A 121,896-nucleotide genomic window follows, 5' to 3' on the forward strand; every position below is an offset into this window, starting at 1 on the left:
TAAGGATCCTAATGTCCTGAAAGGTTTAACGTTCTTCCATTCAAACATCAACCATGCAAAAATCTGACTGAGAAATTCATTCAATATGCAGATGTTGTATAGAAGCAGAGTTAAGCAGGAATGTTGTAATGATAAAGTACAATTTTCAAAAACTTCAACACAAGACTGCCACAGAAATCGAGAATGAACACATTCTAAGATTTTATTCAGCCCATTAATTAATGAGAGAATTAGTAAGATGATAAAGCTGGTCCAAAGGAAGTTTGGAGAAACAGATATTAAAGTCAGTCAAAGGAATGCTGAAATTTACCAGCCCATACAAATTAGTTAATATCCCATAGTGCATTAACCTCAGGGTGTGTGTTTTTTTTACTGGAAGGAAATCTATGAGTTAATGTATAACCTCAGTGTCTGGTCTCTAATCAAATAGTAAAATAGCAAAGTCAAACAGGAGAATTCTCAGACATAGATAATTAATTATTAGGCAAACATGTTAAACAATGTCACTGTTGCCTTCCTCTTACTTTATTTCAGGTTTTGGATGATTTTTCTTCATAGTAATGCTTTTTTTTTTTTCAGTACACGGGCCTCTCACTGTTGTGGTCTCTCCCGTTGCGGAGCACAGGCTCCGGACGCGCAGGCTCAGCGGCCATGGCTCAGGGCCCAGCCGCTCCGCAGCACGTGGAATCTTCCCAGACCCGGGCACGAACCCGTGTCCCCTGCAACGGCAGGTGGACTCTCAACCACTGCGCCACCAGGGAAGCCCCATAGTAATGCTTTTTAAAGTGTTTAGAAGAGACTGTACCAAGAGAAATCATAAGGTATTGTTTACCTTGGTGAAATACTCTGACCCTTAGCTCTGTAAGTTCAAAAGCTGATTTTTTTTCCACCCAGTGTGCCTATACACTAACTCAGCTCGCAGGAGACAAATCTACAAATCAGACAAAAGCAATTTGTTTTCATTAAAAATATATGAATAGATCAGATTCTTATATTCTATGGCTGGTACATTCTTTCCCCCAAGGAAAGCAGTAAATTGGGTCCACTTACCATCTCAATGTTGCTTGATGATCTCTAGTGAAACTCGCTAGGAAAATCTAGCTGCAGTGCAGTGGAAATGTCCCCACCCTCCTCATTTACCCAAATGAAGGGCGGAAAAAGATCTCCTCCTTTCTCCAAGAGCAGGAAAAATGAGTATGGCCACAAAAAGTCTAGGTTCTTGCTTGGGATTTGGGAAGAGGGTGGAGAGGAATGGTGAGTACTTTCACTCCTTGCCAGTGGGTAGGCTTTACCAAAGAAAACTCTGCCGTGGACAATATTGGGAAATTCCATAGATTCCAAGGTAGGTTCCAAAACTAAGCTTCTGCCTCCTAGTGGCTCAGAGTCTGCTCTCAACCTAGACAGTGAAATGAGCCAAGGGCATAGTCCCAAATCCTGTTATTAGTGTCTGCAGTCTCCCTAGGAGCCTCCCCATACACAACCACATGTCCACACACCTCACTCATCTTCCTTTATTGCCCATCTCCTTCATTTCTCATCACCCATGCCCTCCTCTGCTCTGAGAACTTTCCCTTATTTTGTCGGAGTGGGGTGGGAGGAGAGAGGCAGAAACGGTGAAGGAGGCTACCCTGAAACTTATTGTACTCGGAGTATATTCCAAGACCGGAACCCTCTGTTGGGTAAGCTTCCTTCCTGTGCTCCTCTGGCTTCACTTAGCTACTGTTAGTGACCATGAAATCATTCAATAGGTAAATTGCTTTCGCAACTCAATGATTAATGACATCAGGACATCTCCAAAACGCCTGCCTTTGAACATGGATAGCTAAAGGGAGATTTTGATTCAGGACACTTCCTCCCCCAAACTGAATGTACATGGGAGATGCCCGACTGGATCTCTTTGACCTTTTCTAGGTTCCATCATATCTAATGCCTCCTCTGACTGACTCAGTCTTCCTTGGTCTGTAATTTTATCCAAGGTTATAACATATTTACTTTCTTGCTCTTCCTGCTTCTGGTATGAGAAAGTTTCTGACTCTAAAGTGCTTTTGTAAGATGATATATTCCATTGCATGCTCTTAGGTTGGCATGTGTAAATTTTTTTATGTTAAGTTTAAATAATTGCGAAAGATGTAATTCTACCATACTGTATATTTTACAAGTCTGTACATGTTTTTTTGACAAAACTCTGCACATTTCGCTCATTCAAGTCTCATTCCATTTGTGGAGGAAATCTACTACACAACCTAATTAATAAAGCCAGTCCTTATTGACAAACCATTTCAACCAATCAGATTCACTCTCCATCAGTTTTCAATCAAAATAAATCTAATAATATGCATCATGAAAACCATCTCATTTATGAATTTTAACTCTAAAATAGACATATCAGATATCCACATAGATGGGTAGATAGACAAATGGATGGATGTGAAAGAAAGAAAGGAAGGAAGGAAGGAAAGGAGAGAGAGAAATGATAGAGCACTGAGACTTGTTTTGAGTTTGTTACCTAAATAAAATAAGATGGAATCACTTAGAATATTTCTTACTGAATCTGTCCTTGTTCACGAACAAATTCTCCCTTGCCAGTTATGAATTCTTTATTTGGTTCCTTTGGAACGCTGGAGACAACCTAGCCTAGGAAGTCACATTCTGTCATTTTCACAGCATCCTATTGGTTGTACCCTATTCATTGTGCAAGGAGATCACATATGGGCATAAATAGCATCTTCAAGGCTGACTGCCACACATACATGATGGTTGTTCAGTAAATATGGTTTGAATTAAAGAACTGTGCTCTACTTTTATCATTTAAAACTTAGAGAGCCATCCTTTTTCTAAATGGGGGAAAATCTCTCACCCTCCCACTCCTACCTGGGACAGCCTACAAGGTGAATCTTATTTCAGTTTTCAAATAGAGTGTGAAAAACAGCAACCCAGAAATGATACCATGATGATATTTTTGCCCACTTTGAATACTTATATAGGACACTGGAAAATATTTTAAATTAGTGACATTTCAGGAAACCTAGGTACTGTGGTTGCTGTACATATCAGATAACCCTACTGATCAGAATACTCAGTTCCTGCCACCTGTATAGAACTTCCTAGTTTACAAAGAGTTTTCACATGTATCTCATTTGAACTAATAAAGTCTCTGAGAAGGAGACAGGATGGATTTTATTCCAACTTTACAGATGAGGATACTTGACCAAGTCCAATTTTAATAAGAGGCAGAGCCAAGAGGAAAATTTTGTTTTCTGATTCCTAGTCCAGTAGAGGTGTGAACGATCAGAGGAGACTTTAAGGAGGAATTTGCATAGGATAGGCTGGGTTGTGCGGCAGAAAAGACAGCCCTAACATCTCAATGGCTCAAAACAACAGAGATCTGTTTCCTGCTCATAGGAGTCCAATGAAGGTGGATTGACTTTCCAAGGCAACTGCCCTCCATACAGCAATTTAGCGATCCAGCCTCTTACAGCTGCCCCATGGTTGTCACGTGGGGAAGTGGGTCTTTCAATGAAAATCAAATACTTTGGTCTTAAAATGACACACCTCCCTTGCCCTGAACAGCCTGTGGGTCAGAACTAGTCATATGGCACTGTCTGACTGCAAGGGGACAGTGTAAGTCTCCTGTGTGCCCAGGGCATGGGTGAGCGCCAACACTCTCTACCAGTATAAACAGGGAAGAATGAATAGAATCTGTAGAAGTAGGAGGAAGCCCCTCAAGGACACGTGTGAAAATCGTGAAATACACACACAACACCTAATCTTTCTGAAAGCCCAGTGCTGGGTTCTCTCACGTACATTTTTATTAGTTGATGCTGACAACAGCCTGGAAGGTAAATATTATCCCCTAGTTTATGGTTTAGGAAACTGAAGTTCGTAGAAGTTACAAAACTTGCCCCAGAGCACATATTAATACGTGGAGGAAAGTCTACCTCCCTTGTTCTTCTTTTTCGCCATCTCTCAGTTTTATATCATGATCTCTTCACCATCACATAGGGGATTTATTTTTACAGGGCCCTGGGAATCAGTGGGGAGGGATGCACAAGAGCTGGCAATTCTACCGGCAATGTTTTATTTATTGAGCTGGGTGGTGAGCACACAGATGTGTGTATAATTCTTTTTATGTCTTAACTATTTCAAAGTACTTTTTAAAAAGAAGGGTGGCAGAGTGAGTTTGAAAACTTGTGACAGTTTCTTATCTTAAAAACATAAGTATTTTTTATGAATATCAGCAGCCAGAAAGCAGGAAATACAGTATTGTTAACATTTATTGAGCACATACTATGTCCTAGTTTTAAATAATTTATTAACACGTACTAACTTATGTTTCCCTTCCAACAATGCTACCAATGAGGTAGGTACTATCATTATCCTTATTTTAATGAGATGAAAAAATTGAAGTCAGATTAAGTAAATTATTTAAAGTCAAATAATTTATAAAGGGGAAAAACTAGATTGGAATGAAGCACTCTGGTTTCAGGACATGTACATATGAAACCCAACACCCTGTAATACCTCCCCCAAGAGGTGAAGGATGAGTCAGATTTGCAGAGGTGAGCCAAAATCTTTCACGCATCTTCTTGTTACATTCCTTAGAGGTTTGCATGCAGTTAAACAGGGAATTAAAAATAGCTTTCTTGTGACGTTGACCGAAAAAGAGATGATGTGTTTGGCAGCAGTTTCAAAGAAATATTTAAATATATGGGTTTGACTCCCTTGGACTTGTTAAAGGGGAAGGACCAGGTGATAAGAGAGGGCTCTACATATCATGTAAACTTCCTTGTCAAGGAGGGTGGAGTTAGGGAAGGAGTGAAGGCTTTTCGAAGGTCAAGTAATCTCGCCGAGTTGGGGTTTTTCTCCTGCTTGGATTGGGAAACTATAAAAACACAGTTTGGGATTACTGCTGTTGCTGCTGCTCACTAGATCACAGTTACTCCGGGACAGATCTCACTTCAGGATTGCAGGGTAAGGAATGCCTAGGTGGGATTCGCACCCAAGCGAGGCGGAAACGCAGCGGGAGAGCTCTAGATTGACGGCTGGACCTGCCCGCGCCGGCACCGCAGCGCGCGCCTGTGGAGGACCGCCGCCAGGGGACGCCCACGCCCGGCTGGGCCGCTCTGTCTCCTCCCCTGCCCGCTCCCCGCCCCTCGCTCGCCCGGGCGAGCGGAGAAGGCGGAAGTAGGGGCATCCGCGGATGGGGCTCGGGCTTCCGGGGGATTCAGTAACGGCGGCCTTCGGGTCAAGAGATTGGCGTCCTGGCACCCTCGGCTTGGAGTGCGGTGCCTTTCTCTCCTGGCACCTTGGCTGAGTGGAGTCCTGCGGCCGGGCGTAGTCGGCGGCCCAGCGGACCGGAGTGGTGAGTCTCCTTCTGACGGCTCCCGGCGGTGGCGGCCTCTCTCCCCACGGGCTGGGATGCCTCCTCCTCTCCTGTTTCTCACTTGGGGACGCCGCCCCTGGCCCCTAGCTTCCCACGGGTTGGGGACGCCGCCTCCTCTTCCCTGGGTTCCCACAGGTTGGAGACGCCGCCCCCTGTCCCCTCACCTCTGCTCCGCCGGCCGGTGGGGACCACCTCCCCGGCTCACTCCATCCCCCAGCTGGAATCTCGCGCCAACTTTCTCGGCCCGACTTCCCCCACCCCGCGCATTCCCCTTCCCAGAAAAGGAAATCGCCTCCTGTATTTTCCTATTGCTCGGATGGTACCGGCTTAAAAAAATCCCTTTTAGGTTCTCAGCGACTCCCTCTGTCACTGTCATGGGAGAGCTATTTTTGGGTTCCCTGTTGAACTCAAATAGACGTCCCAGGCAGCAAGTGTTTTTTTTTTTTGAAAGAAAAGGTTCAGCTGACACGAATGTTCCTCCCCCGCCCTTGCACGCGGCAGTTCTAGCGATTGTTCCAGACGCTGGGTTGATAAAGCTGTTCCTAGTATTTGGCTTCAGGGGAACTCCAGCTGAGTTAGGACTGTCTTGAATGTGAACAGAAAGCACCTACAAATTTTAGGAGCTTCATACAACGTATAGTATTTGCGTGTTTTCTCTGGTTTCTCGGGAGTGTAAATCACTAAATGTCTTGCTACACAGGCATAGAAACAAGAAAAACTTGAAATTCTGAGTGTTGGCCTTGTGAACCTGGCCACTGGTATTTTATCCATTCCCTTGTGATTACTCGGGAAGGGAGAAGGGGCTTTTCTGATGTTGATATGGGAGTGGGGTGAGGACGCTGTGGCTTTTTTTGTGACTCAAGGAAGGAATGTGTCTCAGGCCCTTGTTGCCCATGTGATGATCAGAGTTTCAACCTGCACGCACTATATACATCACAGTATTTAAGAATTGTAACTTGACGTCTTTTCTGTGACAAATTTGGATACGTGATGCTGATAAATTTTTGGCCACTTAGATTTTGAAAGAAGTTCCAATCTTTGCCCCCTGGAGGAGAACAAATCATCCCTAGGAAAGGGAATGTCCCCTCAAATTTATGTTCAAAAATAAGGCATAGTAGTTGACTCTTTTGCAGCACCTTCGCCATTGCAGCCCTTTTGCAGGTCTTTGCAATTTTAAGAATAGATCTTAAGGATTTGGTAAATAGTTCTTGTTTCTAAAGCTAGCAGCAAATTAAAGGTAATTTCTCAGTGTTTTGTATTATGTGGTTTTACTTTAAAACTTAAAATTGACCAGTTCAAGACATAACTTACTGATTTTTTAGCTTGGTACGTTTCTCTCATTAGCATCTGTTGATCTTAAAGGAACAAAGTTTTGTGTATCGCTCTACTCCCCTTCCCACAAGATACTTAACAGTATACTCTTTGGAGCATAATATATAACCCCATACTAATAGGTGAATTTAAGCCATGATTTCTTATAAGACTATTTTTGATATTCATTTTGCAGTCAAAATAAGTTGGCAGTGGTTACATCCCACAATATTTAATTAACTCAGTGCTTACTGTACTAGATTCACAATTACAAAGAGGGAATTACAGTCATGAAGCTCTTAACGTACTAAGGAACCATTTAACCTTTATGCTGTCTCTTCCATTAATTCATATAGAAAGCCACATGAATTCTGAATGTTAGAATAGAAAAGAGGCCAAAGAAATCTTTGAAGGTAAGAATATCTGTTTACTCTTATCTATTTTAGCTTATGTAAAGCCAAGCGTACCTCTGTAGCATCTCATGAAGTGGATACCTAAGGCACCATATGAGGTTAAAAAAAAAATACTAATAAAGCATAGTATTTTCTACACGGTTGCCAGGTCATCATCATCTTCTTTTTTTAAAAAATTATTTACTTATTTATTTTTGGCTGTGTTGGGTCTTTCGTTGCTGCACGAGGACTTTCTCTAGTTGCAGCCAGTGCGGGCTACTGTTCATTGCAGTGCACGGGCTTCTCATTGCGGTGGCTTCTCTTGTTGTTGAGCACAGGCTCTAGGTGCGCAGGCTTCAGTAATTGTGGCTCGCGGGCTAAATAGTTGTGGCTTGTGGGCTCTAGAGTGCAGGCTCAGTAGTTGTGGCCCATGGGCTTAGTTGCTCCGCAGCATGTGGGATCTTCCCCGACCAGCGCTCGAACCTGTGTCCCCTGCATTGGCAGGTGGATTCTCAGCCACTGCGCCACCAGGGAACCCCCCCAGACCATCTTCTATAGCTGACTCTAAGCACTTTTTGGGTTTTTTCTTGGTGTTAATTAAAATAGTTACTCACTGTAGTTAAGAAAGTGATTTTCAATTAAGTCATCACAGTCCCTAAAAGTAAAAGGAAAAAACGTTTTAACTTGCCAAAAAGAAAGAGTAAACCTAAAAATCCTGAATGGCACTCAGAATACTGCTTTAGCTTAATTTTCCCTTTGTAGTATAGTTACATGGGACTACATACTGTAGACAGAGTGACTACCTAAAAAAGTTTATTTGAAAGATGAAAAGCTTCTGTATTACTTAAAGCATGAAAAATAATGGCATCTATATTTTTAAGAGTGCTCACTTTCATGTCTTGACACTGCATTCCTGCAGTGGAGTTCCTTTTAAGGAATTGTGACTGATTGGACAGATTTTCTTAGTAACACATTTGCTATAAAAGGTCTCTAAATCTAAAGACCTGCAAGTCTTTTGGACTGGATAGCAAGAGGGCAGTTTATCGACTATCCAATAAACTGAATTTTAACTGGACATTTGGGCAGAAAAGGTAGACTTAGCTCAGGGACTTTTGCTTTTGTCTCCTGGCTAGCATTTTGACATATGCTGTACAACCAAACGAATATTAATTTCTCAAAAGTGATTTTACTTTAAAAAAAAATGGTTAAGGTTTCAAAAGGTAACTATAAGACAAATACCGTATGCTAACACATATATATGGAATTTAAGAAAAAAAATGTCATGAAGAACCTAGGGGTAAAGAAGGAATAAAGACGCAGACCTCCTAGAGAACGGACTTGAGGTTATGGGGAGGGGGAAGGGTGAGCTGTGACAGGGCGAAAGAGAGTCATGGGCATATACACACTAACAAACGTAGTAAGGTAGATAGCTAGTGGGAAGCAGCCGCATGGCACAGGGATATTGGCTCGGTGCTTTGTGACAGCCTGGAGCGGTGGGATAGGGAGGGTGGGAGGGAGGGAGACGCAAGAGGGAAGACATATGGGAACATATGTTTATGTATGACTGATTCACTTTGTTATAAAGCAGAAACTAACACACCATTGTAAACCAATTATACCCCAATAAAGATGTTAAAAAAAAAAAAGGTAACTATACCTGGAATTATCAAAGGTATATAAAATGTGTTCTCATACTTACTCTGCTTTTGGGAGTGGGAATTATAAAGCCTTTGATATTGGATATCAAAACATATCATATTGGATAACCAGCATCTATCAGAAACTATAAAAAGTTATATACTTTTTGACCTAATAATTCTACTTCTAAGAAATTTAACTAAGGTAGTAATTGAACACAAAAATGTATATGGGAAGAAAAATAACAAAGGATATAAACCCTAGTATAGCATTACAGTGTTATCTAGCAACAGATTTGGAGGGTATAACAGGGGCCTTATAACCCCATCCTGGAGCACAGGCGTAATAACTAGTTCTGCTCTTTGCCATTATCTTGCCATCCCTTCCTCCTTATCAACTTGTACTGAGTCTTCCACGGGATTCTGCATTAGTTATAACAAGGCTTTGCAAACTGTTTTTAACTTTTCAAAAATATTATCGAAACTAAAAAAGTAGAACAAAACATGAGTTTTTCTTTACTGATTTTTTGGAATTCTGTCAACCCAACCTGATAACACTGGACAGCTCATGTTTAACAGAAGCTGTGGTCAGCATCTTAGTCTAGTGTAATAAAAATAAATGGAAAGAAATTTTAAATTCAGCTTTATAGACAAAGTTATCAAAACATAGACAAACATAGGATAGTACAAATTGCACAGGCTCTGGGTGAAGTAGTCTTGGGTTCTGATTCTAACTGTTTCTTATTAGTTGGGTAATCCTTGGCAAGTTACTTAGCCTTTTAAAGCTTCAGAGTTTCCACTTTGATAACCGGGGGGGGGGCAATAAAATTGTTAAATAAAATAACTCTATAGAGGTACACATAATAACAACTCATTTTTACTTCCAGGCACAGTTCTAAGTGCTTTGCACATATTAACACATTTAATCCTCTCGGTAATTCTGAGGTGGATTCTTTTGTTACCCCCATTTACAGATGAGGAAACTGAAGCACAGAAAGGTTATATAGTTTGCCCAGGTCATACACCAAATGATGGAGACAAGAGTTAAACCCAGATCATCCGATTCCAGCATCTAAGCTCTTCACCACTTCATGATATTGCCTCTCCAGCCAGAACAGTGCTTCATCCTTTGTAGGTGGTCATCAAATGCTACTCAAAATCTTTTTGAGAAGAAGAAAAAGGTATCTATAGTGGTAAAAAATAGAGGATTACTGTCTTAACCCACTATTTGACATGGTGGCAGCCAGGATTTTTATATAAGAATGAGACAGGCGGGGGATACCTTGTCTACCATATTGGCTGGAGGCTTACATTCTGTTTTCTAGAACTCTGGTTGACGCTTGAACAACATAGGTTTGAACTGCATGAGTCCACTTATACATGGATTTTTTCCAATAAATACTACAGCACTACATTATCAGAGGTTGGTTGAATCAGTGGATATAGAACCACAGACACAGAGGGCAAGCTGTAACGTTATATGTGGATTTTTGACTGCGTGGGTGTCGGCACCCCAACCCCTGTGTTCAAGGGTCAACTGTATATCTGGTACATAGTGGGAATTTTCTATACATGTAATTACCTACAAGAGAGACCTGGTTAATTAGGCTGTGAACTGCTTTTAGACCTTAGCTTCTCACTTGTAAATTCTGGTAATGGTTTAGAATTTGAAAGCATCCCACCTACCATGAAAGCAATAGTTTTCCATAGGCAAACAAAACCTCACTTGTTTTTCCAGTCATTAGTAATGAAACATAGTCACTTGACATGACTGAAGGCACGAGGACATACAGATATACTTTTTCAATTCCGTTCTTTCTGTGTAATAGAAATTGCCACACTGAACATTTGGAGGTACAGTTGACCCCTTGAACAACACAGGTTTGAACTACACAGGTCCACTTAAATGCAAATTTTTTTCAATAAAGGATCTGTGGTTATTGACTCCGAGGATGTGGAACTTTGGGAACAGAGGGCCAAGTCGGATTTTCTATTGCTCGGGTGTCGGCCTCCCTAACACCTGCCTTGTTCAGGGCTCAACTGTAGTCAATAGAGTTTTAGATCTAGAAGAAGAAACTGAGATCCAAATGGTTAGTTGCCCAAAATCACATAACTAATAGTTTCTCATGATCATCTGATCCTTTGTGCATTGTTCGTCCTCACACTGCCTGCTGGTCGAGCTGTTCTCTTCAGCTCTGGATACTTGAAGGAAGTTCAGCAGCATAATTAAGTTCTTCAGCAGCTGCCTAATGAGCACCTGTTAGGTGAAAGCTCGTGCTGAGTACTGAGGAAATGAACATTCTTGAAACTGCAGTCATAGAAAACAGACATTTAAACAGATAATTATGCTAATTATTACAGTTGAGGTATGTTTCTTCTTTTAACCTTATATTCCATCCATCCTACTAGATCATGAACTCCTTAACTTGTAAAATAGTAGTCATGAAGCAAAGCTGAAAAAACTTTGAAAGTTTTCTGTAAATAATATTAACAGAGCTAATGTTTATCAACTAAAAGGTGGCTTGCATAGATAGCTATGATACGTGTGTGTGTGTGTGTGTGTGTGTGTGTGTATGTGTATGTATGTGTGTATGTGAAGGCATTTTTTGTCTTGCTATTTCTTCAGAGCAGTCGATAATCACCTTACTATGAGTCTGCTACACTGGGAAAACAGCTGTGGATCCAGCCAGTCTGAGAGCGACTGCTGTGCTGCCATGGCCGCCAGCTCCTGTGGTGCTGCAGCAAAAGATGACAGTGTGAGTGGAACTGCCAGCACAGTGAATCTTTCCAGCTCTTTTATGGAAGAGATCCAGGGATATGACGTGGAATTTGACCCACCCCTGGAAAGCAAGTATGAATGCCCCATCTGCTTGATGGCATTACGGGAAGCAGTGCAAACACCATGCGGCCACAGGTTCTGCAAAGCCTGCATCATCAAATCAATAAGGTACGTGAGCATAAGAATGAACCTATAACAACCAAATAGAACATTATTACATAGAACACAGGGCATCCCAAGAATAGTCTTATACATAAAAAGCTACTTCAGGAAGAAGAACACTGAACAGAAAACTGAGAAATTTACATTCTTATTCCAGTTCCTACTGTAGTATGAAAGGTAATTACTATGTCCTCCCCTCCTTTGACCCTCAGATAAATAAACAATAAGTAGCTACTTCTACTTAAAGCAGTTGTATTGTAGACTAGGGTGTGTCTCTAAGCTTTAAGAAAATAATTTAAAATAATGTACCTTAAATGATGATCCTACTAGAATACGATAATCTCAATGATAATCTCATTACAAATAATGCTGACTTTATGAGTAATCATTATTCTCATTTTAGCCACATTAAATTTTGTCTGCTACCTGCTGCCTATGGACAACTGTAAAATAACCAGTATTTTTAAAGAAAGTATTGATTGATGGCTCTGCCTTCATAATATATCCAGAATTCAATCCCTGCCTCACCCTGTTCTGAATCACCATCAACTCTCTCACAGGCCTCCCTACTTCCACCCTTGCCTTCTTCCAGGCTGTTCTCAATATAGCAGCCAGAATGAACCTGGTAAAATAAGTAAGATGATGTCATCTCTGCTCAGAGCATTGCAGCAGGTCGTCTGGGAGTAAAAGCCAAAGCCCTTGTAAGGCCTTATATGATAGGTCCGTAAATTTTCTGATCATCTCTCTATTAGGCTCCCCTCCCCTCTACCAATTCACTCTTTGCTGTTCCTTGAACTTGTGAAGCATGCTCTTGGGGAGTTGGCTTCAGCTGTTCTCTCTGCATCTTACTTCAGTTAACTGCTTAGTCAGTGCCCTTTTCTCCCTCCAGTGTGGCTCAGATCTCACCTTCTCGTAGGTACCTTGGCTACCCTGTTTATACCGCAGCATGCCTTTCCCCACCTCTTCCCACACTCTCTATCTCCCTTACCTACCTTTCTTTTTTTCTCTAACACTTTTCATATTTAAAAATATAGATAATTTGTGTGTTTATTGTCTGCTTGCTCACCTGGAGTATAAGCTCCTTGAGAGCAGGGGTTGAGATCTATTTTAGTTCTTGATATTTCCTAAGTGCCAGGAGTAGCACCTGATACATAGTAGGTGCTCAGTAAGTCATGATTGCATCAACTGAACAAAAGTAGATGGGGTTTCCACAAATGATTAAAATTCATCTCCTAAGAAATAGATACATTTTACTATAATTCAAAAGTTAGATGGGAATATTTTTAGGTGACTAAGGAGTTCTATACAGGACAAAAAAAATGGAAGAAGTGGGGGAGTTTTAGGTTCTTCAACTAATAAGCATCTAGTCATATTGGTGAAATCATTTTTAAGTAGGTTAGCTGGCTGTTCATTCATCTTGTAAGTTTTTTTCTTTCGACTTTTTTTTTTTTTTTTTTTTGCGGTACGCGGGCCTCTCACTGCTGTGGTCTCTCCCGTTGCGGAGCACAGGCTCCGGACGCGCAGGCTCAGCGGCCATGGCTCACGGGCCCAGCCGCTCCACGGCATGTGGGATCTTCCTGGACCGGGGCACGAACCCGTGTCCCCTGCATCGGCAGGCGGACTCTCAACCACTGCGCCACCAGGGGGAGCCCTGTTGGGAGGTTTTTGATTACTGATTCACTCTCCTTACTAGTAATGTAGTCTGTTCAGATTTTCTGTTTCTTTATGGTTCAGTCTTGGTAGGTTGCATGTTTCTGGGAATTTATCCATTTCTTTTAGGTTGTCAGATCTGTTGCCATATAAGTGTTCATAGTAGTCTCTTTTGATCCTTTGTATCTGTGGTATCAGTTGTGATGTCTCCTCTTTCATTTCTGATTTTATTTGAGTCCTCTCTTTTTTTTTTCTTGTTAGTCTAGCTAAACTTTTCTATAAAATTTGAATTTGTGGTAACTACATCCATACTTGGGAATTGGCTTAACTTAAGTTACAAGGGAGCATGTGTCTTGTTTCAATTTGGGGGAAAAATATGTTACCCAATGGTGAATTGGCAATATCTCTCTAGAGTTGGTGTTCTCATCCTCCACACTACTGGCATTTTGAGCCAGATACTTCTTTGTTGTAGAAGAATGTCCTGATGTTGTAGGGTGCTTAACAGCATTCCTGGCCTCTGCTCACTGGATGGTGAAATAGCCCCACTTTCCCAGTTGTGAGACCCAGAGTGTCTCCAGATGTTGCCGGATGTCCCCTGTGGTCAAAATTGCCCTAGTTGAGACCACTGGTTTAGGGTATACATGAGAGCAGTGTTAAAGGCTCACCTTTTTTTTCTGTTTATAATGATTTTCAATTTATATTGTATTTAGGTAGAAATAGGACCATATTATGGATCGTTGATTTTCCTGTAGGTGAAGATGTACAGAAAAACCCAAGTGTCACCCATGCCCAGGAAGGTAGCTAATCTTTAGCAGTTTTTTAATAGCAAGATATTCATGAAAATAGTGGAACAATGGTCTGAAAAGGAAGTAAAACCTACAAAAGGAAGTGTGAGGCTTTTTTTTTTTTTTCTATCTCCCTCTAAGCTAGAAATGACCACTTACTTCAACTTTAATGTTCTTAAAGGAATGGCTCGGAAATTTCTCATCGGTTATAGTCATTCGGAGAATCAAAAGGCAGCATCTCAATCCAATTCCATTTTCCTTTGGAGTGATTGCTAATGCGGTGGATAATGGTTTCCAGTTTACTTTGAAAGGTTCTTATTTTCTCTTAGATATCCATCACTTACGTTTGGGGAATATATTTCAATAAACTTGTTTACGTCCCTGGTTCTCAAAAAATATTCGACAGTAGGATAATATCATGCAGTGTGAGAGAAGCCCTATAAAGACTGACTATGTCGGTCACATTTTGTAGTTCTAAGGCATTTGACAGCAGACTCCCATTTTCAACAACTTCACGTGCACAAGAACCACCACTGTTGCTTTACACGTAGGAGGTGTGCAACAAATGTTTGAGTGATTGACGCTCTGTAGCCTATCTGACCTGCCACATTTCGTGAGTGAAGATTGAAACATCCCAAAAAGTTAAAGGGGAATGACAGACCCAAGCTTCCTGGGGTAGTTTTTCCCATCGTAAGGTAGAATAAACCATTGGGAAGCAGGACATAGAGGTCCTTTAACTCCTGATTACATTGTATGTACCCTAGACATAAAAATAAAGGAAACCTTTGTTGCCCGTGAGCCAGTGTTGATGACTGTTCAAAGTAAACCTTAAAATGTGGCCTCCTGGGGCTACTTACTGCTAATTGGTTAATTTTTACTTATGACTAATAACTATAGACATGTTATTAGTATATTCTGAGCAGCATATAATTAGTTACATATCCCTAGTATGTTGAATAGCTGCTGATAGAGGCCTGCTAGACTGCCAAAATTCCCATCCTTAACTTTCACTTCATTTGTGTTGTTCAAAATATGATTTTATTCAATTTCTCATTTTTTGGTTGAAATCTATCCCACAATCTAAAATCCCATACTAGTTTTTGATAGATAATCCATATGGTGCTAGTTGTATCCATTTCATAAAAGAATGGTTCATAAACTGTCTGTAAAAGGACAGTTTATTTTAGTGATATTATACAATATAATGTGTTCATTTATTTTCTATAGGAAATAAGTAGAGAATTTATATGTGGTGAATTAAAGTTGTGTGTATTTTCTAATGTGAATGTTTAAAATCTACCAAATAATATGTATTTTATTTGTTTCTTTTAGGGATGCAGGTCACAAATGTCCAGTTGACAATGAAATACTGCTGGAAAATCAACTATTTCCTGACAATTTTGCAAAACGAGAGATTCTTTCTCTGATGGTGAAGTGTCCAAATGAAGGTTGTCTGCACAAGATGGAACTGAGGCATCTTGAGGTATTAAAGTTATTTTCTAGCTGTTAGCATATAGGCAGGGAAGTTCCTAGAGAATAGGAACTTTGCTGTGTCCATCTGGATATTGCCAGTGCCTAGCATATAGTGATTGGTTAGCAAATTCTTGCTGAATTGATACCAACCCTTTCCCTTTCATTATTGAGTATAAATATGAGTAGAAACTAGAAATTTCTTTTTCCATCTACTCTGGCTTTGCCCCAGTGATGATAAAAAATAAATCAGTATTCTATAAGTTTTTTGGGTGAGCATTATCTGCAATAAAACTGAAGAGCATTTTAAATACAAGTGTCACATTTTAATTCCATAGCTTCATTTCTCTCATTTTGAAATAAGCAGCAAGTCACATGTAGCCATCATCTTAGCGCCATCGTCTTAGCACCCTCATACTTTTTTCTCTGGTTTTCTAAATTATTCATTTTATTATGAACTATAATATAGTTCTCCTATAGCTTGAGATTAACTGAATCCACGAGATAAAATAATTTGCTTTTAAATTAATCAGTCCTTAGTGTGGTAGTTTTACAAGAAGTTAAATATTGCTTATGTTCCATTTGAAATTAAGCATTTAAAATATATTTGTAACTTGCCCCCTTTACTTAGCTCCTTTTGGAGGAGCGGCCTTTCGACACTACTAAATTGATAATGAGAAAATCTGACTTCTTTCCAACTCTCTTCCCTAATTGGATACATGAACCTGAAAAGTCACATCCTTTGTATAAACTTTCCATTCACAACCATTCTTTGGAAAAAACCCATTAAGGCCTTCATATTGTGGTTCTGTGGTGTGTACTAAACAAAGTAGGTTCAGTGGACAATTCTATAGAAGAGAACAGTATATTCTTTGAAGAGATTATATTTAGATTTCTTAAGGATTGGCAAATACTAATTGATAATTTTTTTCCATCATAGGATCATCGAGCACATTGTGAGTTTGCTCTTATGAATTGTCCCCAATGCCAACGTCCCTTCCAAAAATGCCAACTTAATATTCACATTGTCAAGGAGTGTCCAAGGAGACAGGTTTCTTGTGTAAACTGTGCTGTATCGATGGCATTTGAAGATAAAGAGGCATGTACTAACTTGGATTTGTTAATTCCACTACTATTTTTTTTTTAATGTACAGTGGAGGGGGTTAGCAGTAGATGAAGATGTTAATCCAGTTCTGAGTCTGTATCATAAGTTGTGAGAAGACTGATTTTTTAAGAAAGTAAGTTCAATAAACCATTCTAGTAAATGAGTGTAGAGTTTATATTTTCATCTCTTTCTGAGAAAGCATTGTTTCTACTGCTTACTACAGTAGTAGATCTACAAGTAACAAGTTTTTAGGAAAGGTATATGCTGATCTGTTTCCCTGTGTGATATTTTAATGACCAGTCTTGGATTAGAGACAAATAAATAAAAGAATTACTGTATAAGACTTATATTTTTCTCTTTAAAAAAGAGAATGAGTGGTTAAAACTTTTAGGAGATTAAGTTAAATCCTACAAAGTGTGTTCCTTTGGTGATAATTCATCAAAACATATGATGAACTCACTTATCTGTACTTATGTTATACTTCAATTAAAACATTTATTTTTAAAAAGAAACTTCATGGCACTTGACAGCGTCATGATCATAGAATATTTTTCCCATTTATAAACTGGGATGTAGAGAGATTAAGTAATTTTATGTTAATATTATCAATGGCAAAGCTAGCACTGAGATCCTAGATCCTGGATCCGTATCCTGTGTCCCTTGTACTAAAATAGAGTACATACAATTTATGTTCTTTTGTAACTATTAAGATACTTCCTTAAACTGTATTTCTTACAAATTTATCTTGTTAATTTTCCCTACTTTCTTATGAGATCAAGCATATTATGCTCTTTAAGTTGATGAATTATTCAAAAAAATGTCAGCTAACTTGCTAAAAAGTCTGAGGCATAATTAGAGCAAATTGGTGTCTTCTTAAACTTCAGTAAATTAAATGGACCTAACCAGAAGGGTTAATTATTTCTTAAATTTTTTGTATTCTAGAAAACAAGGCTCACCTTTCTGGGGCCTTTGAGAACATGGGCCTCCTGCCCTAATCATGCTTCTGTTCTTTACCCTCCTGATAAGAGTTTTAATTGAATCATGCTGCTGCTGGAAGTTTTTGGAAAGGTGTCTTTGGAGAATTATAATGTTGTTAAATGATGCTCAAACAGTCACAGATGCATCTTTTGTATACTATCATATTCTGTTAAAGAGCTGGAGGGTGAGATGAATCTCATTACTACACTGGCAAAGGGAGAGAAAATAACCTTTATAGATTATTCTCACATTTTTGTTTTACACACATCAAAAAAAAAATAGGTGGGGGTTGCCTTTTCAGGTTTTCTCACTTTTTTTCTTATATTTCTTTAATAAAATTTAGATTCATGACCAGAACTGTCCTTTGGCAAATGTCATCTGTGAATACTGCAACACCATGCTCATCAGAGAACAGGTATAATGATTCCCTTTCATAAATCAGTATTTCCATAAACAGGTTAAAGAAGTGAATTAGGTTTTTAACTGAAAATTTAAATCAGTAAGGCAAAATGAACACAGGTTGAAGAAGAATTAAAACTATGTGAATTTTAAATGCAAATCAGAATCACAATGAGGTATCACCTCACACACTATCATCAAAAAGTCTACAAATAATATTCTGGAGAGGGTGTGGGGAAAAGAGAACCCTCCTTCACTGTTGGTGGGAATGTAAATTGGTGCAGCCACTATGGAAAACAGTATGGAGTTTCCTTAAAAAACTAAAAGTAGAACTACCATATGATCCAGCAATCTCACTCATGGGCATATATCCCCAAAAGATGAAAACTCTTAATTTGAGAAGGTACACGGGGAATTCCCTGGCGGTCTGGTGGTTAGGACTCTGCGCTTTCACTGCCGAGGGCCCAGGTTCAGTCCCTGGTCGGGGAACTAAGATCCTGCAGGTTGTGCGGCACGGCCAAAAAAAAAGAAAAAAGAAAAGGTACATGCACCCCAGTGTTTATAGCAGCATTATTTATAATAGCCAAGACTTGGAAACAACCGATTGGTTTAAGAAGATGTGATATATATAGATAATAGAATATTACTCAGCCATAAAAGAGAATGAAATACTTCCATTTGCAGCAACATGGATGGACCTAGAGAATATTATACTAAGTGAAGTAAGTCAAAGACAATTGCTTTATGTTACCACTTATATATGGAATCTAAAAAATACAAATGAATCTTATATACGAAACAAATAGACTCACAGACATAGAAAACAAACTTAGGGTTACCAAAGGGGAAAGGGAAGTGGGGAGGGATAAATTAGTATAGATTAATAGATACCAACTACTATACATAAAATAGATAAGCAACAAGGATATACATAACACAGTAGGGAACTATATTCAATACCTTGTAACAACCTATAATGGAAAGTAATCTGAAAAATATAAATATATACATAGCTGAATCACTTTGTTATATACTTGAAACTAACACAGTATTGTAAATCTGTATTTCAATTTTAAGAAAACTGAATTTTTTCAAATAATATAATGAATAATTTCAGAAAGAACAAAATACTCAGCCCTGAGTACTTAAAATTCCTAAGTCATTAACATAATACCTGTGTTTATATATATTCATAGAAGTTCCAAAGCCAAGTAATTTTTAGATAAAAATAATTTAAAATGCTCATTTAAACACCAGAAACTTTATAAGAAATATCAATACATCTTTAGACTCTGTGAAATAAGGATCTTAGGTATCCAGAAACCAGTTGAAAAAGTAAGAACAATGAAATAGAAGGAAACAAGTCTATTCGGTAGCAGGATGTTATTTGTAGCCATGTCCCCGAGGCATGTTGGGAGATTTTGAGATTTCCAGGATCTGTAGCCCCTCTGTTCAGTTGCCTGTAGACCACTGATGGGGCATCATCAGAAGTAGTAGTTATATTAGAAAACTATTCATTTTTTTTATTAATAGAGAAAGGAAAATTCCATCTGATTGCTATCTTCTGACATTTGGAGGGTTTACCCACAAAATATGAATATTAGTCACTAAATATTTATACACTCATGAAATCTGCAAACCCGGAGATCATAATTGATTACCTTACTAAGTAGGAACAAGCAAAACCTGTCCCTCAACTAAACTTTTCCATTCATTTGTTAAGAGTCCTTTAGGTTTTTTTCCAACAGGGCCTTAATTTGAAGGTGTAAGTAACTTTTTGCTTGTGAAGTCTCATCTCCCGGGTTTTGCTTTTTGCTCTGTTTTAATACTTAAAGGAAACCACACAGCACATCTAAAATCCAGCAAAAGTAAAACTTAATGTAGGAAAAAACCCTAGGTTTAGAGTCAGAAAAACCTAGATTTTAACCCTGACTGTGCCACTACTTGCCCACTGATCTCTGACAAGAAAGTGGACATTCTAGATCAGGGATCAGCAAACCAGCCCACCAGCCAAATCTGGCTGCTGCCTGCTTTTTAAAATAAGTTTTATTGGAACACAGCCATGCCCATGTGTTGTATGTGGCTGGTTTTGTGCCACAATGGTAGAGCTGAGTACTTGGGACAGACTCCATAGGGCTTACAAGGCTGAAAATATTTACTATATGACCCTTCACAAAAAATTTTATTGACCACCTAGATTATGCGAAATGAAGGACTGGATTAAATGGTCTCTGATGTTGTTTCTGCTTGAAATATCTATGATTACAGCTAAACTAAATTTCTAAAGGAAATTTAGTACCACTTTCAAAGAACATGATTCTACATAATGGATCTTACCTTAAAGAATTTAGAGTCCCCAAATCAAAGCCTGAGACTTTCTTTAAAACTTTTATTAAAGTGCTTAAAATATCTTCTAACATCTGAGTCTCCCCATTGTAGTCAAAGCATGCGCAGGTTAACAAAAAGTAAGAAGATTTATGAAAGGTGGTCATGAGGGAAAGACAGGGTGCAGTCAGTGGCTCTAACGTATATAGTTTATTGAATAGGGATTCAGTGGCCTGGACCACAGTGAGAGTCTTAGTTGGGTCATGGTTGACATCAGAAGGTACTTTTTCTTTATAATGCCGCTAGAGGGTGCCAGTTCCCTGGCAATAGGAATAAATTCATTTTCTTGAAATGAATTTTGAGTGATTTGGGGGCATGGTATGAGACGTTGATATTTCCTTCCTTTGTGACTTTTGGAAGTAAATATCATTTTTTAAGTTGATAAAATACATTTTATGTTGATGCAAAGCCAGTCTAAATCAGCTAAGTCTCAATTATAAAATAAGCTTAACAGAGCTGCAAAACAACTTTTATATATATGCACTAGCCAATCTAAATCCAGCCAGGTATTGCTTTGAAGAGGCCCTTAGATACCTGGAGTTAATTTGAAAATGAAGAAAAAATTGGTTAAGAACATCATATTGCAGTTCCTGTTCAAGACAGCTATGTATTGGATTGGCCAAAAAGTTCGTTCGGGTTTTCCATAAAATGTTCGGAAAAACCCGAACGAACTTTTTGGCCAACTCAATATGATGCCTGTGAATTCACCTCCTCCCAAGAGTCTACAGCTACACATGGAACAACTTCCTCTTATAAAAACCTAAAAGGCTGGCTGAGTAATGACTACACATTAGGCAAATGAGAAGAAAATCACATCAAAGTGGGTAGGAAAGGCTAGGAAACAATCTCACCATATACCCACAAGCAGGAGGGAACTCAAACCCTGGAGCTTCTCCCTGAAGACTGAAGGGTCCAAACCCACTCCTCAGGCATTTCAACTTTTAAGACATACACTGGAGAGATAAGCTCCCCAAATATCTGACTCTGAAAACCAACAGGGCTCATGTTCCTAGACCCACCAGACTCTAGTGATCTTGGAAGCTGCTCTTTTTTTTTTTTCCTTTTTAACATCTTTATTGGAGTATAATTGCTTTACAATGGTGTGTTAGTTTCTGCTTTGTAACAAAGTGAATCAGCTACACATATACGTATATCCCCATATCTCCTCCCTCTTGCGTCTCCCTCCCACCCTCCCTATCCCACTCCTCTAGGTGGTCACAAAGCAGCAAGCTCATCTCCCTGTGCTATGCAGCTGCTTCCCACTAGCTATCTATTTTACATTTGGTAGTGTGTATACATCAATGCTACTCTCTCATTTTGTCCCAGCTTTCTCTTCCCCCTCCCGTGTGCTCAAGTCCATTCTCTGTCTGCATCTTTATTCCTGTCCTGCCCCTAGGTTCTTCAGAACCTTTTTTTTTTTAATTCCGTGTATATGTGTTAGCATACAGTATTTGTTTTTCACTTTCTGACTTCACTCTGTATGACAGACTCTAGGTCCATCAACCTCACTACAAATAACTTAATTTTGTTTCTTTTTATGGCTGAGTAATATTCCATTGTATATATGTGCCACATCTTCTTTATCCATTCATCTGTCAATGGACACAGGTAGCTTCCACATCCTGGCTATTGTAAATAGAGCTGCAGTGAACATTGTGATACATGCGTCTTTCTGAATTATGGTTTTCTGAGGATATATGCCCAGTAGTGGGATTGCTGGGTCGTATGGTAGTTCTATTTTTAGTTTTTTAAGGAACCTCCATACTGTTCTCCATAGTGGCTGTATCAATTTACATTCCCACCAACAGTGCAAGAGAGTTCCCTTTTCTCCACACCCTCTCCAGCATTTATCGTTTCCAGATTTTTTGATGATGGCCATTCTGACAGGTGTGAGGTGATACTTCATTGTAGTTTTGATTTGCATTTCTCTAATGATTAGTGATGTTGAGCATACTTTCATGTGTTGGCAATCTGTATATCTTCTTTGGAGAAATGTCTATTTAGGTCTTCGGCCCATTTTTGGATTGGGTTGTTTGTTTCTTTGATATTGAGCTGCATGAGCTGCTTGTAAATTTTGGAGATTAATCCTCTGTCAGTTGCTTCATTTGCAAATATTTTCTCCCATTCTGAGGGTTGTCTTTTCATCTTGTTTATGGTTTCCTTTGCTGTGCAAAAGCTTTTAAGTTTCATTAGATCCCATTTGTTTATTTTTCTTTTTATTTCCATTTCGCTAGGAGGTGGTCAAGAAGGATCTTGCTGTGATTTATGTCATAGAGTGTTCTTCCTATGTTTTCCTCTAAGAGTTTTATAGTGTCTGGCCTTACATTTAGGTCTTTAATCCATTTTGAGTTTATTTTTGTGTATGGCGTTAGGGAGTGTTCTAATTTCATTCTTTTACATATAGCTGTCCAGTTTTCCCAATACCACTTACTGAATAGGCTGTTTTTTCTCCGTTGTGTATTCTTGCCTCCTTTATCAAAAATAAGGTGACCATGTGTGCGTGGGTTTATCTCAGGGCTTTTGATCCTGTTCCACTGATGTATATTTCTGTTTTTGTGCCAGTACCATACTGTCTTGATTACTGTAGCTTTGTAGTATAGTTTGAAGTCAGGGAACCTGATTCCTCTAGCTCTGATTCTCTTTCTCAAGATTACTTTGGCTCTTTGGGGTCTTTAGTGTATCTATACAAATTGTGAAAATTTTTGTTCTAGTTCTGTGAAAAATGCCATTGGTAGTTTGATAGGGATTGCATTGAATCTGTAGATTGCTTTGGGTAGTAGAGTCATTTTCACAATGTTGATTCTTCCAATCCAAGAACATGGTATATCTCTTCATCTGTTTGCATCATTTTTAATTTCTTTCATCAGTGTCTTACAGTTTACTGCATACAGGTCTTCTGTCTCCTTAGGTAGCTTTATTCCTAGGTATTTTCTTCTTTTTGTTGCAGTGGTAAATGGGAGTGTTTCCTTAATTTCTCTTGCAGATTTTTCATCATTAGTGTATAGGAATGCAAGAGATTTCTGTGCATTAATTTTGTGTCCCGCTACTTTACCAAATTCATTGAATTAGCTCTAGTAGTTTTTTGGTGGGATCTTTAGGATTCTCTATGTATAGTATCATGTCATCTGCAAACAGTGACAGCTTTACTTCTTTTCTGATTTGGATTCCTCTTATTTCTTTTTCTTTTCTGATTGCTGTGGCTAAAACTTCCATAACTATGTTGAATAATAGTGGTGAGAATGGACAACCCTGTCTTGTTCTGGATCCTAGAGGGGGTGGTTTCAGTTTTTCCCCATCGAGAATGATGTTGGCTGTGGGTTTGTCATATATGGTCTTTATAGTGTTGAGGTAGGTTCCCTCTATGCCTACTTTCTGGAGGGTTTTTGTCATAATGGGTGTTGAATTTTGTCACAAGCTTCTTCTGCATCTATTGAAATGATTATATGGTTTTTATCCTTCAGTTTATTGATATGGTTTATCACATTGATTGACTTGTGTATACTGAAGAATCCTTGCATTCCTGGGATAAACTCCACTTGATCATGGTGTACGTCCTTTTAATGTGCTGTTGGATTCTGTTTGCTAGTATTTTGTTGAGGATTTTTGCATCTATGTTCCTCAGTGATATTGGCCTGTAGTTTTCTTTCTTTGTGACATCTTTGTCTGGTTTTGGTATCAGGGTGATGGTGGCCTCATAGAATGAGTTTGGGAGTGTTCCTCCCTCTGCTATATTTTGGAAGAGTTTGAGAAGGATAGGTGTTAGCTCTTCTCTAAATTGATAGAATTTACCTGTGAAGCCATCTGGTCCTGGGCTTTTGTTTGTTGGAAGAGTTTTAATCACAGTCTCAATTTCAGTGCTTGTGATTGGTCTGTTTATAATTTCTATTTCTTCGTGGTTCAGTCTCGGAAGGTTGTGCTTTTCTAAGAATTTGTCCATTTCTTCCAGGTTGTCCATTTTATTGGCATATAGTTGCTTGTAGTAATCTCTCATGATCCTTTGTATTTCTACAGTGTCAGCTGTTACTTCTTTTTCATTTCTAATTCTATTGATTTGAGTCTTCTCCCTTTTTTTCTTGATGAGTCTGGCTAATGGTTTATCAATTTCGTTTATTTTCTCAAAGAACCAGCTTTTAGTTTTATTGATCTTTGCTATTGTTTCCTTCATTTCTTTTTCATTTATTTCTGGTCTGATCTTTATGATTTCTTTCCTTCTGCTGACTTTGGGGTTTTTTTGTTCTTCTTTCTCTAATTGCTTTAGATGTAAGGTTAGGTTGTTTATTTGAGATGTTTCTTGAGGAAGGATTGTATTGTTATAAACTTCCCTCTCAGAATTGCTTTTGCTTCATCCCATAGGTTTTGGGTCATCGTGTTTTCATTGTTGTTTGATTCTAGGTATTTTTTGATTTCCTCTTTGATTTCTTTAGTGATTGGTTGGTTATTAAGTAGTGTATTGTTTAGCCTCCATGTGTTTGTATTTTTTACAGATTTTTTTCCTGTAATTGATATCTAGTCTTTTAGTGCTGTGGTCCGAAAAGATACTTGATATGATTTCAATTTTCTTAAATTTACCAAGGCTTGATTTGTGATCCAAGATAATGATCTATCCTGGAGAATGTTCCATGAGCACTTGAGAAGAAAGTGTATTCTGTTGTCTTTGAATGGAATGTCCTATAAATAGCAATTAAGTCCATCTTGTTTAATGTGTCATTTAAAGCTTGTGTTTCCTTATTTATTTTCATTTTGGATGATCTGTCCATTGGTGAAAGTGGGGTGTTAAAGTCCCCTTCTATGATTGTGTTACTGCCAGTTTCCTCTTTAATGGCTCTTAGCATTTGCCTTATGTATTGAGGTGCTCCTGTGTTGGGTGCATAAATATTTACAGTTGTTATATCTTCTTCTTGGATTGATACCTTGATCCTTATGTAGTGTCCTTCTTTGTCTCTCGTAACAGTCTTTATTTTAAAGTCTATTTTGTCTGATACGAGAATTGCTGCTCCAGCTTTCTTTTGATTTCCATTTGCATGGAATATCTTTTTCCCTCCCCTCACTTTCAGTCTGTATGTGTCCCTAGGTCTGAAGTGGGTCTCTTGTAGACAGCATATATACGGGTCTTCTTTTTGTATCCATTCAGCCAGTCTTCGTCTTTTGGTTGGAGTATTAAGTCCATTTACATTTAAGGTAGTTATCGATATGTATGGTCCTATTACCATTTTCTTAATTGTTTTGGGTTTGTTATTGTAGGTCTTTTCCTTCTCTTGTGTTTCCTGCCTAGAGAAGTTCCTTTAACATTTGTTGTAAAGCTGGTTTGGTGGGGCTGAATTCTCTTAGCTTTTGCTAGTCTGTAAAGGTTTTAATATTTCTGTCGAATCTGAATGAGATCCTTGCTGGGTAGAGTAATCTTGTTTGTAGGTTTTTCCCTTTCAGCACTTCAAATATGTCCTGCCACTTCCTTCTGGCTTGCAGTGTTTCTGCTGAAAGATCAGCTGTTAACCTTATGGGGATTCCCTTGTATGTTATTTGTTGTTTTTCCCTTGCTGCTTTTAATATTTTTTCTTTGTATTTAATTTTTGATAGTTTGATGAATATGTGTCTTGGCGTGTTCCTCCTTGGATTTGTCCTGTATGGGACTCTCTGCTCTTCCTGGACTTGATTAACTGTTTCCTTTCCCATATTAGGAAAGTTTTCAATTATAATCTCTTCAAATATCTTCTCAGTCCCTGTCTCTTTCTCTACTTCTGGGACCCCTGTAATTCGAATGTTGGTATGTGTAATATTGTCCCAGAGGTCTCTAAGACCGTCCTCAATTCTTTTCATTCTTTTTTCTTTATTCTGATCTGCAGTAGTTATTTCCACTATTTTGTCTTCCAGGTCACTTATCCATTCTTCTGCCTCAATTATTCTGCTATTGATTCCTTCTAGAGAATTTTTAATTTCATTTATTGTGTTGTTTATCATTGTTTGTTTGCTCTTTAGTTCTTCTAGGTCTTTGTTAACCGTTTCTTGTATTTTCTCCATTCTATTTCCAAGATTTTGGATCATCTTTATTATCATTACTCTGAATTCTTTTTCAGGTAGACTGCCTGTTTCCTCTTCATTTGTTTGGTCTGGTGGGTTTTTACCTTGCTCCTTCATCTGCTGTGTGTTTCTCTGTCTTCTCATTTTGCTTAACTAACTGTGTTTGGGGTCTCCTTTTTGAAGGCTGCAGGTTTGTAGTTCCTGTTGTTTTTGGTGTCTGTCCCCAGTGGCTAAACTTGGTTCAGTGGGTTGTGTAGGCTTCCTGGTGGAGGGAACTGGTGCCTGTGTTCTGGTGGATGAGGCTAGATCTTGTCTTTCTGGTGGGCAGGACCGCATCTGGGGGTGTGTTTTGGGGTGCCTGTGACCTTATTATGATTTTAGGCAGCCTCTCTGCTAATGGGTGGGGTTGTGTTCCTGTCTTGCTAGTTGTTTGGCATGGGGTGTCCAGCACTGTAGCTTGCTGGTCATTGAGTGGAGCTGGGTCTTAGCATTGAGATGGAGATCCCTGGGAGAGCTTTCGCCATTTGATGTGACATGGAGCCAGGAGGTCTCTGGTGGACCAGTGTCCTGAACTTGGCTCTGCCACCTCAGAGACACAGGCCTGACACCCACCCGAGAACCAAGACCCTACCAGTCACAGAGCTGTTCTCCCAGGTACCAAGCTGATCCTCTCACAATCATTTTACACTGAATCAGGCTTTTTCAAATGCCAATCTGATCATCTCATCAGCTACAGATATTTCAGTGACATCTTATTGTTCCTAATTATTCTTTCCAGTGGTGGACCAACAGTGGGGCAGGGAGAGTGGTTTGTCCAAGCTAAAATCCAGCTGGAGGATGTCCGTAAATATCATTTTAATCTTTGTGGGCTAACTGGTTTCTGTTGCAACTATTCACTCAGCCATTGTAACAAAGTCAGCCACTGACAGTATATGATTTTGTTTAGATGAAGTGTAACTCTTCATTTCAAGTATGATCTTGTCAAACTAGACTATGATATGCAGGGTAAAATATTTTTCAACCTTTGTTTTGGTTTTCAGATGCCTAATCATTATGATCTAGACTGTCCTACAGCCCCAGTTCCATGCACATTCAGTACTTTTGGTTGCCATGAAAAGGTAAGGTTTTTTTTTTCCCTTTTAATTCTTGAATATAGATCAAGAAAATTAAGTTATATAGTGTAGTGGAGGATACCAGTGGATTGGAGATGGCCAACACACATTGTTTATGTGGTCTTAAGCTCCAAGAAATTGGGACTCAGAGTATTAATTTTGAGAAATAGTTGGTGATGATAATGGGAGGTGTGATTGGGATCATATAGAGTGTACAGGAAAGAGAAGTAGAACAGGAAAGGAGCCATGAATGAACAGTCTCAGACGTTGATGAAACAGGCAAGGAGAAGTTATTGTTATGATCTCCAAAATTAGTTTCAAGACTTAGCGATCAGTTGTGTCAAATGTCGGAGAGGGAGCATTGTTTATGATAAGTTGATCTTTCTGGAGAGTGCGATTACACTTCGGCTTTTCCACTGTGCCTTTTTATCTGACTTTTTTACAGTAAGTATGTGTTTAATAATTAAAAAAATAAAATGAGCAAATAGTGTATAGTATGGTTACACTTTGTGAGAAAATTCTGTATTGTTTGTGTGCTTAGAGACAAAGACTTAAAGGAAATGTATCAAAATGTTAATGGTAGTTAGGTGAGATAATAGGTAAGTTATTTTCTTTTTGATCATCTACACTTCCTATTTTTCTGTAATATGCATGAATTACCCTTACAATAAAAATTGTTATATGATTTTTTTTTCATATAACAGGCTATTCTTGATGATCTTAGAAGAGTATGAAGACAGGGAAGATTCCACTTTGCAACAGATTTGTAAAAATAAGTGAGGGATTGGGGGCAGGCAGTGCAGGTGGACTCCTCTTGGTTATAAAAGGAGAAGGGAGAAAATGATACTAGCTAGAGGGAGATACAAGATCAATAGAGAGGTTTGCCCCTTTTTTTAAACAGGAAAGACTTTACTAATTCTGTTCTGAGGGGAAGGGTTAAGAGGAGAGAATGTTTGAAAATAAAGGAGAAAGGGGATAGCTAAGCAGAATCTCTGAGGTGTTGAAAAGGGGCAGGTGCCAGTTAGAGCCCAGGTGAAGCATTAATCTAGGACAAGAGGAGAGTCAGCTCTGAATCAGAAAAGAAGGATGAGTATAGATCCTGATACTTTTACAGGTAGGAGGGAGGTTTTTTTCTGAGTCCCTGAACGATTATTCAGCAGATAGCCTCTCGGTTTTTCAGGGAATTAGGAGGCAAGATCATCTTACTGGATCGAGAATCTGATGAAATCAAAGAAGATTGTAGGGGATTGAGGGAAGTGATGACATGGCTTAAAAACCTTTTATTTGGCTTGGCTAGGTCCCTTTCCTGGTGCTCACGTCTCTGTTCCTAACCTAAGGCCTGTGCATGATTTTCAGATGCAGAGGAATCACTTGGCACGCCACCTGCAAGAGGATACCCAGTCGCACATGAGAATGATGGCCCAGGCTGTTCAGACTTTAAGCCTTGCGATAGCTCCCACACCTCAGCGTGGCATGCTGCCATGTGATTCTGCCTCTCTGCCCCGGATTTCCTCTGGGTGTCACTCAGAGGTCCAGAATTTCCAAGAAACCATTCAACAGTTAGAGGGTCGCCTTGTAAGACAAGACCATCAAATCCGGGAGCTGACTGCAAAAATGGAAACTCAGAGCGCGTATGTAAGTGAGCTAAAACGAACTATTCGAACCCTTGAGGACAAAGTTGCTGAAATAGAAGCACAGCAGTGCAATGGAATTTACATCTGGAAGATTGGCAATTTTGGGATGCACTTGAAATCTCAAGAAGAGGAGAAACCTGTTGTCATTCACAGCCCCGGATTCTACACAGGCAAACCCGGCTACAAACTATGCATGCGCCTGCACCTGCAGCTACCGACTGCACAGCGCTGTGCCAACTACATATCCCTCTTTGTCCACACGATGCAAGGAGAGTATGACAGCCACCTCCCTTGGCCCTTCCAGGGTACGATACGCCTTACCATCCTTGATCAGTCTGAAGCACCTGTAAGGCAAAACCATGAAGAGATAATGGACGCCAAACCAGAGCTGCTTGCCTTCCAGAGACCCACAATCCCACGGAACCCCAAAGGGTTTGGCTATGTGACCTTTATGCATCTGGAAGCCCTAAGACAAAGAACCTTCATCAAGGACGACACGTTATTAGTACGCTGTGAGGTCTCCACCCGCTTTGACATGGGCAGTCTTCGGAGGGAGGGTTTTCAACCACGAAGTACTGACTTGGGGATATAGCATCCCCTCATTTGTTTAAGAAACAAAACAACAGAAAAAACATTTGGAGAAAACTTGCCCTGTTTTCAATAACATACAAACAAAAAAAGCAATGGGGAAGGTATACCCACCAGTGAATGTGGTTAGAGAGGTCACTTGCCACTTTCCTGTTAAAAATATCTGAAGCAGGGCTTCCCTGGTGGCGCAGTGGTTGAGAGTCCACCTGCCGATGCAGGGGACACGGGTTCGTGCCCCAGTCCGGAAAGATCCCACATGCCACAGAGCAGCTAGGCCCGTGAGCCATGGCCGCTGAGCCTGCGCGTCCGGAGCCTGTGCTCCGCAACGGGAGAGGCCACAACAGTGAGAGGCCCGCGTTATCGCAAAAAAAAAAAAAAAAAAAAAAAATATCTGAAGCAGTTTTCTCGGGAATGTACGTGTTCCCTGCCTTTTAAAAATGGTTACACTCAAAGTGCCTGTGGCCTATGGCAGCAGTTGTTTGTCTAGTAGGATATCTCTCTGTTTTATTTTCATGGGCTCTTGCTCCAGGGGGGTTTATTGTCAAACCCAGGTTAGGAGTAGTAAAGCTCAAACCTTTTAATAATAATGGACGTTCCATAAAATTTCCACGTATTCTTATAGTGTTAGATGCAATATATTAAGCTTGAGAATCACTACCGCCTCACGCTGGTGCCAGCGAGAATAATTATTATTCTTGAGTTCTCATTTTATTTGAACTCCTGTAGATTTCAGAGGATTTGAACCATAATCCTTGGAAAGTTTAAGTTCTCATTAACCCTGTTTTTTCCGCCTGCAGGGTGTTTTTAAGGATATTCAGGGACTAGTTTAAACCCTAAATATAAGCTTACTAAGTGTGGATATGTTGTTTGTTGAATAATTCTTGTTTCATTGTACCTTGCTTATTTACTTGAGGCTACAAAGTAGCATCTTGTCCAGAGTTTAGAACTCTGAGAACCATATGGAAACCAGCTGCTGGGTGTTATGCTATAAATCCCTTTTGTCTATTCCAGGCAGAGTGAATTCCACAGCCCTACCTATGTTCTCTGTTGCCTAATGGTTGTAGGACAAGGAGATGCACACACATAATCACCAACAAAAATTTTAAATGGCTCAACTAGTCAACCAATAGGGCAGCTCATTGGTGGTGAGAAAAGCTATTTGAGCCAGAAATTTTCAGCTCTTTTGAACACTTTCTGGTTTAGTTCAATTAATGGAAGAAAATTGCTGTCCTAAATGCAGAATTTCTTAATACTTGGGAGATCATTGGTGTACCTGAGAGGTCACCAAACCAAGGTTGGAAGTCATAGTGATTATATCAGGACTTGGCTGGAGCGGGTGGCTTTAGTCCCACAGTTCATACCTGAGGAGGATCACGTGGAATGTATTGAAGTGGTCAGTTGTTCCTAACAGGGAGGGATGGGTTTTGTGCCACTAGATACTTGTTAAAAGCCTTAGATACTAAAGATTATGGTGAAATGTAGTTCTCAGGGAGTCCCGCAACTAGTACAGGCTCTTATGAAGAATCTGAGAGGACCCCTACACCATGCTGTTTACACAAGATTGTTTAAAGTTGTCTGAGGTAGTCCTGCAACTCCAGAGAGGCCAAATCAGAGCCCCTGGCCGGTGTTCAAGATCAGCCTTCATTTCAAGAGGAAGCCAAGAGACCGTGCAAAGGAATGGTCTCGGTTCCGGGCAGACCCAGCAAGTGCCACTCTGACCTTTCCCTTTACTTTTCTGTCTACTCTCCTTACCCACCCCACATCCAGGCTCCTGCTCTGGTGGGTTTATTCTGTAAAGTGGGGGAAAGAAAAGGTCATACAGGGACCCTGTTCCCACTGCCACCATCAGCGGCAGCTGCCCGTCGCTAGCTCACAGTTGGCTTGCTGACAGTTTGTGCTCCGTGGCCCCTGAGCTCTGCAGCCAGCTCCCGAGGATCACTGCGGCACGGCCCTCTAGGTGAGGAGCCCGGCACCGCTGCTGTTCCTGTGATGGTTTTCCAGAAATAAATTGCTGTCCAGTTCCATGTGAAAAATAAATGGCAGTTACTCTTGTATAGAAACAAAAAAGCCTGGAGGAAATATACTAAACTCTTTTTGATGACTTATTTTCTTCTTTGTGCTTTCTTACATGTTTTATATTTTTTTACAGTAAACATGTCCTTTTCTCGGAGAAAAAAATGTTGCCACAAAACATTCAACCCTCACAGAGAAGGAAATAGCATTTAAAAGCTTCCTGGTCAAATTTCTATTAAAAGCATGGCTGTGCATTAGGTACTGAGGCGAGCCATTTCCTGCTTTGGTTATGTTATTTTTTTCTACTAACTTGGGAGCCTTAATCCAAACAAAAACAGTTTTTTGCCTCACTTCAACTTTTAGCTTCAGGTTTCGCTGAAGGAGTTGAATTAGCTATTTCTAAGGTCCATGCCAACCATAAAATTCTGTTTTAAGAAATGAAGTACTAACCAGCAGAAAGTTGGCAATATCTACAAGAGGATTTTGCCAGTAGAAAAATTGCTTTATTTTTTTTGCTGACATAATACTTCAATTTAGTATCAATTTAGGGTCTCCTTTTAATTTGAACAATTTTTTTTAACCCCCAACATTTGGCATTTTGTAATAAACCTGCCACTTATTTTATACTGGTCGTTCATTGTGAATATAGAGTAAAAGTAATGGTCAAACTCTCCATATATAAACTTTTGGTGACTTCAACTCAGAATACACTCTTAGCTGGAAAGTGGCTCTCTTCCGTTCATTTTTCAAACCTCCTGCCTCACTCTGCAACATGCTGGTTTCACCCAGTTGGCTAACAAGTATTTGAGCTGTGTATTTATGTTTTATTAACCTTTTAACATTTATCTTTGGACATTGCTTTTAGACATTGTTAAATTAAAAATAAATTGTTTTTTTCTTTTCCCAGAGGTGTCCAACCCAGTGTTGGATGAAACTTGCTGCAGGTCATACCCTTTGTTATTGGAAAACAAAGTCAGGATGTTGTGGTAGTTTGGTAGTTTTTTACTGTCTGTTAGCGGTTGCAGCAATGACAGTTTCTGGCTGTACTACAAAATGATTAAACTTTTATTGGGGGGAATAAAAATAGAATAGAAAAAAGTGAAATAGGATGAAAATTGAGGGGTTTTCCCCCTAAAGACGGACTAACAGAGATGTTGAATGATCTCTAGCATTTAGTTTTTGTGGCAGGTATAAAATTATAAAATTGTCCCCCATTGCTGTTTTTATACCATAAGTCTTAGGTAAACTAAGAGCATGTTTATGAATTATGCATGCAGTTAGAGTACATTCTCACCAAAAAGGAGCAGTTGCCTGTCATTCCTTTATCCAGGGAATCCTCAAGTCTCTGGTGACCAGAAAACATTTTTAATTATTAGAGAGGTTTTTCTAACTTAAGGCTTTGAAATAGCTTTCCTTAATTCAGTTACTGCTGTTCTTGTTTTGCCTCAGTTAAATTCTACTCACTGTTTTATGAGAAATACCATCAGGTGTTTTTGTGATGCCTAGTTCCATAGAACCTAAGCAGTGCAGTGCCTTGAGGAAATGAAAAAGGGACAATAGTCATTTGTGTTTTTCCTTTGAAATACATTTTTTAAAAATTCCCGGGTGCATATATATGATAAGCTGTAGTTAGTTTCACAGTCGCTATTGTAGAGTCTAGAATGGAGTTGGCACTTCCAAATTCCTAGTAGCCAAAAAGGTGATCTGATGAAATCAAATCAGATGCATCTCTGCAGATCATGATGTTCAATCACAGCCCTCACTTTTAGTCAAAGGCAAATACCTGCAAGGAGATGCCCAGTTGCTTCGCTAAGATGCGGTCTCTCATAGGGAGAACCTCCTCTTGATAGAGCTTCCCTGTCTCTGCTGATGAATTGCATTTATCCCAGCTTTCTCCCAGATAGATTTCAGGATAAAAGCTAAATAGAACGCCAGTGGGAAGAAGGGCAGATGGATTTCTGTATTCCAAGGAAGAGACGCTATCAGTGGCCCTGAGGGGAACATCAACTGAGCGGCAGGGGCAAGGTTCCGTCCATAGCTGAAACCCCAGACTTAGCACAGTGCCTGGCACACAGCACACACTCAAATATCAACAATGAACATTTAGTGAAAATACTGGTTGAGGTGCACCACTTTTTGGCAGGTTATTTGTCATGTGAGTTTTCGGTGATAAGAAATAAATGTTACTTTTATTTTGCTTTTTTCCCCCAGCACTTTATTATGAAATTTTCTAAACATGCAGAATTGTTGCAAGAATTGTAACATGGCCATCTACCACCTGGAATCCACAAATAGCATTTTGTTACATTTGCCTTACCACTTCAGAGATGCTCCTTTTAATGAGACTTATTAAGGTTGGTTTCTCTTTAAAAATCGCACTGCTAAGATAATTGAACACCTTTAATTCAGTTGTCTTAAGCTCCTCAGGGAAACACGATATTTGCTTTATAGCTAAAATTGTAGTCCTTAATTTAAGCTAGTTTAAACTTGTAAATCTGTCATGCTGAATTTCAATCTTATTTATTTTGCCTGAAGGGATGTTTTTTATAATAGAATTATTTGAAAGTCCTTGATCAGTTGTACAGAATATTCTAATGTTATTTCCACACTTGATTAATTATCCAATTAATTTCTCTGGTGAGAGTGCAATTTTGGCCCCATTTTGCTTATGCAGCATTCCAGGATTATGTTCCCAGAGGGCTTGAAGAGGCAGGGTAATTTAGTGTATAAACCAGTAAATTAGGAGCTAAGAGATTTAGATTTTTATTAGATTTTATTCCTGACTGACCACAGGCAAATCACTTCTCTTTGTGTCCATTTATCTACTTGTAAAGTGGGGACTAGAATTTGAAATTTAGATATTATTAAGTAATGGGTAACATTTATTAATGCTTGGATCTATTAAGAAAGACACTTTAAAAAGAAAGAAAAAATACACTGTGAATCCGGGGAGGCTCTCATAATTCTCTAACTGTATGACAAGCTACGGAATGAACTCTGACTTTTGAAAAATTGAAGCATGGGAAACGGTCAAAGTGTCTTATCAAAAACCCGCTGTTGCTTAGAACTTACTATTGCCACAGAATTTGTGAGTGTTTTCCTAATCCATCTGAACTCTGAAAATAATGTATTTTGTGTGTGCGGGGGTGGTGAATACAAAGATGGGAGGAGGCAGACATTCAACACAGAAAGATAGAAAATCAGTGTTCAGTTTAAGAACAGGTTGTGTGGAAGGGCCGGGCTTAAGGCAGTCATCCCGATGCACTGCCACACCCTCCTCTGCTCCCCGAGCATCAACCCACACCACACACAGCACCAGCCCTGCTCCTGCCAGCCCGGCCTCAGGTGGTCTCCATCAGGTCGATGAGATGAAATTACAGGGTCGGCCAAGGGCTAAGCAGGGTCTCTGTTCTCCATTTAGCAGATGAGTGTGCTCTGTTCTTTCTAAGCCCAGGTGATGGATGTAGATTCACGTTTATCTCCAAAGGCACTTGGAGTTTTTACCGTAGATAGCATCTTAGTAGTGGTTGCAAAGATATGACCAAAACAGTGCTCCTTGATTGGGATCTTGTTGAATATTAATTTAGATGAAAACAAATGCCAGACTGACACACCTAACCCCTCCTGTCTATTGTTATAATGCAGCTTATCTAGTGTGGAGACAATGCTTATTCTTCACAGTCATTGGTTACAATATTAGAATTTTCTTAAATGAAAGGAAATTGGTTAGTGGTTACTTCATATCAATTTTGGGGAACAATTTAAGTTTTGCTTATGATTTTCAGAGGCATAAGCAAGAAGTGACTCAGGTCAAGTTAGCCTTGCTTGTCTTGCAAAATAAGCTAAATTAAGCTTTTCTTGTATGACCAAACTGGTTGTGTCTGCTCAGAGAGTTTTCAAGTGTGGTCTTCATTTGTGTTTAACAACACGTCTTTCTTCTAGTCCATTCTTACGGATGTCTGTTATGCTGTTGTCACATTTTCAAAATTAACTTTTGTAATTAAGGGACCAGCAGGAACAGGATTACTTTATAAAGTGACAGTTGTAGCCTTGGCAGAAAATGAGGCAAAATCACAGAATGTTTGCTTGGTCTGGGTAGGGGTTTGTACATTTTAATACAAAAGTGGGTCAGCAAGTCTGGTCTTCACAGAATTTATACTGCTGAAAGATAAATAATAAAACTGCGCTCAAAAGTAGATCTCAAACTCCTGAAAAATCATCCCTCCCCTCCTTACCCCACCTTCCCACTGGCTGCTCTATCCTGACTGGCAGGCAGGGGTTGATTTAAAAATAGTGAGCTTCTGTCTGAGGAGTCTGGCCTCCTTGTCTCAATCCCAGGTTCCTTTCCCCCGGCTGCTCATTTCTCTTGAGGTGTCTAGCTAAAGTGGACGAAGCCCCACCAAAAGTGCTTAAAGATGGTAACTAGTCATTCCCTTTAGACTAGTTCGGAGCCTGAAAGTAAAATTTTTTCCAGTCTAATCTGAAATTCCTTTGGAGCCATTGTGAAAGAAGAGGAAAGAAGGCAGGTTTATTGAATACAACTAGACCAATAGAACAAAAATTGACTGTTTATTAATGCTTTTAGGATCAGTTTTGCAATCTTTTTTTCTCACTACCCACAGTAAATTAGATAGAGATAAATGAATAAATAATATGTACACCAACTCACCTGACACAGAAGGTTTCTGAAACACTTGCTTTTACTACACCTGATCCGTTCTGACATTTTCTGTTCTTTCTTCACTTTTAAAATGTAGCCCCCAGAACACAAACGACTTTAACAGAATGCAGCTTGCCTCATGAGTCAAGATCTGAGGGTTTTAAATAGCCCAGAAGGCTAGAGGCCAAATTCATTCCCACACACACGCATGCACACACACGCGCACACGTGTCCACTGGGCTTAGCGGGGCCTTCCAGCCTGTGCCTTGCTCTTGTTCCATCCACCCCGACCCTGCAGCCTTGCCTCTCAGGGCCTGGTCCTGATGCTCCTGCCTCCCTCTCCTTCCTCTCAGCCTGAGGGAACCCCATGGTTCCGTAGAAGGAAAAGTCCACTTCCTGTTTCTCCAAGATTCAGGTCCTCTCCTGCTCCACTGCTCCTCTGAACTCTTCTGTGGGCTGAAGCTTTACTAGAACAAAACCCAGAAAGATTTACAAAATCCTCAGTTGTTGCCTTTTGTTTTGCTTTTGCCATATACCTCCCTCCCCTGAGGCAAAGAGGTGGCATGCTACCTGAAAGAGGCAGGTGGGGTACAGGGAGAGGAGGGGAGGATTTCTTAATATCTCAAAGAGTTACTGGCAGCACTGAGTGTCTTCTCAATCAGACTATGAGCTTTCAAGGAAAGGAATCAGATGGGGATCAGAGATCTCTAATATGATCCTGGCCTTTGTTAAAGGATAATTTTCAAAAAAGAGTCAAATTACGGTTCTCATACAGATATCAAATGAGCATGTGTTAAAGATTTTCTCTAACTCTTAATGAGGGAAGCAGGCAGATGCGTTATATAACCGTCCAAATGAGAACCCAAAGAACAGACACACCTAGAGACGAGGAACATTTACATGAATGTCCAAATGGAAGCAAACCCAGCTTCTTCCTTGGTGTGGGGCGGGGGGGGGGGTGTCAAGCAAATCTCACAGGACATAATTTCCGTTTCTAGAAATAAGAATCATTTTGCATTGCTCTCGGTTATCTACAGGACAGAGCTGTAAAGTAGCTTCCTTAGAATGAGACTCAGAACCCTGAAGGGTGTGCTTTGGACTAGACAATGCATAGTGTTCCATCAAAGCACAAAATGCCCCTGCACCCTGCACTGACGAGAATTCACTGCAGTGTGTGAATGATGGTTAAACACATCTGTGGGGCCCATTCCCGCCTAGAATTGGACTGCTCCAACTGGCGTGGGATGACAGCGGGTTCTAGCTTCTACAAAACTCCAAACTGAAAGACCGGCCTGAGTAGAGCAAAGCCAGCTGGAGCCTCATTTGGCAGTAGGGGGCAGCAGAGCTAGGGTTGCTCCCTAAAGCAAGCAACCTTCAGAAGGAAATCTGTAAACTAGGATTAGCCTGGAGTCCTTGCACTTTTAAGGAGTCCATAAATTCCCCTAGATTATATGCAAAAAGTTGTACTTTGTGGCTTTTTAGGGGAAGAGAGTCCTTAATTTTTTTTGCTTTGAGTCTGATGAATGCTACAAAGCACTTTCCCCCATATTAGAAATTACACCCCCAACTATCATATTCACAGGTTGGTTGCCAAATTAGCTTCAAATTAGAAACACCTGAGGAATTATTAGGTCGACCCATACAAAATCACCTTTTTTGTAAGGTCAATAAAGAGTTGAGTATCAGTAATTTCTCGAGGTTCAACTTATGTGTTCAGATTCCTGGTCACCCCCACTCCTCTGCCCCTGTTCTGATATAGCCAATGGGTAGATGAACATTGGAGATCAACTGCTATCTCCAAGTTGAAGTTTAGGAAAATGGACTATTGGACTCTAGCACATCCCAAGGCCTCAACCTTTAACCCCAGTTATCTTTGTCCTCGCTGAACAGTGAGAATCAAGTCAGCATTAGTACCATCGCCACCATGCAGTTCACTGGGGGCTTTCGCAAGGTGTCTGGGTCTGAGGACCATCAGCCTCCGAATCTTCTGGGGTGCTTATTAAAATGCATATTATTGGGCCTTGGCCAAACCCCCAGAATTAGACTTTTTGAGCGGTGGGCTGGGGAATCTGCATTCTAAACAGGCTCTCCAGGTGACTCTTCACAGGAGATGGAAGGAGAGAGTATGATCTGAGGTCTACCAGCTAAATCAAAGTGTAATTGTTAAGATGGTAAAATCATGGCTCTCATTCAAATATAGAATATGTCAAAGGTTTTGTTCAGCTCATTAATTTATGACGGAACCATTAGATGGTAAAGCTGATTCCAAGAGCATCTGGGTAAAAAGAGTTTATATAATCTATCAGGAAAAGCATTTGCAAAACAACAAAAAAAGAATGTTAGAATTAAATGGCTAGGTTACAGAAGAAACTGGTTAATGTCTTACAAGCTAATAAAGCCATAACCTTTGGGGTTATCTTTCCTACGAAATAGAAAAATACAAATTAACATAACTTTGCAGTATCTGGGCTATGATCAAATAATAAATAGCAAAGTCAAATAGAGAAATATTCTCCCAGAAAATTAAATAATCCTCGGGCAACTTGTTAAATAATTCCCCAGTGTGACTCTAAAAGGACGTACAGCCCAACTTTTTGCCTTATTTTCAAGTTTCGGTTAATTCTTCTTTGCAGTGAATAAAGACAGCAGAACATAGAACGTGTGGACCCCACACCTCTGGGTGAAAAAATTCAGGCTGGAGCAGATATATTCAAAAACAAGAACCAGTTAATTCAAGGGAGGAAAAAACTGACAGATACTCAGAATTCATGTGTAATCTCCTTGGATTTATTTTAGACGCTAGCTACAATCACTTCCTCCTGCTTTGAAAGTGATCTGTCATTTTTGTAGTTACTTGGCTTACAAACTAGTCATTCCCTAATAATTTCTCTTAGAAGTTTATCTTATAAGTTGGCTGAGGTTTTTTGTTTTTCGTTTTTTTAAAATTTATTTATTTATTTATTTATGGCTGTGTTGGGTCTTCGTTTCTGTGCGAGGGCTTTCTCCAGTTGGGGCAAGCGGGGGCCATTCTTCATCGCGGTGCACGGGCCTCTTGCTATCGCGGCCTCTCGTTGCGGAGCACAGGCTCCAGACGCGCAGGCTCAGTAGTTGTGGCTCACGGGCCCAGTTGCTCCGCGGCATGTGGGATCCTCCCAGACCAGGGCTCGAACCCGTGTCCCCTGTATCGGCAGGCAGACTCTCAACCACTGTGCCACCAGGGAAGCCCCTGGCTGAGGTTTTCAACGTTCTTTGTTTTTCATCTAAAAATTCAGGTACTTAATTTTTTTAAACATCAGAAATATTCTCTATTTTTATGAAACAGTTGTCCATCTGGGAGATTAAACTTTGACCATTAAGAAACATGAACTGAAATAGAAAAACCATGGGTCCCAACCCAACCTCAATATTTTCTCATAACTTTTTTTTTTGCCTTTAGAGAGAGAGTTTAGGAATGAATCTCTCTGTTCTAGATAAACATCTGAAGTTCAGCAACTTCTTCAGTTCAGTTCAATTCCTTCTACTAATTTCAAGTAAAATTAAAATTTGGTAGTTCTTGTAGTCTTTCAACGGTTTATCTCCAAGTGAGATTACAGATTTTTTTTCTTTTTCATACTTTTCTGTATTTTTCCTTTTTCTAAACCATGTCTTTTTTTTTTTTTCTTTTTTTGCGGTCTGCGGGTCTCTCACTGCTGCGGCCTCTCCCATTGCGGAGCACAGGCTCCGGACGCGCAGGCCCAGCAGCCATGGCTCACGGGCCCAGCCACTCCGCGGCATGTGGTATCTTCCCGGACCGGGGCACGAACTCACGTCCCCTGCATCAGCAGGCGGACTCTCAACCACTACGCCACCAGGGAAGCCCTAAACCATGTCTTTTTTATTAAATTAATTTTATTTTTAAAAACTCACTTCATTGATCAAATTTGCCACTCTAAGTTATTGATATAACAGCATCTACCGTTTATTGGCTCTTTAAATTTTGGGGAAAAAAAGTTTTATTTTAAAATAACTTTACTGAGATATGTTTTACTTATCACAAACCCTACCAGTTTCGAGATATTTACACAGCAATATTCATAGCAGTATTATTCACAATAATCAAAAGATGGAAATAACACAAATGTCCATTAAGGGCTTAATGAATAAACAAAATGTGGTACATACATACACGGGAATATTTCTCAGCCTTAAAAAGGCAGGACAGGGCTTCCGTGGTGGTGCAGTGGTTGAGAGTCCGCCTGCCAATGCAGGGGACACGGGTTCGTGCCCCGGTCCGGGAGGATCCCACATGCCGCGGAGCGCCATGGCCGCTGAGCCTGCACGTCCGGAGCCTGTGCTCCGCAACGGGAGAGGCCACAACAGTGAGAGGCCCGTGTACCGCCAAAAAAAAAAAAAAAAAAAGGAAGGACATTTTGACATATGCTACAACATAGATGAACTTTGAAAACATTATCCTGAGCAAAATAAGCCAGTCACAGAAGGACAGAGATTGTATGATTCCTCTTACATCAGGAGCCTAGAACAAATTCATAGAGATAGAAAGTAGAGTGGTGGCTGCCAGGGGCTGGGGCAGGGAAATAGGGAATAATTGTTTAATGGGGACAGAGTTTCAGCTGGGGAAGATGAAAATGGTCCGGAGATGGATGCTGGTGATGGTTGTACAACAATGTGAAGGTACTTAATGCCACTGATCTATACAGCTAAAAAAGATGAAAATAGCAAATTTTATGTATATTTTACCACAATAAAAAAAAAAAGAAAAATGCGATTTCAGGTGTGCAGTTCAAATGACTTTTAGTAACTTAACCAAGTGGTGCAACCATCATCATAACTCAGTTTTAGGACATTTTCCTCCCTGCAGTAAGACCCCTGATGCCCGTGTATCGTTAATCCCCACTCCCGTTCCCCACCCCAGGCAACCATTAATCTGCCTTCTGTCTCTATAAATGTGCCTTTTCTGGACATTTCATATAAATGGAATCATACAGTGTATGGTCTCCTATGTCTGTCTCTTTCACTTAGCATGACATTTTTGAAGTCTGTCCATGATGTAGCATGTGTCAGTAGTTTATTCCTTTTTTGTTGCCAAGTAGAACTTCACTGTGTGGATGTATCTTGTTTTGTCTCACCGTTCATCAATCGACAGATGTTGTGGTTTCCAGTTTTTGGCCATTACACAGAAGGCTGCTATGAACACTAATGATTTTACCTAACCCGGAGACAGCCTGGACCTTTTCTATGCCATCTGTATGCATGCATGTGTGTATATGTAAGTATGTGTATATGTGTGTATATGTGTGTGCATGCACATATATATATTTTTTTTTCCTCTAATCTTGCAGGGTAGGCATAATTAGTTGCGTTTTGTGGAAGAAAAGAGAGGTTAAGTAACTTGTCAAAGGTCACCAGCTAGTTTTGCTGGGCATAGAAAAAGGTCTGTCTGACTGCAGTGGAGCAGGACAGAGGAGAAAGAGATTGAAACTACAGATAGTGGCCCTGGTTTCCCTGTGGAGTTAATTCTCTTCCTCTGCTCACCGCCTCTCCGGGGGCAATTTGGGGGGCCGAGCCTCAGGGCAGCTCTCACACACTGGTGAGGAGCCTCAAGAGGGAATTTCCCTCCAGTGGAACAACTTCTCTATGGAAAATCAGGGGCTTCGAGGGGCCACCCAGCAAGCTCTCACTTTCAGTGATTTTGGGTAAAACCCTTTGGAAAAACCAGGATGAATGTGCAGTTTTGCCTCATTTGTTTCCCTTCTCTTAGGGATCATAGCAGTTCAGATCCTGCCTGCACTGGGTGCTCTCCAATTCCTTTGACCATTTGCTTTATATATTTTATCCAGGTTTTATAATTATTTTGGCAAAAAGATTCATCTGATACAAGCCATTCCCCTATGGCCAGAACCAGAAGCCGTATGTTATTTCCACCTATTGAGCCCTTCTCAAAACTGCCTTGGAGTGGGCAGCAAACGTTTCTGTTGGCAGGCAATTGACTTGATCCTAGTTCAGTTTACAGAGGATGGAATGACCTCATAACTTGGACCCCAGACAAAGCTATCTGAGATATATAACTGATATCAGACTGAAGTTAGGTATTTGTTAAAAGTTATGTGTTCCTGAGAGTATGAAAGAATTCAGGCGACTGTTAGGTTCAAGATATTTACATTGCTTAGTATTCTTCTCAAAGATCATTAGACTTAGGCCAGAAAAACCAAGGAAATTAAGAACCAATATAATGAGTGACTTGGTGAGAAGGGCATACTTCTGAAGGTAGACTGAAGAAGTAGGCAATTGTCTTATGCTTCTTTTAGGTTTTGAAGTCATTGACTAAATCATAAATAGCACCCAGTGTCTCTTGGGGATGCTGACAAGAATCAAGTACAATTTGCTCATAATTTCAAGAATGCTGAGGAACAATCACCAAAATTACTTGAAATACTACGGTTTCCTTAGGTGGAGGTGAGAAGAATCGCTCTGAATGTCTGCAGGTCTGAGTCTCACGTCCAAAGGAAATTTCTGGTAATGCATAACCTTGGTTAACTGGGATGGTTACTGTCTTCTTTAGCAGGCATGTAGTTTTCAACCCTGGTTCATCAGTCTGGGTCTAGTCAGGGGCAAAAGCCATATCCATCATTTTAACAGAGAGCATTTAATAGGAAGAATTATTAATCAGGTATTGAACAAGTAAAACGGCAACGAGTGGACACCGAGGAAATCACAGAAGTAACTACAGGAGGCAATGACCACCCTTAGAAGGAAGAGCTGGGGATGACTGAGATGTAAAGGGTTGGAGGATGGCCGCAGAGAGCTGGGCTGCAGACGTCTGAGGGGGGCCCAGGCCAGCGGTGCTGCTGTCTCTGAGCAGGAATGTTGAGGCGGGTTCTGGGGGGAAGGAAAACCTGCAAACTGGAGGTAGCTACTGCCACTGGACCCAGCTGTCAGTGCAATGCTGACAGGACAGGAAGCAGAGACTCCACCAGCCTCCCAGGCTCCCTCTAGTGGCCCCCACTGGGAGAGCTAACAGGGACCCAGCTAACAATCAGATGTGTTGTGTGCAGGATCCCAGCCCCAGAATCCCCAAATATAGAAAAGTCTCGAAGCTGAGACAATAGCTTAACAACCACCACACCAGGAAGACTGAGGCTTAAGTGGAGAAAGATTTAAAACAGAACTATAGCTCTAATATTTTTATGTTAGAAAGCAAACGGCATATTTGGTATTTTAGACACGTGATATTTAAGAGAATAAGGTCCGTTAGAATGACAGTTTTATAATTCCACTTTAAAATGTATAATTGAGTAATTAATTTAGACTTGCGATTTTTTAATGGTGATATCTAAGTTTAAGTAGAGTATGAAAACATTTAAAGTTTCCCTTATTTATAAGTTTAATGTATTAGTTCCTATAAGAACTTAGGATTGGGGGACATTTTGCATGCTGTCATAAAAACTGAAGTACTTTGAAAAGAAATTAATATATTAAATTTATAAATGCATTTAAAAGCGTTTCAAGTGCTGAGCTAAGCTTGTAAATAGGACCAAGCATTATGCAGAAGTCGCCTCCAAAGTTACTGCTACAATCTGCTAGACTTATAAATAGAATAACAAAATTCGTAGGATAATAAAATTAAAAGCCTGAAAAAGTTTAACTTGTATCTTGATTCTAATGACAAAATTATTAATTGTATTACTTATTAAATGATTACTAATTATTAAACTTATTAAAATAGTATTTTAAAGCCAAAATTAAACTCATTAATAAAAATATCCATTGAAATCTTTCCTACATAAGAAATCCACTTTCCTTGGTCCCCCTCCCCACTCTCTACTCTCAGGTTTTCTAGAAATAGCTAGAGAAGAGCAAGAGAGGCAGCTTTGTTTCTTTGCTTTTCTGGAAACCCTGAAACCGTCTCACCTTGCAGCAGGCAAAGGAGATTATGCCCCTGGCTTATCTGTTTTTCTTTCTCACTTTCTAAAGCTGGGATACCCCATGGAATAGATAGGGATGACCACTGGATTTGAGGTGAAAGAACCTGGGGTTGAGTCCCAGCTCCATTGCTTAAAGAACCCAAGCCTCAGTTTCCCCATCTGCAAAATGAGGGGACACCTGCCTTGCAAGGTTGCCACGAGGATCAGCACAGTGCGGGGCACACCAGGGTGGCGGCATTGGAACCTCCCCTGTGCTGGATCCTGAGGGCAGGGGGCTTAGGACAAGGAGGTTCTTGCCTGAGCACAGGGGCCTAGGCCACTCCCTCTTACTTTGTGGCAGGAGGGTTTCTTCAAGGAGATGGCCCTGCGACAAACAAGGGCTTTCTCTCTCCCTCAGGCACAAGGTCCAGGCTCTGAAGGAATTTCTCACCACAGACAGGGGAAAGGCCAAGAAAGAGGTGGCTGGCTCAGCAGCAAGGTAGCAGCCCTGTGGACAGGGGTAGCTGTCCACAGGGCCACGGCAGCCACTGGCTGCAGCAGGAGGGGGCAGGGATACAGGGACGGACTCAGACCTGCCTCCAACCCCTGCCTTGCTCACAGGGTCACCTGGCCACGCAGCCTCAGTTGGAACATCCCTAGAGAGCATCATGGGGAAGGTCCCCACGGAGGAAGAAAGGAAGGGGGATGAAGGTGCTTTCCATAAATACCTGGGAGGGAGGGGGTCAGATCAGAATTATCACCCCCCCATTAATTCATTCAATGCACAAGACTTGGATCCCTCTCTGTATTGCTAGGCTCCAGGCATGCAAACAGAAATCCTACACATCCTCACCTTCCTAGGACAGTACCTGAGAGTGTGTAGAGGCTTCTACCTGGATGAGGGAGAAGGACCAGCAGAGGCAAGGCGGAGGGTGTGGAGGTGGAAGGCAGCTTCCTGGGATAACGGACAGTCAGGGAGCAATGAAGGAGGCGGGAAAGGCAGGTGGGGATCAGCTTGGAAAGGCAAGTTCAGGTGTGTGGATTTTATTGGAAGCCAGGGAGAAGTTTTAAGCAGGGATTGCATTTTAGAAAGATCAGCTGGGGTGTGTCCATAGGGTGAAATGGAACCTGGAGACCAATTCAGGGAGTACCAAGTCATACAAGTGCATTCGAGGGATGATGTGGGCCTGACAGGCATATGAGATGGGAAATAAGATTTGAGTGCAGAACTCCAGCATCATGGTCACCATGGGAGTCTGGGCCAGTGGGTAGAAATCAGGCTTAAAGGCCCCTGGGCTAGGTGGGCCAGTCTCCCTGGAGACCAGCACCCACCCGCTCGACACCGCCTCATCTTCTCGGGGTCCCCAGCATACCAGGTGGCTGGCCTTTCTCCCACTGAGACATCAGCAGAGGGGGCAGGAGAGGCCTTGCCCATAGAAATCTTGAGATAAAGATTATCCAGGTGGGCCCAATGGAATCACAAGTTTCTTTAAAAGTGGAAGAAGGAGGCAGAACGGAGGCTGGCATGAGGGATTCAACCCACTGTTGCTGGTGTTGAAGATGAAGAGGCCATGGGTGGCCTCTAGAAGCAGGCAAAGGTGAGGAAATGGATTCTCCCTCAGAGTCTCCAGAAAGGAACTCAGCCCTGCCAACACCTTGACTTCTAGCCCAGGGAGACCCAGGTCAGACTTCAGCCTACAGAACTGTGAGATTAGAAGTGTTCGCTGATTTAAGCCACTTATTCGTGGTAATTTATTATGGCAGCGAGCGGAAACAAAAGCAGGTTGTAAAGCCGGCTGCAACTTTAGAGACATCTTCTCTAGCCACCTGACCTAGGGTCACCTTCGCATCACCCTCTAGTCACTGCATTTTGCCATTCTATGTCATCCAGTGTTGTTCATTTTTTGAAATGCCTGTGTTGACCCGATTGCCAGCCTTCCCGCATTCAATGGTAAGCTCCAAGAGAGCAGGCACGCAGCTTATCCATCCATCACTGCATCCCCAGCACACACAAGTGCCTACAAAGCAGTGGCAGTTCCACAAATCCTTGGCCGGAAGATGAGTGGCTGGCTGAGTGAACACAGGCAGTGCCCCAATGGCATGAAATCTACCGAGGCAGAATGCTCAGGGTTCATAGTTCACACTTCCAGCCTCTGAAGACACAATAAAAAGTGTGAACGCTCTCCTTGACCTCCTCCAGGATCTTCAGTCAGTTCAGGTCACACCTCTCTGAAGCCTGTTACAGAGCCTTCAGGGGTCTCAAGCCAACACTGCTGCAGCCCTCCCAGGAAAATACTGGGTTGGCCAAAAAGTTCGATTGGGTTTTCCATCGGCTCGTATGGAAAAACCTGAATGAACTTTTTGGCTAGCCCAATATATGTGGAGAGCAAAATATTATAAATTGCCTCTGTGGGATATATGTATATGTATAACTGATTCACTTTGCTGTACACCTGAAACTAACACAACATTGTAAATCAACTGTACTCCAATAAAAATTAAAAAAATAAATAAATAGCCTCTGCCCAGCAGAACCGAAGGGGCATATATGAGGAGATGGTTTACAAGTAAATACGGTAAGTGCCCCCTCCAGGTCAAACACTCAGGAAAGAGACCAAGCTGGCTTCAGAAGAGGCCTTGCCTTCTCCGACTTTGTTCGGTGTTTTCCAAGCTCCTTTGCAGACAGGCTGTTCCTCCAGGAAATGACTTGCCAATCCAGACAAGGATGGCAAGCCAAGCCCAGGGGAGACTGGCTGAGGTCAGGCTGCTGCCTAACCCTGGGGTGGGGGCAACAGGAAACGGAACATGGCGCCAGGGAAGGCAGGCTCCTCACACAGGAAGTGTGAGGACAGGAGGCAGAAAAGATCTAATGGATGCTCTGCGCTTGCAAATTCAATCAAGACACGCAGCCTGGGAACAGGGCGGCATGTACAAAATGACGTTTATTGAATCCATTTTGGAAACGGACAGCATGAAAGGTTTTTGGTTTCGAGCCCACTCGGAGTTTAAGAGTCATGATCATTTCCTGTCATTAAACCTCAGCCACCGGAAGATGCTAGCTTAAATAACAAAAACGAATCTTCATCTTGTGAAGGGGAGAAAAAGTGGTTAAAAACACGACGGTTGGACTTCCCTGGTGGCGCAGTGGTTAAGAATCCGCCTGCCGATGCAGGGGACACGGGTTCAAGCCCTGGTCCAGGAAGATCCCACATGCCGCGCAGCAACTAAGCCCGTGCGCCACAGCTACTGAGCCCGCGTGCCACAACTGTTGAAACCGGCGCACCTAGAGCCCGTGCTCCACAACAAGAGAAGCCACCGCAATAAGAAGCCCGCACATCACAACGAAGAGTAGCCCCGGCTCGCCAAAACTAGAGAAAGCCTGCACGCAGCAACAAAGGTCCAATGCAGCCAAAAATAATAATAAAATTAAAACAAAAAAACAAAAAACAACACTACGGTTGTCGCTCTTGCAATAGCTCTGATGGCTAGAATGCTCATAGACATCAGCACAATTTTTATATGTACAGTGTGAAATACTGTACAAATATCAGGTGTGTACATCAAAGGTAAAGTTGTAAACTGGCTAACATTCATTAGCAATTAAGTACACTGGGTCTGTACTGACACTCCCATTCTCAGCCTAAGAGCTTACATATTTAACTGATGACTGATGTCCCCATCAGGGGCATTTAGTGTGTGGAAAAAGCATTTACAGACATATATATCATTCAGGTTGTAAACTAAAAAAGCAAACCCAAGCATGATTAATTACTTTGCCTGGATCAATAAATACTAGTCCCAAGTGCTAAGTGTACCAATAAGGACAGAAGCCATCAGTTAAATAAATCATCATGTTGTTACCTACTGATACCTGTTAGTGAATTTGTGGACTTTATCCAACGCATACACAGATTATTTTTTGTTTGAAATTCTCAGAAGATCTCCTTTGGACATTTCTCTTCCATCAATCTCTTAAAAGGCTGAAAACGAAACAACTTTTTAAACAAAATTTCCAAATCAAAAGCCATCAAAAGCATGCCTCTGGTCATATTTCAAATCTTCACCCAGAAGGGAAATGCTGTCAAGGCTTAGATGAGCTTAGAAGCTTTCCTCCTCTGTTGGCAGCTTAAACTGTCCTCATTCTCTCCCGGCCACCTCCTGCCATATTGGAAGCCAAACTGGCTCATGTCTCTGACATTTCATAAACAAAGTTTCCAAAGATTAACAGGATACCTAGAAGGTGCCAGAAGGGCCCAGGGGCCTTCTCTTTTTTTCTGGAGCTGTTATCAGCGGGGCCAACAGGCAAATACAAAAAGAACAGGGAGGTCAACGGAGATAAAAAGCCCAGACCTGGATGGAGGGAGGAGTGCTGAGGATATATATAGCACAGTACCAAAGCCCACTGCCCCCAAAAACATGTCAAGGCCCCACAGGTTATACATTCCAGGCACTTCTTTAATCACAGGGAATGGACATCTCTCCAAAAGGTCCTGCCCACATCTTTCCCAGCTCCCTGCACTGTAGAGCGCTGAGACATCCCATTTGCTAGAACTCTCAGCTCATGAGACAAGCTGAGTCTCTCTATCTCAATGCAACTTTTCCTATAAACCACAACACTCACAAACACAGGCCACACTGGATTCAAGTCCAGCTGCTTCCAGAGCTCTGCGGCCTCTAAGCCCTGCCCACCACGGATCACTTTCACCCTGGACCACTTCCAGTCTCCTTTCTTAGGGGGCTTGCTGTTTTTCAGTTTGAAGACACACCCCATTGGAAATGAGCAGTACAAGATCCTACGTGCAAATACTTGCAAGCAATTTATTTTTGAAACGATGCACATTTAAAAAATTCAAGTCAAATCCAGGAACAGACTGGTTGGTTGGTATCAGCTGGCCCCAACCCCACAATAGGAAAAGGGTCAGTTTCTGAAATGAGAAAGGGAGGGAGGCACCAGCTACTCCACCGGGAAGGTTAGTTCCTTGAGTCGGGGAGGAAGCCTGAGAGGGGAATGCTGAGGCTTAATCAAAGACGGGGTTCCTCCAGCACTGTGGCCCTCCTGGGCCAAAAGCCAAGGGCAGCACATAGGGTCTGGATATAGGTGAGGACAGACCCTCACCCACCGGTGGGGCCACTCTTTCCCAGTAATTCTGAAACTGAAATGAAAGCTGCATTCCCAGAGTCAGGCTTGGGAGGGGCTGCAGTCTACTTTTACTCCACACAAGACGGAGAGAAGAGGTACCTCTCTATTGCCTCTTTTCACCCATCGGCCTCTGTATCACAAGGACCCTCAAGGGGAACTCCACACGCCAACACATCCTTGCTGGCTGTGTGTGTGGGTCGGACGACTTCCTGCTATAGGAACGCCAGGGGCACTGCGATATAGGGCTGGGAGGATCAGATAGTCCAATATCTGAGGGGAAAAGCCCAGAGAGGAGGATTTGAGTTGAGTCAGGCAGGCAAGGCTGAAAGTCAGAAGGTGAACATTAGGCAGTTGGATCTGTGTGGCCGCCAAGAGGTAGGTGGTCACAGTCATGAAAATGGAGAGGCTCACGACGGGGATTTTCCCAAGGGCGCTCACACTAGCCTGTACCTGGAAAGGCATAAGGCGGCATTGCCCAAAGGAAGAGCTCCCCTCGGCAGTCCTCGCGGATGAAGCCGCCCTCATCCTGGTGGCCAGGCAGGAGCTGGGAGGTCCCAGAGGCGGGCATTCAGCTGAGGGATGAACAGTTCAGCTCTGAGTCCTCCTGGCTGCCCGCTGCCACCTGCTCCGGCTCATCGGGGCCATCAGTGATGTTGGGCTCACTGGAGCACTGCCGGTGGGGCGGCGGGAAGCTGGGTGGCAGAAGCAGGCACTTGTCCTCGCCGCCAGGCTCCTCCCCTAAGCCCGAGTGCATCCTGGTGGCCATGGCCAGCAGCTGGATGTCCGAGTGGGCATTGGCCACCGTGTGTCGCCGGACACTGCCACACTTCTCTAGGTAGGCCTCGCCCTCTTGCTCCGTCAGAGGGGTCAGGGCCATCTCGTTCAGGGGCCGGCTGACGGCGGTCATCGGGGAGGCGTAGCTCAAGAGCGTGACCTTGGGCCGGGCCCTGGAGTGGCGCCTGGCTGCAAGAGAAAGACCAGCAAAGGCTGTGATTGCAGAGGGGTTAGTGGGAGTCAAAAACTCCTAATGAATTTGGGGGACGAGGGAGGCGGTGGCCCCACCTTCAGGGAGAGCTTTAGATGAAGCCCTAAAACGTAAGGGAAGAACTTGGCTATGTCTAAAGGCTTCTGTTGTAACTTTACTTGTTTATGCCTGATACTGCCCCCCAGAGTAGGGGTCACCAAAGGACTTTCCATGGTTGATTAGGTCCAAGGGAGTCTCCCCCCGCTTTCCCCGCTGCTGCCCGAGCTTCATGGGATTTGCCCTCAATTCCCTTTCAACCAGTCTCCTCTGAAGACCCGGGCACTGGCTGGACCAGCTGCCGAAAGAAGCCCTCGGCTCTATTCAGCATGATGTGCTTTCCGCAGTGTCAACAGAGGAAGTGGAAAAGGCCTCATAAGCTTAGGTCTGGAGGAACAGGTTACTGGGGGGAGCTCGGCTATCAAAGCGAGGGCAGTGGGACGTCCTCCAGCTCGTCCTGAAGCTGGACTATCAACGCTCCCAGCAGGTCAGTGGTCTGACACCCGTGTTCTGTTCAAGTCAATACTCTGGAGTCAACCAGCCTTTCACAGCACCAAAGCATGGATGACGCTCTGTGGCTGGCCCCACTGAGGAAGACAGAGAGAAGGCTGGACAGGAATTATTATAAAACTGCTGCTTCTTGAATTCTCACCACACTCTAGAAAATATGCTCAACCTCCACATGCTTTTGTCTTTTGAATCCGCCTTAAACTGAACCTAAGTTATGATCATTTTCTCATCTGTAAAGTGGGAGACAATATGAATATCAGAGAGGTGGTAACAAGCCTACGCTCACACGGAGAGAACATAGTAAAGCTGGGATGCAAACAAGGTCTGTCGCACTCCAGACCTCACTCTTGCAAGCTGCCCACACAACGTACACATAGTGAGACTGAGCATCTCGTGGGAAGGACAAGCCAAGTACATGGGGTTCAAATCCAGGGAGAAGACTCCACAGGAGGAAGCACGTGTACCAGCAACACCCAGTTCTGAGGGCCTCTCATCTCCCGCCTTCACAAGGACCAGGCCAGTTCAGAGACCTACAGTGTGGCCGGAGTAGGGACCAGGGTAAGCCTGCCTCCCCAAGGTCCCAGGGAAGCCTCCTCTGCAGGCACTGTCCTCTTCTCCCGCTCAGGCACTGTGTCTGCATCACGAACTGGATGAAAGACCCCAGTGAGGCAGAGGAGGTGAGGATGGAGGGCTGAGGAACGGCGGGTTCTGTTCAAAGCCTTTTCTCCTTTTCTTTGGCCCTCTTCCTGCCAGTGCACACGTCTTCCAGCCTTCCAACCGCCCACCTCGTTGCGTGTGTCACTGCTTTCCCCAGCTCCCTCATCCCTGAGACCTCAAAGACCCCTAACACATCCCTCTCTCAGCAGGGGATGCCGTGGGGAGAAATGAAGAAGGGTTGACTGCGCTGGTACTCGCAGCACCCCTGACGGGATCACAGAGGGGGAGGGGGAAAACTCGTCTCTAAAGGGAGAGCAGACAGTGCTCACTGGTCACACACTGGCCTTGGGGACACTCGGCCCATGCTGCTCTAGTCTAGTGTCAGCTCTTCCCATGGATCTGGAGGCCCTGATACGTGCTCTCAGCATGTGCTCCTAGATGGGCATTGCAGTGAGGCTGCCATGTCCCTCTGCAAAGCTCTCAGCAGTTCCCAGCACTGGACGATTTTCCATGTCCGTATATGCACATGTGTATTTACGTATATGTGCATATGCATATACATACGTGTGTCTATATGTATACATATATATATATATACACACACACATATACACACACACACAGGTATAAACAATGACAAGAGAATGAAATGCTAACCCTTAGGACTAAGTTCACCAAGACTACTGGCTCAGAGCCCCAGGGGAGCTGTTTGGTGCTAATAGCAATAACTGATATTTCTCAAAACCAAACAATAATACATAGAATTTAGAGCTTACTGAGAGTGTTCCCATCTGCCGTCTCACTGTTGAATCCCAATCTCCCTCTGAAACACTAGGACGGCTCTCATCCTCCCCATTGCTCGGAGGAGGAAGACTGAGACTTGGCCCAACCCTCTGGGCTCTAAATGGCAGTGCCCAGACGCTCCCCACTACACACCGCTGCCTCTCAGGGCTCCGCCGCTGCGCTTGAGCCGGCCTACCCTCTGAATTCAGGTAACAGCAAACACGGCCTCCAGTAGTGCCAGACAGAGGCTGCGTCATCAGCCCCTTCTCTGGGGAAGAATGAATAGGAGACAGAATGCCAAGGAGCCACCAGGACAGAATAATCGATGCCAGACGTCGGCAGAGGTCCTCTCAAGCATGGGCGCTTGTACGTGCCAAGCCGCACATTTCTATAATGTTCCCACGTTTTTACAATAACCATGTATTACTTTTATGATCACAGAAATCGGTAACTGTAAAGCAGGAGCACCGGAAGAGTTCAGAGAAGCAGGGACCTCATTAAAGAACCATCCATTACAAAATGCCCTTGAAAACAATTCATTTCTCTCCTGCTGCCCTTAAAAGCAAGCACACTCTAGGTTGGCAGTGGCAAGACCCAGGTTGTGGCCCTACAACCAGCCTGGCAGGAGACTGGGCTGGACTGTTCGGTGAGCATTTACTACATGCAGATCCAGGAAGAGGAAAGAGGTAGGACAGAGCCCAGGCCCAGGACATGGGATGAGGTGAGGGCCTGGGGGACAGATGTGCATGGTGGACACACACAGAAGCTCTGGGGGAAAGAATTCATTTGATGATTTCCATAGTAGAACGAACTAGCAAGGTGTCTCAGATGGGGGCTTGGGCATTGTCCATCTCTCACACCGGTAGTTCAGCACCCCAAAGGCCCTGGAGGGTTCAACAGGCAGCAAACTGACAAAACAGGCCACTTGGGCTGCTGCGGAGAGATGGAGCCAGAGGGAGGGCGGCCAGCCTGGAGGAAGGGGTCCCCATGACATCTGCCCCCTCTTTCAGCAAACATCTTGAACTTTGTGCAAGATGCTGTGCGCACTGCTGAGAGCAAGAGAAATGTAAATCTGATATGGGGCCTGCACAGGGCCTGGAGCGCAGGGGGTACGTGCGTTGGAGAGGGGTAGAGTCTCAGGCGCAATCATTAACTGAGCCTCTACTCTGCACTGTATCAAAAAAGGAGAAGCTTCACTGACGTGATCTCCTGCTAACTATTTTGCAGAAAAGGAACCTGAGGTTGAGATGCTATATCATTTTACAGTCACGATTAGTGATGAAACCGGGATTCAAACCCAAGGCTGACAGCACAGCCCTTGCTCCTGACCTCTGGGAGGCCTGCACACAAATCAGTGTCAAATGGCAGGGCAGGGCTACAGACAGAGCACTCTCGGGATTCAGAGGAGGAGTCGTGAAGAGGGGTCGTTCTAGATGGGCCTGCTCCTTTGAGAGGGATGGACAGCCTGCACCCCAGCTGGTGGTTCATTTATCCCCTCCCTCGGAGGAGAGGTCTATGCCAGGCCTGGGATACAGGTGAGCCACATGCAACGAGCTCCCGGTCTAAGGGGGAGACCAACAAATAATCAGGCCATGACCACACACCATGGTAAGGGCCAGAATGTGGTTTGGGGTCCAGAGAAGGGAAGGGGAGGCACATACAACTCCTCACCTGGGGTGATTCCACAGGCCCCAGGCCATTCTATCTGGGGCCCATAATACAGCAGGTGGCAGCTCTGCCTGGGCCCTGCCCTGAGACAGGGAGTCTCCTTCCTCCTCTGTGCTCGGCCCTCTGCAGCTCAGAGACGTTAAGTAACTTACTCCAGGGCACACAGCTGAAGCCCAGCCCTTGTGGTTTCCAGGGCCCCGCTCCTGCGGCTGGCCTCACCTCTCTCCTTAGCGCTGTTGCCTGACGCTGACTGAGAGGCCTCCAGCTCTTCCTCCTGCATTCTGGGTGGAATGTGTTGGCTCCCAAGACTGGGTGTGGGCACAGCCGAGACCACAGGGGCCGCTGGGCTGTGTGAGTCCCCTGGGCAGACAGTGTGTCCTTACGAAGCTCCCACTGGATTCCAGAGCCAACCCCAGGACAAGTAGACGCCAAGCTGTGTCCCGGCGAGGTCAGACCCCGCTAGGGCCCCCTGGGAGGCCTTAAAACTGAAGAGCAGGCCTGGAGCTGACAGCGGCCTCCCCACACCGTGGCTGCTTGCTCTCTTTTCCCTCTTTTTCTCATCTGTATCAGGGAAAGCTGGGCCCTGCCACTCAGAGAAGGAAATTTCCATTAAGGGACTGACTAAGCTGTGGACCTCCCCTGGGGCCTAAAAACTGGTCCCTCCCCTGCAAGGGGGCCCTTGGAGCAGGGAGAGGGGCTGGGCCCTGCCACCTCCTGTACCCACTTCCAGGCCTCCTCCCGCCTGTCACATGGGGTATGGCGAGGGGAGCCTTTGTTCCCCCCTCACTCCCCAGGCGCCCCGCTGAGCCCTGGCATTCATCCCTCTGCTCCGGAGCCAGACGTGGCAGCTCCTTTCAACTCCCCAGAGAGAAGCAAAGCCTGGAGGAGGCGGTCCTTTCTTGGGGACTCAGTTCCCAGGCCTTTGATCTCCCAGGCTCGCCGGCCGTGCCCCACTGGAGTGGCCCCCATAAGGCAGGCATTGTGATCCCTGCCCACCACGTCCACGGTGGGCGTCCCTCTTCAGGCCCCGGCACCTGAAAGCCCATGAATGCCTACTGGGCACGGGGACGAGTTACAGTATGTTGAGGAAAAGGGCCCTCCCCCGAGGGAGGACACAACGGGGATACATGGGTGGGAGGCCAGGCTTCCATGTGGGAGACACTGCGCACTACCCAGGCCAGGGCAGCGGCCTGCAAACTTGGGAAACCAGAAAGGTAGAAACACGGGCCTGACCTCTGACAAAGCAGCCTGGATTTTTTTGTTTTCTTGGGTTTTTTTAAGATTTCATTATCTTCCTCCTCTTCCCCACACTCCGTCTGCCCGAGACAAGTGACAGCTTCGGCAGGGAGGACACACACACACACACACAAACACACTCTCACTCCATCGCGGCCTTGGACTCATCTTTTCTCTCTGAAGCTAGCCTTGCACATCTGCAGGGTGAGGCTTAACTCTCAGGCCCATCGGCCTGGCCAGTAGGAAGAGGGCCTGCCCTTGAGTCCCCAGATCAACCCGTGTGGGCACGTGGGTGCAGTGGGGAGCCCCCTGGAAAACCACTTCTCTGGCTCTGGTCACCTACCCCATGTGAGCCGGGGGGCGTTTCTTACCAACGCTGAGTCTGAGGTCATGACAGCAGGCACCCTCGCAGCGGGCATGCCAAGCCCTTGCTCAGGGCCTGGAAGGTGACGAGCATTTGATAAGGGGTGGCTTTGGAGATGACGGTCCCAGCTGCCCTTGACCCCTCCCACCGAGTCAGGCCCAGAGCGGCCGTGGCAAAGCCCTCCCGAGGGTCCAGGGATCTCTCATGTCCGCTCCATCTCCTCAGTCTTTACCTCGGCCGGCCGTCATAACAGGCAGCTGCCTTTTCCACAGGCAGGAGAAATATCATTGCCTCCAACCGACTGAGGGGAAGACTGAGGCCCAGAGACTCCTCTCTTTATCTAGAAAGGGGTGTCCTCGATAAGGAAGGGCACCTTTGTGGCCGTGTTAGCTTTTTGGTATCCAGGGGTTTGGGATGACATGTCGGTCTCGGACACCTCTTGGGCTAAGGAGTGTGTGGACAAAGAATGTCGGCTGCCGTGTCAGTAAACAAAGGAGTTGTGGCCATCAAGCCCTCAGCCACAGAAGCTGCCCCCTGAGGGGATTCAGGATGGAGAAGAGCAGGATACTGGCCCTAGAGAGTTAAGGTGGGTATCAAAGGAATGATTTCAATGAGCCCAGACTCTTGCATCTTCCCATATGCAGAAAAGCGCAAAATTCACTGACTTGAGACGTCTATTTTTCTTTAACAGTATTCTCTCAATGTTCCGACTACCTGGTCTTTGTTGCAAAAACTTCTGCATATCCTGGCTCCTCCCTTACCTCATTGGAACAGTCCCTCAGAGCTCTCTGAGAAGCTGTCTTCTGCACTTAAGTTCTCAGTGTGTCCGTCGAATAAAACATAATTCTCAACTTTCAGGTTGTATATTTTTTTCAGTCGACAACTGAGAGGGAAAGACCAGCTCCTCCGTTGTCCCTCAGTGAAATCAGTCACCTCCTAGGAGTTGACGGGGTGGGTGGGGTGTGGGTGGAGTGTGGGGAAAAGCTGGTAAAGGGCAAACAGCTCCGGGCTTTGGAAGCCTGTCTCCAATAGCCAAGCGACCTTGACCTTCATTCACCTCCCCTGTGCGTGGGAAGGTGGTATCCAGCCCACCCGCACAGTGCCCAGGATGTGGTCTGTGTCCCGGGGCTTTCCCTGCCATCAGCCATGCTAAAACTCTAAGGCCCTCTCAGTTCCTCCAATGCTTCACCCTCCTGCTCCCCGCCCTCCTCCCCCCAACTCCAAAACCCTCCCAAAGATCCTTCCCTTTGCCCGGGACAGTCTTCCTTTCCCGTTTACTCAGCTAACTTATATTCATCCTCCAGGTCCCACTGCAGATACCACTTCCTCCAGGGAGTCCTCCCTGATTTCCCAGTCCGGGTGAAGTCCTCCTGCCGTGGGCCCTGGACTTCCCCACTCAGAGCACTCGTACACTGATGAGTCATCGTCTATTGCTTGTGACTTCCTCACCAGACCCTGCATCCCAGAGGGCAGGGATGGGTCAGTTTTGTCACAGATAAACCTGCAGCACCTCACAAGGTGCCAGGGACAGGGTCTCAGTACACATTTGCTGAAACAATAATATAATAAAAAAATAATCAAAAGAAGGTCGTTTCCTTCCCTCTCTGCCCCTACTGTGACAACGCCCCAGAGAAAAGGACTGTCCTTGGTATAAGAATAAAACCTCAGGCCTTTGGTTTATAATTTGATGAAAGTATGTTTTAGTCTTATTATAGCTGAAAAGTTGAAGGTATCCCTTCTTAGAGCAAGTCCTCACCGAACAAACTTCCAAATCTATTCTTGTTCCCGGCTCTAGGCCCAGAGGATGGTGGGGTCCGTGCCATGGCCTGGCTAACCCGCTGACATCTTGACACCTGCCCCAAAAACTCGGGGGGCCAGTTGCTGGGCCAAAGCCGGAAGGTGGCGCCCAGGCCTCCTCACGGGGAGGGCAGGGGACTGTTTTCCTTCAGCCGGGTGGAATGAGGGAGGGAGGCAGAGAAGGAGGGAGTGTGGAGGACCAGGCTCGGGCCAGCACCCTCGGATCTGTGGTGGCTGTGGTTATACTGGTGTCTCCAGAGAAGCATAAACGGGGCCTGAAAACTGTGGCCGGCCCTGCCTTTCTCTGCAGTCCTGAGGCCCAGGAAGGGGCGGGAAGCCTGCTGGAGGCTGCTCCTCCCCCCTTTTCTTTGAAGCTCAGCTAGGTCTCCATGCAAGCAAGAAGAGGGGGCAAAAGGTTCCAAATTTGGGGAATCCCTTTCCGCCTCTGCACCTGTCTGGGGGTGCTGGTCACCCCAGCCCCAGGTACAGACGCCACCCATCCGTCTAACAAATATAGTTTTTTGAGTGCCTACCGTGTGTCAGGCACCATCCTGGATGCTGGAGATAGAACCACAAACCCAGAGTTCATGCATTTGGGGGATTTTCATTTCAGAGGGGAACTGAGCCATATCTTTTATGATATTCTGTAGCTATTTTCCCATCTAGGCCGTGGTCTCCCTGAGAGAAGGAACAGACCCAATTCATCTCTAGATTCTCCAGGGTGACTAGTACAGAGCCTGAATGCTAGCTTTACAGTCACTGAAAAAGGCCACAACGGGATCTGTCCCCCAGTCCAGGAGCCCCTGTCCTTGGTGTGAAGGCCCCGGTGGTAACTATAGAAATGTAGTGGGCAGCCAGCAGCTGTACCTCCAGCCACACACACAATGAGCTGGCTTCACATTCTGAGCTGCTTTCAAAGGGAAATTCATCACTGGTGGTTTTTCCACTCATGGGGGGATGGGGTGCAGTAAGGCCGTTTCTGGTATGAGATACAGGAAAATTAACATCGCAAACACCGAAAAAGATCAAAGCCACCGATCAAAGATGCAGATCAAACGAGCGCCGCCACGGAGGTACGGTAACAGTGCCTTGGGAGGAATTGTCAAGAGGGGAGGTTACCGAGACACAGGCCAGAGGGAAACATGAGCGATGGACATGCAGAGATTTGCACGATCCACATGGGAAGCAAAGGGCTTGGGGTATAATCGGGGCTCAGTAAAACACAGCTGGTATCATTGCCACGGAGGCTCCTGGCAGCTTGAGAGCCGTGCCCCTTACCCAGTGTGTACGTGGGGCCTGAGACGCTGCGGTCCTCGCTGATGCCGAGGAAAGGAGAAACGACCTGCTTCACCAGCTCCTCCAGCTGCAAATAACCCTCGCTTGGGCCTGTGGGCTCGTGGACACTCTGGAAATGAACACCCAAGAGAGACAAAGGTCAGTCAAAGTCCAACTGCCCTCCTACTATATTCAAGGCAGGCCGCATCCTTGTGGCTGAAAGGAAGGACAGCCAGGACTGAAGCCTCAGGCCCTTGTCATGGGGGGCGGTCATCGGCACCGCGCACGGAGAGCACCGTGGCCTCTGCGGTTGGATCCCACCCCGATGCGGGGCCCGTGGGAACTGTCCCCACCCCAGCTCCAGGGCTGAGGTCTGAGCGGTTCCAACCGTAGCACTCTCACCCGCACTGTCACAATGACTGTTTCACACCTGGCACACAGGCGCTTTATATAAGCACTTCACGTGTATCAGAGCACAGAGGCCTCCCAACAGCCCTCATCATCTGCCTTATACACATGAGGAAAGTAAGACCCAGAAAGCTCATGTAACTTGCCCAGGGAGACACAGCTGGACAGCGGCAAAAACCTGGGACCGGAACACAAGCTGTCTGGCTCCAAGCCCGTCTTACCGCCCCTTGTTAATTAGCTCGAAAAGAAAGGGGAACAGAATTTGGAGAAGTCCAGAACAGTAGAAGAAAGGGGGTGTCACTGTGGAACTAGACACACATTTAGCACCAAGATGAAGGATCAGTTCAAAAGCCCAGCGCGACAGGAGTCCTCAGAGCTGAAAGGAGCCAGAAGGTCACCAAGGTTTTCTAGAAAACCAGCAGTCTCCAAGGGAATTCAGTTTCTCACTGGAAAGCCCTGGAAGCCAGGTGGTCATGCTGAGGGGCTGCAGGGGAGCAGAGACAAGGCTCTGCGGGGGCTTTGCTCAGCCCAAAGGGTGGTCCCATCGAATTCTCAACGCGGAATAGATTTTATGTCACCCTCACTTGAAAAGTGAAAACTCTCCACTGCACTGGAGTTTTGGAGGCTGGGCCATGAAGGGGGAAGGGCCAGTCCTACAGGCTGGAGATCGCTGGGTGAGGTGTAAGAAGCCCCCAAGGAAACTGGCTGACGTGGTCCCTCGTCAGCTCCATCACCGTGCGAAGGAGGTGGCTGGGGGCAGTGGGAGGGAGGGGGAAGCTTAAGGAAACACAGAGGAGGCTGAGGAGGGGCTGTGATGAAGAAGACTTGGGAGTTAGGGCTGGGAAGGGCCTGGAAAAGAAATGAAGAGAAAATGCAAGTGGGGCTGCCTGGCGCTTGAAGTGGGTGATGATGGGGAGACAACTTGGTGGTTTTTCACGCCCCCAGGTTCCAATACTGCTTAGCAGGAGCTGAAGCATTGGGAAAGGCCAGCAGTAGAAATAAGATGCTTCACACACAAATCTGCCCAAATGGAAAGGGATCCTCCAGGCAACAGAAGGGCGCGGGGAGCCTTATTCATGCTCCCAGAGACCCACCCCCGGCCTCAAAAGTGGACCAGTTTCAGCCCCAAAACCACCTTGGTTGGGTTTCAGAGCTGAGGAAACTTTTTTTTCTCATTTTTTTAATGCCTTGATATTTCTCATCTAAGCCTCTCCTCCTCTACAATTCCTAAGCACTAAACAGAGGGATGACAGAATAAGGAAAAGAGGAAGGAGGTGGGAAGAAAATGCTTAACTAACAAACGCACTGATCCGGAGATGGATGGTTCTCTCCCTGGGCTGAGAACTTGACTTGCACACAGCCCTCTAGGAGGGAGCTGCCCTCAGCCCTTGGCCTGGCCGCTGGACGGGCTACGTATCTGCAAGGCCCAGTGCAAGAGGAAAACGTGGGGTTCCTGGTTCAAAACTTGTTAAAGAGTTTCCCGATGGCGACAGGAGACAATTAAACCAAGCACGGGGCCCTGCTGAGACTGGGGGCCCTGGGGGCTGGCCCGGCAGGGAGCACTCCTGCTCGGCTTGGCAGGTCCCCTAGGAAGGGACCATTCTAGGATGGTCTCAGACCTGTCTGCCACTGCCAGGGGGAACCGGATCTCCACAGTGGTCAAGATCTCTGGTTCAGCCTCTTCCTGGACAGCCTAAGGACAGGAGTTCATGGCCCACAGGAGTTTGAACCCCTTGTATATTCTGGGGAGGGAGGGGTTTGTTCAGGGACATTTTGGAAGAGCACTGGGAAAGGGAGAGATGGCCTGAGAAATGGCTCTTTTCTCCATATGAGTTAGGCAGGGAAAAACCAGCCCCAGATCTCATGGCGCTGTGGGAAGTAGGGGCCCAGGGAGAGAGCAGAGCAATTCTAACTACTGGGGCCTAAATTTCCTGTAGCAGGAATGGTCCCAGGGTAGTACAACCTGCACGCTCCATTCAGATCCAGAAGCTGCCGCCCCTGCCACCCAAGGAGCTGGACCTGGACTGGGGAGAAACCTGCCGTTGTCACTGTCACACCCCCGCCTCTGGCTTCCTGGCTCCCAGAGTGTAGAAGAACGTGGACCAGGGAACCAGTCCCAGGAGGCCCTCGGGGAAATGAGGCCAAATGTCCTGTGTTAAAGAGACCACCTCAGAAGCTCATGGGGCGTCTCCAAGTACGCTGGGAGGCTGCGGGAGGGGAGGCAGTGGTAGCCGGGAGAGGCTAGGTGGGAAGGTAGAAAGAGCGAGAGCTGAGGAATGGGTGACAAATCCAGCTCTCTTACAAATCAGCACGTGACCTTGAGTTAGCTTGCCAACCTCTCTGAACCTCCATCTCATCTGTGAAATGGGAAAACAGAGACTGTTTCCTTGCCCGACTTCCCACAATATAAATGGAAATGGAAGTGTGGAAGCCCAACTTTCCTTTCCTAATCTTCCTCTCCGAATCCCAGAGGCCTCCTTTTCTAGACTCCTTCTTCAGGACCCAAGCCCTATTTTATGCTTCACAGACCTGAGCTGCATACGCATGCTTTCCTATCCCCATTCCTTCTCCTTCCTTTTCATAAAAATACTTGACCTGGTATTCTAGCCAATGACACCCCCTCTTGTTCTGTTAGGTAACCCTTCCTCCTCTCTGACCTCAGGAAAGGGGGAGAAGGCCCAGAAGGATGGCCCAGCTAGAGAACCGGAAGAAAACAGCAGCTGGTGGGGAGGGAGAGATCAGGGGTTCCACACCTGACGTTCCACCCCTACCGAGACGGCAGCCAGGGAACCTCACCAGCCTGACCAAGAATGAAACTGTCTTCCCTGAGGACGGGCTCAGAGCTGAGGCTGCAGCATCTGAACTTGGTACAGAGGTCAGAGAGGCATAGCAGCCACATTTTTGGGGATGTCCTTAGGCCACAAGCCTTGTTTCTTGGAACTGTGCACCCCTATCCACAGAACCAGGCTCACGGAGGCCATGTTTATTCTATGTGATCCTATTCAAGGTCCTAGCCGATTGTGCAAAGGGGAGTCACGTAGCCCGAGCTGGGCCAATCAGTCTTTCCCCTGAGTGTACATGGTTCTAAATCTTACTACCTCGTGCTGCGGGACCTCAGGCGAACACATAAACTTCCTGGGTTTCGGTCTCCTCGTCTGTAAGATGGCACTAACAACAGTGTCCAGCTCATAAGGTTTGGATTATCTGATTCAGAAAGCAACACGCTTTAAGTCCTTGGCCCATGCCTGGCAGATAGCCGGGAACCAACCAGGGTTAGCTCATCTTCCTATCGTTGATCTCGAATTGGGATTAAGAGATGCTGGCAGCCACCTGGGTCATCTCTTGGTGGAAACATGCAAGCCGTGGGATGCCACGTTTGTCGGCGCAAACTGAAGCACTGACTGCAACTCTGCAGAGAGAGAGAGAGAGAGACCAACTCCAAGAAGGCCAGGAGAGGCAGGGTCAGAGAGAAGCCAGGTGGACCAGATACGAGTAGAGACCAGTAAGTGGAGAGAGGCTGGCAGCTTTGTGGCCTGACGTGGTCTCACTTGTGGCTGTAGCCCCTGAGGACCTTTCCTGTGGGTTCCTGGTCTGGCTTGAGCTGGGATGAAGTGGGTTCTGGTCGTAACTTACAACACGAGGCTCCCTGACATGACAGGATGGGGGAGAAGGGTGTCCACTCCCTGAAGGACGGGGCAGTGTTCCTCTGGCTTCCCCCGGGATCCCAGCACCCAGCACAGCACCAGGGACCTTGACGGTGCACAGTGGACACACAGCAAATGGACAAATGAACTGGAACGTGACCGATGACACTAAAGGACACTAAACTGAGCCAGGGTGCTCTGGCCACAGGGCCCTTTCCCCCTCCACCTGCGGTGATGTCTCCGCCCAGCCTCACCTGCAGGATGAGCAACATCTGGACGATGGACGAGGGCAGCTGGGGCTGGGCCAGCAGCAGCAAGTCATCCAGCTTCACCTTCAGCAGGACCAGGTCGCGGAAGCCCAGCAGGGAGATCTGGCGGATGGTCAGCTCCTGGCCCTGGCAGGAGAGAAGAAGAAGCAGCGTCGGGAGGTGAGAGCTGGCGGGATCTGCCACCCACCACGTGGGGGCCAGCAAAACAAATGGATGGTCGGGGGGAACGAGGTGTCTGCAAGGCCCGGGGGGCTGTCAAACAGCCACAGACTTGGCCCCCGTCCTTCAGAACAAAAGCTTCATTTACGATAAGGTGTGACTCGCTGATTCGAAAAGATCCATGCACCCCAATGTTCATAGCAGCATTATTTACAATAGCCAAGATGTGAACACAACCTAAATGTCATAGACAGATCGCTGGATAAAGAAGGTGTGGTGTGTGTATATAAATACACGCACGCGCACACGCACACGCACACGCACACGCACGCACACACACGCACACACACACATGCACACACACGCACACACACGCGCACGCGCACGCACACGCGCACACGCACACGCACACGCACACGCACACACACAAAGGAGTACTACTCAGCCCTAAAAAGGAATGAAATTTTGCCATTTGTAACAACGTGGATGAAACTGAAGGGTATTACGCTTAGTGAAATAAGTCAGACAGAGAAAGACAAATGTTGTACCTTATCACTTATATGTGGAATCTAAAAAATAAAACAAACTAATGAATATAACAAAACAGAAACGGACTCATAGATACAGAGAACAAAGTAGTGGTTACCAGTGGGGAGAGGGAAGAGGGCAGGGGTAACACAGGGGTAGGGGATGAAGAGGTACAAACTACTAGGTACAAAATAAATAAGATACAAGGATATATTGTACAGCACAGGGAATATAGCCAGTATTTTATAATAACTTTAAATGGAGTATAATCTATAAAAACATGGAATCACTATGCTGTACAACATTGTAAACTAATATTGTAAATCAATTATACTTCAGATAAGGTGTGACTCAACCTGCCTAGGTGACCCAAAGGTGATACAAGACACGTACAGTGGGGGCCATGGTGTGCTAGTGGTCAGAAAGGTGGAAGATGAGAAGAAACGAGACGGAAGGTCAACAGCGCCTCCCTACAGGCAAGGCTGCTTCCGCAGCTTCACCCATTCAATACCTGCTCACCTATCATGTGCCAGGCAAAGAAGGAAACACAGGACCTGTTAGACTCTTCTGCAAATGCAAGAAACACAGGAAGAAAAATCACTGGGAAAGTAGAAGAAAGGGACTTGTTCAACCATGTAGGCTGGGGGCAGAGGATGAAAACAGTAAGTAATGATCATAAGAGCTGTGACCCTTACTAAGCTCTGACCATGTGCTAGGCTTGATTCTCAATATCCTAGATGGAAATGGCACATTTAATCCTCATGACCACCTCTGAGATAGATACTACTCTAAACCCGCTCCACAGATGAAAAACCCTACACCCAGAGTGACAGCAATTTACCCAAGATAGAGCTGGATCTCAAACCTAAACTATTTGATTTTAGAGCTCCTAAAGGTTCCCAAAACAGAAAGGGAAAGGAGGGCCCATTTCCTGGACTCTCCTCTGCACATATACGTACAACGCACAACAAAAATCACCTTGGTAGAGGTGAGGTATCACTAGGGTATCCTCCCAAAGACGACATAGCTTCCCATCCCTCAAGTTGACCAAGGTTTAAGGAAGTTTTGCACTTCCTGCAACTCCTTAGGGTTTTACAGAAACATGGGCAAGAGAGGTTTTGCCATCCCCACATCCCCTTACCCTCCAGTCCCAAGAGATACACGCCACCCATGCTTCACAGGCTCAGCTTAACCACTCCTGGATTGCCTTCCCCAACCACCTCCAATGACAGCAGTCCCCCCACTTTCCTCAAGGTCCTACAGTTTCTATTCTTTGCACCACATCCCAGCACTCGGCATTGACTTTCTATCTCATAGGTATCTGTCCCCTCGCTTCATCGCCAGGACTCCTTTCACTTTACAAGACAGAAAGAGGCAAGCAAAGTTCCACACCCTTGAACACAGTGGGCACGCAAACACATTGTCCAGTGAGGAAGCAGGTCTCACACAGACACTTACACAGCGAGAAGGACCTAGCTGGACAAACAGACACCTCTGGGGGTGTCACTACCAGTGGTAAGAGTCCCTAACTCAGGGGTTCTCAGAGTGGGGTGTCTGGACCAGCAGTAGCACTTGGGAAATTGTGTGGGGGAGGGGCAGACAGGGGCAAGAGCAACCCTGGCCAGATCTTCGAATTTTTCAAGAGAAGCAGGACAGTACCATCCTCAGACTCATGCAACTGGGCTCCTGCCTGGATCTGAGGCTAAGAGGGCCCCTCTTGGGCCTCCAATGACTGCACGGGGCCATGCCCACTCAGATCCCTCCCCCCCCATTCTAAATCCATCCGGGTATCCGCACCTTGGAGTTCCCTGCCCAAATGGTCCTAAGGGGGACCTAGGTCTACACCCCCTCTCCAGTAGGACTGCCAAATAAAGCAGAGGCTGTCCAGTTAAATTTGAATCGTTTTTTAGCATAAGTATATCCCAAATACTGCATTATTCATTGTTTATCTGAAATTTAACTCAGCATCCTGTATTTTGATTTGCGAAATCTGCCAACCCTACCTCCCTGGTGTGTCTTCTTAAGACCCACTGTTGGCCGAAGAGTGAGTATTGCAGAGAAGGGAGAAGTCTGTGGACACAGGGAGTGAACCATCCACATAAATGCTTCAAATCCTCTCGCAGGGGTGCAGGGTGGAGCTGAGGATGAGATGAAAAGAGCAGTGCGCTGCAGGCCAGACACTTCTCCTGGAATTGTTAGGGGCAAACCTGAATTGGGAGATGGACTCTGAAGGCATAACCTCCCAATTTTTAAATATTTGACATGTATTTAAAAGAACTCCAACTTCCTTGAAAATACCACTCAGAGCAAACAAAGCACGTGGGCCCTTACCTCTGGTCCAAGGTAATTCCTACCTTTGCTAATGGCTGCATTGTTGCGGCACCCACGCCTGCACTTCAACAATAGATATGATGTCTTAACTGCAGTGGGAGGTGCGCTCATGAGCACATAGCAGCATAAGCGTGTGACAGAGACATACATTTTGGAGAAGAATATTTATTGGTCAGTCTGCCTGAGGGGCTGTCCATTCTGACCCAGCACTGACCAGTCCTGCTATTAGCTACTTCAGGAAGGTAGAGGGAAACCAACGCATGTGGTAGAATGAGCTGAGCTCACAGAATAAGAAGCATAAGAGATGCTACTCGGTTTTACTCTAAATTCCTCATTCTGCAGGAGATGAAACAGAGCTGTGCCTAGAAACAGGAAATGAGTTTGCCCAAACCCAGCTACTGATTCCAGGTCCCCAGTTCTTTCTGCAACATCACGGGCCTTCTCGTATTCAGGAATCCCTTACAAGGGGCGAGGAACATTGTCCCTTTCCCACAATTTGGGAGCCACAGAAAACGTGCCAGAAAATTGTGCTTCAAAGAAGGGGGTGGAGGAAAGAAAGAAAAGGAAAGAAAAAGTCTCCTTGCCCCACCTTCCCTACTTCTGAAAAGTAAGAAGAAACAACCCACTCCAAGAATATACAGACATACTCAAAACCAAGAGGGAAGAGAGCGCCTACCAATTGCTAGGTCTGCAGGCACTGCTCGTTGCTTGAGGTTAGATGCTGAATACAGAACAGAGTGGCCTTCCAAGGATGTCCGAGGTCCTGAGCCGGCTCAGGCAGCACCCAATCCCCTGGTTTTCCCCCATTCACTGGCAGGCCCCAGGGGGCAAAGGCCAAGGAATGAGACAGGCTGCCCAGACCGGCAGGAGGATGTTCCCCAGTAAGACTGACCTGAACTGGATAGAATATTGCCTGCAGGGTGGGGAGCGTCTCAGTGAAGAAGTGGTCCCAGACGTCAGCCAGAACGTCCATGCGATTTTCACCTACGTGAGGGTGAGAAGATGGGAGGGGAGGAGGAAAGAAAAGACCTTGGTCATTACTTGCAGGAGAGGCCAGGAGACAGTTCCACGTCAGGCGGAGCATGGGATGGTCGTGAGAGGAAGCTCATTACCTACTTTTTTTTTTTTTTTTAATAAATATTTATTTAGTTGCATCAGGTCTTAGTTGCAGCACATGAACTCTTAGTTGCAGCACGCGAACTCTTAGTTGCGGCGTGCACGTGGGATCTAGTTCCCTGACCGGGGATCAAACCCGGGCCCCCTGCATTGGGAGCATGGAGTCCCAACCACTGCACCACCAGGGAAGTCCCTCATTACCTACTTTTGATCCACAAGTGTTACTACAGTAAACATGGGATTGGATGGGAAAACTCGACCGAAAATATGCCTTCTCTCCCTTAATCCAGAAAAGGGAGCTGAATTTTGAAAAGCACACCATAACTGCTATCGTCACGAGAATGGTTACAACATTATCAGGCCCTGTGCTAGATTATTTATCTATAAGCTATCTCACGAGTAGACGCTATTACCCCACTTTACCTCAGACAGGCCAGGTATCTGGGCTCAAAGTCACACAGGTAGAAGGCCAAGCTGGGATTCCAGAACCCGTGCTCTTGCCCGTACAATCCAGAAAGATCATGTGCACAGTTATAAATTATTTTGTTTTTCATAATCACTAAGACACTGGCTTTTCAGTCTAGATTTGAGCTGTCACTTGAGAGAGATGGAAAGAGGGCTTAGAAACTATCACCTCCACCCACTGTAACCGGCAGGGCATTACTCTCTGAACAGTCACCTGCAAAACGCGGGACCCACCTCCTGACGCTATGCCTACCCTCATCCCCCGGGTCAGGAAGCCCAAGCCCTGGCCAAGCGCCACCCCCAGGCTAGATGGACATAGGTCACCCAACGCCACCGGAAGGCTGTTCGAGGGACTTTGCACCTGCAGGAAAGGCAGGCACTGGCAGAGCAGAGCCTGCACGGTGCCTGCTGTTTAATGACCTAGATAACAGAGCTGACTGGGCACTATCTCTGCTCAGCTGAGGCAGGGAAACTGGGTCAGCCAAGATTAGACCCTGAGAGATGCGTCTGGCAATGCACGGCGAGTTCCACTGAGCCGATCTTGAAAGAGTCATTTAGTGTTGTCCATCTATTAATTTAACGGACAACAAAAGCAGTGGCTGGCAGAGAAAACAGAACGAGGGCGTGACTAGTAGCTAGCAGGGCCAAAGCTGTGCAGATTTTGAAAGGTCAGAGTGAAATACACCGGAGAGAAATGCAAATCCACAGCGCCCTCTCCTTTCCCCCACCGTGTGCTAATTACACGTTGCTGGAATCGCTCATTTACTTCTCTCTGTCTCCTCCACTAGAATGGGAGTGAAGGCCCCGGCCCTGTCTGTGCTGCTCACCATTCTATTTCTAGCACTTAGCCAGACACATCAGTAAATCAATGTTTGGAAATCTTTAAATGAATGAATGGCAAGTACCGAGTGCATAGGTTTTTGCAGATACTAGGGCTGGTGAGTGGAAGGAGGTTACCTTTTAACCCACATATGGGACAGGACAGAGCAGGACTTAATAGCTATAGCTCCAACACTTTCCTTTGCTCTTAGATAAAGAAACCACAGCATAGGCAATCTGGCTGGGGAGAGTCTGCTTCCTTCTTCTGTGTCTCCATCCTCTTCTGTATTCCCCTTGTATGCGACTTTTATTTCAGCCCCTCGTGCTCACCATGCCCCCTCCATGCCTCAGGGCCTTTGCACGTTCTACTTCCTTTGGCTAGACTGTTCTCGCTCTCCTCTCTTTGCCTAACGTACATCCGTTTATCTTAATATTTTCAACTCCAGCATTACTTCCACAAGAAAGTCTCCCCCACTGGCCAAATCCCCCTATTATGGATTGTATTCTTAGTACTTGTCCCAGTTGGGGTTTTATATCTGATGGTGATTTGATTAATACCTGTCTCCACTACCAGGTAGTGAGGGCCTCGAGGACCTGAAATCCTATGAAGTTTTGTTCACCACTGTGCCCCTAGCACCTAGCAAAGTACCTGGTAAACAGTAGATAATCAAGGACTTCCCTGGTGGCACAGTGGTTAAGAATCCGCCTGCCAATGCAGGGTATATGGGTTCGAGCCCTGGTCCAGGAAGATCTCACATGCCATGGAGCAACTTAACCCATGCGCCACAACTACTGAGCCTGCACTCTCGAGCCAGCGAGCCACAACTACTGAGCCCGTGTGCCACAACTACTGAAGCCTGTGCGCCTAGACCCCATGCTCTGCAACAAGAGAAGCCACTGCAATGAGAAGCCCACGCACCACAACAAAGAGTAGCCCCCGCTCGCCGCAACTAGAGAAAGCCCGCGCACAGTGACGAAGACCCAACGCAGCCAAAAAAAAAAAAAAAAAAAGCAGATAATCAATAAATGTTTGAATGAATGTATCAATCACCATTCTCTTTTCAAAGGTAGGCTAGTTCACTGCAGGGAAGAGGTCAGGAAGTCAAGAGGATGGTCTGAAATGTTAGGGCATCCTGATGCCTAAAACCAAGGTGAATTCCAACACCTGGAGAGTGTATCTCAAAGGAGAAAAGGCTATGCCAGCTCCTTTATTGATGGCCCTTATCCTAAGTCTTCCATCAGAAAGACAAGCAGAGGCCCTCCCGACTGGAAGGAAGTGACAGAGAAGCCTGCTGTTCAGTGCTGGTGCCTACTTACTCCCCTTCACCTCCAAGATGGAATACTCATCAGCAATGAAGTCATCCTTCAACCTGGCAGCAGGAAGGCGCCTCTCCTGGGAACCTGCTGCAAATCTCAGAGAGGAGTGAAGGTTTTGGAAAGTGTTCAGAGAAGAACATCAGAGAGACACAGGCTAACAAAACAGGGTAGCCCTGGGAAGAAAGACTTAAAGGAAGGAGGTGACCCCATCTCCAAGAGCAGCCCACAAGTCAAGGCCTTAGCCCCCTGCAAAGATGAAATGGGTTTGGATGGGAGGTTCTAGATGACTGTCCTATAAAAACTGTCCTCTAGTTGCCATAGAAGTTTAGATCACCAGAGGTATAGAAGAGGTATGAGAAACTTCTTTAAAGCCAAGGTCACTAAAGCTCTAGAAAAGATTATATTCTGTCCACAAAAGAGTACCACATAATGAGGGGCTACCTCTGTCCCTTCCGCAGCCGTCAGGTAGAGTGGATGTGTACAAGCCAGGTCAATAAAGGAAAGGTTGTTCAGTGATAAGATGGATCAAAACTCTATTTTATAGCAAAAGAATCCTTTTATCCAAATAAAATCTTTCTTGGAGTTGTAACACACAAAATGAAAAAGTAGAGATGTTCTGGTTAAAGATGTGAAAGACCCTTATAGGTTCCCACCTGCCCCTTCACTGTGCAGAAAGAACCTTGCCACCCAGACCCCAGGACAAGAAGGGACCCAGCAAGAATATCCCGGCCCACTGCTCTCTAGTCATGCTTTGGGGCAGAAACACAGAAACTTGGATGCCCTTTGTTTATCCCGTCTAGCTCTGTGCCTGAGTTTTCACTCTGAACGTAGCTATGTTAAGTGTCACTTGGATGACACACAGTCAACTTTCCCTTTTAAGGGTCCTTGACACTCTGGTTTTGCTCAGCATCTCTTTCATAATGCTGGCCTTCCGCATTTCCAGGAGCACGGAATAACTCCAAACGACTTACTACCGGGCAGGCAGCCACCTTTCACACTGGTGTACTAGCCTAACTCCAACACGCAAAAGGGCCACGAAGCTCTTGTCAAAGCCGGTCACTCAAAAATAAGGCCTCGGGTTACTGGGTATCTCTAAGGTTGAAAAAATCTCAGCGTAGTTGCATTGGAGGGAAACAAGGCTGCAGGCTCAGTCAGTTCTTGAATAGACAGAGGTTAATTTCAAACCTCTCATTTTCCAAAGGTTTGGTGAGCACTCACTGTGTGCTGGGCACTGGGACCTTGCAGTGTCCATTTCTCATGTTTCTTCCTACTTTGTCTTTCCAGGAGACACTTCACTGGACACAAGTGTCTCTCCCAGGGAAGGGGAAGAAAAAAGGAATGACCTACTGCCTGATAAGTCTGAATCTAGAAGTAAACTTGACCTACAGATGGAGGTCTCTAGGCTGGAATAGGAAAAAAAAAAAGAAAAAAGGAAGGAACCAGTTTGCTTACCTACTATGTGCCAGGTATGGAGCTATGTCAGTTATACTTCTTATACTCCCTACGATCCCTAGTCCCATTTTATCATTTTAAAAATTATTTTAAAAAACCAAGGCTCAAAGAAACGAGAAACTTGCCAAAAGTTACCCAAGAAGTAGATGGTGAGCTGCACCAGGATCCACATCGGTGGGAGCTGAGATTAGCCGTTGGTGGAGCCATGGGGTCGGCCGACTCTTGCCTTTGACCACCTCCCAGATCCATTCAGTGCCTTTCTATCCTGCCAGCTTGACTCTAACACTTTTTTTTTTTTTTTTTTTTTGTGGTACGCGGGCCTCTCACTGCTGTGGCCTCTCCCGTTGCGGAGCACAGGCTCCGGATGCGCAGGCTCAGTGGCCATGGCTCACGGGCCCAGCCGCTCCGCGGCATGTGGGATCTTCCCGGACCGGGGCACGAACCCGCGTTCCCTGCATCGGCAGGCGGACTCTCAACCACTGCGCCACCAGGGGAGCCCTTTTCTATGTCTAGTAAATCACCCCCCATTGAGTAGGTGCCTGCTTAGCCTCCTGTCCCTCAAGTGGGTTGGCCTCCTGACATGCACCACCTCAAGAAACAGTATTATACAAAGGCCAATAGGAAATAGCCTGGATCAAACCAGAGGGAACAGTGTGGCAGGATCTGCAGTATAAGTTGTCCCTTCAAAGGAGACCACCAGCATGCATCCCATGAAAACCCCCCTTAACGGGGGTCTCCAAAGAGGCCACCCTAATTCCCCCTCAGTTCCCAAAACACAGTCTGACTTGCATTGCTGGGAGTGGCGAACTCGGGCGGAAATGCTGCCCCCTAGCTGGAGAAGGGGCGGCCGGGGTGAGGCACGCGCCTCTCTTGGACAGAAGCGTTCCAGCTATCCGAGCATCAAAGGCTGAGTCAGGGGCCCGCTGGACGGGGGCCGCCTTGTACTTGCCTTCACACAGCTTAATCTTCTCCTCCACAAACAGCAGTCCTTTTGCTAGAAGCTGGTTCTGCCGAAAGAGAACAAAGGACACAAGAGTTGGGCTACTTCACCGCGTGACAAACCCAGATCCACTCCCAGTGGGCGAGGGCACAGGGTTCCAGGCACTCGGGCGCTGCTCAAGCCTCCAGGCTGAAAAAGCCTTCTATCCTCTAGGAAGGCCGAGGCTTCCGGAGGCATCAGTGAGACAGCCCAAAGCAAAGGAAGGAGACGAGAGCCAAACCCAAGTGCCATCCCCGTCCCTCCGACCAGGGAATGGGCTGCCCCAAGCTTGGCTGAATTCTCTGGAAGGACTAGGGCAGACACCCAATGTCCTTCAAGCCCTTCGAGTAAAACTCAGAAAAGGGAGCACGGAGGCAATGGGAAACCATGCAGAAATAATGGATTTGTTTTATAAAAATGATTTTTTATAAAAATGCTAAACCTCTCACGCTAGCATGAAAGAGACTGCCCACAAGATTTTAAGCAGCAGTGAGTGTGGGTCCGTCAATGAGCGTGTGCGTGGGAAAGTTGTGGAAAGAGGAAGTCCCTTTGCAATTACAACTAACAATTGCTGAGTGTTTTGCACGTATCAGAGCGTTTATATTCTTCAGCTCATCTAATTCTGACCCTCCCAACAGTCCGGTCAAGTTGGTGCCATTACCCTGACTTCACTGATGGTCGGGGGAGAGGCTGGAGCACAGGACGCAGAGCTGGTCTTCCTATCTGCACAAGGCATGTTCTGCCCACTCTGCTTTGCTGCCTTCCAGCAAGTCTTCCCACCCAGACCCCTCCTTCCCTCAGAAGGCTACAGCTGGTCCCACACGACGTGGGCAGCCCCTCCAAAGGTCACAGAAGCTCAGAGAGTAAGGATGCCTCCCCACTCACTACACATCTTTAGATTAGCAAAGGCCTATGCTTATAGGGTAGGGGGTACACAGTGGTATATATCCTACCCCAAACCTAATGCGTTTCTTAGTACTCTCCTTTATAAAACCCTAAACCCTGTTACGGTGATGATGAGAGCATACATGGCAGAGAAGAAAGAACCTGGACATCAGACAGGGGTTCAAGTCCCAGCTCAGCGACTTTCTAGCTGTGTGACCTTGGACTTCATTTCCCTGAGTCTTGAGTCCCTCATCTACAACACGGCGTCACAACGGCAATTATCATAAAGTTCTTATAATAATTAACCATTATAAATACACACACACACACACAAAAACACACACGGTGTTTTATGTTCCCAGTAATCAGTGGAATTGGGTAGTGATGACAAGAGTTGCTCTTTTAGCCCAGCTATCTTCACAAAAGGAGTGGGAGGTAAAGAGAGTCAGTAATGAATGGACTTACATCAAATATATTAAAGTATTTGATCAAAGGTACTATCACATTCCTGTGACTAATACATATACACCAGAGATAATAGATCCTATGAAAATTCACAAGCTATAACCTAATTTAAAAAGTAATTGGCCACCCTTCAGTTTCAAGATGGAACCCCAACTCAAAGTTAGAGTGACATCCTATAGGAGTCTACCAACTCTGTTAAAGGGGAAAAAAAAAAATCAATTCCTTTACTAGGAATCATGGAACAGACAGGTACTTAAGGTGAAACTCTGTGTTCTCTACCTTCTAGCCGAGCACACGAATCCCAGCAGCAAGAAAACACCACAGCACCAAACTGAAACAATCCAAATCAGGACTTTGTGCCACCGAGCTGGGCAGGAATGGACGGTGGAGGTGTTTCCAGATGGCAGTCACTCCCCCTGAATGGTTCTGAGCAAAGATCCCAATTGAGGTCTGAAGTGTCTGCCCGGGTCCCTTTCACTGGCCCAGACGAGGGCCTCAGGGAGTCCCCTTGGCACTCCGTGCAAGGACTCCTCATGCATTGTTCTCTGTCACCGCCTCTACTGCCAACACGGACACCTCAGCCTTCTTCCAGAACACCTACAAACCCTCCTTAATTTCATGTTTCTGAGATGCACCTACAAATATAAGAGAGACTCCTCCCTACGACGCATAATTTTGTTCCATCACTGTAATTATCTACATTTTAAAGGTAGGGGGGGCTAACCAAGGCACTGAGAGAAATAAAAGCCTAGTCCAGGTTATATCATTAGTTAATAACGGAAATTAATTCAAACCCTATATCCTATGTGTTAGGATTTTAGGTCCTTAGGAGTGAGGACCACTTAATTTAGTCCCCCTGGCTCTGAGAACAGTGCCTAGATCATAGGAGAAGCTAATAAATATTGAGTATATATTGCCTGTTTTGATGTTACAGACCATTCTTTGGTTTTAAGAAATCAAGATAAGAGAATATTTGTAAGAGGAGAGACAGTGAGTCTCTGACAGGAGTGACAGGTCCTTAAAATTCTAACACCCCTATGCATTTGTACACCTTGCTCTTATTTTAAAAATGGTATTTATTTTCATTTGATAAAAACTACTTTGCATCTTACGACATAAACTTTAAAAAGTGGCCTAGGTTCTCCTTCCTCCTCTTTTCTATGTCTTCCCCCTTCAAGGAGACATTTGGGGCAAAAAAAGAAATTTTTTTCAAGGAGAAGAAGTTATTTGTGTACTATGGAGAAATGGAAAACATTCATTTTAAAATTTCTCATGATACACGGCATAGAAATTCTGTAGCTTAGACCAAAATAACAGTAACAGAAACTTAAAAGGGGCCTTAAAAATCATCTAGTCATTCTCCCCTCTCCCCAGCCCTGTGGTCCAAATCAACAGGTCACATACAGTTTCCATAATTTTTAGGTGGACATATTTTCCAGGAAGCTAAAGCACCTTTCAAAAGCATCTTGAAAATGTTTATACCCCTACGCTTTGTAGATTTTGCTCTCATTTTACAGTTGAATAAACTGCAGCTAGAAGCACGGTCTCCATCTTTTATTTGGCATGTGCTAAGTGAGTTAGGATCTTCTGGGCCAGCCTGGCTCTAAGCCCCGCTTCCCTATCTCGCATGCTCGAACCATTTGAATCTAGCCTGCATCTTCAGCTTAGCTGATTGGCTTGGTGCCTGCCCTCCACCCCACCTGGGTCTCAAACTGAGCCAATCATTTTCTCCCCTGGGAATCTGTAGTCACACGGGCCCCCTATGCCCCCAAGGGCCCTGTAATCCTGAGGGCCCGGTGCTCTGAAGGGCCTCATGCTTGGGGTTTAATGCTCTGCAGGTGCATCTTCACTTCTTAATAGTCTTAGCTTTGAATCTGTGTTTTGTAAGTGAAGCCTGCTGGGGAAACGGAACACGGCGCAGGGGCCCAGCCTCAGCTCACTCATGGTCCTGCCTTCTACAGTCACCCCAGGAGGGATTATCAGGCCCCTGCTCCGCACCCCCATTGCTGCTCTCCACCCTGCTGGCCTCCCCTGCCCTGCCCCACCACTGCCATCCTTCTATTCCCAAGGTGGTGACAGGGTTGCGTCGGCAGGGGCCCAGGCCCTGGTGCTCTGTGGCATCTTGGGGAGAGGCCTGGTGGCAGCCCCCCCTCCCTGCCCTGGGCTGGCAGAGCTCTGGCTTGAGTGCTGATGACTCAGCTGGGGGCCTCTCGACCACCCCTGAGCTATGTACCGAGAGCATGTGCCGAGAACAAGGTTACAATCTCTTGGGGGCCCCCTGTCCATGACGCGTTGTGGCCACAGGTCCATGGGAAGGGGAGTACCTTCCTCACCCTGGTGGGAGCCACATTTGCATCCTGCACTGGGCCCTGCAAATTACGAAGCCCACCCTGTCTGCTGGTCACTTCACCTAAGGACACACCAACTGGACATCTGTGGGGCTTAAGGCTGCTGAGACCTAAAAGAAAGAAAGAAAAAAGAAAAGAAAACCAGCCTGGATTTAGACAGCTATCTTGCATTGTTTGTCTTTCGAAGTGTCTGTCCCCACTGGCCTCACCTGCCAGTATTCCCAGCCCCAGACAAATGCCTGACTGTAGAAGGTGCTGAGAAAATGTATGGGAACCGAGCTGGAGAAGATCCTGACTTTTCTCTCGTCCCACTCCCTGCCTGATGGTACCAACCGCATCACCTCCCCAGCCCAAAGGCTTCAAGCCAAAGAACATTACACGTTAACGTTACTCGTTAACGTAACTAGCTAACATTACTAGTTACATTCAATAGCAGCCACCTAGGAAATGGGCCCATTGTCACTTCATGCAGCCCCCATAAATGAACTTGGACGGGGAATACACAGCACTCTAAGGAAGTGGCAGAGGATCCGGAAGTCAAAAACAGCTGACCTATCTGTTTTTATTAAGACATCAAAAACGGGCTGCCAACAGAAGAACAAGGCTCAAAGGAAAAATGCAAAAAACAAGGATGTCTGTGGAAAGGCATCCAAAACCATGGAGCCTTCAGTGGGTTGGAAGGACCGAGCTCATCCTGGGTAATCACGGAGGGTGGGCAGGACGAGGCGAGGACGGCAGAGGAGAGGGTGGGCTGCTGTAGTGCAGAGCTTGTCAATGTCAACCACATGCATCTTCAGTCAAGCAGGCTCCTCCTCGACCCGGCCAGAAGGACTCAGGAAAAGGGGGAACCAACAAGCTAGGGGGTGAGGAGAATGATGCTATTCCCACACAAGGTAGGAATTCTGTAAATGCTTAAGGCTGCCAGCCACCTGTTGCTTCTAATGCTTTAGCAGTGATGATAATAATGAGAACACAAAGAATGACGGTGGAGTTTTTTTATCGTTTTATTCTTTGTCAGGCACTGTATTATACCCTTCTCATGCATTACCTCACTCTACCTTTGCCACAAACTTATCCCCTTTATATAGATGAAGAAACAGAGGTTCACAGAAGCAACTAGCAAATGTGAGACCAGAATTTGCACCCAGGTTGGCTGGAATCCAAAGTCCCAATCTTTCCCCCAGGATATTACTCTGGTTTACTTCAACAATGATTAAAAAAATACTAAGGTGAACAGCTATCATTCATTCACTGCTCACTTTTTGTACAACGCACTTGATATACGTCATCTCATCTAGTCACTGCATCAACCTTTTGAGGTAGGTACTACGATTACAACTAGATTACCACTAAGAAGACTGAGGTTCAGAGAGGTTAAGTAACATGCCTACAGTCACACAGCCAGTAAGTGTTCTAGCAAGGACTGGGATCCAGACCTTCCTGGAAGAAAGGCTGGTGCTTTTAGGCATCACACTCTTCTGCCCTCTCAGCTGGAGAGGTTTTCAATGCCCTTGCCCACAAGGGAAAGTAGATGAGATCCACTCGGTTCAGATACTGGGGGCAGCTGGCTTGGCAATTTCAGGCCATGTAACTGGGTTCCGCCAAAGCTTCCATCCAGCTGGGTCATTGCTGCTGCCCAATCCTGCTACTAGCTTCTCAACTTCCGCCTCTCCAAAAGTACTGTCCTGGGGTCTCCCTCTCCACTACCATATGTGATGTCTGGCAAGGCATCCACCTGGCTCCCAGGTGGATGCTATTCCCAAATGAGACATTCTTTCCCATCCCAGAGGCGTCTGGCAGCATGTCACTCTGCCTACTGCGAACTTGTATTCACCAATCATTCCATTCTAGGCATTTGTTTCCAGGGATAGCAATGTCTGCAAAAGTTGCTGTTGTTGGCACCAAGCCAGTGATGGAAATCATGGGCCACCTCCATTTTTTTTCTCTTCTGTAACTTTGAAAGTACAGCCATCATCTCTTAGGATGTCTACATTTCCTGTGAACCTGGATGCCTTCCTAGATAAGCAACAAAAAGTCTTATAAACACAACTCACCCCCAGGACCAGAGAGTTCTTAATAAACCAGTCCTGGGGCTGTGTGTGTGGGTGTGATGAGACCAGAGAGAAAGCCCCAGATGGGGAATGAAGAAAATTTGAAACTTGGTACAAGTTTAATCTTCATTTAGCACATTTCGCTGGTAAAAGGGTAAAATTCACTAAAAGGGTGAATTTGGGCTTTTTTCAAAGTTATTTTACAAGGAAGCAGGAAAATGGTCCCACGTCTGTTTTGCTGGATCCTAAAAAAATAAAGTAAAATTAAATTTAAAAGCACTGAAACTTCTCTTCTCTGGGGTTTTCAGGGGATATCTTCCAGGCATTTTTAACATTTAAAGTATAATCCAAAAGATTTTCTTCTGTGGCCAGATGGCCTGGGTTTGATCTCCGCTCTACCTTTTACTAGCTGTATGACTGTGGATAACCTTCCTTTACCCAGGTTCAGCTGCCGTATATACTAAACGGTAATAATGAAATTTTCCTCATCAGCTGTCAGGAGGAATACATGACAGGAAGGATGCTTAGAGCAGTTCTCAGACTTGAGCGCACATGAGAATCTCAGAGGACTTGCTAAAACACAGGCGGCTGGGCCGCAGTCCCCTCAGCTTCTGACTCCGTTCATCTGAGGTGGGGCCTGAGAATTTGCTTTTCTGACACATTCTCAGGTGATGCTGAAGACGCAGGTCCAGGGACCACACTTTGGGAACCAACCGCTCAGAACTGTTGAACAACGCCTGGCACATAAATGCTTGAAAATATTAGCTGTTGTTACCATGGCGGCTATGTTAGTCTTCCTTAGAGCTGTGAGACAGCCTCCAAGAAAGGTCGCCCGTTGCTTTCCAAGTCTAACAAATATTTCTCAGACCTCCTACCTCCGTCCTTACTTCTTATGGCCACCGAGTTGCTGGATGTTTCCACGTATTTGGATGTGTCCACTCTTCCAGCATCTACCCCTGCCTTCCATCCCTTCCCCCAATGGTTCCCTAAACCTGTCTCCTGCCATTTCCGGCCTAGTCTACTTGGAAGTCACCCAATTTCATCCATTATGGGTTCCTGAGAACACATACCCATGTGGACCCAGACACTTACCTGATATCAGGGGGAGCTCTGTTCCCACAGAGCCAAAAAGGACGATAAAATCCCTAACTACACCTCATTTTCAGAGCTAGTCTTCAGGCGATATGTTTGCAGCATGTTGTACCTACATGTTCCCTCCTTAACAACGGAATGTGTAATAACCTCAGTACAATGAGGCCAAAGAGTTGCCATTTCCGCATATACCCATTGATCTCCACCCTTCTCTCAATTATATTAAGATCAGTGGTTATCAATTTCAAGACTCATTTTTCCATTTTTCTTCATAAAATTGCAGGAAAGTCCAATAAAAATATTCAAATAATTGCATAAAATTCAAGTAATTGCCGAGGAGGGCAGCCTGAAGCATCCAGGGGTCCTCCTGGCAGCCCCCAGACTAGCGCCTTTTCTCTCCCCTCTCAACAGCCAAGGGGAGCTTTAAGCCATCCCAATGTTCACAGACTCCCCAAGGCCTCTCTTCCAAGTACTGGCCAAATGCAAGATGCAACTTCTAACGACCTTCTCACCTAAAGACATCATCCTCTCCCCTCTTGCTTGTCCTCTCACTGGAGCCCAGCTCCTCTTGTTCCAAGTCCCTCTGTATACTGGCCCCAATTTTACCTTCAAAGCAGAGTATATGGGAATTGTGCCTTACTACCTTCTGCCCACCTAATTATCTCTTTTCCCCTTTTGGGAATCCCGTTTGTTTTAGAAGCCTTCCCATGTGGATTAAAGAAGATTATTATTTAATAATCTTAAAGATTATTAAAATAATCTTTAAGATTATTATTAGTCTTAAATAATAAGATTATTATTAATAATAAAGATTGATAATCTTAAAGAATAGTAAAGATTATACTGGGCCTGTTTTTAAGCCTTTACCATCCACTCGGGGTTTCAGTTAACACGATGCCGTGTGTCCCCTATACGGATGCATCTACCTCCCTGCACTTCAGTTTCAAACTCCATGGTGACCAGGATGCTTCTGTGGGTCCCTCCTTCAGCTCCCTGCCACATGCCACACACCCTTAATGAATCTTCTCTGATAATGATGAGCTAAGGGGAAAGTGGTCTCTTGTGACTGCCACAGATACGAGCAGTAGATGGAAACCTTTACATCAAACATTTACATCATCCGTGCCCTACTGACAAGTATGGCAGCCAAATTTCTCCTTTTCTTAGGTACTATCTTATTCAAAGCCACTGACTACAAACTGAGTCTCTGTATCAAGCGAAACTCTAGTTCCACCAAAAATAATTTAACTGTCTGGGCTTGGGGGAAAGCTTTCGACAGACACAACACAACCAGCAGATGCAGAAGCACAGAAAGTATGATCTGCCACCTCTCGCATCCCCAGGCCCCGGACCACCAAGGCACCTAATCAGGTAAGAGAAAAATGCAGAGCATTTCCTGTCAACCATTTCCAAAGATAAAAGGAACCAATTACCCCGCAGAGCTGTCTCTAGGATATAGAGTTCCTGTCGGAAACCCCAATTTTCCTTCCGGGTGCAATTCAAAACAGACGGAGGAAAAAGGAAAATCAATACTGGAAATGTCAAAGATTTTTCTGGCCTCTGTCATATGGAAATCTATCTGTGCTTTTGTCAATCAAACAGCCTGTCTTCTCTGTGTGCAGACACAAGATAAGCACCATCTTTCCGCCTGCTCTGCCCCTGCCCTCACCTCGGGTCATTTTCATTATTCTTCACTGAAGACAATCTTTCTGTGAGTCTTTCTTCAAAGCTGCAAAATGAGAATGTTCACTTTCAAAAGCGGAGCCACGGTGATGGCTTTTACAGGTAGCAGTCTCTGGGGTGGGGGGTCTGGGTCCCAGGAGACAGACCTCATTGCTGAGTCCAGATGTCCAGGCGGGGTGGGGGTGGGGTGGCCATCTCATCCTCCACACGGAGGAACCCACTCGTCACCTTCCCCAACAGCCACGTCCATGGCATTTGGGTCTTACCTGTCCACCCCCCTGGTTCTGCTCCTCACTTGTCCCCAGACCTTCCCCTCTCCTCCTTGCTGGAGGAATGTTCTTTCTGGAGCCCATTCTGACTTTCCCTCTTGAAACTACATCCGGTAGTTGAGTCTGAAGGCTGAGGTCACCTCTATCAGCCTTGCCTCCTGGATTTCCCTCTTCATCTGAAAACCTCTTCTTGGTGTGGCTTTGAAACCAGCCCATTTTCAAGGGTGCCTAGCGAAGGACTTTCCACACCTGAGTCTCTCTTGAACCACCTTCACCACTTGGTCACAGCCAGGGCCACATACACTATTATTCTTTGTATACTATTTTTCTTCAATCAATCCACTTTTTTAAAAACATAAATATGTTTATAAAAGAAACCACAGCAACACCATTTACCATAAATAGAATGTAACTCAAGGATCAACTCAATCTCAACAAAATGATGTTATGTAATCCTAATTAGACATTGCTTCTAGCTGAAGACACTAATTTTGAAACCTGCTCTCTCTTCCTTAAACAAGAGAGATCACCAAGTCTTGCAGAAGTGTAACAGACACAATGGCACAAACGAAGACTCTCCCTGGCACGATCACAAGTGCTAAAGGAAAATAAGGAAAGGAAACACTTACCACAAAGGCGAATGTTATTTAATACCATTGTGTGCAACTCCTAAAATCTCTCATGTATCTGTGGTGGGCAACCCCTCCCTCTCTCCCAATAAAGTTTATTGAGCATCTACTATGTGCTAGGTAATTTCTAGGGACTGGAGAACCAAACACATTTTTAAAAAGGCTCTGTGCCTACATGAGACTTAAAACCTACATTTTAATAAACAGTGTCTAGGATAGGCTTTTCTCCAGTATAGCACCTTAAACTAAGGAAAAACCCAGATTCAAAACTGTGAAAACCAGTTCATACCCCACACCCCCAGAAAGAGACTCGATATTCACCAAGCAGTTTCTCTGATTAAGCACTCGATAAAAAATGACATGTGGTTACCAGCTGTTAAGTGTCTGGCATACTTTGTAAGCAGCACTTACTGCCCCCAAAACCTCAGGGCTTTCCAGATAAATAAATCCCCACCCAAATGCCCTTCCCCACCCATCCGAGGGGTAGCCCCCAAAGCCAAGACATGACTGACATTTCAAACTTGACTGAAACCACACAGAACCCTGTCTATTTTAAATGTCAATGAGGAAGGCAGCTGGGCTGGCAGGTTTCACCAGGAGGGATTGAAAAACCACTTCTCTGTAGTTGGATTTAAAACTCAATCACTAGAGACAGCAAGAGAAGAGAGTGAGGACAAGACTGACCTTTGAGTCGAGGGCAACTGAAATGATTCACATTTGTGACTAATTATCTCTTTTTTAATCTTTGTTTGTCTCTCCCTGGACAGGGGTTTTCTTTCAAGCAGCTGAGACATTTGCCCTGATTGAATTCCAGGCTTCTGCTGGGTCTTGCTTTGTCCAGATATAGAGTGGCCAAGTGGTCATTTTCTGGTGTGTGTGGGTGTGTGTGTTCATGTGAGAGAGAGACAACTGACATCTGTCATTCTTTTAAAGTGCACATAAAAGTTTAAGCTTCCTGATTTATGGAAGGAAAATGGAAGGATGCCTGTGTTGTTTTTAAAAGCTAAAAACTCTTTAAACTGTCTTAAAAGTACGCTCACCTGGGATACAGAATAATATCACCAACCTGAAACCAATTTATTATGGATTTTTTATGTCACCTTCCCATTAAAAGGGATGGATTACACTTTAGAATAACAAATATGTATACAGTTGACCCTTGAACAACGCGAGGGGTTAGGGGCACCAACCCTCCGTGTAGTCGAGAATCTGCATATAATTTATAGTTGACCCTCCGTATCTGAGGTTTTTTTGTATCCACAGATTCAACCAACCATGGATCCTGCAGTACTATAGTATTGACTATTGAAAAAAATCTGTGTGGGGACTTCCCACCACGTGTCTTTGGATGGAGTCAGGAAGGCATCTCGCGTCAGTGGATTAGAAACCATCCTGACTGCACCTGGAATCTTGAACTCATTAGCTGCCTAACAACAGTGTCTAGGCAGGAGGGATGTTAGCTTATCTGATTCAATTCTATCTTTAACAGAACAGACCGAGAGGCTTAGTGACAAGAAAGAACTTGGCTAAAGGGACATAGCATTACACTCAATTAGGTACCATACGCGGAGTGGGAGGGAATGGCACTAGGAAAGCAGTTCTCCAAGTGTGGTTTGGGGTCTCCTGAGGGATCACCCAGACCTTTTCCACATGGTCAAAACGATTTCCTTAACAACACTAAGCTGTTATTTGCCTTGCATCCTCCGTTGAGTGTACTGTCGAATTTTCCAGAGACTAGGTGCAATATTTTCCAGATGGGCAATATCACAATAGACTGACTATGAAGCAGATATGAGGATCCAGTCTGCAGGTAGAGATTTGCAGACATATAAAACAATACCACTCTCCTATCCTTTTATTTTCAGAAAGTTATTTTTCATAAAAATGCCGTTTATGCTAACATGTAGTAGGTTTATTATTTGAATGAATTAAGGCACACAGTAAATTTTCTCAGGCTTAATTTCTAATATGGTGAAAATACATAGAGATAACCCAAATAAATGATCATTTTTAAGAGCGTAACGGGGTCCTTGAGACCAAAAAGCCTGAGAACCGCTGTCTGAGGCTATAGTCTCCATAAGAGCAGGGACCACGCTTGCCCTGTACGCCTCCACTGTCACTGCACTGCAGTGCCCAGCACGCAGTAGGGCTGCACTGCAATGCCCAGCATGTAGTAGGAACTCGGGATACATAATTTTGGATGTTGAAGCCATGTCCAGGTGTACAGTATCGGTCACTCCTTTAGGTACATGTACCCACGTGCACAATATAACACAAGCTCAGACCCACACAGCTTACCTGAAAATAGTCTGTAATGAACGATCCAAGTTCACTCTTCAGCAGCCTCCTGGAAAGAGAGAAAAACTGTCAAGCAGCCCTTGATGCTATAGCTCCTGGAGTTCACAGATGCTTGGTGAATTGCCGTGCTCACCAGTGGCACAGGGGCCGAGGCCAGGCCTGAGCCGGAAGTGTGCTTTCCTAGGTGCCAGTATACCCCACCCCCACCAAGGTCATTAGGGAATTGGGGCAGATGGAACTCCTAGAAAGCATCTGCTCCTTAGTTCACTTTAACAGATAAAGCATCTCAAGAGGGCAGCCACAGGATATCCCAATTCTAACAGAGGTGGAGGCAGGCAGGGGCACCTGGCTTCATGTGCAGCAAAAAATAAGGAAGAGAAAGGCCATGGTTTTGTAATTCCCCCTCATTTGCAGACTTTACGGTTTAAAATGCATTTTTCATACATTCTTCACCCAAGTATTGCAAAGTATGTGTGTGTGTTGGGGAGCAATTATTATCTCTCGTGTATAGATAAAGAAATTGAGGCTCAGAGAGGTCTCCCAAATAAGTCAGTGGCAGAGTGAAGATTCAAACCCAGACCTTCTGCAAATTCAACATCTCTTTGCATAACCCTACCCCGTCTCGCCTCCAAATCCATCGGAGACACTGAGCTTGGTACCGTGGTTTCAGTGGCCTTACTGCCCATCCCAAAGGGACTTAAAAGTCCTTCAAAGGAGAACAGATGGATTTTATTTATGCAGCACAAACATTTATTCAGCTGCTCTCTATGAGCCAGACGTTGTTCTAGCACCAGGCTTGCAGAAGTGAACAAGACAGGCGAGGTCTCTGCTCTCAGGGAGCTTACATTCTTGTGGGGAGGGGTGTGGAGAGCTAGCAGGTTAATCGATACACTCCCGAGGTAAGTGCAAAGAGTCTTAAGTGCTTAAAAAATAAAAATAAAACATGGTGGTATTGGCACCAGACCTCCTTCTCCCTGAGATAAATCATGGGACTATCCCTACTGCTCTTTCTTTAATTTGATCCAAATAAGGTGAGGAAGCTAAAACCAAGGATCCAGGAAAAAAAAAACTCTTCAGGACTTCCAATAATTTCATTTACGCATCCCACCGGACACGGTTACTAAAGAGCAAACACTCAAGCTTCTGACAACACCTGCCGGGTTTTAACTCCTCAAAAAATGCATTCTCACGTGTCGCTGTAGGATAAACGGGAAGTTACAACAAGATGCCACAGTGTGCAGAAGATAGATACAATAAGACTGAGTCACAAGAAGAAGAAACAACCAAGATCTAAATTTCTGCACCAGAAAGAGCCCTGGAAAGCTGAAAACTCATGCTGAGCAAGGAAGATACCTTCCTTTTGCCAGGACAGAAAACGTATCTGTGGTGGACACCGCACTTTGAGATCCAAGTGAATGGCAGGCTCTCAGAAGGCCATCCCATCCACAGAACCCAGGGGTTCACCCAGATGTGGGTGGGTCTGACAGAGACAGGGGAGCCTTCGTCGGTCACTGGGCCAAGAGCAGGTGGGTCACGGCTGGTCTTCGAGGCCAGAGGCGTCGCTCAGATGGGACACAGAAATCAAGTGGGCAGCCCCAGAGGGAGGCCCTGAAACAGGAAGAGGCAGGGAGGCTGCTTCTGGCTGCTGGAAAGAGAAGCACCTCCCAACAAAGTCTTCATGGCCACTGGGAAGTCTCAAAACCATAGGTGAAGAAGCCAAGCTTCATCAAAAAGTGGAAAAGCAGGGCTTCCCTGGTGGTGCAGTGGTTGAGAGTCCGCCTGCCGATGCAGGGGACGCGGGTTCGTGTCCAGGTCCGGGAAGATCCCACATGCCGCGGAGCGGCTGGGCCCGTGAGCCATGGCCGCTGAGCCTGCGCGTCCGGAGCCTGTGCTCCGCAACGGGAGAGGCCACAACAGTGAGAGGCCCGCGTACCGCAAAAAAAAAAAAAAAAAAAAAAAAAAAGTGGAAAAACAAGTCCTCATAACGGGCTACTACTAACAGTTTCTTAAGCATTATCTCGGGCACTTACAATGTTAAGGGGTCAACACGGTTCTGAGACTAAAACGCAGGCTATGGAATTGGTGTCCCGAGGAAGCCACGCTGGGAGGACACTGTGTTCATGTAGACGCTTCAGGTAAAATGGAAAGAGACAGAGGTCGTCAGTACAGGTGAGCCTTCAGGGTCAAGAGCTATGGAAACCCACTTGGAGCAAGGCGGAGGAGTAACAATCGTGAACTGGGGCTGGACGTGATTAGACAGGTGGTACCCCAGGAGCACTGTGATGCTACACAGCTGAGGAATCCAAGAGATCTCCTCCCCTACCTATCAGGGAGGACGGAAAGGCTGCAGACTGCAGTGACAGGAACCCTTAAGTTACAGCCGGGACTGCAGCAATTCTGGCCAAGGCCAGAATTCTGCAGGGCATTACAGGAAGACAAAGCTTTAGGCAGAAATCAGCTGATAAAGGAGCAGAGATTAAAGAGTGAACTTGTTGCAACTGCCAAGACAAAGGCATAGCAAAAAGGACCCAGAAGCTAGCAGCAGCCGTACCAGGGGCAGCAAGATGGTGATGGATAAGAATAAAGAGGCAGGATAGGAAGAGGTGCTCCCACCACACTGATAAGAGTGGTCCTCGGTCCTTTACTGAAGCGGAACCACACACAGGTGTGGCAATCTGCTTTATATATGTTAAATGTAATAGACTGTAAGCAGGTATTGTAAGAGAATTCCATGTTCAAAACCCTCTCTACTAGGTATTGTCGTACAGAATTATCAGAACAGAATAGACACTAGCTGATCATTTAAGTCAATATTCCATTGTCCTGGGTGGGTAAATCAGTAAGCTACCCTGTTCCTTACAAAATCCTGTCTTATTTCTGTCTGCACATGTTACGAGTTAGACAAGGTCAATACATACATGTACAGCACTTCTGCTGTGGTGAAATATGGAATCAACGTAAATGTGCGCCAATAAAGTGCTCATAAAAACCTGGCTCATTCGTACAATGACGTTCTAAGTAGCCATAAAAAACAAAAGGGAATAAGGAAGTGCTCTTAAGTAATGATATGAAAATATCTACATTACGTTACGTCAAAAAGAAGCAAGATGCAGAACAGTGTGTATAATGTGCTACCTTGTGAGAAGGGAAGAGAAAATATATGTATTTTTTATTTACACGAGAGCAACAAACTCACTTGTCAAGTCTGCTCTAACTTGCTGTTCTGTCACAACTATGATTTGGTTTCCAAGAGACCCTTTGAACTGAAATATACAGTACCTTGATTTTTTTTTTCAGTATCTTGATTTTTAAACACACAAAACATACATGCATTTTCAAAATTATATGTAAATGCACTGGGTTGTGTCTCCTCCTCTCCATCTTCCCAAGTAGGAGGCTGGAGAAGGTTGAAGCTGTTACTGGAAATTCAGTAGGGCAACAAAACACTTTAGCAAACTTTATCCCCTGAAGTTGGGAAACGCTGTGCTAGAGACACCAAACCACCTCGTTAGACCCTAGTCTGTGGACCTCGTATAAAGTGTCAAGTATCCCCCGCTGCTTTTCCACAAATATTCCTCATATATGCGTAAAGAAGCTCTGGAAGAATAACCAATAAACTACTGTAATAAAAGGTATCTTTGGCAGGGGAGTAGGAGCTGGGTTTCTGGAGTACAAGGCAGGGAGATTCTTCAATGCATACCTCGTTGTATATATAAATTTTTAGTACACTGTGAACACATCCTACTCAAAAACATTAAAAAAATTTTTTTTGAATTAACAATAACCACCATCAGGGTTACCAACAGATGGCTTGAGGCCGAGAAGGAATTGTGGGAGTGCATTCCCACATCAAGGGCACAATATCAGGAAGCAGACTGTCCTAGGGGATCAGAGAATCCCACAAGTCCTGAGAATCTGCCAATGCAAACCCACCCCAGGCTGGTAACCCGAGAACTTAATGCAGAGAGGGGGGGTGAGGAGAGGACAGAGCCAAGCTGAGGACAGTCTGCGCTGAGCCACAGTGCGAGATCCACCATCTATTTCTATATTCTGTGTTTATTCTGCTTGCACTTGGATTACAAGGAAAGGGTACTTCTCAAAAACTCTACCCTGGTCTTAGCTGAACTGAGAGAAAGGGATTTTCCACCCCTCTACCTTGAGGTACCATCTCCAGGGGGAACTCATCAGTAGCTTCCCTCCAAAACAGGAACAGGTGACTGATAGAACATCGGGACCCCATGAGTTAATTCATCGAATCACAAACGTCTACTGAAAACCTACTCTGTGTCAGATGTGGTGTGAGGTGCTAGGAGAGAAGGATGGAAGAGCTCAGACAATGACTTCCTGCCCATCGGGACCCCTCTCCCAGGAGACAGGGGTACCATCTCGTCCAAAAAATGGAAAGTATCAAGGCATTAGGGATGCACAGACCTAAATTCACAGAGGGACCACTCACCCTATAACCATCCTCACTACATTTGCCAGTTAAGCTTGTAAAGCACGAGAAAGAACAGAAAAGCAGAAGAAAGACAACAGAATCGAAGAGCCCGTGCTTGGGTTCCCTAGATACGGAAGAGATGGAAATCCTGATTCCCAAAACCTAGGACATATGTTCCTCCTGGGCACAGAGGCACAGAAACCGGCAGCCTTCCTTCCACTTTTTCCATCCTTTCCTAGGGTCTCTTCCCAGGAAATAGGAAAGTTATTACATATTGGAGCAAATAATAATAATAAACAAAAAACAAATTGCTCCTAGGATGGAGCCTAGCTTTTTTCCCAATTAAGGTTTACTAAGCACTTACTAAGTGCCAGGCACCATTGTCAACAACGTATATGTATTTCCTCATTTAAGCGTAAAACAAAACCGCTTTTTATACACAAGAAAATGGAACGGCAGAGGTTACTGAGGAGGGCATGCAGCAAGCTCAGGATGGAGAGGAGAGAAGTCTCACTGAATGTGAGGGTCTGGAGGCAGCCGCCTGGGTCCGAAGCCTGTGGTCAGCAGTAACCTTTGCAAGTTAACTGTACAGTTTAGTCCCTTGTAACTGTTTCCTCAACTGGAATTTGGGGATAGTAAGGGTAGCCACTCCACAGGATTATTGCAAGGGCTAAACGAATTAATCCTTGAATGGTATGCTCCCGGGATACAGCAAGGCTCAGCAAGTGTCACTACCACCATCATCACCACCATCATGACCATGATCACCACCACCACCATCACCACCACCACCACCATCATCACCACCACCATCACTATCACCACCACCACCATCACCACCACCACCATCACCACCATCACTACCACCATGATCACCATCACCACCATCACCACCACCACCACCATCACCATCACCACCACCATCACCACCACCACCATCATCACCACCACCACCATCACCACCACCACCACCATCACCACCACCACCATCACCACCATCACCACCACCATGATCACCACCATCACCACCACTACCACCACCATCATCACCACCAGCACCATCACCACCATCACCACCACCATCACCACCACCATCACCACCACCATCACCACCATCATCACCACCATCACCATCACCACCACCACCACCACCATCACCATCATCACCACCACCACCATCACCATCATCACCACCACTACCATCACCACCATCACTACCACCATGATCACCATCACCACCATCACCACCACCATCACCATCATCACCATCATCACCACCACCACCACCACCATCACCACCACCACCACCACCATCACCACCACCACCACCATCACCATCATCACCACCATCACCACCACTACCAGCACCATCATCACCACCATCACCACCATTGTCACCACCATCATCATCACCACCGTCACCACCATCAGCCATTGAGCTAGAAAGAGAAGGAAGTGGGGACCTGAGAGTAATGGGAAGTGAATGCTTATGTGGGACTCAACCCAAAAGGGAAATGGGGCATGAAGTTCAGTCAGAAGCCAAAAGGGCAGTAATAAGGAGAAATGAGGAACCACTCACACGCTGATCTGTACTATCTCACCCCCTTTTCCTCCAGGCTGACTGGGTGAGACACCACCCCAGATGACAGGATTTCCTGTTATTATACAGACCGTCATCTCACCCCGCACCATCTTGTCAACTCAACTTCCCACTTCTGTGGGCTTGAAGGTAAACGAGGCACAGCCCAAGCTGGATCTAGCTGGTTATGAGGTACAGGGAGGACCAGATGGCAGGCAGGGCACGGAGAGGCAGAAATGATGTAGACAATCACCTTAGATGTGAGCCACAATCTCTCTTGTGCACAGGGAAAGCCCCAAGGCAGCAAAATCCCAAAGGATAATGAAACAGCTTGGAGACAGGTGCCACAGGGCTAAAGTTTAGCCAGCACGAGTGGGGACACCATATCAGTTGTGAAGTATTTCTGTGCCATTTGGCAATCAGGGGCTGCCGCAAGTACCCAGGCCTTTTGGTGGGATCTAGCCAGACGTCCTCATGGTCTAGGAACAGCAGGGGGCCTCAGGGTCCTGTGCCTGACGCTATAGCTCGTCAGTCAGTGCCTGTCCAACCTGATCATTAAATCCTCCTGAGATCACCCACCTTGCTTCTGCAATAGGACACGTTTCAAGGAGGTGGCGTCTTTTAAGCAGTAACACAGGAAAACATCCCTTTCCTCTGCTGGCCCATTCTATGGGGGCCTATCAGAGGTTGTGTGCGTAACTCAGATAAAATTCTAGGATTCTCACACCTCTCTGTTTTCTGCACCCCAGTGGGTGGCAGTGGGGACAGTGAAAAAGATGGAGAAAACCAACAAAAAGCATTTCCAGAGCTCCTAATTATGTCACATGTACACTGCTAAGCAGATGGCACAAAGCATCTTGAATTCTCCAATAGCCTCTAAGGTAGGAATTTATTTTGCAGATGAGGCGACTGTTGCTCAGAGCCTTCCCTGAGGCCATACACTGGCAGATCCCAACTCAAACAGAGGCCCATCTGAACATCAGGCAGTGGTACCCCCATCCCCACAGGGGCAGGCAGGTAAGGTGAGTGAGGGAAGCAGACGGGCACAGACAGTGGGGCTGCAGCAAACTCCACTGAAGCCAGCAGCCAGGCCTCGCTCCCACTGACCAGTTCCAGATGCAGCGTTGCCCGATGCAGACTTTCCAGAGAGGCCTGGATCTTCAGGTGGGATGTCCAGATTTCCAAACACTGTGCAGGCCGACCACTTCATGGGCCAATCCCAGAGGTTTCTGATTCACTACTTCCCTTCAACTAGTCTTCCTGCCCCCAGAGATGAGTCTGTTTCTCAACTAGAGCAGACACAAGGTATCAACACACGGCCAGGCAGAGCGACCTGGGCCAAAAAGAGAAGATCTCGCCTGCAGGCCTCCCAAACGAGGGCCCTCAGAAGACGATGCCCCACTCATCTGATGATCTGTTCATGAATCCACATCCAGGAGCATCAGGCCTAAATCTGGACAATGCCAGGCATGTGCCTCTTGCAGCCCACTTACTGTGTGTTGAGGAACATGGGAAGCTCAAGTTCAAGTCCCAGGTCAGCTACTAACTAGCTCTGCGACTCTGGGCAAGTTATTCCAGTCCTCTGTGCCTCTATTTCCTCATCTGTAAGATAGGGATACAGTGGCACCCGGCTCATAGGGGCGTGGTGAGTTTTACAAGAGTTAACACACAGAGCCCGGCACGCACTAAATAAATGTTCTGCTGACGTCTACTGTTATTACTACCGCACAGAATCTTGACTCAGCCTGGTCCCTTCTGCCAGCCTGTGGGTTCCATCCGGCCTCTCCTCTCCTCTCCTCCCCTCCCAGCTCTGCCCGCAGCTGTGGGTCCCAGTACAGTCAACAGACTCCCTCACAGAGCTGGAAGCATCTGAGGTGGCGCTCCCTTCCGGGCCTCAGACAGCCAACTGACTCAGAACCAGGACGTTTCAACTCCGACCTGTCAGAGACCGAGCTCAATTCTTGGAACCTCCTCTTTCCTTGAAAATCTCTGGGGTTTCCTTCATGACACCTCCCTCCCAACAAGAACAGAAGCAGGGTGGTTGGAGAGAGAAGGAAAATGTGAGTTTCCTGCCTCAGGCCAGCTGCAGATAACTCATCTCTGGTTTCCGGAAACCTCATCTCTGAGCATTTATTTCTGCTGAGAAAAAAAAAAAAAAAAAACCAGGAAGAAGGAGGGGTGAAAGAGTATGGAGAGAGTAGTGGCAAGATCTTTATATCCTCACTTGCCCTTTCTACCTGATTCCCACCTGTTCATCCTGCAGATTTCAAAGGAGGCATGGCTTTCTCGCATATTTAATCACGTGCCCAGCCCCTCACATTCCCCAACACTCTGGGTTCTACTACCACCCCACTTAGAACATCATATGATAACTGCCTATTCAGTTCCCCACTCTCACTCTGCCGTAAGTTCCCCAAGGGCAAGAACAACCCACCTCAATGGCTGCCCCAGAACCTGGCCCAGTACCTGGCAGAGTCCACAAATATTCACTGATTAAATGAAGAAAAGCATCAATGACCCCTCCCTCTACACGTACCCCCCCCCACTCCCACCAGCCAACCAAAAAGTGAAAGCACTTTTCAGAAACTACTTGCGTAGGTTCTTATAAGAACCAGTACAAATAAATCATGGCTTTCTCACGCTTTCCTAACTTTCTATCATCAGTGGAATAGTTGCCGAAAGGCATGTTTAGCAAGGGCATGCTTCTGTGTCAGAGTTTGGCCACTCTTGTTCCTGGGAAAGCTCGTGAAACCCAGACCTCTAACAGAGACGTGTGCCCATTGCCAAAATGCAGCCACATTAGAATTGAGGCTGGAGAGGGGCGTTCAAAACCACATCGATGCCCCAGAGAGAATTTAAACCAAGAAGACACTCAGGTCCAGCCCACACCAGTGCAGACGGACACTCAGGGCGGGCAGAATTGAGGCTGGAGAGGGGCGTTCAAAACCACATCGATGCCCATAGAGAATTTAAACCAAGAAGACACTCAGGTCCAGCCCACACCAGGGCAGACGGACACTCAGGGCGGGCAGAACTGTAGATTGTGATGACGAGGGATTTCACTAGAATATGTCTATGCTGAGGGGTGATTTTCAATAGAAAAGATTCTGGTTTATGGTCTTCATATTGACAGACCATGAGCCCTGACTTTAATTTGGGGAAAATTGGCCACTTGATTGAGGTGTGACATTCCTGATGAATTTGTTCTTAAAAGGTCTCTGCACCTGAATAGACATTTCTCCAAAGAAGACATACAGATGGCCAAGAAGCACACGAAAAGCTGCTCAACATCACTAATTATTAGAGAAATGCAAATCAAAACTACAATGAGGTATCACCTCACACCGGTTAGAATGGGCATCATAGAAAATGTACAAGCAATAAATGCTGGAGAGGGTGTGGAGAAAGGGGAACCCTCTTGCACTGCTGGTGGGAACGTAAATTGATACAGCCACTGTGGAGAACAGTATGGAGGTTCCTTAAAAAACTAAAAATAGAATTACCATATGATCCAGCAATCCCACTACTGGGCATATACCCTGAGAAAACCATAACTCAAAAAGACACATGCACCCCAATATTCATTGCAGCACTATTTACAATAGCCAGGTCATGGAAGCAACCTAAATGCCCATCGACAGACGAATGGATAAAGAAGATGTGGTACATGTATACAATGGAATATTACTCAGCCATAAAAAGGAACGAAATTGGGTCATTTGTTGAGACGTGGATGGATCTAGAGACTGTCATACGGAGTGAAGTAAGTCAGAAAGAGAAAAACAAATATCGTGTATTAATGCATATATGTGGAACCTAGAAAAATGGTACAGATGAACCGGTTTGCAGGGCAGAAATTGAGACACAGATGTAGAGAACAAACGTATGGACATCAAGCAGGGAAAGCGGCGGGGGTTGGGGTGGGGGTGGTGTGATGAATTGGACGATTGGGATTGACATGTATACACTGATGTGGATAAAATGGATGACTAATGAGAACCTGCTGTATAAAAGAATAAATAAAATTAAATAAAAAAAAAACTAATGAGGAAATAAGTGCTAATGAGAAATGGGGTCAAGATCATGTGGAGTTAGATGACAAAAATCCTATATCCTGGCTTCTGCATCAGGAGGTAAACTGGCTCACTGTGAGCAAAAGTTGTTTTTAAATTAATATTTAAGAAAAAGCATGAAATTTCAGACTGCTAATTTTACCGTAATTACCATGCATGTTATCACAAATGTCCTTATTTTTTTAACCTGTTTAATTTATTATTTTTGTAAAAAATCTTTGAGTAAATTTGGTGATCCAGAAATATGTGCGATTAACAGCAAAGGCGATAGTGAAGGACTCTTAGCTCCATCCATAGGGTGTGGACAATGTATCAATAGCATATTCTGTTATGTTCTTTCAACAGCTATATAAATATACCAGTGAGATTAGACCACCACTTCCAGGGTCGTGTTCAGAAGCATATCTGTTCTTGGCAATAATAATGGGTAGCGTGAGAACCACATTTCCATTGTTAGCTTGAGGAACACTATATAAGGAATTTTCTTGTTTTCTAAAACACATAATATACACAAGCATATTGTATCCTTTAAGTTGCTAATCAATGTGGACACAAGTGCATGGAAAGGCATTATCTCTGTACCTCCAATAATTTTCATTTCAATAAAAATGTAAACTATGGCTGGACACTTTCCAGTCTTTTTTTCAAAAAAAAAAAGGTCTCCGCATCCTTCTCTTGATCTAGTAATGTGTTTTAGAAGTTGAACATCCTTAGTCCAGAGTTCTTCCTCAGAGATACCCCAAAGTCTATCTACTTAAGTTTAAACTGAAGTTCATTTTTAAGACATGGAGACACGTCTTAGAAGAAAAGATCAATTGTTTGTAACGACTGCATTTCAGAACCCAGTTATATAAAACTTACCTTCCTGGTCATCCTTCGCATTGGCTAATATTTACACAAATTCATATTTCCCAGGGAACACACTAACTCCACAGTTAGAAAGATGGCCAGGGCTGGCTGGGGTGACCCGGGAAAGCTGATTTAGGCTTTGACATTGGACTTGGATAATCCATCAAAGTTTATTACTGTTTGGCTGGAGTAGAATGAAGAACTGAGAGAGTCATTTCCTCTTGTTCTTTCCTCTGCAGAAAGGAGAAACAGCTGGCTCTCCTTGTAAGACCTTAGCCTCACCCACACTTCCAGGCCAGCACATTCTTGGAAGGGCCTGTCCTGGACCTCTCTAGTTCAAAGTCAGCTCACCGCATCCAAACAGCTAGAGAACTCTGTATACAGTACTGTTTATGGGGCAATTCATCACACTGCCCTGTGCTCTCACGCATGGTACTCAGCCAGCGTTTATCACTTTATTATTGCTCAAGTTTCATAACAGGAATAATAATGGCTAACATGTATTCGGCACCAGATCTTATAATAATGACATTTTTAGCATTATCTCAGACCTCCCAACCACTATGATGTTCATGTCATTATTTTCCCCGTTTCATAAAAGAAAAAACAGAGATTGATAAATGAAGTAACTTGCCCATGTCACACAGCTGGCCTAATTTTGATCCCTCGTCTCTCCGAATCCAAAAGCCACTCTCTTAACAAGTTAAACTATTCTCTCGAATCTGGCAGGGATCTTCTTGCACATAGAACCGTCATAATTGATTGAAAAATGGGCTTGAGATGAATAGCCTTCTCTCCTTTGGCATCTTCTTCCCTCATCCCTACCGCCTCTGCCCCTCACCCCACCTGGTCGGGCCTCAACGCTGGCCAGTTTGCCATTGTGTTCTGCGAACAGGTCTTTTCACAGAAAAAAGAGAGTGAAGAAGAACCAAAACCTGTCTATTTAAATGTAACCAGAGAGTAGTATGTCTGTTTTGGTGTTTTAATTACTGAAATAAAGGCAGCTGTGTTTATTCCCACGTTGGCTCTTGCAGACGTGGGTTCACTTTATTTTACTTGGGACGACCAGGTCATACATATGCCTGGGGTGTGTTTCATGTTCTCAGTGATACTCTGAGTGTCTGTGCTGGGAAAGCCCATCTCTGTTCTAACCACCATCCTAAAGAAGGACAGAGGGCAGACGGTCCAGGACATGGTCATCGAAGCTCTGGCTTTTGACACCTTTGAGTTGTTCACATCCAGGCAATTACTTTCAAACCCCAACCATATGTGTTTCTCACTAGCCTGAAAATTGCTCCAAACACAGAGAGGAACATCCAACAGCCCCCACTAAACCCAATACTGGAAAGGAGTGTTGGAGGAGTGATGTGATCCTTGGAGGGATGTTAAGAATCACAGCACATGGTACAGATGGAGTCCCAGAGGCCTTGGGAAAGGAACAAAGGCAGAAAGAAAGATCAAGACCATTGGCTTAACACTTCTTCCAGCCTAGAACCTCTCTCTCTCTGACACTACCAAAGAGCACAGATTCCACTGGGGACTGAATTGTGTCCCCTCACCCCCCAAATTCATATGTTGAAGCCCTACACCCACAATGTGACACTATTTGGAGGTGGGGCCTTTGGGAAGTAATTAGGTTCTGATGAGGTCATGACGGTAGGACCCTCAACACTCATGTTGGCATTAGCATCCTTATAAGAAGGGACACCAGAGAGCTTGCTCTCTCCCCATCGCGTACACAAAGAGGCCGTGCGAGGACACAGCAAGATGGCAGCCAGGAAGAGAGTTCTCACCAGGAACCCAATCTGCCAGCACCTCGACCTTGGGCTTCCCAGTTTCCAGAACAGTGAGAAATAAACATCTATCGTTTAAGCCTCCCAGTCTATAGTTACAAAAGCCATTCGGCAGCCTGAGCAAACTAACATAGGTGCCTACGTCAGACAGGGGTTCACATCCTGACTCTATCGTTCATAGCTGCGTGACCTTGGACGAGCTATTTTGTTTCTCTTGCCCATCATTTTGCCGATAAGCTATGCACTGAGAACAATGATTGTCTCTCAGGGCTGTGAGGAGGGCTGCATATGATGTATGTGAAAGGTGCCTGGCACTTTTCCTGGCACCTCCATCCACGTCAGTTCCCTTCTCCCCCACTTGGGTGTCCTTAGCACTAGAATCTGGGACACGACACCCCATCAGAGATGCCACCCCATGTATGCTATGGCCGATCTCATAAATGGGCAGCCCGTTGGTCAACTTCAGCCCACAGATGTGTTTTGTTTGGCCTGTACCAATGTCTGGGGACATTTGGATTACTTATCAACTTTTAAAAGACAAAATTTCACATAAAAATCTCAATTTCTGGTTCTTCTTGAGAAATAAGATGGTATGTCACTGGACCTGCATTGTTCTGGGCAGGGGGGATCCCCTTAGACAGAGGGTGAGCTCTCACCTCCACTCTCCAGGCCGGCTTCACCCACTTAGACCTGCTGGCTACCTGTGGGCTTCTGAGTGAGCAGCCCGGGGTTAACAGGGCTGTTGAAATCTAGCGTGGCCCGTATTTTTCCTAGCTGCCCACAAAGGTTTTAAGTACAATTTCAGGATCAGTCCCCTGATGTGAGGAACAATTAGCACGTTCCTGAGTCACCGTTTTATTTATTTATACATCTATTGTGAGCTAAGGAACGTTCACGGAAAAGACCGAGATCTTAGTTCTTGGAGTAAAATTCAGCTCTTGCAAGCTGGGGGGTTGGCCGACCCAACTTTGCCCTTGTCACTCAACATCTCAGGGCCTCAGTTTCCTCCTCTGTAAAAGGAGGGCTTGGGTGAGATGATCTCTATTGTCTCTTTCCATATTTGTGTAATTATTAGGTGAAATTCAAGTGCCTGGCTAGAAATTTAACACAACTCTGTTTGCTTCCAAGCTCTAAACGTTTTAATGAAAGCAGAGCTCTTAAAACACCTCACTGACCCTTAACACAGGTCTTAACTAAATGTAAACAAGACCTGAATAATGGCCTTTTTTAATGTTCTGCCCATTCCAGGGTTAGGTCTTCACCCTTGATGTTCTGCACTTAACACACCCAAGAGGAATGAACACCAGGGCATTAAAAGACCTGATGTTCAACCTCCTGTCCCAGGAGACCTCGGGGCTCTGGGCCCTGCTTGCCTCTCTGCCCGCATTTCACCAAAACACAAACCCAACCGCACCACCACCCAACCTCCAGTACTCTGCGCACGTGGGCCTTCTTTCAGTTCCTTGCTCGTTGCTACCACTGGACCTTTGCACGTGCAGTTGCCCCCACCTGGAGCCCTCTTCATCTAGTTAATTCCCACCGATCCTTCAGATGACAGCACAAGTATCACATCACCATTCCTGGCCTCCTTGGCAAGATCAAGTCCTACTAACATACACTTTCATCACATAAGCTGTGTTGTAGTAGCTGTCACAGGTGCATAATATTACATTTTACATGTGTGATCAGTTGACTAATGATTATCTCCTCAACTGAACATCAATTCCAGGAGAGCAGGGGCCACATCTGTCTTTCCTCATTGTTGTTTTTCCAGTGCCTGGCTAATAGGGAGGCACTCATATATTTGATGAATGAAAGAACAAGTAGTGGACACTACTGGGAAGATTCTCAAAGACATTAAACTCCTCAAGGACCATGTCTTATTGAGGGTTTCATCACCAAAACCTAACAGCAATGACAGTAACGATGATGATAAGAGCCCCAAGTACCGAATACTTGGTGTGTTCCAACCCTGTTCTTACAGACTATTTATGTAGTAACTCAATAACTCACAAGAATCTCGTGCACTGGAAGTAGGTGCATTTCCTATCTCTGTTTCACAGAAGAGGAAACCAAGGCACAAAGAAGTTGGCGAGCTACTTAGTAAAAGGAAGGACAGTAATAAAATCCCAAGCCGTCTGCTACCAACTGCTAGGCCACCCTGGCCTAATATGGCACCTAAGAATCAAGCAGGGCACAAGAAATGTTTACAGAATAAACGGCAGCTACCAGATGTCAGCCCTCTACCCCTGCACCCCAGTGACCCAAACATACATTACATACATGGACAAATGGACGAGCCCTCTCTGGAGCAGAAGTCTAGACAGATAAGGGCCTCAGAACTTAACAGTTACAAGAGTCTCATTAAAGCCAACAGAAGCAGCAATAGGAACCAAGCAGAAAACAGAACTTAAGGTAAAGCTCCTGGGGGTGGGGTAGCTCCTTCCACCCCAGCTCAGGCCCACGGTGGGAGGGTCCCGGCCTGGCCAGCCACATACCTGATGTTTTCGTTCAGTGTGTAGAGCTCATTGCTTTGCAAGCCGCCCCCTTTAAAGACATTGATCACGGCAGTCTGGACGCTGCAGGGAAATAGAAGCGACCCCTGGTGAGTGGATCTGTCTCCCCGGGGCCGTTTCCTCAAGCAGCTCAGAGCTGAAGGTGGGTGGAAGGGCCGGGAAGCCTGTGGCACAAACACGGCCATGTTTTCTGTCCCTGGAATCCGTCACTTCCATCTGAGGGTCCTTGGAGAGGAAGGGAGACTGAGGCCAGGAGGACCCAAAAGTAGGCCCTCACCCCCGCCCCCGCACTTTCTCGCAGGCTGGCAGCCCTGCTGGGGGGCGGCCTTAATGAAGGGCAGGCAGTGGGATCTACTCTCAGGAAACTGCGTGGCCACCGCCGCTGGGCCTGAAAGAATCCCCAGTGGCAGTAACTGCACGTAGGAGACGACTCAGGTCTGGGGTCCTTTCACTCAGGAGACCTGTCTTCACAGGGCAGCCTGGAGACCCAGGGCCAATAGGAAAGGATAATTCCTTGCCTTTTTAAAATGTTTAATTTAAAAAAAATTTCAAATATGGATTTTAATTGTCCTTGCCTTTTAATAGTACCCTCTGGGAAGAACTCCAGAGGGGCTGGCCTCACTTCCCCGGCCACTCCCACTCCTGCCACGGTCTAGGCAGAAGGGTTAATCCGTTGAGGGGCCCAGGTAAGTCTTGACTCCACGTTCTCTGGACCCCAGCCCAACATTTCAGCAAGGAGCTGATCACAAGCTTGTCTTTACCAAAGGTTCTAGGCCTTTTTCAATGGACAAGCCTCCATTTAACATCAAAACATTTCGGACACCTCCTCCCTCCCCATCATAAGGGTTGGGCATTCATTGAAAAAATCCATAATAATCCAAACGACAAAGAATTCCATAATGCTTTAAAATAGTGATGCATTGATTTATCCAAAAAGGAACCACACAGATTTGAAAAACAGCTCAGAGAAGGGCGAGACATACAACGGATTCAGTCTCTACTCAGTGCTGGGTGCACAATAGTTCAGCTGAACGCCTTACAAAGGCTAAGTGTCTCCTCTCCCAGCCACCTGTGGCTCCCAGGTGTGGATCACCCCTGCTTTACGCTGCTTAGTTAGCTTTCCACAGATACTGTCTTAGCTCTCCGAAGGGGTAACAGGTGACTTGAGGTTACTTATATGTTCCCACCCCCGGGTCCTCTTACAATTGGCATGTGACTAATGGGCATGAACGGTAACTGTAAGTTCTGATCCAACTGTCCCGGGCTGGTTAACTGACTCTGAGAGCCCAGAGGCCCCCAGTGGTCTGCTTTCCCTCTACTAAAACAAGGAAACCTGGGGAGAGGGAGGGGGAGAGGGACAAATTAGGAGTATGGGATTCACAAACTCCTACACATAAAATAAATAAGCAACAAGGATTTACTGTATAGCACAGGGAACGATATTCAATATCTTGGAATAACCTATAATGGAACACAATCAGAAAAAAGAAAACTGAATCCCTATGCAGTGCACCTGAAACTAACACAACATTGGAAATCAACTATACTTCAATAAAAAAAGAAAAAAATATTTTTTAACAAAGGAAAGCGAATGGATACAGTTGCCGTAGGGAAAGCACTCTCTTCATCAATCAACCCTACACTCACGACCTTCTGGAGCTGAGGTATCAGGAGATGCTGAAGCTCAGCCAGCCCCTGGCCCTGCTCTGGTGCTGGCAGCGCCCCTGTGCCCGCCCGTGCCTCCTGTACCTGTTCCAGGCCGAGTTGGAGCTCAGCTGCAGAGCCTGGCGGGCTGCCTGGAAGCGGGGCAGGTCGCTGAGCGCCGGGGAGCTCATGAAGCGTGGTCTGGGCCTGCGGAAAGAGCCCATCTTGGGGAACTCGACAGGCAGGCTGGGGGCGAAGCCGCGGGTCATAAGTCCAGGTGAGGGGACGGCTTCTCCTCTGGACCTGAAGGTTCCGACTGCCCACCCAGAGGGCTTCTCCCAGGACTGCTTTCTGGCCCTCAGGCTTTCTCAAAACCACAACGTGAGCCAACACCTGAAAAGAGAGGGCAGCTTTTGTTGAAAACGCCTAGGCTGAGCAGACCCCAACTTGGAGGAAGCTGGCTGGGGCTTCCTGGCCAAACTATCCTAAAAACAATTCCAGGACCCCACGGCACTATCTATACCCTGCAGGGTCCCATTCACAAGTGTTTACAGGCCTCTTGTTAGTTTTGGTCACTTCCCAAAATGGGAAGCCAGCGACAGTGGGTTGAGGCCAGTGCTACAGAAAAGTGATTTCTAAGCTGTACTTGACTTGGTTCCCATGCACGCTCATCAGAGTTTGGGTGCTGGCTGGGTTTCTGTAGACCCCACGATGCTGCACGTTAAGAGATGGCTTTTTAAAAAACAGAGAACACAAGAGTTCTTTGTCCTGGCACTGAAGACTGTCCATGACATGCCCTGACCACGGCAGCCCATGTGTATTGCTCAGTATTTCCCAAAGTGTCAGTGCCTCTTCACTCAGGCTCATCTCCTCACTCTCTCTTACCTGCTGTTCATTCATTCATTCCATCAGAACATATTTATTGGTTACTATTTATTAACCATGTGAGCTGTGGGGCATCCAAAGATTTCTAAGACCTAGTCCCTGCCTTCCAGAGGCTCATGAGGAAGATGACTGGTCATGTATTTGTTCACACAATAAATATTTATTGAGCACCTACTATGCTCCAGGCACTCAGGTACTGGGGATACAATGGTGGCCCTGGAGAATGTGGTCCCTGCCCCATGGAGCTTACAACTGGCAGGCAATGCTCCATGCCAGGCTGACTCCCTCCCAGGCTTTTGATTGTATCTACCGTTTCCCTTGCCCAGAACCCCCTCCCTCTTCCTCTCTGCTTGTCTAAATCTAACTTACCCTGAAGGGTTGGGTTCAAGGATACTGTCTCCTGGAAACCTTTGAGGCTCCATGGTTAATGGCAGTGACTTTGAGTGAATCTGGGTTTGAGTCTTAACAAGGCCACTCCCAAGCTGTGTGACTTTTGAGCTCATTAAGTCTGAGAGTCCACACCTGTTAGCACTGCCAACTTCCCAGGACTGATGAGAGAGGAAATGAGATGGTGTGACATGCCCAGCAGAACAGCAGACCCAAGGCTCTCAAGCATCAGCTGTTTCTGTTCAGACTCATCTCCTTCTTTCCTCGGCACTTTGAACCTGTCCTTTCAGTCTTTTCATCTTTAGCGAGCCTCAAGTCCAAACTGACGACTTAAAGTGAGTTTTGAAACTGGTCAGAGTGAAGGACAGAAGGAAACCACCAAGGTCATAGTTACTTTTTCCTTCCAAGGCTTTAAGGTTTAGCCCAGAAGTATTCTCACTGGCACCTCTCACCAGCTTACTCTGCTATGATCCCGAAAACAATGCTGAAAGAAAAAGACATTCCAGCCATAAATGCCAACTTTCAGGTTGGCAGGAGGGGTAGGTTCTGCAGGTCCAACTGCAGCGTCAGAAGGAGGAACTGAGGGCCTACTTCTAATGAAACACGCTGCTCTGGTCAGAAGGGGAGTGAGGCTGCTAGATGGGCACGGAGGCCGTCCATCCAGAGGGTGTGGGCGGTGCTAGCACTGTGGCACAGTGACAGTGAACTTGTAAAACCAAGAGCCAAAAAAGGAATGACTCCGCCCACCTCTTACAGTTTTTTAAAGGAAAGCAGACTTGTGTCCCATTTTCTTTTACAATCTCCTGCCCTTCGACCCATTCTCAGACTGAGCAAATAGTGACTAAACTTTACCAGTAAATGCTGGGGAAGTTGTAACAAGCCCGCTCAGTTTCAGAGGGTCTCAATACTTCCCCAAGTGCCCCTGCAAGGTGGAAAGATCTGTGCAAATCAGTGAGTGAGGCAAAGAAGTAACACAACCACAGAAGCCCCTTCAGAAGCCTGAAACTAGCCGGCTTTGGGATTTGATTTGCCCGGTAAAGGTCACACTATTAAGAGAGGCTCTGTTTCACTGCCCTTCTTTAAATGGGCCTGTTAAGTGCAATTCATCTGTGTAATTACGGGCTATTAACTCCTTTTATGGGCATCCTAAACTCCAGGTGATGCAGTTGCCTCCCACTCAGGGGCACTTGTACGGGGAAGCAGAAAGGTGAGCAGAACGGATCGATCAGGGGTTCAGCTTCCGGCTTCCTGTTGAAACACCACTTCTCCAGGAGGCTGGGCGACACTGAGGGTCCCAGGGTGGGCTCCCGTCCCCACCCTGGCCCCGCCCGACTTCTCAGCTAACGCCTCCCACCAGGCCGCCTGCTCCAAGCCGTGTGTGCATCCTGCAAGACGCATGGGCAGACCCATGCACACACGTGACCTTTTTAACTAAGGGTAATTTTCAGCCAAAGGGATGATGACCACAGCCTCCTCGGCCTTGCATTAGCCCCACAGTAACACACAACAAGCAGCACCTCTGACTCATTCGTCGCCGGCAAAACCTGCCACCCTCAGATACAGACAATGCAAAGCTGTCTGGGTCTCAACAATTCTCACTTTTGGACGGAGCCAAGAGGACTCCCCAGAGCACGCAGAGGAAGCTGCTGGGCGTGCTGACAAGAGCAGTCTAAAGGGAAAAGCTGACACACCCTGCATCCACCTGCTACGGCGCTGGCTCCTCGGACATCGGTTTGTCCTGACCTAAATAGGACAAATCAGAAAGTGACAAGACGGATGGGGCTTTGGGGTGAAGCCAGTCCAGGCCCCCATTTACAGGTGACGAAAGTGAGGCCCAGGGCTTCTCTGGCGGCGCAGTGGTTGAGAGTCCGCCTGCCGATGCAGGGGACATGGGTTCGTGTCCCGGTCCGGGAAGATCCCACGTGCCGCGGAGCGGCTAGGCCTGTGAGCCATGGCCGCTGAGCCTGCGCGTCCGGAGCCTGTGCTCCGCAACGGGAGAGGCCACAACGGTGAGAGGACCCCGTACTGCAAAAAAAAAAAAAAAGAAAAAGTGAGGCCCAGAGGAGCAGGGAAACGTCCAATGTGTCTGAGGGAGGAGAGAGCCAGGACTGGCTAGAACTCAGGTTCCCTGACTCCCACCTAAGCCATTTGTAAACTCCTTGAAGATGGGCATCGGGACTTACTCATCTCTGTTACCTCAAGCCTAAGCACAGTGCTCAAGATAAAAATGAAGAAAAGGACAGCAGCTAATAAGGCACCACTGCCTGCCTGACATGATGACAAGCACTGTCACAGTAGGGAAACTTACTCAGCAGGGAAACCCTGGCATCAGTGCTCATTCTGCCACCCACTGACTGTATGAGGCAGAAAAACTGGCCCCCAAAGATATAGTCACTTTTTAGTTCTTAGAACCTGTGAGTATTACCTCGGGTGGCAAAAGATGTGATTAGGTCAAGGATCTTGAGAGAAGGAGCTTAGCCTGGATTATCCAGGTGGGCCCATAAATACAATGACGTATCCTGATAAAAGGGATGCAGGAGATGGGAGACAGAAGAGGAGGAGACACAGATACACACAGAGAAGGTATGAAGATGGAGTCAGAGACTGGAGAGATTCAGCCACAAGCCACCTGTGTGACCTTGGCAAGTTTCTTGACCTCTCTGAGGCTCCATTTCCCCCTGCAAGAGATGAGCTTGCTAGCATGACAACCTCAGGGTTGAAGGAGGATAAAGTGAGTACATATTTGTAAAGCACTTAGATAGAACAGCGCATGGCAAAGAGCAAATGCTTCATAAGTGCTTGTCAAATAAATAAAATAACTTGTTGTTACTTCTAAATCTCCAAGCAATGACAGCAGTAGACACAGAGCAACACTTCCTCTAGCTTATGGCGACCTCACAAACATCTGGAAAATACTCCACTTGGGAGCAGGCCAGGCCTCTGAGCTCCCATGGTGGTCACAGTGCATCAGGGTCTTTGGTAACTCACGATGTTATTTATTGAGGCATGATGACTCTCAACTCCTTTCCTGCAGCGTTCTTTCTGGGCTGCAGCGGGGGTGGGTGTTGGTCACAGAGTGAAGCAAGCTAAGAATTACCAGCCCTTTGGCCCAGCAGTTCCACTTCTAAGAATGCACCCTACAGACATGGTCACGTGTCCCCAAAGACTGGCAGATGTGCTCATTCTTTGCAGTAACGAAAAACTGGAAACTACCAAAATATCCACCCAAAGGGGAAAGGTTAAATCAAGTATGGTACCCCCTAAATGGAAGAGTTAACATACCATTAAAATTAATGCGAATGCCTGTAGTTCTGAAGGAGCAGTGGTCACTAGAAGCTTTGGAATCAGACAAACCCTGGCATCAATGCTCATTCTGCCACTCACTGACTGTATGAGGCAGAAAAACTGGCCCCCAAAGATATGTCACATTTTAGTTCTTAGAACCTGTGACTATTACCTCGGGTGGCAAAAGATGGGATTAGGTCAAGGATCTTGAGAGAAGGAGCTTAGCCTGGATTATCCAGGTGGGCCCATAAATACAACGACATGTAACCTGATAAAAGGGATGCAGGAGATGGGAGACAGAAGAGGAGGAGACACAGATACACACAGAGAAGGTATGAAGATGCAGTCAGAGACTGGAGAGATTCAGCCACAAGCCAAGGAATGCTGGCAGCCACCAGAGGAAGCTGAGAGAGGAAAGAAATAGATTCTCCCAATGCAGCTCGAAGTTGGTATACTGTGAAAAAAAGAAAAAGAGATTCACCCCTAGAGCCTCCGGAAGGAGTGTGACCCGTGACACATTGATTCTGGACTTTTGACTCCAGAACTGTGAGAGAATACATTTCTGATGTTCTAAGGCACCACGGCTGTGGGAATTTGCTATTGCAACCAACAGAAAGAGAAGATACTCACTCTGTGTCCCTGAACCACTCTAAACTGCAGTCTCTACCTCTAAAACACGGGAACTTGGAGAGTTGTGGTGCCGATGAGAAAGATTATCTACGAGGTGCTTGGCAGGGTTCCTGGAACTATGCAGGTGCTACCACAGGTGCAGTGGCGGTTCAGAGCAAAGGGGCCAGAGCCAGGCCCCATGTCACCACTTCCAGCCAAGGCAGGCGATTTAGGATTGGTGGGGGTCTGGATGAGATGATTCAAGTAAGGCTGAAAATAGTCTTGGTGCAGCAAGTGCTTGATATATGCTACCTATTGTTTATTTTTATTACTGCCACCATCACTGCTGTATTAGCCTGCTCAGTCTGCTATAACCAAATACCACAGATGGGATGGTTAAAGCAACAGAAATTTATTTTCTTGCAGTTCAGGAGATACAAGTTCAAGATCAAGGTGTCAGCAAGGTCGGTTTCTCCTGAGGCCTCTCTCCTTGGCTTGCAGATGGCCACCTTCTCCCTGTGTCCTCACGTGGCCTTTCCTCTGTGTACATGCATCCCCTGGTGTCTCTTTGTGTGTCCGAATCTTCTCTTCTTATGAGGACACCAGTCAGATTGGCTTAGGGCCCACCCGAACAAGCTCATTTTAACTCAGTCACCTCTGTAAAGGCCCTATCTCCAAATACAGTCACATTCGAAGGTACTAGGCGCTAGGTCTCAACATATGAATTTGGGGGGGGACACACTTCAGCTACAACCCCCACCATCATCATTGTCACCGCCACAAAACCTTCTTTGCCTAAAGTCTCTGAGTTACAGAAGCCACAGTGTCTCAGTAGATATTCCCTTGTGAAGGACCGATGAGGTTACTAACATTTAGAAAAATGTGCTTCTAAGATGGTTTAAGGGGTTAAGTTTTGGGTGCTGGAAGCGTTCACTTCAGTAATCTGGAAAGCCGGGGTCCTGTGTCCATGATGCGTGAGGCAGTTAGAGGGTTACTGGGTGCTGCCACTGGTCTTGCTCTCCCAGGCTCACTGCACAGGGGTCTCTTTGGAAACCTCTGCACTCACGATCCAGAATGTGTTTCTTGGAGAAAAAGAATGTGGTTTCTTGCCTTCTCCTCCCAGCTTCCAGGGCCAGGGCACGGAGAGGGGTGGCAGCTTTCGGGCCGGGCCAGTAGGCAGAAGAAGGTGGTACACTCAGTGGAAAATGCAAATGAATTCTACTAAGGCTCCAGCCCTCGACTCTGAAAAGGGAAGTAGGACCATGGCACAACTTAAAATAAAGAAGTGGGTGGCTTACAATGACTCTGAGGCTTCCAGGAAAAAGCCATTCTGAGTGTAAATAACAAAGAAGTCAAAGAAAACTGGGTACTCAGTCTGATGTGGCCGCCCAGAAAATGGAAAACGAGGAGAAACCAGTTCCCAGGGAAACCAGACAGAGAGCCCATCTGACACGTCCCCCCACCCCCGCCCCCAGGAGACCCTGCAGGCAGGAAGCCCAGTGTGGAGCTCCTTCCCTGGGACACAAACACAGAAATGAAGAGGCAACGTCCTTAAGCTGCGTCAGGATTTGGATACTATCATTCAACTTCACCCATCCATTCTCTAACTGGCCAGAGAGATCTTTACAATGATGAGAGCGGAGAATGACAGCACGTTCGCTGAGGGCGAAGTAAGGTGCAGGTACTTGACATGTATGATTTCGGTGTTTCTAAAATAAATTTAGGGGATCTTGACCAAAATCCTTTAATGATATAGATTAGAACAGAAAATATCAGCGTGCACTGCATTTGGGAGAAACGTGTATATTACACGTGTACTCGTACTGAGTCTAAATGTACCAGTATTTCCTACTGTCTGTAACATTCAAAATGTTTGGAAAGCCCTGTGTGCCATCGCCATCCCCATCTTACAGAGAAGGAAATGGAGGTGCTGCTTAGGACAAGAACCCGACAGCCCAGTGCCTGTGATGCTTATGGCTGATGTTGCTTCAATGACTTCAAAGGCTCCCCACAGGGCTTAGAATAAATCCCCAAACCCCAATCTCACACTCTCACCTCCCTTCACTCTGCATGCCAGCTCATTGACTTTCCTTCATTTCCCCTAATACCACCCACTCTTTCCTGCCCCAGGACCTTTGCACATGCTGTACCCTCTGTGTGAAATACTTCCCACTCACTTCTCCAGGCTCAAACCTGTACACCCTTTATTGTCTAAACTTCCTTTGCTGAGAAAGGCCCTCCTCCCCCTCCCCCATGATCAGGTCACATCACCCCATAGAGCACCCTCCTCCCCTCCTTTGTTGTCATATCACAATCTACCTCAATAAATCACTACAGAATTGTTTCTTATTGTTTTTATGAGGTCCATAAGGTCAGGGACTATGTCTATCTTGTTCTCAAGTGCATCCCCAGAGCTTGGTATAGTGCAGGAATTCCACAGATATTTGATAAAAGAGCAAATGAACCAGCCCCCTGAGAGGTACTATTGCTGGGAGACACAGAAACTATAAGCAAGTGTCAGCTGAGGATACCGGCACCTCAAATTACATACAGCTTTACTGTATGAAAACATCCTGGTATTGAAATCTGACAAACGTGGGTTCAAATCCAGCCTCTACAATTTATTAACTGGGTGACCTGGATAAATGGCTCAACCTCTCTGAATCTCAGTTTCCTCATCTGTCAAATGACTGTGATACTTACCTCGATGTTGTTAACATTAAATGAGACAGCCCAGACCATGGCCTGGCCCACAGTAGGGGTCCCCCAAATTGTAGCTAGTATTAAAATTTGTATAGAACACTGCTCTTCACGAAGCCCTCATAGGTCCCAAAAGGTGACACCCAGCCATGGTGTGGGGCAACAGGCACTCTCACGCCCTGCTGGAGGGACAGCAGTCTGGGGCAGCTGCTATGGAGGGAAATTTGACAAGGTCTACCAAAATAACAACGGCTGTACCCTCAGACACAGCAAGTCTACTCCCAGTAATGTTATTCCAGGCATGTCAAGTGGCTTATGGAACCAGCCTTTACTACAGCCTTCTTCATAACAGCAATGGGTGGGGAAGACCCTAAATGCTCAGCAACAGAGGACTGACTATGTCAACTATGGGATCCCATATTCTGGAATCTAAGAAAGAAGGGGAGAGACAGGGACGCTCTCCAGGGGACACTCTGAGTGAAGCGTGTTGAAAAGCTAAACATAGAATCATTTGTATATTAGGCTCCCATCTACATAAAAAACATGAAAAGGAGTATTTGCATATTTTTGCATGAGCATAAAGTATCTCTGAAAGGACAAACCAGGAACTGGTAACACAGGTTTTCCCCAGGAAAGGAGCTGGGTGGTAGGGATACAGAGGGCAACACTTTTCTCTATAAACCCTTTTGTACCTTTTGAATTTTGAAACATGAAGATGTATTACTTATTCAAATAAATAAGTAAAAACAACAGTGACCGCCTCCTACTTCCCTCCCTCCTCCAAAAGTAAAAATCAGTAGAGCTTATATGATTTGTTCAAAGTCACTCAGCTATCGGGGGCAGTCAGGATTCAAGCCTGGCTCCTGTTCCCCAGCGCAGTCCTCTATCCATAACTATCCATTCACTCATTCATTCAACGCAAATTTATTTATTCAGCACACTTACGCTATAAAAGGAGCTGCCTTGTTAGGGATACGTGGGCCAGAAAATAAACCCTGGTAAGAAAAGAAGATGAAAGGAAGAACCAATTTCTTTCTGTCTTTGCATCATGCATCACAAACAAGCCCAAAGGGCTGAGCCTGGCACATCCCAGAGAGTGGGCAGGACCAACCCAGGCTAAAGGAGCCAGCCATTGCTCAATCCAATCTGGTTTTTGCCATCTCAGTATAAAAGCCCAGCAGTCCCAGATCTGAATTTTCGAAGAGAAGCCCCAAATCCAGACTTTTTAAAATGTTGAAATCACTTGATATGTAAGTTTGGCAACTAATTCACCAGGCCGACTAACACTTTGGGGGCCTCACATATAGGTTGGTGACCTTTATTTTATCCCATCGTAGCTATGACCACCAAACCTTCGCACACCTTTTACCCAGAGCCTAACGGGGGTGTAACGTAAGCCAGCACTTACCCAGCCACTGCGGCCCTGGGTAAGTCACTTCCCTTCCCTAAATCTAGTGACTTCTCAGCTAGTTAAGAGTTTGGCTTTGCTGATGGCCATGATAACCTCTCAGCATCACCAGCCATGCATTCAGTCCCTACCCTGTAAGCCACACAAAAACGGGTGCCTTTGACAGACTTGGAGGGGGATCAGACCCTGACACAGTGCATACACAGAACCAGCCCTCAGCCAATGTATCAGCTCCTACCTGCCACATCATCTAGTTGACCAGCCTCTTTAACCAGCCAGTTCTCTCTCTTATCTCACTCTTACCCCATCATCAATTCCTCGGTAGAGCCACAAGCAACCCCCCACCCCCATATCACATACACACCGAGGTATACTCTTCACCAAGGAGAGCCAGCAGCACCTGGGATTTCACTGAAAGAAACACACACCAAACAGAACCCTCTAAGCCGACCTAGAAAACCAGATTTGAACTACCCAGCCTCCGCCCATGGGATGGAAGCCAAGTCAGAGGTAGGTTTTTAAGAGCAGTGGGACCATTTTGCAAATCAATTGCCTACCGTGCCGATTTTGCTATTGGTGTTGCTCCTAAGAATATACTAACCATCATCAGAGGCTGGTCATGACGGTGGCATGGTGCCGAGCCTCTACGGGCATCTATCACCTTAGTTCATTTCCACCCTAAACCAGCCTACAGGAAGTAGGTTTTGTTATTCCCATTTTGCAGAGGAAGAAACTGAAGCCTGGAAATTAACTTGCCCAAGGTCAGAAGACTACTAAGTGGGACCAAAAGTCAAATCCTACCTGATTCCAGGGCCTGAACTCCCAACCCTCTGTTTTAACAACATTCCTGTCTGCCACACAGTCACCACCCATGCCTTCCCTTCTCAACCATCACCAACAGCTTCTTACCAGGTTCAGGCAGCCTGTATGCTCTGTCCCTTACAGGAAGGAAGCTTCGTTTCTTCATGGTACCTTCAAGCGAGCTGAAGTCATTATGTTTACTTGTTCACTGTCTGACTGGCCCTGAGAGCACGTAAGTTCCTTAAAGACCTGTAAGACCTTGCTTGTCTCGTTCACTGCTGTATCCCGCTATGAGCACAAGGCTGGGCATATAAAAGGTGCCCAGCAAATAATTTTGAATGATGGGATGAAATGTGGACTTCCAAGCCAGCAGAAAGAGCAGCCCTCCCGTTTCTGGGGGACCAGAAAAATGCCCTTCCTTCTGCCTGAACTGGGGTCTGCCTAAGCATTATTGGACCTGGGTCACGCCGGCACAGAGTCCTGGGTCTGCATGCTGGTCAGTGGATCCTACAAACACAGCAGAGGAAGGTGACTCTGCAGAGCACAGCACGCTCGTTGGGATTAAGGACAAAACTTCGCAACTTTGAGGAGACAAAAGACAGCCGAGAGACAGACACTCCCACAAACAAGAAAATGTTAAGGGTCAAGTCTGGACTATGGAAAAGGCTCAACAGGAAGAATGAGGCAACTTTCTCAGCGCTCCACTGGAAACTGAGCGCAGACAGAAGAGTCTGGGAGCCTGAATTTGTGCAAGAGTAAATATCGGCACCAACAGGATGCAGGCGCATGTTTCTCTGTTTCAAAGTGTTGCCTAAATGTCCACAGGACTCAGAGCACTGACAATTCAGATCCATCTAGAAGTGATTATTTCATCCCATCATCATCATCACCCAGGCCTCAAACCACAGTATAATCACCAGAAAAATCCCCTCCCGTGATACAAGTCAAGCAAAACTGTGGGGAATAACCACACATCTTATCACCTTCTCTATAAGCCTCACTTTGAAGAGGGCGGTTCTTGGAGTGCAGATTGTTTGGGTGTGGCCTATAAACGCCATCCAGAGCAATTCTGCAGTGCCTCCCAGAGGATAAACCAAAAGGCTAGACACCAGCAGTAGCCGAGACCGACCGTGATGTCTGCAATTACATCGCTGACATGGAACATACATAAATCCCTGGGGGGTGACACAGCGGTCAAAAGCTACTGTCTGGCAGCCAACAAGAGTTTTCAGTGTGGGGAAATGTGCTCTAGGTTAACATGTGCGATTTATTAAAAAATTAGCTTCACTCTCCCGTTGCAGAAACAGGATGGAGTGCTTTTTCGTAAGAAAAGGAGATGAAGGGAAAGGGCACTTCTTCCTATGTCATGGGGCCAAGTGTAAACAGCACTGGATAGAGAGTCAGAAGCCTGAAGGGGCTCTTGGGATATGATCATTTCAGGGAGGTCATGGGTTCGATTCAAGTTCATGCAACCACCACATGTTAGAAGGTCCGCTGTGTGCCAGGATCTAAGTAGAGGAAGCCATATGGGGCAAAGAAGAATAAAGTATCTGCCCCCAAGGGGCTCAGGGGCTCGCAGGAAATACTCAGAAGTAATGTTATAAATGCAAGTCGACACTGAGGGCTGTAACTGAAGATGGACAGTTAGACAAGATTGACGCACAAAGGTTAAATCACCTTCTCCAGTTACAAAGTAAAGTTAATGAAAGGTCAACCGAAAATACATGCTCTCCATTTTCTTGTGTTTCTCTAAAGAATATGGGCGCTGGACACTGGAAAGGAAATTTGGGGAAGGAAAAGCAAGCTTTCAAAGGCAAAGCTCAATGAGTATCCTTTTTTTTTTCATCTGTGACAGAAAAGGATGGGACAGAATATCGCATTTTAATAAATAGCTAGTGAGTATCCACTACCCAGGATGCAAAGAGGAGCCAGATGTTGTCCTACCAGTGATAAAGAAAAGAGAAAAGAGGAAGAGTAATTTGGTCACGATGAAAGAAAAACACAGGAAGGCCTAAAGCTGAGATGGCAAACTCAGTGCCTACAGGGGCCAAGGCAGAAAACACAACCACGCTTAGAAGGCCAGGTGGGGACCATACCAAACTAAAGAGAACATTCAGTCTTCTTTTTGTATTTTTAAAGAAAAACTGGAAACCTGTGTTTATATGTCAAATCTCCCAATTTTTAAATACTGGAAAAAATAATCTTTTTTTTTTTCAAAACACGACTCAAACCAAACAAGACATTTCTGATGCCAAAGTTTGGCTCCCGGGCTGCCAGTTTTCGACTGCAGGAAAACACGCACAGCTCCTAACTACCAGCGCTGGAGGAATAATGAGGGAAAAGTGTGGAGGTCACTTAGGCAGACCTGTGGGAAGATGAATCCAGTCCTGGGAAAAATAAATAAAGTAATTGAACAAATAAAATGAAACTCCAGGGGCCTGTGGTATAACACTCACCACTGACATCTGCACAGCACTTTATACAGTCAGCCTTACATATCTGCGGGTTCTGAGCCCTCGGGTACAGAGGGCCGAACGTAAAGAACTTGAGCCTGTACCGAACTTGGATTTCGGTACAGGGAAGCGGGGAGAGGTCCTGGAACCAGTGCCCTGAAGATACTGAGGGATGACTGTAGTTTCTAAAGCTCATTTTCATGTCATCTCAGTTGATCTTCCCAACAACCCTCCGAAGTAGGCATCATTATGACCTCTATTTTAGAAGTGAAGAGTTTCTGCTTGGGAGGCCAGAGGAGCAACTGGTCCCACAGCTATGGAAGGATAATAGCACCACGACTCAAGTCTGGGACTAGTACTTTTCCAGAATTTCAGAGAAGAACTCCAGACTATTGTATTTTCTAGACATCTTCCAGGGGATTCTGAGGTACAGCCAGGATTGATAACACTGCTCTAGGGAGAACCAATGTTCTCAACCAGGGGTGATTTTGCCCTCCTCTCCTCCTGCAGGAGACATTCATCAACGTCTGGAGGTATTTTTTGGCTGCCATACTGGGGAGGTGTGAAGGGTACTACAGGCATCTAGCAGGTAGAGGTCAGGGATGCTGTTAAACTTCCTACAATGCACAGGACAGCTTCCCACAACAAAGAATTGTTCAGCCCCAAGTGTCAATAGGGCCAAGGTTGAGAGACCCTGGTCCAGACTCTAGTGCCTGGCTACATAACCAGCAACCTGAGAATCAGCGGAGTCAGCATCACCTGGGAGCTTGTTAGTCATTCAGGCCCCAACCCAGACCCACTGAATCAGGTTCTGTGGCTTAACAAGGTCCCCAACCGGGTAGGCACTTGGAGAAGCACTGCTCTAAACCACACTTCCTTGGCCATCACAGAATTTTAGAATAGGAAGGAACCTTCACGGGAGACCAATCTCGTTATTTTGTAGAGAGGAACACTGAGCAACTGGCCCAGGGTCAGACAGCTTGCCCACAGCAGAGTCAGGATCAGATTCCAGATCTCAAATCCCCGACCTGTGTTGTCGCCAAGATGCCAGTTAGGACCAATGCGTGCCCTCTCTGAACAACTCTCCCCTCTGCAAAGTTGATTCCAACCTTTGGGGGTGTCTTGGGGGCTTTTCTGAAGCCTGAAAGGAATCGATTATCCTGTTGGTCCAGTTTTTTTTTTTTTAATTATCTTAGAACGCTGCAAAGGATTACCATGTTCACCCACTACTTTTGCATCCAGATATTTTATGAAAGTGGCCATACAGCTGCACAGTGATGGACTCCAGCGGCCAGCAAGCCGTAGTGCAGTTCTCCAAAATGACAGTAGCAGCTGACGTGCTCTCCCCCAAAGACATCCGGGGGATGATGCTGAACCCGTTCCAGAGGAGTATTTAGAGTTCAACAGCAAGCGTAAAAGGGTTTACACGGAGGATTTACGCAGCTGAGGTCACGAGCAGGTTGTAACAGGGTTTGAGGCAGCTTAGTTCAGAATAATACAGACACACATCAGAGGCCTTGCTGGATTTTTGCCCCCAGTCCTTGGGAAGAAGAGGAAAACAAATTCCTTCACGTATTCTCCCAGGCTCAGCTTAAATGGACATATACTCTAGTTCCTGAATGGCCAAGGGAGCCCCTAAGTGTCCCCTTAATCCTAGTATTTGCTAGAAACCTAACCTCTGTCACAGAGGCCTTCAACAAAACACAGAACTTGGCCTGTGTCCAAAAGAACCAGCAAAGTTGAAGGAAGTTCTGTAAGAATTGAGAGAAGCAAGAAACTGGAGGTGTTGCTGGTGTTTGGTGATCAGCTAAAGTGAAACCAGAACACTGATGAGTGCCTGAGACAAATCTCACATTTACACCCTAAAATTGAGGTGAGGGAAAGAGTATGAAAGCTTAGAGGTAAATACACGCTTTTTGTAACATATGATTATATGCAAAATAAATTGTACCAATAATTATGAGAGGCTGTTTGGGCAGTGGCAGGGGTAGATGTCGACCTGGATTTTCCATAGGCCATGGTCAAGAGGGAGAGAGATCTCTCCAGAACCCTTCTGGGCACAGTTCACCATAAGCACAGCAGGGCTGGGAAGAGGGAGAGGCGAGTGAGGCATCTCTCTCAGGGCCACGCTCTTGATGCCGCACTTGCCTCACCTTAGTCCCAGCCCCAAAGCACACACACCACCCACTTTGATAAAGAACGTTCATATTTTTGACTCAAAGCTTCCACACAGAGTAAAGGTGGCTGGTTTTCATTCTAAGCCTAACTTTTTACTACAGAGAAAAATACACGAGCCATACTCCACCCTGAAAGCCTAACATAGGTGTCTCTACATTTCTGACAAAGAACTCGGTTAACTGACTCGCTCTCCAGCCAGCCAGGGCCGGCTGAACCTGGCTATGAGCTTCTGCTTTTTAACCAAGCCAGTATATAATAATATCATTTATTATCCTGTTACAGAAATGTAATCTTTTTTAAAGGGAGGAGGCAGAGAATGTCCTCCACACATTTGAAGAATATATAAAAAGCCCCCAAACTTCCAGAATATGTTAAGGCTGCAACTATCAGAAGGCCAAAAAAAAAAGAGAAAGAAAGAAAAAAAGTCAGCTTAAATTTAATAGACCGTTTAAATTCCTAGTTGATGGTAATTAGAGAGCAAGTAGTATTTCTTTAAACGGCTGCTAGACAGAGCTTAATCCAATTTAGATAATCACTAACCTTCGCTCTATTTTTTCTTCCTCTTTCTCTCTCTCGCCTCTAAATGAAATCCAAGGATTGATCTACAAAGGCCATAAACTGGCAAAACGTAAGAAAAGAATAAAGAGAGAGATTGGGCGACTGTTACCTCAAAGAGCCGAGTCCAATTAAAATGGAAACAGGTCTCACGGACTCCCTAATTTATATCGACTATAACCTGGGGTTTCTAACAAGCCCTCTTCACAACAGAAGCCATGCCAAGGGAGGTGGCAGTACTTCCTCCCCCATTTTCCCCTCTCAGCACCTTGTCGGGCCGAGCAATGTGACAGCCATCCCCAGCCAGACCAATGCCAGTAATTCTTAAATTCACAATACCTTCTGGGCCTCTCTCCTTCTTCCACGGGATAACTACTGTCAGAATTATCCAGACTGTCCCTTTAGTTCCTCCATTGTTCACCCAACTCCTGTGCCCTCATTTGAGTGCTACCACACTGCTCTGATCCAGAAACTTCCAGAAACTTCCATGTGAACAAGTAGGACCTTCTTGAGTACTTGGGACCCTGGGTTCTTCATGGAAGGCCTTCAAGGGTAGATATCAAAATGAACTAGAAAGAACAAGGGGCTTTAGTTAATAGCTGTGTGACATCAGGAAAGTAATTAACCTCTCTGAGCCTTCATTTTCACATCTTAAAATAGAGAAAAGAATAGCTACCTGCACAGTTGTTGGGAGGTTCAAATAACATTACCATGGCTGGACCTGGCTCACAGTTATTGCCCAGTAAATAAGTTGGCTCGTTTAACTGTACAAGTTTCAAGGTAAACCTTGCCTTGGATCTTCAGCCCCTGACAAAAGCGTAAATAACTCAAGTTCACCTCTGATGCCCCATTATTGCTTTGTATCATCTATGCTCCCAACCTCCTTCTTAGCTCCAAAGGGGAATCTTCCCTTGTAAAACAGTACCTTCTGCTTAACAGGGTACCACTGTCTCTGTTCCAAAATTACTAACCTCATACCCCACACAAAGCCCACAAAATACTTTATTCCCAACTTTCAACAACTGAAATATTAATTCCCACTGACTTGTTCACAAATGATACTTTCTATAAGCATTGCTTTTAGCAAGCATTTACATTTTGCACATACAGAGGCAACTCTAGGGAATAAACTTTCAATGATGAACGCTAAACACAGTAGGGATCTTTCATAGGACCTCACACTCTATTTCTCAAATCAATTCTGTGTTGGTCTAGCGCTGCAAAAAAAGATGAACATGAAAAAGGCTACAATTCAAGAAAGATTTCAGTATATTTTACCTTGTACAAGGGCAATACAAAAGGAATGACCACAGCGGATTACACACATGCACACCTACAAATCCCCTAAGATAGAGAAATCATTAAGAAATCCACAAAGCCCTTACTAATTTCAATTTTCTGCAGATGAATGGTCTAAATGTTGCACATACATTGTCGATGAACGAATTGAAGATTCTGACATTAGCTCTGGATTTCCAGCATGAAATTTTAAAATAGCAGAGTGATAGTTTTCTAAAGACAAGACTGGGATTATTTTTTTCAGTTATTGAGACACTCTGTGATATTATGTGATATTTAAAGAAAAAAGCCACCAAGTTAATCAACTATAAGATGATCTAATTAACAACTGAGGCCCTGAAAGGAAAGACATCTCCAGAACAGGCTGGCACTACAAGGCTGCAGTAACAGGTCCGGAACCCATTCTCAGCTCCACCCCTGTGTGTGTTGCTTTGGACAAATTACTTAAGTTCTCTAAGCCTCAGTGGGCTTATCTATGTAATGCAGATATGATAGTACCTATTTCATCATTGTTTTGGTGCAGATTATATAATATTATCAGAGTCTGTTAGTGCAAAGTTTAAGACATATTAAGGCCACAATAGGCGCTTGCCCCCTTTTTTAAAATAAAGGGAACATTTTTGTAATGTTCAAACACAGACCATTACTGAAATTTCACCCATTGAAATAAATACACACCCATGACCCTCTGGATCTGAAAGAAACGAGGTCTCCTCGAGAAGTAATTTTGTCTATAAACTAAGCCCTTGAGAAAGAACCCAGTCAAACAAGCCTATTTCTAACGCCTTTCTTTTTTACACTACTAATGGTTCTGGCTGTCAGAAGCTTCAGTAAAACACTGAAAGGACAATGGTTGGAGCTGAGAAAACCAAAGACAACTTTGAGGACTGATCAAGCATTGTTTCCCTTATCTGCTACATTCTACAAAAACACTCTGAACAGCACCCTTGGTCAGATTCTTGGGCTGAATGCAACCAGAGAAGATGGGCCAGCCAGGTTCCACAGAGAGGAGGGCTGCACTTTCCTCAGTCTACCAGGAACCTCATCAGGGGCTAAATTTAAAATGTGGCTAAATTAGTTTCTGCAAGTTCCACCTCTCCTCGTGACCCGCTTGCTGCTTCATGTTGTCAGTAACAGCGCCTTCCAGCCAGAGAGCAATTTACCAGGGCGCAGCACCGTGAAATATTGCACCATGTAGGCCAGTGAAATGTCATGACTGCACCCACGATGGTCACTAAAGGGCAGTCTCTGAGGCTTGATCAGCGAGCACCCTTTGATGGGGGAGGGGCAGGGGATGGAGACAATCTGGAGTTGGCGTCCTTGACTGCTTTGGTCCTTTGCAATGGGTCATTTGGATTTACATGTACCGTCTGGGCAACAGGTCCAGAACTCTGCCCCAGCAAGGATGCCAGCAGACTCCGGCCCAGAACTATTTCCAAGCGAGTCTCTGGAGCAGACCTGCCGCTGAGCCGCCTCGCGTGAGCCTTCCGTCCTGTGGGGCGCATCGCAGTAATTGAAACCTTGCACTCCGCAGACTGTAGTGCGTCTATAAATACTCACCGCCTTACTGCTGACAAACAAAACGCGGGCTCCCGGCACCGCGGGGGAAGAGGCGGTGGCATGTGACCAAAGGCAGGTGGGTAGAACAAGGGGAAAACCCTGTTGCCAACCACAGGGGCACCCCACAGCCGATTCCTGAAGCACGGTTTGCAAGTAACACAACCTGGTCTGCCCTCGGACGGCCGCCCCTCAGAAAAGGGGCGGAAGGCTGGGGACAAGAGGGTGCGGGCTGCAGGGGCGGAGGCTCCAGGGCGCCCCCTGTGCGCGCAAGGAGCTCTGCGCGCGCGCGCACAGTAGGCGCACAGGGGAAAGCCTCCCCAAAGGGAGGTCTGGCGGGAAAGGTGAAGCAGAAAGGGAATGCCGCCGGCGAGGAGAGCCGCCCACCCCGCCGGGTCTCCGCAAGCTGCGCCCGGGCCCGCCCCAGTAGGCAGAGCGCGCACGTCCAGCGGTGCTCGGGACAAAGCGGCTCACTTCTCTGGCCTCCCCTCCCACGCCTCTCTCCGGAAAAGGGGGAAATGGCAGGAAAAGATGGGGTGTTTCGGGGCGCTGAATCGCCCGCGCCCGAGTAGGGGCAGCTCTTTAGATCTGCCCCTCAGGCCAAAGAGGAGAACGAGAAAGACCGACAAGCAAACTTTCTTTTTCGATCTCCTGGCACAGCCTGGGTCCCAGGATCGGCGGCGTCCCGCGTTCCACCCCACAGCGATCCCTCGCCCACCCTAAGGTGTGGACGCTGGGCGCGTTTCCCGCCCCCCCCCGCGCCCCCCACGGTGGTCGCGAGCCCCTTCCTCTGTACCCGCCTGCAGCGTCCAATCGGAGGATCCTTAACCACGCGGGGGCCCCCACCCGGTTGCCCCCAAATGTAACGCTTTCCCCAAGGCCCCTCCCCGTGCCCCGCCGGATTGTGCCCGGTGTGCCCGGCGATTTTGTTCTCGATCCCGTGCCACTGCTGAGCCTGACTCCAGCCCCTCCCGAGTCACCTCGAGTCACGCACACCCTCAGCTCGCCTCCGCCCCAGACTCCGCGCGCCCAGGGAAAAGTTTCCGGTCTTCCCGAGAAAGTTTTCTCACCCGAGAGCAGTGAGCGACCTGGATGGCTCTCGCCGCCGCGCTCTGCTCAGCCTCCTTCTCTCCCTCCTCTCCCGGCTCTGCCCTCCGCGGGGTCCGGTCCAGACTCGAGTCCTCTCCCGCGCGAGTCCACAAACGCGGCGGCAGCGGAGCTCCCGGAGCCGAGCTGGTGACACGTTTCCCTCCTCTCTCATCTTACGACCTCCTCCTCCCCCCTCCTTCCTCCTCCTCCCACTTTTCCTGTCCTGTGCTCATCGCTTCAGTTTCTCTCCAACAGCCCCCATCCCAGCCCCACCTCACCCCCTCCCACTTCTCCTCCCCAGCAGCAACCCTCACCTTGCTAGGGAGGGGGGCAGGGGAAAGGGGGCGCCTGCGCTTAGATCCAGTTCAACAATTTCAGGAAATCCAGCGCTTTAACTTGAAAAGCTGGGGAGGATGCAACAGGTCATGGGAGCTTGGCTCTGCGTTCCCGTCGCACAAGACGAGACCCCCCACCTACCTCCACCCCTACGAAGAGAAACTCTACCGAGAAGCCAAGGGAGTGATCCAGGGCGCACTAGAGGACTAAAGCCTGGGGCTTTTGTCGTTGCTTTAAGGAGCAGCCCTGAGGCTGATTCCAGGAGAAGTTGTTTTAAGTGCATCAATGAAAATATAATTCCAGTGAAGTCTCTCACTTAGATTTGCAAAACTCTCTTAAAATTCCCCAATTCTCTTTCCAACGGAAGGTTTAGTGAACTGGAGGGTCCTTCAGAGTTTGAAACAGCAGAAAACCAACCAATCCCCAAATTAAAAACAATGAAAAATTATTCTCAAACCTTTTTTTATTTTTGCAGGTGTTAAGAATTTGATGCAGCTGTTTTCAGGACTTACTGGCTTGCATAATTTCACCCTATGGCTGAGCAGGAAATACTTTACAAATGCTGCCCGTTCACACATCACACTTAGGCTTGGAAACCACAGTGACATTTGCTGAAAAAAGATGTCTTTTTATGTCAAAACTGAGAAAAAAAAATTCGTGTTTATTTTGATCACTGTGACCTTACAAAACCGATGTAAGGATGGCTGGTCAGAGTGTGCCCAAGGAGGGTTTCGTGAAGCTCTGGGTGCCCCCCTCCCTTGTCCAGTGATATCAGATAAAGCTAAAGTATTCTCAACAAACCCCAGGATGATAAAGAGACTTTAAACCTCATGCCAAGGATCAGAGACAATGAAAGGCACTGGACAAAGCACGTGCCTGGGAAAGAAACGCTTGAGAGGGCAGTGGTCAACGAGGAGACTTGGGAGATGCGCTGAAAAGCAGCTGTGTTGAGCATTTGAGAGCCAAAGCCTAGAGCCAAAGCCTGGAGCCAGAAGGTCGGGGTTAGTCGACCACCATCTCTTACTAGTTGCATGATATTAGCCAACTTATTTAACCGCTACCCCTTAGTGTGCTCCTATGAAAATGGGGATAAAAGTAGTAGCTAGCTCAGGGTTGTTATGAGGATTTAATGAATTTCATACAGAGAAAGTGCTTAGAATCTCTGCTGGGATTCAACAGATACTAAGCTATTATTATTACTATTATTATCCTGCAGGTCTGGGAAGTGGAAAGGGAGTCGTTCAATGAGGCCTACCCTATTCAGTCTATTTAAAATTGTAGCTCACTCTTCCCTCCCAATCCCCTTCATTCAACTCTACTCTTTCTTTTTTCCATTGTATCTATCACCTTGTAACATTTTATGTGATTTACTTTTTAAAGAAATTTATTGTCTCTCCCACCACCTCTTGTTTCTGCGCTAGAACATCAGCTCTACAAGAACGTGG

General features: G+C 45.5%; 2 protein-coding genes and 1 long non-coding RNA gene across 11 annotated transcripts in view; 1 reads left to right on the forward strand and 2 right to left on the reverse strand.

Annotated features, from left to right (window-relative positions):
* Nucleotides 1-1,244, reverse strand: part of LOC137231252 (uncharacterized) — an 18,762-nt gene extending 17,518 nt beyond the window's left edge. Inside the window, exon 1 of the long non-coding RNA XR_010946423.1 lies at nucleotides 1,051-1,244. This is a non-coding gene — a long non-coding RNA (uncharacterized lncRNA). The remainder of the gene's footprint in view (nucleotides 1-1,050) is intronic.
* A 3,910-nt stretch (nucleotides 1,245-5,154) lies between these two features.
* Nucleotides 5,155-33,995, forward strand: TRAF6 (TNF receptor associated factor 6). 4 transcript variants are annotated; one of them, XM_067749366.1, is made up of 9 exons: nucleotides 5,156-5,362; nucleotides 7,051-7,107; nucleotides 9,698-9,904; nucleotides 11,350-11,670; nucleotides 15,432-15,582; nucleotides 16,510-16,668; nucleotides 17,996-18,067; nucleotides 27,492-27,569; nucleotides 28,920-33,995. In XM_067749366.1, the coding sequence occupies exons 3-9, from the start codon at nucleotides 9,870-9,872 to the stop codon at nucleotides 29,787-29,789; spliced, it is 1,686 nt and encodes a 561-aa protein (XP_067605467.1). In that variant the 5' UTR covers nucleotides 5,156-5,362; nucleotides 7,051-7,107; nucleotides 9,698-9,869; the 3' UTR covers nucleotides 29,790-33,995. The 4 variants fall into 4 exon arrangements, with proteins under 4 accessions (XP_067605469.1, XP_067605467.1, XP_067605468.1 ...); XM_067749368.1 differs by lacking the exon at nucleotides 9,698-9,904 and having other exon boundaries at nucleotides 5,155-5,362; XM_067749367.1 differs by lacking the exon at nucleotides 7,051-7,107.
* Nucleotides 33,996-46,030: 12,035 nt separating this feature from the next.
* Nucleotides 46,031-120,343, reverse strand: PRR5L (proline rich 5 like). 6 transcript variants are annotated; one of them, XM_067749371.1, is made up of 12 exons: nucleotides 120,097-120,343; nucleotides 118,837-118,961; nucleotides 101,015-101,302; nucleotides 99,248-99,328; nucleotides 84,018-84,066; nucleotides 72,276-72,325; nucleotides 69,867-69,961; nucleotides 67,042-67,133; nucleotides 65,822-65,956; nucleotides 63,117-63,257; nucleotides 58,814-58,940; nucleotides 46,031-50,462 (listed from the first exon to the last, which is right to left on the reverse strand). In XM_067749371.1, the coding sequence occupies exons 3-12, from the start codon at nucleotides 101,176-101,178 to the stop codon at nucleotides 50,068-50,070; spliced, it is 1,329 nt and encodes a 442-aa protein (XP_067605472.1). In that variant the 5' UTR covers nucleotides 101,179-101,302; nucleotides 118,837-118,961; nucleotides 120,097-120,343; the 3' UTR covers nucleotides 46,031-50,067. The 6 variants fall into 6 exon arrangements, with proteins under 6 accessions (XP_067605472.1, XP_067605471.1, XP_067605473.1 ...); XM_067749370.1 differs by lacking the exon at nucleotides 118,837-118,961; XM_067749372.1 differs by lacking the exons at nucleotides 118,837-118,961; nucleotides 120,097-120,343 and adding an exon at nucleotides 119,030-119,165.
* Nucleotides 120,344-121,896: the final 1,553 nt, after the last annotated feature.

This window comes from Pseudorca crassidens, chromosome 9 (assembly GCF_039906515.1).
Source record: "Pseudorca crassidens isolate mPseCra1 chromosome 9, mPseCra1.hap1, whole genome shotgun sequence".
Lineage (NCBI taxonomy): Eukaryota > Metazoa > Chordata > Mammalia > Artiodactyla > Delphinidae > Pseudorca > Pseudorca crassidens.

Excerpts from the sequence above, each read along its gene's own strand:
- PRR5L (XM_067749370.1), bottom strand. The coding sequence starts at position 101,178 with ATGACCCGCGGCTTCGCCCCCAGCCTGCCTGTCGAGTTCCCCAAGATG. Across the intron at positions 65,957-67,041 it reads CAATATTCTATCCAGTTCAG|CTCCACCCTGCACCCCTGCG; the intron begins GTCAGTCTTACT and ends TCTCATCCTCAG. Across the intron at positions 50,463-58,813 it reads AGGCCCCACGTACACACTGG|CCAGGCGCCACTCCAGGGCC; the intron begins GTAAGGGGCACG and ends TTTCTCTTGCAG.
- TRAF6 (XM_067749366.1), top strand. The coding sequence starts at position 9,870 with ATGCTACTCAAAATCTTTTTGAGAAGAAGAAAAAG. Across the intron at positions 11,671-15,431 it reads TGCATCATCAAATCAATAAG|GGATGCAGGTCACAAATGTC; the intron begins GTACGTGAGCAT and ends TGTTTCTTTTAG. Across the intron at positions 18,068-27,491 it reads CCATGCTCATCAGAGAACAG|ATGCCTAATCATTATGATCT; the intron begins GTATAATGATTC and ends TTTGGTTTTCAG.